General features: G+C 58.2%; 1 protein-coding gene and 1 long non-coding RNA gene across 5 annotated transcripts; one reads left to right on the forward strand and one right to left on the reverse strand.

Annotated features, from left to right (window-relative positions):
- Window positions 1-1,904: 1,904 nt before the first annotated feature.
- Window positions 1,905-7,202, reverse strand: LOC149747661 (uncharacterized). The gene is made up of 2 exons (XR_016387668.1): window positions 3,146-7,202; window positions 1,905-2,045 (listed from the first exon to the last, which is right to left on the reverse strand). It is a non-coding gene; the product is annotated as an uncharacterized LOC149747661 (long non-coding RNA).
- NFATC1 (nuclear factor of activated T cells 1) lies at window positions 2,368-106,839 on the forward strand. 4 transcript variants are annotated; one of them, XM_022559970.3, is made up of 10 exons: window positions 2,780-3,261; window positions 16,604-17,681; window positions 33,802-33,961; window positions 48,705-48,907; window positions 50,787-50,959; window positions 52,613-52,753; window positions 60,578-60,633; window positions 65,075-65,207; window positions 76,246-76,911; window positions 104,947-106,839. In XM_022559970.3, exons 1-10 carry the CDS (start codon window positions 3,135-3,137, stop codon window positions 104,994-104,996), a joined length of 2,787 nt encoding a protein of 928 aa, XP_022415678.1. In that variant the 5' UTR covers window positions 2,780-3,134; the 3' UTR covers window positions 104,997-106,839. The 4 variants fall into 4 exon arrangements, with proteins under 4 accessions (XP_089751482.1, XP_022415678.1, XP_022415680.1 ...); XM_022559972.3 differs by having other exon boundaries at window positions 3,135-3,261; window positions 76,246-76,604; XM_022559971.3 differs by lacking the exon at window positions 2,780-3,261 and adding an exon at window positions 7,478-7,989.
- Window positions 106,840-139,390: the final 32,551 nt, after the last annotated feature.

Here is a 139,390-nt window from a genome sequence, read left to right on the forward strand (position 1 = left end):
GCACCTGGGTGTGCGACTGAGGAACAGGAAGAAAGGGTGGGCCGTGGCCCAGCACCTGCCCAGGAGCCCCTGCCAGTGCAGTGTGTGCATGGAAGCTGCCTCCCTGGAGGCTGGAAAGCCCCAGGCCAGGTGGGCCAGACGGTCCCCAGCGGGGCTCCCAGGGCGGGGGACAGAGCATCCCCTTCAGGGCAGCTCCAGCCAGGCCAGGGCTTCCCAGGTCCTCCTGACCAGGTCCCGGACCGCCCACGTCACTGAGGGTGGCGTCTCCATAGCAGTTGTGCTTAAACACAAAAGCCCGAGCAACTGCAGAGTCTATAGGAAATATTAGGCAGGGTGGATGGATTACCCAAGTGTGCGCCAAGAGAGAGGATTTGGCATCCGAAGCGACTTTGAAAATGGTAAGCTTCTTTGGGTGTATTTGCCCCAATAATCCACAGAAACAACAGTAATCTAAAAATAGTCTTGTTTTCTGTCCTAAGCTCCTTTTAACTTCGTTAGTCATCACCCATCCTTAAAATAAAATCCGTGTAACGTCTCTCCTAGTAGCAGCTATAAACACACTTCGAGAGGAGGCCCGAGGAGCCGGAGAGGCGGAAGGGGAGCGCGGGGGGCCGCGGCCGCGGGGGTCGGAGGCCCGTGGTCCCGCGGTGGCCGCAGGACCGGCCCGAGGCGGACACGGGGGCGCGCTGGCCGCCGAGCTGCGCCGCCGCCCCCGGAACTCCCTGCGCCCTGGCGCGCGGCCACCGTGGTCCCGGCAACGGAATTAAACAGAGGGAAACAGACGGGGATTCCGTCACCCGGGCGGGGGAATAAGGGGCGCGTTGAGAGCAGACAGGAAAAGAGCTTTTCTGGATGGAGTGAAAATTATTTATTGGAGGAAGAGGAGAAGGGGCAGTGGCGGCCAACAGCCCCCAGCTCGGCCCCTCTGCAACCCAGGGGCGCCCCCGGCCCCAGGGGGTCCCGCGGGCTCCAGGACCGGGAGACGGTCCCGCGCGCGTGTGAAAGCGCGAGAGGGGCGGACGGGAGGGGGTGAGAGTCAGTCTTTATTTTAATACAACTTTCCACACCCCCCTTCGCCCCCCGCAAGGACTCGGCCCCCTCCTCCTGGCCGGTCCCGGTAGTGGGGCGGGACCTCTCCACGCACACTCTCCTGGCGGAACCCTGGCACTCAGGTCTGGGGACACCAGAACGTACAGCGGCCAGATCATTTTAAAGGGAGGGGCGAGGGAGGGGCGTGGGCGGCCCGACCCTAGCGCCCCCTGGCGGCTTCCGGCTCTGTTGCACGCCCCGGCCCCCCCGCCCCCCCGCCCCGCCCCCGCCCCGCGTCCAGCATCCTTGAGGGGTCCCCCCCCAGCCTCGTCGTGCTCGCGGGGTCCCTCCAGCCTCGGTGTCCTGGCGACTCCCCCGAGCCTCAGCATCCTTGCGAGGTCCCACTCTTAGGCCTCCAGCCTCCTCGTGGGGTCCCCCACCCCCAGCCCCGGTGTCCACGCGGGGTCCCCCCTCCCTTTGCCTGGGGCACAAGGCGCGTGCCAGGCCGGCTCTCGCGGTGGGAGCAGACCCACAGGTAGTGGCACCCGAAAAGTGTCCTGACACCCACCAGACACCCGAGGGGAGACCTGAGCCGGAAGAAGGGATTTCAGCCCTGTCGGGTCGACGCCGCTGCGATGAACCGATAACCGGCAGCGGTGACGCGGGTATCGCCGCCGCCGGGCACCTTCTTACTGTTTAATATCGCGCCCAAGGGGCAGCGAAACACACAGATGGGGGTCAAATGTCGCACCCCACTTTCCCCAGGTCCCGGGCGTGAAGTCGTTGAGGGTGCCCACCCGCGCGACCTGCAGGCCTCCCGGTCCCCGCGACAGACAAGTCTTTTGCTTTGGGTTTATTTTAAACCACATAGGGTGTCGTGCAATAGATTTATTATTTTTATACACCAGACATTTTAACCGCCCGAACAAACACTCCAGTCCCTTCCCTCCAAGGCCAACACGAAACTACGGTCCCGTTTTGGCCGCTGAGCCGCCAAGGAGGAGAAGCAGCAGGGTCTGAAAGAGGAAAGTGTAAAGTGAAACGGGCCGGTTGGAGAGGTTTCCCCGAGCGCCGGCTCTCGGTTCTCAGACCAGCCCCCGTCGGTTAGAAACCCCGAAGTCGCGCCCGTAAACCGCCCCTGGCCCTCTGGGGCGGGCCGGGTGCCGGCGGCTGGGAGCCCGGGGAGGGGCTCGCGATTCTCCAAGACACCCCCTCCCCCCAGCCCGCCATGCAACAGGCAATCTGGGTCGCTCAGATATTTACAGGAGAAAAATGACAATAACTCCACGTCCCGGGACTGCCGTGCAATCTGTTAGTAATTTAGCGGGATGGGAATTTCCTTTCTCGGGCCTGCCAGTGGAAGCGCTTTTCCAAATTTCCACAGCAGGGAAAGCCTGCTATTTTACATAATGACTTCAGCATGCAGGGCCCTCTCGGCACCCGCCTCGTCTCCGGCCCCCCTCCCCGCCCCCTCATTAAAGCAGAGTGTGGCTCTCTCAGGACACCCGCGTGGACCCAGGCGTCCGGGCCGGGCCGTGCGCCGGGTGCGCCCCCGCCCGCCCCCCGTTGCGCCCCGCGGGCCGGTCGAGCGGCTGCCCGGCGCGGGGAGGGGCGGGCGCTCGGCCGCTGGTCCCCCGGGCCCAGCGCTGGCTCGGGCGGGCTGGGGCGTGATGTCACGGCAGGGAGGGGGCGCGGGAGCGGCCGGGCCGGCGGGGAGGCGGGGGAGGTGTTTTCCAGCTTTAAAAAGGCAGCAGGCAGAGCGCGGCCCTGCGTCAGAGCGAGACTCAGAGGCTCCGAACTCGCCGGCACAGTCAGTCACCGCGCCGGGGAGGGCGGCCGGGCGCGGGGACCGGGGCGCGGGCGCACACCTCCGAGCCCCCGCCGCCCGTCAGCCTGCCGGGTTCCCGGGGCCGCCGCAGCCCGGACCCGCCACGCGCGCACACGCCCCTCACGACGCTTCTCTGGGGCGCGCGGCGCTGAGCCCGGGCCGGCGCGCGTCCGCCGGGGGAGAGGCGTCCTTCCTCGGGAGACCCGGCCCCGCGCGGCGGCGCAAGACGCCCGCTCCTCCTCCCGCTCCTCCCGCCGCCGCCGCCGCCGCCGCGTGGATGCCAAGTACCAGTTTTCCAGTCCCTTCCAAGTTTCCACTCGGCCCTCCGGCTGCAGTCTGCGGGAGCGGAGAAACTTTGGGGCCCTCTGCGCCCGCCGGCGGCACCATGAAGTCGGCAGAGGAAGGTAAGCCGGAGCGGCCGCAGACCCCCGCCGCGGCCCCCGGGGGGCCCCCCGGTCCTGCGCCCTGAGCCCGGCGCCCGTGCGGCCCGCGCCCGTCCGACCCACGCCCGGCGGGGTCCCGGCCCGCGGAGGGGCGAGCAGGCCGGTCCAGGGTCCGCGCGCAGAGAGGGGCGCGGGCGGCCGGGCGCGCGGCGGGCGCGCTGCACAGATTGGGAAGCGGTGTCCCCCTGGTGTTTCCCCAGAGCAGCCCTGATTTCGTGCGCGCCTTCTTGCCAATAGGTGTCTCCTCTTCTCTAGCGCTGAGTGCGCGCACTTGGCCTTCGCTGGTGCAGCCTCGCGGCTGCTCCGGCTATAGAAACTCAGTTCAAATGCAGGCGGCTGGGGGACGGGGCGAGGTTAGGGCCGTCAGAACCACGAAGGAAGGACACTTTGGAAAGCAGCGAGGTTTCTCTGGGAAAGAGGGATGGCCGGTTTCTTCCCCCGTGGGGCAAGGCCCCAGGAAGACCAGCCGTACAGTGAGGTTGCGGGGGGGGGGAGCGGTGTTCTGCGCCCCTCCACGAGCTCAGTCGGTGGCAGATTCCTTCCAGGCGCTGGGCCCCGCGAACCGCTCCGTGTGGCGCTGCCCCGCCGGTGGCTCGACCCGCAGGACTAAAAGCCATCAAAGGAGCGGTCGGGCACAGCCCCTGATTCAAGACAGTTTGCAGCCTTAGAGACTTGAGAGTTCCAACCGTAGATGTTCCAGGACAGTTGGGAAAGAGACCGCCGAGTTTCAAGCTACTTGTTCATAGTCACGAAGATGGCATAAGTGTCTGCCCTGCCCTGAAGGCTGGTGATGGCGAGGCCGCCACTACTGACGGTGCGCTTGCGACCCTCCCGCGTGCGGTCTTAGGTCCACAGTCCCCTCACCCGCACCCTCTCAACACCCCTCCCACCCCTGACCAAAGCAGCCCAGAGTTCCTACGGCGTTCCTGAAGGTGTCTGAAGATAGCCTCCGAAAGGGGTGACGAGCATCCTCGTCAGGGACCACGATGGAAGCTGGGAGACACCTTTCCAAACGCCGTATCAACCCTGAAGTACTTTGTCTAAACTATTTTAAGAAAACTGCCTAGCCTGCCAGTGCACGATGAGTGCTCATACTTCGTAGGGCAGACACCCCTGTGGGGAGTACTAGGAAGTAAATGCTGCTGTCTCCTGCACGATCTAATAAATGTGACGGCCCCTCTTGCATTACAACTGCACTTTTCAAAGACTGCCGGCTCGGGAGAACTTCCTTCTCTTTAGCAAACGTGAGCTCAAGACCATACATTCAATATAAGAACATCGGTATGGGGTCAGTGTCTTGATGCCTTATGTTATTTCTACATATTTTCATCAAGGGAGGAAGATGTATCTCATGTTTCTCACCATTTCATCCCAGTTTAGAATATGTTGAAATGTAAACAGCAGGTAACGTTTACAGGACAAGCTCTTACTGTTAAAAAAGTTTTAAAAGTTGTCAAGATTTTAATTTTACATCCTTGACACTTATTTCAAAGTTTTTTATCACTGCTTTTTAAAAATGTGGGTCTTTCAAAGTTTAGGTTTCTTTACTTCAACAGTCGGTGGTCTGTCTGCGATAGAGAATCTTTTTTCTCTTACAAGAGGAAAAGGCATCTATGGGGGTGGTGGTTATCTTTCAGGTTCCAGCTTAAGAAAATACATTTGAAGGTGTCCCTGCTAAGAGGTAGCACGCCAGGCGTGATGATGCCCTTTGACTAAACAAATATTGGTGTATTTATAAGGACCACAGAATTAGGCTAAACAGAAAGTATGATCTAATCCTTCATATAGCCAGGCACAGGGTGAGAGGCAGGGCCTGCAGGTCCACGCCTGCCGTGCTGAGGCCTTCCCCCGCAGGCCCGACTGGGCTTTAGTTGCCCATGTGAGAATCTCAGGGATTCCCCAGCGCTTCCCTCCAGTTTAGTGAGCATGTGGTCAAGGCTCACTGGGCACTGCTGTTTGGGAAGGCCCTGTGCTCGTTCTTCTGCGTGGGGAACGCAGAGAGATGCAGGCCTCGTAGGTACACCCACCCACCCATCCAGAGGTTGTTCCACACAGAGTGCCCGGGGCTCTCCAGAACGGAACAAAGCCTGCGCTGTTCTCCTGCCACTTAACTTCGCGGCGTTGTTTCCTAATCCAGATTAGAAAAGGCCCTGCTGCTCTGTCACACCCAGGGCTGGAGTTCTGGGCCCGGTGCACACCGGCAGCCTCTGACAGGAAGCGCCAGCTAAACGTTTCCATCAAGACGGGAGTGTCTGCTGAATTAGCAAATAGCTCCAAACCATTTACAAGACGAAAGGCACGGGGGTGCTGGGAAGAGGAGCAGTTAAAACACGGCCACCCTATCCGGTTACCTCGGTGGGGGATCTGCAAGTAGGTGGGGATCAGCTCGGCCTTAGGATAAAGCAGACCCAAGTCCTGACCCCGAGGGGCTCGGGTGCACCCGGAAGGGTAAACCCACTTTCTCCTGGACAGAACAGTTGAGTGAGAAGTTTTAGTCTAAACAGATGGTAGAGGCTGTTGTTTGTGTGTAAATTTTTGGTGGGGGTGAGAAGGTGGCTGAACTTAAAAAAAAAAAAAACCCGAAAAGAGAGAAAATGAAATGTTGTGGCTTCTGAACGGAAAACAGAACTTCCATTTGCCTGAAGGTCAGCAAAAAAAGCAAACTAAAACAAAACAGCCCTCCAACATACATCTCAAAGATAGAACTATTATTAGAAACTAAATCAGGCCAAAGTGAACTATAGTTTATCACTGGAGAAAACCAGCGATTTGGAAAGGGTCATGAGAGGGAAAAGGTTTGGGGGAGGGGTCACGTGATTCCCAGGTTACCTGCTTCCGAAAAAAGCAATCCCCACGGGGCCAGAGGGCCTGCGGGGCAGAGAGCAGGACTCGTTTGATTAGCAGCGGAGGTGCAGAAACGGACACTTGTGCACCCTCCTCCTTTCCCACTCGACTACCCCCGCGCGGGTCATCCTCAGCCTCTCACACCGCCGTCTTGGCCACCATTCCCTTGCTCTTCCAGATGCTGGTGTCACAGGGTGCCAAGATTCTCGGGCAGTTAGAACAAACACCTGGGAGAAAGTCCTGGGGAGAGGTGGTCCTCAGGCGGGCCTAGCTTCTTATACTGCTGTTGTGCGGACGGGCTGCTCTGTGTCCCGGCCTTGGGTTTCACCCCCTACCCCCCCCGGAGCTCTCCCTCAACCTGGGAAAGTTTTGGAGTCACTCACGGGCGGCTGGCAGGCTACTTGTGCGCACACAGGCGTGTGCACGCGTGTTTCAGGAATCTGAGGGACTAACGTGAACGGGGTCCCAAAAAGGAAGGGGTGCCAGCTGGGCATCAGCCTGCGAGTGGAAGGCCGCGTAAAGCAGCCCGGCCTCAAGGTGCGAAGGAGAGCGCGCTCCCAGCCCCAACCAACCTCCCACCTTCCTCTTTCGGGCTCTGGGGGCTGGAAAACGGTGTTCCCTGTGTTCGTTGCTCTTCCGCAGCGGGTTGGGGAAGAAAGCTGCTGCTTTGAAAGCGAGCCCTGCGGTCCAGGGAATTCTACTCCGGGCCCTGGCTGCGGGGCTTCGGCTGGACGTGCGCGTTGTAGACTCGGCAACAACCGAGACGGGCTGATCCTCGTCCTACGAGGGGCCAGGCAGCTGGGAGGCCCCTCTAGGCACGTTCAGTAGGTTGGTGCGGCGTCAGCAGCAACTCGGGACGCAGGTATTGATCTTCGCGACCCGCTGCCTCCGGGTGCAGCCAGCCGGCACCGCTAGCGGTGCCCGCCTCCCCGGAGTGAGGCTGCAGGCGGGCGGGGGTCCACCGCCGGCTCCCGTCCTCGCCCGTCCCCAGCCCCTGCCCACCCGGCTCCGGCCGCAGGGGCGCTCGGGCGGCGGGGCGGACGGAGGTGGCTGGACCGACCCCGTGTCCCCTCCCCCCAGTCCCCGGCGCACGCGTATCCCCCCGAGTGCGGACCCGGGCGGCACTCGGGGGTCTCGCTCGCGCGGAGGGGCGGACCCCGAGAGCCTCCTGGGGGCCCCGGGCGCGGGTGTGGGCGCCGGGAGCCGGGACACCAGTGAAAGGCGTGCGCTCCAGCTCGCGGGGAGAGTTTATTTAAAACTCGGAAGCCGGCGGCCGGCAAGCTGCTTGTTTATGTAAACCCGGAAACAGCGGGGGGAGGGGCGCGGCGGGGGAGGGCCGGGGGGAGGGGCGCGAGCGGGAGTCACGTTACCCGAGGACGCGCGGCCGAGCGCAGGGCGCAGCAGAGCCCCGGGCGCCTCGACCACAGGTGCCCGCGGCCGGGGCCCCGACCCTGGACCCCGACCGGACCCCCTCCAGGCCCCTAACCCCGACCCCGACCCCAACCTGGCATCCCGACCCCGACCCCGACCCCGGACCCCAGCCTGACTCCAGTCCAGCACCCCGACCCAGGCCTTGACTCCTGACACCGGACCCCGCCCGACTCCAGCCTAGAACCCGACCCGGGACCCCAACCAGGTCCCCGACCCCCGACCAGACCCGAACCCCGAATCCGATCCCACCCCTGACCTCCGACCCCGACCCCGGACCCCTGACCTCGGACCCCGACCCTTTGATCTCTGACCCCCGACCCAACATGACGGGGCTGGAGGAGGACCAGGAGTTCGACTTTGATTTCCTCTTCGAGTTTAACCAGAGCGACGAGGGCGCCGCCGCGGCCACCGCAGGTGGGTCCGCGCGGGGCCGGGGCGCAGGGAGGGGGCGCGGGGCCTGGCGGGCCGGATCCGTGGCGGGAGGGGCGGGCCCGGAGGCGCGCCGCGGCTCCCGCCCCTCTGCCCCGGGGCGCCCCCCAGTCTCCCTTCCCCGACCCCCCCCGCGGCGCCAGGGGCGGGGGCAGCGCCCATAGCCTCCCCAGCGGGTCCAGTTGAGGGGCGAGCGGGGTAGCGAGGGAGGCCCCTTTGGAGTAGGCAGATCCCCCGGCCAAGTGTGCTAGGCTAGGGGCCGCACTCCAGCTGAGCCCTGAGCGCATTCCCGCTGGAGGGGCCTCCTCTTTAGGGCGGGGCGCCGCTCCCGCCAGGGGACAGTGTGCCAGGCCCTGGACTTGGACGTCCCGGCGGGGCGGGGGCCACGAGCTCCCCGAGTCTGCCCGACCGCTCCCTGTGCCCTCAGCGCAGAAGCCTCCCTTCCCCACCCCCCCACCAGGAAAAGTTCCAATGGAACTAGCCTGCGGTACCTCGGACCACCAAGTTCCCGAGGCCTTGCCTTCCTTTCGTTTTCTCTTCTCGGTCAAAAATAAAGGTTCTACTTAAACAGAAGATAAAGGAACCCTCCAAGCCCCTAGGGTGTGTTCTCTTGGATAAGAGTAAGCCCTTGAATGATCACGCCCCCTTTTACTGGAAGACCCAGTCTGTGCCTAGGGTCGCCCTGCGTGGAGGGAACCGAGAGCCCCCTCCTTGCAGCCTGGCTCTCCCCGACCTGTCTTTCTGCCCCCTGTCGGCCCTCTTTCTGTGTCTGTCTTCAAGATGTTCTCTATGTCCCTGCCCACGTGGCGGTGAAGTGGTGAAGCTGAGCCCAGCACACTTGGCACTGGCGGGCGCCCGTCTCTGCAATGACTGTATAATATTTTCCGTATCATTCACTGCCCCTCTTTTAAAAGTGCAACGTCCTGCTCGTTTTTGTTTTTGTTTTTGTTTTTTTTCCGGTACGTGGGCCTCTCACTGTTGTGGCCTCTCCCGTTGCGGAGCACAGGCTCCGGACGCGCAGGCTCAGAGACCACGGCTCACGGGCCCAGCCGCTCCGCGGCATGTGGGATCTTCCCGGACCAGGGCACGAACCCGGGTCCCCTGCATCGGCAGGCAGACTCTCGACCACTAGATCTGGGGCCGGAAGTGGAGAAACACGCCCTGAAGGCCTTCTGCACTTGCTGGGGTTCGGCTGTCTGTGCGCAGGTCCTGGCTGGGCTTCCTGGGTTGTTTCCACCAGAAGACTTTCTCCCTTGGTATCCAACCCCCTTTTCAGTCTATTTAGCAAATATCTTTGATGAGAGGCTTGGTGATGTGTGGACCACACTCCTGACCTCTTCAGGGTGTGAAAGCCAGTCCAGGACAGGGACTGCCATGCTCGTCCTGTGTCCTCAGGGGCTCTGCTGCCCGCTTGGTGCTTGGGAAGCTCCCAGAGTTGGGGAAGGCCTCACGGCCTCCCCCTGTCTCTTTGCATGTCTGCTCCCCCCGACAGCAAGCTGAGTAACACTCTCAAGGTGCGTTTTCAGCCTCACTGCCAAGCGTACAGCCCCCACCCCAACCTCCAGGGACCACAGTCCCATTAAAGCCTCCTGCAGGAAGGCCTCTGGGGTGCTGGCAGCTGGGGCCCAGCGTTCACCAGGCTTTGGGGGAAGGGCAGCTGGAGAGAGCTCTGGGCAGAGATGGAAAGGGCTCCTTCCCCTTGTCATGGTGTCAGGAAGAAGTTGATAGAAAACATTCCTTCTTATCTATTTATGTGAGAAACACTCATACTTTTTTCTTTTTTATTAAGACTTTTTGAGAACAGTGTTAGCTTCACGGCAGAACTGGGTGGAAGGTATAGAGATTTCCCTTTCCTCCCACAGGGACGGTCTCCCCCACTATCAACATCCCTACCAGATGGTACCTTTGTTACAGTCGATGAACCTACACTGACACATCATCACCTAAAGTCTGTAGTTTACATAGGGTTCACTCTGGGTGTTGTACATTCTATGGGTTTGGACAGATGTGTAATGACACGTATCCACCATCATGGGGTCATACGGAGTGTTTTCACTGCTGTGAACATCCTCTGTGCTCCCCCTGTATCTCCCTCCCAGGCACCACTGATCTGCTCCCCGGGTCCACAGTTTTGTCTTTTCCAGAATGTCCCGTAGTTGGACACACAGTGCTCAGCCGTTTCAGATGGGCTTTTTTCACTTAGCAACACGCGTTTACGTCTCCTGCATGTCTCTTCGTGACTTGCTGGCTCTAGTGCTAAATAATATTCCCTTGTCTGGATGGACCCCGGTTTATTTATCCATTCAACTTACCAAAGGACATCTTGGTTGCTTCTGCGTTTTGGCAATTATGAATAAAGTACTTTCTTCTTGTTCTTATTAGTTACTAACATTATATTGTAACTATTAATTATTAAGTTCATGATTACATTGTTATATTAAATTCTTCAGCTCTTAATGGGTGACGGGAGTGACTTCACATTATTTCCGGAATGAACCTGGATAGAAATAAATGAATGAATGACTAATTCTGAGATCGATTGTGAAGCGAGCTGACGCAGAGCCTTAGAGATGATACTGAATTCACCAAAAGTGGGCACTTTCTCAAAAGGACACGGCCAGCCCTGACCTTGGGGTCCCTCGTCCCTGTCACGATTTTCTCTGAGTTGAGAGCGGCATCTTCTCACCTGTCACCCTGTCACTCCCGCCACCTCTTGCGCTGGGAAGCGTGGCACCCGGGTGTTCAAGGGACCATGGGTCCTGGGGTTCTTTATTTCCAGAGCGCTCGGCAGGTGCGGATAGACAGTCAGCCACCATTTGTTGGGAGAAAGAAAAGAGAATTTTAAAAATAATCTGCCCTGGGCTGGGCTGGGCAGGGTGTTGCTTGCCCTCCCGGGGCGCTCCCAGCCCCTCTAGGGAGGAGGCTGGGCGGTGGGCTTCCGTCTCTGGGGAGCAGGCAGAGGGCCTCCTGCTTCTCTCTGGGTCTCAGGAAATAGCTGCTCTGCTGTCAGCCGGGCGGCGGGCGTGGCCCTGCTTCCCGCCGGCCTGGGGCTCCTGTTTTCTAAGTTATTTTGGCCGCCGGGCTGGGGACTGTCGCCCTGGCAACTCAGGAGGAAATGGGCCTGGCCTCGGCCTCCTGGCCTCGAGGGCAGGTCCCTCGCGGCCACCTTGACTGTGCAGGATGGCGTTTCACGGCTCACGTGTGAAAGGGGGCATCTTCTGACGACGTGAAGACTTGGGGGCGTTTTTATTCTCAGTTCCCTCCTCAGCGGTGGTGATGGTGATGGCGGGGACGCCCCAGAGGCCCGCGTGTCTGCGCAGGAGGGCGCGGGGCCCGGCACCCAGAGCGCAGGCGGCCCGTTGGCCTCTTAGCACAGGTGCCTGCCCTTGCACCTTCAGCTCAGCGGCCCCAAAGTTCCAGAGATGTTTCCACCAGCGGGCTGCTTTGTCCCAGAGGACGTTTTAATTCTCTGTGATGTTTGTCAGAGGAAGGCCACAGCAACTCATGGCCACGGGGTGTTTTTAATTCCTTAAACGCGGGGCCTGGGAAGGTGAAGACCTAAGGCAGTGAGGCTGGGGCGTCGGAGCCCATCCCCGTCAGGATGCAGGGGGCCCCTGTGAGGACGACTGCTTGTTGCCTCTGGAAGTCATCTCCCTGGCAGGCAGTGGGGTGACCGGTGCCCTCAGAGCTGTGTCTGTCTGTCTGTCACCCACGGGCCTGGCTCCTGCCCTGCCCAGTAAACAGCTCCCGACAGAAAGGTCCTGGCGTGGAGCATCTCTTTTGTTTTGTGTTTTGTTTTGTTTCCACTACCTGCGGAGTATAATCTTGCCGCGAGGGCAGTGCCCACGGCTGGGGAGAGGAGGCCTGGCGGGGCGTTTGGAGGCCTGGCTGCCAGGCTGCTTCCAGTTCTATTTCTAGCTTCGTGTCCTACGGCTCAACCCCAGCAAATGCTGAAGGGGGTGTTCCGTACAATGAAAAACAAAGTCGCCATGACGGGCTTCCTCTCAGGGTCTGTGACGGACGGGGGACGCGGGCAGGGGCAAGGTGGCTCCCCCTGTCTCTGGTGAGACGGCCGCCGTGTGAGGGGCGAGGGCGCAGCCAGCAGTGCGCTCTGCGTCCCCCTTGAGGCCCCGGATGGCGCTGGGCAGGGGTCTGAGCACTCGGGCACCTGCTGAGATGCAGTCGGCCATGGTGGAAGGACACGGATCGACTTTTTTGGTGGTTGTGCAGAGATGATGCGTTTGTGTGGTTCTGAAATACATGAGCTTTCAGAATGAGAGGAAATACTTCCGCCAGCTCTGGCCTGTTGAACGAGCTGAGGATGGAGCTCGCAGTGGGCGCGGGACCCACTGGGAGCCGATGCGCGGTCCACGGGCTCCAGGCACCCCTACTCCCCACGCTGGCGTCCGTCTCTGCGCCTGCCCCCGCCGGGGACCTGGCGGCGGCATGGCTTCAGAGATGAGCCGCGCTTTCATGGACGTCCACTATATCAAGCCGTCTCGAACAAGCTCTCCCCAGTATTTGCTTAGACCCCTGCGCTGTAAGTTGCTGAATCTCCTGGGCAGGCAGCCGGGCTCTGGAGGCAGCAGCGGAAGCTGGGAGTAACGGGTGCGGAGCTCCCCAGTGGCCGCCGATGTGACAGACATCAGCGTGAGCATCTCGGCTGTCAGGAAAGTCACTGGAAATGTTTTCATTCCAGGTAAATGTAATCCCTTTGAATAGTTAAAGAATTCAGATTTGAATTACGGTTTAGGTAGGAAATTGAGTGGAAGCTGGGAGGGATGAGGGGAGGGGAGAGATGCCCCCCCTCAACCCCGGCAGGAAGGCAGGCCCTGGGCAGGCCGGGACCTACCTGTACACGTTTTGTCCGAAAAGGGAGAACTTCCATCACCAGACTGTGGCTGAGCTCAGAATCAAGTTCAGGCGCTTAAGGCTTTTGCTATGTAATTCATTTAATTAAGGAAAACACGCTTAGGTGGTCTTTTTTGTGTTTTAATAAAGGCTTATAAAGGCTTACGTTTTTCTCTTCCTCGTTGCATCGCGCTTATTGACAGACTTTGGTTAAATAAAGGCCCCCCTTCGGAATGCCCTGGGAGTCAGCGGACCCCCTGTTCCCCATCTCCCTCGGGGGGCCGGGGGCAGGGGCGGGCACGCTCTCAGATCCCCGCCATGACTCGGGCTCGGGACCACGAATGTGGCTGAGTCCCGTGGGCAGGTGGTGGGGAGGCCCCAAGCTGATTGCTAGGATTTTTTTGAATTCTTGGAATTACCTTCCTGCCAGCAAATGGTAGATCAGTGGTGGGATCAGCTGTATCTTTTAAAATAAATGACAGATTTGCATAATATTCTCTAGCTGGGCGGGAAGTATGGGATCTGTCCACTAAACCCCCTGCAAGGCCCCCCAAGGCCTCCGGGTGCTGGGGAAGGGGCCTGGCAGGCCCGTTGAGGGTGTGTGCAGACCCGGGCCTGGGCTCTGTGCACAGTTTGTATGCTTGCCATCGTGTCCTGCCTGGGCTTCCCTCCTGGAGTCGTGACTTGTCTTTAAAATGAAGTCCGTTCTTCGTCGAATGCCGGATGGCCTGTGCACTTCACGTGGAGGAAAGGGCTCAAAGCACACGGTGACCACAGAAGCGAGGGTGCAGGCCTGGGGCACCTTCACTGCTCCCAGGAGCGGCCGGGTCTGGGGCCCTCTTTCAGCTGGGGGGGGGGGGCTGGCGCGTTGTCCCCTTGCGGACAGAACGTCAGGGAGGCACGGGGCTCGTGCCGCATCATAGCTGCTGCCCGGGGCTCTTTGTCCGCAGGAGCTGGGATGGGCCTCCTCCATGGGCCGGGGAAGGCGCGTGTCCAGGCTGGTTCAGGCCGGCGAGTACCCTCTGGTGTCAGGGTGCAGGCAGAGGCGGGGCCCATGTGTTGGGCTGCGGGCCTGCGGGGGAGCCAGGGCGGGCGGGGTGAAGACCCCACTTGCTGAGGTGGAGCTGGAGAGCCGGTTATGAGAAGCCGCCTGAGAAATGCCAGAAATGCTGGTTCCGATGCTTTAGCTCACATGGCGCCTGGCTGGTGGGGGGCGGAGGGTGGGGCAGCGAGCCAGGGTCTCTGTAACTCACACTTGACCTTGGAACACGTCAAACGTAATACAGCTACTTGCTGAAGTGTCGTTACTGGAATTCCTGCCCTGGACGTATGGAATACGATTGGTTCATGTTCTGCTTACTGACCACGCAGCCCTCATCACAGTCACACAACAACAGGTGGTGCTGGACACTCCAGCCCGTCCAGCCTGCTTTTGGTCAACATCTGACTTACCTGAAGCCACACAGGTACTGGGAACGGTTTTTTGTTTCTCAAACTGGCAGTTCTGGTTAGAATGGTTTGGAAAGTGTTGGGCCAGCGGTGAAGGGAGACCCTCTTAGTGGGAGGTCTGTGGATGTGGCTGTAGTGTCCGTGTAATGTACCACCGCGCTGTGGCCTGAAGGGGACCTTGGTTCTGCCCGGCGCATCGGCCAGGTGCCTCTGGGAAGAAACACACAGCAGCATTTAGGCTCCCACGGTAACTGAGAGAAGACTGATTCCGTGTTGACACCACTGCCGCCCCTGATGGGTCCTGCCCTCGCAGAGACCCTGGGGCATCCTGTGGGATCCGCACCCGCCCTCTGCCGGGGTCCCTCTGGACAGCACTGGCCCGGCCTCCTCTGCGTCCAGGGCCTCCGCTCACCCAGGCACAGGGTGGGGCTGAGGCAGGGGTGTCCGCACCTGTCCCGAGGGGTCACTGCGTGGCGGGCAGGGCCTCAGCGGCCTGGCCTGCAGCCCCCGTGCCCCCTCCTTCTGAGCAGTCTTGACTGTCTCCTCTGGACATGCCTTTCCAGGCTTATTAACCTTCTGTGTGATTTTTGCAAAGACTGTCCTCCGATTTTTAACATTCTAGTACGGTTTTTGTGCTAAATGTGTCCGTGGGCCTGCGAGGGTGTTGGTGTGAGCGGGGGACCCGGCAGTTGAGGGGAGCTTCGCCCAGCAGCCCCAGGTGGGTCGGGCGCTGGCGTCGGGGTCCGGCCCCTGGTCGCGCCGCCCGTCCTTCCCTCTCGGGCTGAGGGGGTGACGAGGCTTGCAGGGGGCATATCCGCGGACCCGCCTAGCCCCCCTCCGCCCAGGCGCCGCCTCCCACTCAGAGCTTCTGGTTCCGTCCGCTGCAGTTTCGCTTCTCTCCTCCTCACGGCTCAGTCTCTCCCTGGGGCCGTTTGCAATCTGGACGACACTGATGCTTTCTCCCTAGAAGCCAGCCCGGCCTTGACCCCGGGGCCTGTGTTCCCTCTGGGCCACTCTGCTGGGGAGCGGTAGAGAGCAGCGTTTTATGGGGCAAGGGGTTCAGAGTGTAAAAGCCAGAGCTTCTCGATAGCAAAGACGTAAGGGTCTGGGTTACCAGAGGGAGGTTGTATGCTCCTTCTGAAATAAGCCATAATGGAAATAGATATCCCCCTACTGGGGGAGCTGGACCCACTTCTGTTAATAAATCCGATGGGATGTGAACCTGTACTTTGAGGCCCTTGATTCTCTGGGGTCCGCCCAGGTGGGTTTCTGAAGCCCAGCGGAAGGGCGGCACTGTCATTGGATGAAGCGTCTCCAGGCTGGTGCGCTTGGCCCGGGAGGTGGTGTAGGGTTTCCACGAGCAGCTCCATTATTCAGAGACCTTGGGAGCCTCAGCTCTAGGCACACGATAATGAGGTACCCACATGTTACAAAGGGTCTGTTCAAATTGGAAATCCAGACGTGTGGCTTTGCTGCTAAAAATCACTAATTACACTAGTAGTGACTTTTTTAAAACATATTTTACCGAAGCTATAATCAATATATGATGATTTAATATACGGCTGTACCTCAATATCGTCTGCTTCGTTTTTCCTGTAAAAGAAGGATTCTTAGGCCACGAGCCACCATCAGAAGGTACACGAGAGATCCCGGAACCGATGTGTTCGTCCAAAACCCTTGGGGTGTTTTCTCTGTCGCTGGCGATGAGTCTATCACAGCGTCTTTAAACGTCCAGGCCCCCGTGTCTAAAACCCGCCCGCCCGTCTCTTGGTTGGACAGATGGAGCACTGTTGTGGACCAGGCACAGGCCTGGGCCCTGGAGGCAGGGGTGGACCAGGGTAGACCTGGGCGGGCCCGACGCTGCCCTCAGAGGCATGGGTTCTGCTGGTGCAGGACGTGATGGGGGAGATGGTGAACGTGAGGAGAAGAAACAAAGTGGGGGAGGGTGACACGCCTGTTGGGCTGGGGGCTGCGACTGGGGTAGGGCAGGTGGGGGATGTGATTTTTGAGAAAAAGCAGAAAAAAGTAAGGGGACCGGCACTGCGGCTCTGCGGGAAGGATGTTTGCGCAGAGGGAAGCCCCGGTGGGCGCGTGTCCAAGTGAGAGGGCGGTGGCTGGAGTGGAGAAAGGAGGGGCCCGGGAGGGGCGCAGGGACCCTGCTGGAGCAGCAGTAGCGAGCCCATCTCGGAGGCCAGGCCTGTGGGGTGAGGGGTGAGGCCGGTCCCGGATCGCGGGGTCCCTGAGCGCGTGGGTGGCGGTTCCGTGGCCAGCGCCTCACCCATCTCCCCCTCCCTTCCAGAGCACTACAGTTACGTCACCTCCGGCATCGGCTCTGGCCTGCCCCTCTCCTCCGCCCACCCCTCGCTGCCAGCCCCGTGCCACGGCCTGCAGACCTCGGCCCCGGGCGTCTCCACCGCAGGCTACGGGGCCGCCCTGGACGGCGGGCCCTCGAGCTACTTCCTCTCCTCCGGCGGAGTCAGGCCCAACGGGGCCCCAGCCCTGGAGAGCCCTCGCATCGAGATCACCTCCTACCTGGGGCTGCACCACGGCAACGGCCAGTTCTTCCATGACGCGGACGCGGAAGACGTCCTTCCCAGCTCCAAGCGGTCCCCGTCCACGGCCACTCTGAACCTGCCCAGCCTGGAGGCCTACCGCGACCCCTCGTGCCTGAGCCCGGCCAGCAGCCTGTCGTCCCGCAGCTGCAACTCCGAGGCCTCGTCCTACGAGTCCAGCTTCTCGTACCCGTACGCGTCCCCGCAGACGTCCCCGTGGCAGTCCCCCTGCGTGTCCCCCAAGACCACAGACCCCGAGGAGGGCTTCCCCCGTGGCCTGGGGGCCTGCGGCCTGCTCGGGTCCCCGAGGCACTCGCCCTCCACGTCGCCGCGCACCAGCGTCACTGAGGAGAGCTGGCTGGGGGCCTGCACTTCCAGGCCCTCGTCCCCCTGCAACAAGCGGAAGCATGGCCTCAACGGCCGGCAGCTGCCCTGCTCCCCCCACCCCTCGCCCACGCCGTCCCCGCAAGGGTCGCCACGGGCCAGCGCCGCCGACGCCGCCTGGCTGGGCAACACCACGCAGTACGCCGGCTCGGCCATCGTGGCCGCCATCAACGCCCTGAGCACTGACAGCAGCCTGGACCTGGGCGACGGCGTCCCCGTCAAGGCCCGCAGGACCGCCCTGGACCACTCGCCCTCAGTGGCGCTCAAGGTGGAGCCAGCCGGGGAGGACCTGGGGGCCACGCCGCCCACGTCTGATTTTGCACCTGAGGAGTTCCCATCCTTCCAGCACATCCGCAAGGGCGCCTTCTGCGACCAGTACCTGTCGGTGCCGCAGCACCTGTACCCGTGGGCCCGGCCGAGGTCCCCAACGTCCTACACCAGGTAAGCGGGTCCAGGCGGGCGTGGGCCGCGGCAGCGGGTTCCCAAGGCCCGGGTGCCAGCAGGGCTGGTTCCTTCCGAGGCTCAGGGAGGATCTCCCGCTCTCCAGCGCCGCGTCTGCTGCTGTCCTGGCGTCCCTCTGCCTTCACACCCCTCGGCCTTCTCCCGGCCTGTGTCTGTGTCCGAACCTCCCTCTGTTGGGACCTAGTCGTGTTGGTCGAGGGACCACCCCGAAGACCTCACCTTCACGAATTCTCTCCTTTTTAAAGGCCTGTCTCCAGGTGAGGTCATATCCGAGGTGCTGGAGGGGGGAGCGGGGTCAGACCTTTGGGGATAGGAGTCAGCCCGTCACAAGGGTTTACCGACACATGGGCTCAGTTTTTGTTTTGTTTCCTATAAAACCAAGTGACGCTCGTGTCTGTGTTTTTGGCTTCCCTGCTCACACCTAATTGCCGTCACTGCACTGTCGGTGCAGATGGGACCTCGGCTCCGCAATTCCCCGGAGTAGCGCGCCCGCACCAGCCCCGCCCGCCGGCGTTTGGAAACAGCGCAGCCTTCTCCTCCCAGGAGGTGGGCTGCCTGGCGGGAGCCTCAGCTCCTCCGAGCGTCGGGGCTGCCGGTGCTCTGTTGGGTCCACTTACTCAGCCCGGGGTTTTTATTTTTAACTAAACAGCTTTCCCAACAGGTGGGCCGCTAATGACCCCTGGCAGAGTGCTTTCTGCTCCAGGATTTTTATCAGGCGTAGACTGTGCACACGGGCCTTCCCAGGAGGTGCATGGCCTTTGCCGTGGGGGCTGCGGGGGCCTCTCCAGGAAGAGGCGTGTGTGACAGGCATGCAGGCTTCTGCCTGTAGATTCAGGTATTCGAGGCTCAGTGTTTTCTTGTCCCTGCTCCCTTTTTTGTTCTGGCGGCAAGACTGCATGGTAGGGCCCAGTGCCTTCCAGCCGTTGTGCCCGTTAGATGAGGAGAGCAAATCGGTAGGGTTTCATTTGTTTCAGAATTTTCTCTGTTGTGCTCAGACCCTCTTTTTCTCCACAACTAAAGCACACATGAGTTAGTTAGAGCGCCAGTGGATAATGTAGTTCCAGGCGCCGAATGAACACAGCTAAACCTTTTTGGAAGTTTGTGGCAAAGAAACAGTATGAGAGATGAAAGTTTCTAAAGCATCGGACGGTGAATACTTCCTTTCTGGTGGCACATTTAGGAGTCGAGAGGTAGAGAAGCAAGGATTACCGTGGACTGGGAATCAGAACCTGGATTTAATTCATAAATGTGGGAATTTAAAAAACCCATTTGGAGGCGTTTTAAAATATAAAAACTGTTTATGCAAGCTGTCCTCTCTTTATAATTATTACTTAAGAAGAAGAAGGTTTTGAAGCTAACCTGCTCGAGCACACAGGCCCACACACAGTTTAGGACCTTCTCATTTTCATGGACCGTGACGGGGCGTCAGTGAACCCACATCATCACTGCAGGTGCAAAGGTAGCTACCGTGTCTCCAGGAGCTGCTGTGACCAAACCCCACAGACGGGGCGGCTTAAACAGCAGGCGTTTATCCCTCAGGGTTCTGGGGCCTGGAGTCTACGATCCAGGCACCGGCGTTGAAGTCCTTGGACCAGGACCACCCAGGGGCCTTGCCCTACCTTGACGGCCCCTGTAAAGACCCCCACATCCAAGCGTGGTGGCCTTCTGAGGTCCTGGGGTTAGGACTTCAACCTGGGACTTTTGGAGGGACCAGCTCAGCCTGTGACCCCCGGTGGCAGATGGGGTGGCTTCCTCAGGACCTCAGCAACGGGGAACCTGTGGGAACGCGGGTGTTTCTGGGGGGTCGTCCTGCGTCAGGACGCAGAGCTGCTGCCTGCTGTCTGCTCCGGGGTCTCGGTGATGATTCCCTGGTTGAGTGCCCTGCTCCATTTATCTCTTGGTCCCAGAGCTCCGGGCGAGGTGTGACGCTCCCGGCGTTGCTGTGAGTTCACGCCAACAAATACTGTGAAGGCACCACACTTCCCCCCGAGGGTCTGAAGTCAACTTTTCCCTCTGTTTTGGTTCCACATCAAAATATGTTTCCTGGTCCCTGGCGATGTGTTTCCGTGTGATCCTGTCAGCTGGTGCAGGGGGTGGGGGTGGGGTGGGCGGCTGGAGGCCACGGGAGAAGAGAGAGGTCGAGGCACTCACCTGCCGGGAAGGTGGCCAGACTTCCTGCCCACGGGGTCTCGGGCTGCCCAGCCGGGGTGCCCAGTGCTGCCAGGCTCCGACGTCTGGGGTGGACGGCTTATCGGGACAGATCCACTTCCCAGCCTGTGGTGCAGCACCTCTGGGCACTTCTACTTCTGTCTTGCCAGTGAAAGGACCTTTTTAATGAGAAGTGTGCAGCGTTATTCTCTTCCCAAGGAATTTGGGGGCCGTAGGCTCACTGCCCTTTTGGGGTCTTCTTGTCTGCGCAGCATGAGCGGCTCGCCCTGTGTGCAGAGCCTTCTGAAGGGCCCACGGGGCCACGCAATGATGCTAAATTCTTCCCACAGAAGGTTTGTGAAACCAACAACGGTGTTGGATAGAAGTTCATGGGTTTTAACTAAGAGTTTAGACTTATTTTAGGGCCTCAGAGAATATGACGCTTCTGCTCTTAAAGCTTTTGGGAAACGCAGGCGGCTACTTTTAGGCGTCCCCCGTGCTCACGTCCGACAGGCCATGAGCCTCTTCAGGAAGGGGACGGTCTTCCCACCTCGCTTCTTTCTGCGGACGAGAAAGCGATTCCGCCAAGGACGGTGCCACACGGCTCCCACGACCGGCCGTGGCAGTGAGGGTGGAGGTGACCGGCCGATTCCCGCTCCCGGTGGATTGTTTCTCCGTGGTGGCTTTCAGAGGACGTTGTATTGTCCCAAAGGAGCTAAAGTTTAAACGTCCGTTGGTTCAAGCGAACGTACTTGAGCGTCTGCCCTGGGCGAGGGTCCATATCCAGGGTCCTCGCTGTGTGTGTCCAGTGAACTTGTGTTTCCTTTAGAATAGGCTCGGGGAAAGCCCCAACTTTTGAGGCCTTAATGTCTCTGTCTGTGCCCGGCATAACCTCTGGATTTGCCTTTAAAGGGGCAAAGTTACACGAGGAATGTATAATACTTAAAAGGAAACTAGTTTTGGGAATGCGGAGCATTTTAAGGTGAGTCTTTTGTGACCTCAACAGCACACGTGTTGAATTAAATTCCTGTAGACAGACTTTGCTTTTGTGATTGAGTACTTAAAGAGTAGACTTTCTTCAGGGGCGAGGGCACGCGATGAACAGGGTTACTTGGGGCTACTGGGTTCAGTGACCCGAGGGGCTGCGTGTCCAAATCAGTATTTCAGACGGGGTTTCTTTTAGGTTGTTGGGTCCGATCAATGATTTTAATAACATCCATAACCTTTATGCTGTGTCTAACTGTTAGTTTCCAAAAGTCCGATGAAACTACTGCTGACTCTGACTGCATTTTATAAGTTGTTTGAATATTTCAGAGTGTATCCTAATTTGGAATAAGATTAAATGAAGCTGGAGGCTGGTAACAAATCCAACTACACGTCGTTCCGCTGGGGCACCCCTGGCCCCGGCCCGTCTGCACTCGGTGGTCTCCATCGGGCCAGCCCACTAGGGCTTTTGGACCAGTCAGTCACTTCTGGGTTATTTTCTCTTTTCTGACCTGGCAAAGGATCCTCAGCCCCATCATCTGAAGATCACAAAAGGAAGCTCACTGGGGACTCCCCTGGTGGTCCAGCGGTTAAGACTCTGCGCCTCCACTGCAGGGGGCTCAGGTTCAATTCTTGGTTGGGGAGCTAAGATCCCATATGCGGCACGGCCGGAAAGTTAACAAAAATTTTTGAAAGATTACCAAAAAAAAAAAGGAAGCTCACTGATAGCGAGCTTTAAAAAGAAGACAGTTTGCGGGGAGGTCTCTGCACGGTCCCCCTGAGCACTTGCTTACAAGACCCAGCGCCAGGGTCACGTGTTCAGGCCCCACTAATAAGAGGTAGAGCTGGACTCACGCCGTGATTAGCTCACCCCAGAGGCGCCCCTGGCTGGGCCCCTGCTCCCCGTAGCCCTGACGAGTTTTCCCTCTAATCGGGGGGCGTCGGGGAGCCTGGGACCTTTCTCTGACGTCTGCGTCCTGCTCCCAGGATGCTGGTGGCACTCGGGGAGGGTGGGAGCCCCGCAGACAGAGGTCCTCATGAGGCCAGAGGCTGACCTTGGCCACAGGCCTGCAGAGGCTCCTGCAGGTGAATTCGGAGTCTGAGTGCAGGACCCGGGCTGTGTGTTTCTGCAGTTGTGCTTTCTTGCCGCAGGACTATGTGGTCTCAGAGGCCCAAACCCTCATCCCCGCGGGGCAGGCTCTTTCTGGTTTCCCAGAATTCATAGCTGATGCCAGAAAAGGTGCTCTGTGTACTGACTTCCAACTGGAAAAATTAGCCTTGCAGATTCAGCTGTGACCTGTGGATTTGTGGCAGAGGGAGAGGCTTCTGCTCCACCTTTAGGGCCCTTCCCCTGAGGTGTCCGTGGAGGATGTAGGCCCTGATTTCTCTTTTTTTTTTTTTTGCGGTACGCGGGCCTCTCACTGCTGTGGCCCGCCCCGCTGCGGAGCAGAGGCTCCGGACGCGCAGACTCAGCGGCCGTGGCTCACAGGCCCAGCCACTCCGCGGCATGTGGGATCCTCCCAGACCGGGGCACGAACCCGTGTCCCCTGCATCGGCAGGCGGACTCTCAACCACTGCGCCACCAGGGAAGCCCTGATTTCTCTTTTTGATGTTGTTCTATGAATGTCTATTTTTAGCCATGAAAAGGAGAAAGAGGATCTCAAGTACTTTTGCGTTCCTGGAGAGGATAAAATAATTTGAATCTTTGTGGCTTTACACACAGATGTTTAAGTCTAGCCATTGAGATCTGCCATGTTGGCTGATTTTGTAGATAATCCGAATGTCCGCAGAGTTTCGGCTACGAAACCGGTCAGCTCCTGGCCTGGTCCTGCTCCCACCGGGCCGTCCACCCATGTGCGTGTGAAGGCGGGGCTGCTGCGCTCAGGGGTCTCCTATCCCGGGGCCCCTTCCCGGGTCTCCAATCTTGAGATTTTCCAAACCGTGAGGAGACTCGACCAGGAGCAAGTGTCCAGTGACGACACGCACGAGTGACCACAGACACAACAGAATTGCTTTCTGCTCAGACATTTTCCTCCGAGGAGAGTGTGGGGTGCTCGTCGGGGACCCCGGGCACCTGCAGCACACCTGGGCTGGGCCTCCGGGGAAACAAGGGGACAGTCCTGCCGGAGACTGAAATGTAATCGTGGGGCAGCTTTAAAACTCGGCCTTCCGTGAAAATTAATGAGCAAAATTGTATTTATATGTCATGATGGGCTTTGCTTTTTAAATAAATGCTTCTAAAATACCTTCTGGGGCTTCCCTGGTGGCGCAGTGGTTGAGAGTCCGCCTGCCGATGCAGGGGACACGGGTTCGTGCCCCAGTCCGGGAAGATCCCACATGCCGCGGAGCGGCTGGGCCCATGAGCCATGGCCGCTGAGCCTGCGCGTCCGGAGCAACGGGAGAGACCACAACAGCGAGAGGCCCGTATACCGCAAAAAAATAAAATAATAAAATAAAATACCTTCTGGAAGCTGGGGCTTGACCCACAGCACTGAGCTAGCTGGTTTTCGGTAAAGAAAGCAGCCCACATGTTGTTTTTCCCTCTGAGGTTTCCCGTCCAGGTTCGTCTGTGCTCTGAGCGCCCAACAGGCACTGGCTGCGAAAGCCCTCACGACTGGAGCACGGAAGCGGTGCATTAATTACGCGCTGCGTTCCAGTGCTCTCAGCGACGGTGCCTTTGTCACTCCGGCCACGTTGTTTTACAGGCTTGTTGAGGTGGACGGTTCTGTCCTCTCCCTGCTCAGGCTTCATGTAGATTTAAGCGGGCTGTTTCCAGGATCTGACTGTTCTGCTCAAGTCTTGGAAGCCCCGGGGCCCCTGGGAACGCCTGATTCTCTTCCGAGAGTCACTTCCCACAGGTGGGCGTAGCCACCTGCAGGGCAGTCACACCGTGATGATGCCTGTTTCCCCTGAGCCCAGAGCTCTGCAGGGCTGTCGGGACGTGCGTGCACTGTGGCCTCAGCATCCCTCCCCGGGGACCTGGGCTCGGGGCCAGCGAGCTCACGGGAGGCGTGGATGGGTCTCACTTTACAGATGGGGAAACTGAGGCACTTGGAAATTGCTAGACACAAAACGAAAGACAAAAGGCTGCAAGGCTCCAGTTGCCGAGTCTGGGGGTGCGGGACGAGTGTGGTCACTGCAGGGCTCGAGGCTGGGAGGATCCAGTGATGGCCGTGAGTCCCCCACTGCGGGGGCACGTCTCGGGGCTGGACATGCACCTGTAGGTGGTACTGGCGTCCCACTGTTTTATTTCAAGTCGGATGTTACAGGGGGTGGGGGGAGGCGGAGTCCGGGGTGCTGCGGTCACTTGCTCTTGGTGTCCAGAGAGCACGGCAACGGGCGCAACGCCCAGCGGGCTGTGCCTGTCGGGCACGGGGTCTCCTCTGGCCTGACCACAGGCTGAGCTCTGTTTCAGCGAGACCCTCGCTGGGGCCGTGAGCTTCTCTAGTCCTCAGGGAGCAACGTGCCTGATGCAGGTACATTCCTGTAGATGATCTGAGAAGCTTATTTATTACGTCCTGAGCCCCTGAAGTCTGTTTTAAACTTAGAGTTTGGAAATGGAATGGTTACTATTTCATGACTGTCCAGGTTTTCCTGTGGGTCCCCTATTAAAACAGATTAAGGGTGAACTCTGGGAGCTGCCCCCTGACGGTCCTGGCATCTCTGGGTAGAAATCAAATCCGAGTGTCAGTTTCATGGCTTATTTATGCCCCATCCTACACTAGCTCGGCGATTCTGTTTCTCGGTTTTTATAAGCAGTATGGCAGGTATCATCTGAGCTTTCTCAAGCTCTGTAATGACTGGTTAGCAGCAGGCTCTAGCGGCATCTGAAAAGGCATTTGGGGTCCAGTAACAGTCACAAACTCGCTAGCATCAGCCCCCTGTAACAAACATGAGGGTCAGTGGAGAAGCAGAGGGACCACCTAGAGCTCAGCTTCCCACGGGGGTCCTCACCAAGTAAACATTCCTCCACCCACCCACCCACCCTTCTTTCCATCCACCCACCCACCCTTCTTTCCATCCACCCATCTATCCACCCATCCACCCAGACATCCATCCACCCATCCACCCAGACATCCATCCACCCATCCAAGGCATGGGCCCTCCCTGTGCCCTTTGTTCCACTCCAATAGTGGACGTGAGGGAAAGGCGGCGTCCTCCCTTGTCTAGATAGTTCTGGTCCCCGGGGACGGAGGATCTGGGTGCAAATGCAGTTGTCTAGTCTTGGGTCAGGAGAAGCTGCCCCAGTAGTTTGAGAAATTCCTCCAAAGTAGCTTATTTTCCACCTCAGCTGGATTTCTGGACAAGAGCTCTTTGTGTCCCACTGGGCTGCCCCCACATTGAGTTGTAGGAGCATCTGGTGTTCTTAGACGTGTCTTCTCTCGGGAGAGGTTTTAGGAGTTGGAGGGCTTGTTTTCCTGGAGAACAGAGGGCCGGCTCTATAGGAGGAGGGCCCCGCAGCGATGCTGCCCTCTTGCGAGCCGAGGAGGAGACCCCAGGTGGCTGTCTGCCCGGGAGAGGGTCCAGGTCCAGTCTGCCTGGGGGTCCTGGAGGCTGCCTGGCTCCCCCCGTGCAGGTGCAGGGCGGTGGGAACTGTCGGGATGCAAGTCTGGACGGCAGGGCCTGAGAGGCTTACGTGAAACTGGCCTGTTTTGGGGGGGGCGGCGTGGGGATGAGTGGTGCAGTGTAAGGATGACGGCAGTTTTCCAGAAAGCTGGAAGGAAGTCTTAGCCCCTTGGATTTCTCCACACCCTGTTCGGTGGAGCCACTAAAAGCAACGAATTCTTATGAAATTCCTGAATTGATCATTAAGGAAAAAAAAGAATCTCTCTACAGTGGCCTTGCTGTTCTTGTTCTGAAAGTTCCAGGTCCATGACTGAGTTTGAATTGGATTTCTGAGCAGACCTGGGCCTGGCAGAGCCTCCGAGAGTGTGGAGAACGAACAGGTGGCCCTTCCTGGGCTGCCCACCTCCCGAGCATGCACCAGGCACTACACCCCGTCCGTGCCCCCCCACAAGTCCCTGGGGCATGGGGACAAGTTGGGGACCAGTCGGGAACAAGTCAGGGCCGAGGTGGCAGCAAGGAGGCATCTGGCACTGGTGTGACCCAGACAGGGCCTCTTGGGGGGGGGGGATCCTGGGCCTCAGGACAGGTCACTGGCCGCAGAATCTCGAGGTACGGGGGCCCTGCCTACAGCACCCGACGTGGGGCTCCCTCCTCTCGCCTCACCCGCCTCCTTGCATCGTACTGCCCGGCTCTATCCCTCGGCCCCCTGTTCACCCACCAACGTCTCCGTAAAAGCACTTTTCCAGCCTCCAGGAGTGGTCAGGGCATCTCCTCCAGGCCACCGTCCTCCTCGTGGCCAGTCCTGTCCCCGAGTCCCCTCAGCGCCATCTGAGTGACAGTGCAGAGGAAGCCGGTCCCAACAGCTGGGGGTGACCACCCGAGACCCCCGGGCGTGAGTTCCTGTCTGAGGCCCGCCCCCCAGTCCCATCCCTTCCAGACCCATCAGACGTGCGAGGCCAGCCCCAAAGGACTTTGGCCTTTCGTGGATCACAGCCAGCCCCTCCCCGAGGGCTGTTCCCTGGGAGGGTGGGTGGGTGGGTGAGGACGCCACCCACGGCCCGCGAACCTCTGGGGGGTCATCAGCGGAGAGGTCGGCTTCTCCAGGGCGCCCTCCAGGAAGGCTGACCTTTCTGGCATGGGAGGAGCTTTCTCACCCATGCCTCTCGGGTGCCCCGGGGGGAGCTGGGTGGACCTTGGGGCGAGGTGTGTGGTCCCGGCCAAGCCTTGGCCCGCGGGAGCCTTTGGCGGCCCGGAGACCCTGCTTGATTAAACAGCCGAGAACTGAGCTGATAACCTTTTTTAAAATTAGAGGGGAAAAGACAAAACAAAGCTAGTAAGTTAGGCGGCCATGGGCTCCCGACCCCGGGAAGACGTGTTACTTTAAAGTTGGGGTGATGTCCTTCCCCTTCTGCTCTGGTTCTCTCTCATTCGGGCGGACTTCAGTCCTGCCAAGTTCCGAGTTTGTAGCTTCAGCTCTTTTAGAAACAGAAGAGTCCTGAAAGCTTTTACAGTTTTCTTCTAAGTGATAAGTCCATGTGAGCCTTAGGTCTCAGAAAATTCAGAATTGAAAGGATTCTACCCAAACCATCTGAACCAAAGAGCAGCCACCCTTCCCGGGTGTCTACACGGAAGGAGAACTCCACAGCACAGGGGCTTTGCTGAGGCTCTCGTATGCGGCACCTTGCGGTGGGATGTCCAGTGCACGGTGGTTCTCTGACGTTGAGTGGACAAGGCCTTTTTTCCGGGAGAAGGTTCCAGAAGGGCTCCAGGCTCGAGTGCGGCCAGTTTAGGGAAGTCGCTGCCTCTGACTCAGTCACCGAGCTCACCAGGGCAAGAACAGGAAGGTGAGAAAGTAGACGATTTGGGGAGTTTACAGTTCACATCCTTCACTGTGGAGACTTTTCAATGCCGATAAACAGAGGGAAGTGAATCCCTGACAGCTCCCGGCCCTGGAACATCACTGTGGTAACTTGAGTGCCTGTTTCTCAGCTTTGCTGTTTCGCTCTGTATCACAGAAAACCAACCTGTACACGAGTCAGAGACTAGTCGTGGGCCGCCACGCCCACACCTAACTGACTCATTACCTGTGGTCCTCTTGCCTCACCTCAACACCCACACCTGTTACTTGGTGGTAAATCCCAGACCTCGTGAAGTCTTACCCATCGATATTCAGCGTGTCTTTCAGAGATGGGGGCTCAGTTTTAGAAACGAATCATGACACCGGTAGATACCGTACCCGACACTGATATGTGATTTAAGAGAATCCCTTGGTATCACCGAGCAAGTGTCCAGACTCCCCTGACGTACTTTCTCCGAGGTGGTCGGATTCCAACTCCGGGCCTCCCAACCGGCTCAGGTGCAGAAATCTCTGTTTCCCGCACTCAGCTGCGGGGGGTCGGCAGGCCCCAGTCCGGGGCGCCTGACGCACTCTGTCCCTGGCGTTCGCGGTTTTTCCTTGAATTGCTGCAGAATCGGGGCCTTGCTGGGGTCTGGCTCCGAGTCTTGGCGAAGTGGTGCGTGCCGTTCCCTCAGAGGCGGGTTCTGGCGTCTCTGTGGTGGTAGCAGTGGCCGATGAAGCGGCTTAAATGGAGAGGCCTGGGGTGAGCAGGTCCGGCCCGAGCCCCGCCCCGCTGGCCATCAGGAGCACAGAGGGGTGGTGGGGACTGAGTGAGGCTCTCCGGAGCCCTGAGCCCTGCGATGACCTTGGTTTCGAATCAGTGCGAATGGCCTCCGTCCGTCTGTGTCCCCGCGGTCAGCCGCGCTCCAAGCCGGGTCTCCTGTGCTGGAGAAACATGTCATTGGCAGGCTGCACCCGCGGAGACTGGCGGGTCGGCTGGTGTCCCTGGGTCCTGCTCAGGGGCGGGTTTGGTTGGTATCGAGGCGTGTGCAGGCGGTCGGTGGTGCCGAGCTCAGGGCTGCGGTCTCATAAACGCCTGCTCCGGGGCGGCACAGCTTTTGCTGAAGCGCGGGAGGCTGTCTGTGAAATCCTTTGTGTGCTGGAAAGACTGCCCCGGACTCGCGGGTACCCAGGGAAGCCCCGAGCAGGTGACCACAGTGGCCGGGCAGGGAGAAGGGGCCCCGGGCAGCTGGGGCAGGGCCTGGATGGGGGCGGGAGACACGGGCTGAGAGAAGTTCGGGTTCGTCTCGGGCTCTGCATGCCCGTGGGGAGGTGGGCTCAGGCTCCAGGCCGTGAACTAAGCGTCAGAAAAGATCCTTCACCCTTTTCCCGCGTGAAGGAAGCACAGACATTCAATAGGACACGAAAGGCTTTCTGGTGGGAAGTGGATGGTGGCAGCAGCTCCAGGAGCAGGGGATTCAGATTGGGGCCCAGGGGGCTCCCCGATGGAGGTCGCGTGACTCCCTTCCTTGTGTCACACGAGCCGGCGTCCCCAGCCTGGAGGCCAGGCCAAGCCAGGCCGCTTAACACCTACTCACAGTGGGGCTCCTGGTGGCTCTGGGAGACCGTGGGCCTGGTCCACCCCTCGGCCCTGGGGGCGGGGTGATGGTGCCAGTGGTAACGGGTGGAAACCGCAGGCACTCAGCGCCGACGCGGCACCAGCGTCACTCCTCGGTGGATGGGGGGGTGGGGGCGTGAGACGCGGCCTCCAGCCTCTTCTTTAAACAGGAGCAAAAGGAACGTGATTCAGGTCCTTACGTACCAAGTGCACAACAGCCATTTAGAAAAACCTTCTATTTGCAAGACTCACAGAGAGTTGCAGAGATCTGGGTCCCCTTCAGCCAGTGTCCCCAGCAATGACAAGTTGATATTAAGGACAGTGGCCATCATCCCGGAGTGGCCTTTGGAGACCCCGAAGGAGCCAGAGTTGGGGTGTGGGGGGCCTGGAGTCCCACGTTGCCATTAGTCAAATGCGTGTAAGAGGTCAGGGGACGTTTGAGAGGCCTGGAGACTTTCAGAGATGTTACCACTGGGGGTTCAGAGTGTTTCAGTTTATTGTTACCACGTGATGGGTGCGTGTTACAGGAAGATGCAGCCTCAGAGCACCCTTCCCTGTGTGGTTTGGCAAAGATTAAATCCATCGGGCCCTGTGTTGGCGAGGCCGTGCAGGGGACCTGACCCCCGGGAGGTGTCAGGAGCCCCAAGTGTTCATGCTCTTTGACGGAGGCTGTGGATCTGTGCTGAGGAAATGACCAGAAAGGCCACCAGGATCTCACGCTGGATGTTCACACCTCTGGTACTGATAAGAGCAACAAATTGGGAGCAACCCACAGGTCCACCCACAGAGCAGTGATCAGTCATCTACAGGACAAGATGTGACGCTGAGATCAAACCATTTTTGAACAATGTGCTAAAATGCTCAACATGTGATCTTTACGTTAAAAAAGCCAGGGTATCACACTATGTATTTTATTTTGTTAAGATCTATCCCTTTTGTGTAAAAATACTTACAGATATACGCCCAGCTGTGGAGGTAGTTTCTCTGGTTGATTATGAGATACATACGTGTGTGTGTGGAGAGAATGTAAAGTAGCTTCTGTTTGTACAGATCAGCGGGATCTTAGATTCGAATTTAACCGCGTGTTGTCTTGGCTGCATTGAGTGTGGCTTTTTAAAAAATCCAATTAAGTTGGAGGTGAGTTTGAAGTTATTCAGCAGCCCTGGGCTGAGGCCATGAGAGAACTCTCCTGATGTGGTCCCCGTGGCGGCTCCTCTCCGGGTCATTGGTGACCCCCAGGAATGACGCTCGGCTGCAGGGCCCGTGAGGGGGTTGGGCTGGGACAGCGCAGCCATGAATCACCGTCCTCGCAGCCGGGGCCGCTGCGTCTTGGAACATTCCTTCCAGTCTTAGGCCTTTTCTCTGAATCAGAGATACATTTACATTTTTTGTGGAGTTGCCAAACTCATGCTGAAAATTTCCAACCCCAAACAATAATTTAAATTGTCTGTATTACAGTATTTATTTTGTGGACCATTCTAACTTTAAATTGTCTGTATTGCAATATTTATTTTGTGGACCATTCTGACTTTAAATTGTCTGTATTGCAATATTTATTTTGTGGACCATTCTGACTTTAAATTGTCTGTATTGCAATATTTATTTTGTGGACCATTCTGACTTTAAATTGTCTGTATTGCAATATTTATTTTGTGGACCATTCTGACTTTAAATTGTCTGTATTGCAATATTTATTTTGTGGACCATTCTGACTTTAAATTGTCTGTATTGCAATATTTATTTTGTGGACCATTCTGACTTTAAATTGTCTGTATTGCAGTATTTATTTTGTGGACCATTCTGACTTTAAATTGTCTGTATTGCAATATTTATTTTGTGGACCATTCTGACTCGAAACTGTGCTCACGCTGTATTGCTGGCTTTGTCCGTGACTCAGGAGCCAGTCATTTCCCCAGATCTATTCCTCTGTGGTGTTCAAGTGCAGAGCGGCTCAGAAGATGCTTGCCCTGCGCAGACGGCGAGGGATTGCACTTTCCATCCTTCCTTTGCTTCTCTTTCCGTCGCACACTCTCGTTTTTTAATTTCCTGGGGGTCAGATGAACCTAACTTTTATTTTGTTTTTCGTTTGTTTCTTTTCTGTTTATAGCAGAGGACGGTGTTTTCACTTAGATCAACAGTATGTATAAGATAACAGAACAGATTAGTGCGTTGGATATTCTAAACGGAGACGTGGTCTGCTCCCTCCGGGCGGGGTGTGCTGAGCTGGGCAGTTTGTCTGGGGGTCGGGGCAGCTCCCGTAAGATGCTAGTTACCGAGGGCCGGCCTCGCGCTCGAAGCCCGTGGCTCACTTGTCCTTCGTCCTGGCGGTGTGGCCGCATGTGTTGCTGATAACACGTCAAGAAAGTGCTTCTGAGCACCACAGCCCGGGAGACTGCTAAACGCATCACGGAGCTTCGCCCACCAGGAAAACTCCCATTCGATTCTGTTTAGCGTTTCTCAGAAGCCACCTGGCATTGGGGGTGGGGCGGGGGGCTCCTGCGCTCAGCCCGTGACTTGGGCGTTTCCCTTGTCTGGGCATCTCGGAATCTCCGCGCACACACATGTCCGCCCCATTCTTCTTGGTCACATCGTCTTGAGTTTTCCGAGGCTGTACTTAGTGAGAACCGGGGGGCGGGGGGCATCTTGTTGACATGGAATCAAAATGTAGACAGCAGACGGGGGCCCGGCGGGTGGGCGATGAGCATCCCACCCGCCTGCGGTCTCGCTTCCTGAAGAAATCTGGGTTTAGGTTGGCCGTTGAATAGAGGGTTTTCAAGTGCAAGTTGGTCCTGGAATCCGACACGTAGTCTGGAGGAGGGGCTTCCCAGGGTTGGAAGGCCTCCCATGCGGACGGTGATTTTAGGGCCCAGCAGGGTGGACACGGGGGCTGAGGGACACACTCCAAAGCGGCCTCCGTGCCTGCACGGAGGTCCTGGCCCCTGGGGGGCGCTGGTCTTCCCCACCTCCACTGGCGTCTGACTGTTGGACACGCCCATTTCACTGTATCTGCGGCGGATTCCAGTTAGGATTTTACATTTCTCGCTGCGTCGACACAGATGCAGCCTCTTCTCACGTTCGAGCCTTTGATTTGCTGCTCGAAGGTCGAGCTCAGGCCCACTGGGAGGCCCGTCCGCCCGGGTGGCATCGGGGCTGGCGGTGTCCCTGGGACCCAGTGAAGACTGTATAGTGGGATGTGGTGTGCGCGGCCTGCGTCCCGCCAGGCTCTCAGCAGCGCCGTGTGCTCTCAGAGGAGCCCGGCGGGCGGGGCTGCAGAGCCCGAGGGTGGACAGGGTGCCCGCAAAGCGGATTCAGCAACTGACGTGCGTGGCGAGATGATTCCGTTTCTACCGTCACTGGAAAACCACGAATGCCCCGAAATATACTGTCCTTTCCAGGAGTATTTTGCACGTGTTTTAGAAATTACATGTTTGATTCCAATTCAAGCTGATTTCTGGGCTTTTTCTCCTTTCAAAAAGTACCTTTATTCTATCTATTGTTTTGTGTTTTAAAAATCACCCTGATTCATAGTCTGAGATGAGGCGGAGAAGCTGGGGGACGTTTCGGGGAAGCAGGGGACCGACTCCTTCCAGGCTGAGACGCCACGAGCACTGCGTCTGTGTGTCTGGGCCTCTAAACAAAACCCACCCTTCCCAGCCACCTGTCCCAAACAAGCCGCCGGCACGCACGGTGTCTCTGCTGCATGCACGGAAACGGACGCATCAGTGACAGGCGGAGCGGGGCGAGGGGACAGTGGCGCCCAGACGGTGGAGACTCTGGGAGCGAGGGCACCTTCAGCACTGTGTGTGGAGGGCGAGACCTGGGCGCCTCCCGTCCACCTCTGCGGGGGCAGGGGGTCCTCACACTGCTCCCGCTCTGCAGCCCTCCTGGCCGGCCCGGGGTTGGCTTCCAGACACCTCTGAGGTCTGACGAGCAGCATCTCTGTTGGGTCAGGTTCTGCATCCGAGAGGGGAGGGGGAGGGGCTGTCACCGTGGGGACCAAGAGCCGCCACCCCCCTCACTGGGCTCTCGTTGTAGAAGGGCAGTGGGTGGACCAGACCCCAGCTCCTGTGAGGGCCTGGCGACCTCTGCCTGTGAACTGTGGCTTTTGGGGGTCAGCCTTTTGTCTTTTTACAGGGCAGGACCCTGAAGCATGTTCTGTAGGGAGAGCAGGACCTTTGGCCTCACGTGGACCTGGTTTCAGGTGGCAAATGGCCTCCATCTCCCATCTGTACAGGGAGGCTGTCAGTGCCCCAGAGATCTGAGGTTGTCGTGGGCCTCGTGGACCCCTCAGGCAGGGCCCGGCTCACTCCACCTCCCCTCTTCAGCCTCCAAGTGACAAACCCACCTTGCAAATCTGCCTTGGGCCCCAGGGCCTCTCCCTTGGTTCTGTGGATCTTTGTCTGCAGCTCACTCGCGCCCTGGGTGGGCGGCTGCCCAGGTGTCGTGCACGGAGCACGGGATGTAGGGGGCTGGGCGAGATTGCCACAACCCCGCCATTTTATCAGGGGCCCGGTGGCACCCCCGACGGTTCACTCCTGCCCGCAGCCAGTGCGCGTGGGACAGAGGGGATGGGAACCAGGCCGCCCAGTTCTGAGGCCAGGCTGATAGAACTGTGATTCTGAAAAGGTCTTTAATTCTGGAGCCTATCTTATTAGGGAGGTTAAATAATTTATAGGCATATCGTGAAGGAAGGAAAATATTTTAAGGTCGTGTGGGAAAATGTTTCCATCTTATTCAGAAGCTCATCATGAAGGCCTGACAAGGCTCTGGGCGTCCATCACGATCTGGTTGCCGTTGGCTGTGTCAGGCCGTTATCCTTATCGATGGAAATTTCAGATACAAGCCCGGCAGGATGAGCTGCTTCTCAGGGCCCCAGGGTCTTAGGTGGGTCTGTGGTCTGTGGGAAGCCGCGGCATGAATGTTTAATGCTCTGTGTTCCATTTCAGCCCGTCTCTCCCTGCCCTCGACTGGCAGCTGCCGTCACACTCAGGACCGTACGAGCTGAGGATCGAGGTGCAGCCCAAGTCCCACCACAGAGCTCATTACGAGACGGAGGGGAGCCGGGGGGCCGTGAAGGCGTTGGCCGGAGGACACCCCAGCGTGCAGGTATCCACTCTGCTCTGACTCCAAGTCCTGTCCCTGCTGCAGGGGCAGCAGCTGGGGCTGGTTTAATCCAAAGGCCACTTTGCGGTAACAGCTAACAGCGCCTTTCATTTTCTGTCTTTTTAAAAAAATATTCTTATCTCCCAACCAGTATAGCTAAATATCTTATACACAGTCAAGCCCCAGTTTTCTCCTCAATACATAGAGTGGTACAATGGTACAATATACAGTGGTATAAAGGTACCAAGCTCTGCTTGCCTCTGGAGCTCATAGACCAGCTGTACTCGTTACACCTGAGGCTCCTCTTCGGTGGAACTGCTTTGGGGGAGCAGGCGATACCCTGAAGATTGTGGGGGCGTGACCAGCCCGGCAGGGTTGGGAGGACTCCCCTGGACGGTGTTGCCAGCAAGCCTTTATTCAACGGGGAGGCAGGACGGCTGTAGCGTTTGCTTGTGTCTCCTAGTGGGTAACTGAGGGGACCTCGGTACAGCCCGGCTATTGCTGTGTCCCGGTGGACAATGCCCTTTATCCCCATGTGTCCCTGAGCAGTCATGTTCCACTCAGAACAGACGGGAAAGAGGGAAGAGAGAAGCCAAGGGGAGACAGTGTGTCCAAGAAGATGCCCTGGGCCACCTTGAGGGTCCATCTCGCTGCCTGGATGGTGGCCAGTGGGCAGTGTGGCCTGGGGGCTGCTGTCTAGACCTCTTAGTAGACTTGACCTTGGTGCTATTTCGTTTTAAGGTGTCCTGGAATAGGAAAATTTAAAAGAAAAGAAATATACCTTTGAAATAAAAGTGCTTTATTTTTGAGGACCTTTTCTTTAACAAATCTGTAGAAATAAGTGTTCAGGGTTATTAAAACCAAGGACTGACGCTTCTGCTGAGAAGCGCGCCCGCGATTTCTAGTCCAGCTGCATTTTGTCCATCGTTCCTGCTGCAGACGTTCCACAGCGTACACTGCACGCTGGGTGCCGTGCACGCCACACACAGACGGGCAGAGGACTCCTCCTGGCGCCCCTGCTCTGGGGAGAGTCAGAGAATCGAATCCAGGGGCCCTCTGCCCTCTCCAGCCCCGAGAGGAATGGAGCCCACCTCTGCCCAGCCCTCTGCTCAGAATTAACCCCATCCCCCAGATCACAGATGGGGACAGATGGGAAGAGCGTGCAGCCCTGCTCTGCCCGCAGCCGCTGTTCCCCTCCTGCGTTGGCCGTGGCCACCCACCTCCTGGGGCTGCTTCCCCGAATGTGGCCACCATCCTTGTAGCACGTCTCCCCACGGCCGTCAACAGAGCCTCGACCAAGGTCTCCTGGGGCCACGTTAAGATTTGTCCAAAGCGAAGTCCATCTGCACGGCAGCTGCCTCTGGTTTGGGGTTTTCAGGGGCTACTTTTAAAGACTCCATCCTTTCCTCTCTGAAGCCTTGGACCCTTTGAGGCAGTGGTTCCCAAAGTAAACCTCCCCAGGGTCCCTTAGAGATGCGATTCTCTGGCCCACGCGCCCCACTGGGCCCTGGGTCTGCTCACCAGCCCCAGCACTGGAGTGCCAGCTGGGACCCGCCACTTTTCTTCTCAGCTGGGGACAGGAGGAGTGGGGACCTGCCGTGGGGTGTCGGGGCCAGGGCAGCATCGGGGAGGGGCTGCTCCGGCCTCACGGGGAGCCGGCGGGGCTCTGTCGGTGTGGCTCCGGGTGCCACTCCCCAGCCTCACACACCCCGGGGGAGATGGGTGTACTTGGTGTCAGAGTCAACGTGTTCAGAGCTGGTGTCCAGGCCGCGCCTGCCATCCCAAACCTGTCGCTCCCCTCCAGCCCAGGAGGTGGAGGTGAGCTCGCGGACAGGCCGTCCTGCAGGCGGTGGCATTTGGTCACACGTGTCTCCTTATCAGCCCAGCGTCTCCCACCAGACCCCTGTGACGTGAGCTGTGACCGTCCCCTTGGACGTCTCCCACCAGACCCCTGTGACGTGAGCTGTGACCGTCCCCTTGGACGTCTCCCACCGGACCCCTGTGACGTGAGCTGTGACCGTCCCCTTGGACGTCTCCCACCGGACCCCTGTGACGTGAGCTGTGACCGTCCCCTTGGACGTCTCCCACCGGACCCCTGTGACGTGACCTGTGACCGTCCCCTTGGACGTCTCCCACCGGACCCCTGTGACGTGAGCTGTGACCGTCCCCTTGGACGTCTCCCACCGGACCCCTGTGACGTGACCTGTGACCGTCCCCTTGGACGTCTCCCACCGGACCCCTGTGACGTGAGCTGTGACCGTCCCCTTGGACGTCTCCCACCGGACCCCTGTGACGTGAGCTGTGACCGTCCCCTTGGACGTCTCCCACCGGACCCCTGTGACGTGACCTGTGACCGTCCCCTTGGACGTCTCCCACCGGACCCCTGTGACGTGACCTGTGACCGTCCCCTTGGACGTCTCCCACCGGACCCCTGTGACGTGAGCTGTGACCGTCCCCTTGGACGTCTCCCACCGGACCCCTGTGACGTGACCTGTGACCGTCCCCTTGGACGTCTCCCACCGGACCCCTGTGACGTGAGCTGTGACCGTCCCCTTGGACGTCTCCCACCGGACCCCTGTGACGTGAGCTGTGACCGTCCCCTTGGACGTCTCCCACCGGACCCCTGTGACGTGACCTGTGACCGTCCCCTTGGACGTCTCCCACCGGACCCCTGTGACGTGAGCTGTGACCGTCCCCTTGGACGTCTCCCACCGGACCCCTGTGACGTGAGCTGTGACCGTCCCCTTGGACGTCTCCCACCGGACCCCTGTGACGTGACCTGTGACCGTCCCCTTGGACGTCTCCCACCGGACCCCTGTGACGTGAGCTGTGACCGTCCCCTTGGACGTCTCCCACCGGACCCCTGTGACGTGAGCTGTGACCGTCCCCTTGGACGTCTCCCACCGGACCCCTGTGACGTGAGCTGTGACCGTCCCCTTGGACGTCTCCCACCGGACCCCTGTGACGTGACCTGTGACCGTCCCCTTGGACGTCTCCCACCAGACCCCTGTGACGTGACCTGTGACCGTCCCCTTGGACGTGAGCTTGCCCTCCTGCCCCGGAACTGCAGCCGTACGGCGCTGACAGAGACGGTTCTCCCCCGTCTAGCTATGCCCCTGCCTTCTAGTTCGCTCCCCAACCCTGTCATTTAGGGAATGGTGCAAGCCGGAAGGGGAAGCAGCAGGGCACCCCGTGTTTGTATTTGATTCCATTTAGATAAATAAAAATAAAGCTTGCGAGGGCAGGAGGGTGCAGAGACAAGTGCCGGTCCGCCGACGCGTCAGTCAGGGCCTGGAGTGTGCGGGGTGACGTTGGGGCGACGTCGGAGGCTGTGCGCTCGACGCCGGTTAATACCCACTTGGTATTGGTTGGCCGCTTGACTTGGGAAACGCAGAGCGGGCTCAGCAGTGCCCAGCGGCCCTTTCAGGTCCCCTCCCGGGCGGAGGCAGGTCGGATAATGCCTGCGCTTAGCCAAGTCCATAAACGGTGTTTAAGTCCCTTCCTGCTACGGTTTCCACTGGAAGAAAGTACGTTGCTGCTGAATGGAAAAGACATTACAAAGGTGAGGAAGTAGGCTGTTCAATAAGGAGAAATGGAAATAAAGCAGCAGAGAAATAATGGCCCAAAGCCCCCGTTTCTTGTCAATTACATTGGCGAGGGGCGCTGGCCCTGGAGGGCAGGGAGCCTCGTGCCACGTGGACACTCCTGTCGTGACATGCAAAGCGCGGGGCTGAGGCCCTGAGCGAGGGCCATCCCTGTCCTTGGCCTGGTGGCTGTGGCCCTGGGGACAAGGGCGTGCCCCGCCTCTTCTGGGAGCCCAAGGAGCCCACCCCCTGCAGGGTCCCAGCGCCGTGCTCCCGTTCCCACCGGGCAGGTGTCTTGGGCACAGGGCGGTGTTGATCTCTCAGTGTAGACGAGATGGAGAGGACTGAGACTTGTGGAGGAATTCCGAAACTTGAAACCGCATTGGAAATACCTTAAGAGTGAATCCTCCATAATTATTTCGAGTTCAGTGATGGCAGGATGGGAGAGGCTGCTTCTGGGTTTAAGCAGAATGAAGGCCCCTCCCCCTGGCGCACAGCTGAACCGCGAGAGGAAACCAGGCCCAACAGAAATGTCAGCCTCTATCAGCATTCCTCCTGCAAGAGGGTTAGGACTGGAGAGTTCTCTGATCTGTCTGCAGTAGAGGGAGTCTGTGTGCAAGGTGAGGTGAGCTGGTAAAAAGAGGGGCTTTGGGGTTTGTTTTCTTTTTCAGTTAGTGGAGCACAAACTGGATAAAAATAGAATTTGCACATAATTGTAAAACAGATGAAAACAGAAAGCTCTCTCAGTTGCCGTGAAAGCCCAGTAACCACAGAGTTTTATTCTGCGCTGTGAGTTATTTTAGCACATCCTCCGACACCAGCGGCTCCCCGGAGCTCGGCCACAGGCTGATCCACATGTTGGGGAGACAGCCACTCCCACTGGCCGTTCTGCGGTCAGCTGGTCAGAGGGAAGCCGGGTTTTGGTTCCGGGGCATCCAGGCCGTCCCTCGGAGCCGCCGTCACATGGAGCTCAGAGGAGGCCAGCACCCGGGGCTTTTGCTGCCCTTCTAGGACAGCCAGCTCATCGACCTGCTTCTGCATCCCCAAGCTTGTCGTGAAGTCAGGGGCAGTGGCCTTGTGTAGGACAGAGGCCCTGCCAGGCCCAGGGAGGACTCCTGCATTTCCCGAGCATCCAAGACGCAGGGGGAGCTGCCTCCACCTCCGCGGCCCCTCCTCTGAGTCTAGGAGACGCGACGAAATGCAGAACCTTCTTTCCGGGCAGAATCAGGCTGCAATTTCAGATGAGGAAAGGACCTTGCGTTCACGTGGTCTTGTCCCCGTTTTCATTTGGGGACACAGATGTGTACGGGGCTTGCCCAGCATCGTTCAGGGGCTGGTGCCGGGAGTGAGCGTTCCAGACCGTCCACCACCCAGACTCTCCAGAGTCCTTGACGGCCCTGGTGGGTGTGCCCGGCGGGCGCGTCTGGACCCCCGAGGCTGCTGTGACGGCCCTATCGGGTGCTGGCTCCCCTCGCCCGCGGGCTGGAGCTGGGCAGGTGCGGGCCGTCCTCCTCGAGGTCCCCGGCTCCACCGGCGGGTGTGCGTGTGATGTGGCCACAGCGAGCACCAGGGGCCCCAGGTCTGCGCTGGCCTCTGCTGACTTTGTAATGATGGGACCAGGGAGGAAGGGAGTGTGGGTTTCCCTGAACTTTAAAATTGTACCTTTTCCCCTACTGCCAAAGGATTCAGACACACGTAGAATCCGCCCGGGCGGGAGACGTCCAGCTGGGGGCAGGGTGGAGTGTCCTGGCTCCCAGCGCCCAGGGCCCCTCTTGTCATCGGTCCAGACCTTCTGCCACCAGCGCCCCGCTTGTGTGTGTAAATCCATGGGCCGCTCCCTGGTTTAAGATGCAGGAGCCCCGAGAGCTTCCGACGGGGATGCAAAGGCCTTTTCCAGTGGTGCCAGCAGGACAGACTGACCCGGAGCAGTCAGAGCGGGTGCTTCACACCGTTGTTCTGTGTCTCCTGAGCTGCAGGGCTCACAGCGACTCTCCGGTGGGATGAGTGCGGGGCCCCTTCGCCCCGGGGGCCAGGTGTTCTGGGTGCGTCTGGGGGCCCTCCCTCCAGTCCAGTCTCCCAGCCCGTCCTGCTGGCACCCCGCCCCGCGTCCGCGCCCAGCGCCCGGCCGGCAGCCGCAGCTGGTTCCCTGCCGTTGCCGTCAGTGGGTCTGGGCTGAGGAGGGAGAGTCCCCCGCCTTCTCCCTGGGGAGGGAGAGCAGAGAGCCGTCGGGCTGCGTGGAGTTTGCCTTTCCAGTGTTTTTGCCGATAACTCAGAGTACGCGTCCCCAAAGGGGTCCCTGGGTTCCTGTGTTCCCTCTGCCTCCGAAGAGAAAGCTGCAGCTCCAGGAGGCCGTTTCCGTTCACTTCGTTTTTCTGCTTTTCTTTCCTGCTGTGTCCCCGACTCCCTCCTACCCTCCTGGGCTGTTGACCAGGCCTGGCCGTCACTCTTCCCTGCCCGCTGCGCTGCATCCCTGGTCCCCTGTCCCGAGAGCAGAGGTCCCTTCCAGGAAGGTCCCCGGTTCCTGCCGCCCCGTGGGGGCTGGGGGAGTGAGCTGGGGGTCGTCACGATCTCTGACCCAGGGGTCAAAGGATGAAGCTCTGTTTACCCAGTTACCAAAATAACCTGCTCGATAGCATCTAGCCCGTCACACAGGAGGCCAGGCCTGTGTGAATAATTAATAGGTCGCAGAAACGTGAGACTCGGCGGAGGCCTGTCAATTCCTGAACAGCATTTTAGGTTTGTAATTTGTGTTCCTGTCAGTTATGAGTGACCAGTGTAACCCCTGTCAGGCCGGGTGACTGGCGGGGGGATGCGGGGACCACCCTGGCCCAGGCAGTGGGGACCGGGAGGCCGGGCTGGCCCGAGGGGGGTCCCGGCCCCGGCCTGGTGCCCTGCGTGGTGCAGTGGCCTCTCTTTAGGGTGGTCGGCTTTGAGGCTCACGTTTGCCCCCGTAGGCCAGGACAGGTATTTTTCTATTATGTAAGACGTTCGAGCTGACACTGAGGAAGGAACACGCCAGGAACCAGTCATTCTTTCCAGATCGTTACAATCAGCCGGTCGGCTGTTATCACTTTTCATTTCCTGTAGCACCCCGCACCCCTGGGTCCAGAAGCATCAGCCTTTCAAGAAACAGGCTTCCTGGGGGTGTCTGAATGCTGCGGACACACAGCAGTGCTTTCTTTTGTCTGGTGTCCACAGCATGTTCTGTTTTACCCAAAGCTTTGCTCCATTCTTTCTTATGGAAACTGGATTGAGACAGGATCGTTAACCTGGAAGCCAAGGTTTTCACAAAAGCCAGAGAAATAGATGCTAATGGAAGAAATTCCTTGGGCCCAGTGAGGAGCTGAGGGTCAGAACTGCCCTATAGCAGCAGCCCTGCTCCAGCCCAGACCCCACCCCCTACCCCAGGAGCTGAGACAGTGCTCGGACGCAGGTCTGACCCTAGCCCGGACCCCGGTCGTCCGGCAGCCAAACGCCGCTGACCTGCCCGTGGGGCGGATTAATCTTTTATGGGGCAGCTGGGCAGCGGACAGCTGCCCTCTGCTCTTCCAGCAGCGTCCGGGCAGGTGGCCGTTTCCCTCTGGGCCGGCCGCGCACACAGGCCTGGACGGTCTCACTCTTTGTAGACACACCTGTGTCGCGGGAGCCGCTGCCATTGTTCCCACGACACAGTGGGCTCTGCGGAAGCTCAGGGCACCGAGCGGGGGTTTGCCATTTCTGTTCCCCCAAAGCAAAGAGGTGCCTGTGCCTGCGTGGTCTCGGTTAGGGTGTCCTGTCCCTGCGTGGTCTCGGTTAGGGTGTCCAGTGGAGTCGCACCGTGTCAGCACGAGAATGCAGTGAAGTTGCCAGTGATAATAATAGGAAGGATAGCTGGGATTTTGTTGCTGTCTGCTGACACACGGCACAGACACTCGATCTCAGGTACGGCACATTGGTTTTTAAACACCTGTTTTAGAGTTTCATTGGGCAGCAGAACTGAGGACAGCGCAGTTCAAGTTTTCCTGCAGCCGATACAGTCACTGGGGGATAAAGTCCGCGAGTAGCTCAGCAGTGGAAACCTTTTCAGAGCAATAAACAACATCGTCAGCCTCCAAAAATCTAATTCAAGGGCTTTGGCTTCTGTGTTCCAGGCTGCGGGAATTCTAGAATAAAAGTCACCTCGGGCACAGAATCTCTGATGACTTTCCATAATTCTGCTGTGCTTTCTGCATTATCCCAGGGTGTTTTCCTGATGTCTTTTGAGGGCAGAGCCATGTGCCGGACCGTTTCAGTTCAGAGCTATGCGTCGGCACTGCGGCCCCATCGCAGCTGTCAGAACATTCACACGTGGTGCAGGTGGGGGGGGAGGTGCCAGACGGTGTAACGGAGATAATGGTGAGAAACCACTGTCTTTGATAAAAATGACAAAATAGGAAAATCCGTGGCCCTGGCCGGCCCTCCCCTCTGACTGGGGGCTCCATGGTCTCCTGGGGGCCGCACCATGGGCGGCTGAGTCACAGATGCCCAGTACCCTCGGCTGGGGGCTGGCCCGGTGGGAGATCCCCGCCCCGTTTGCTTCGGGACCGGGTCTCCCTCCCACTGGCAGCCCCCAGCCTGCTGCCCCGTGCAGAACCCTATCCTTCGCCTTCGGGCCAAGCTCTCCCCAGGGAGGGTCTTCTGGGCGTCGTCCTCCTGGGGCACCGCCCAGCACAGGGACGTAGGGAGGTGCGCCCGCTGCGCGGCCTGCCCTCCGTGGGCAGAAGGAGGACGAGAGCCACGGAGGGCACGCCGGCCCGAGCTCTGGGGCCCAGTGTCTACGCCCGGCTCGCAGGTGGGTGGCTCCTGGCAGCGACCCCGTGTCCAGGTCCTCCTGGGCACCCCTTCCTGCTGTGCTTTGCAGACTGCTCTGTCTCCGGGGGGGCGCTCTGGATTTGGGGTGTGCTGGCTCCCTGAGTGCTGCCCCTGCCCCGCACGCAGCTGGGGAGCCGCGAGCACCCCGTCTGCACACTCGAGGGTGGGGCGGCGTGGCCTCGCCGAGCCGGGCTTCCAGTCTCCTTCTCCTGCACGGGACGCTGGGCTCTGGCCAGCACAGGTGGCCAGCTCGGCCCTGCTGTGGGCCGGGCCCCGCCCAGGGGGACTCATGATCGTGCCGTGGCTGGCGGCGGTGGCCGTCCCCTCAGCAGCAGCTGGAGCCAGGGCAGGGCTGGCCCGACGGCAGGCCGGTGACCGTCGCGTGGGCATGTGGGTGTCTGGCAGGCAGCACCCTCGGCCCACACAGCGCCTCCGTCAGCCCTCGTCCGGGCTCTGCCCGAGGCCGCCCTTTGGGCGCTGGTGATAAACACCAAGGGCCAGGCCCTCTGCCCACCCCGTATGCCTGGGGGGTGGCCACTGCCCCTGTCCGTCGTGCAGTGTTTCCAGTGAGTTCAGAGAGGCCGTCCAGGGGAAGGAGGGCTCGGGAGCACAGCCTTGGCCCTGCCTGCCTGAGGTCTGGTCTACTGTGAGCTCACCGCATGCCCTGGACCCGTCCTCCCTCCCGGGCCGGCGGCGCCCCTTGGGGAAAGCTCTCCTGTGGTTTTGGAGACCGAAAGCTCACACGACGCAGCCTCTTAAGTTAATCCAGTACTGGGAAAGTTGGGGTTGAAAGAAGTGGAGGCAGCTTGAGTGCTGGATTCTCTCCTTCCTGCAGAGTCCCTCTGGGTGTTGTGTAAAGATGCACAGTTTACATCTGGGTTAAATGCGTGATTTCCCTTTAAATTGCCTGCTGCGCTGTGCGCAAGGATCTCTTGCTCAGTGTATGTTTGTCCCATCTCAAAACTTAGTGGAAAGTAATTTCCCTCAATTAACTGGTCCTTTGTACGACGCTCCTGCCACTGTGGGCTTGCGCTGTGGTAATTTGAGCACCGAGTAAATTTGGCGTCAGTCATTCCCTCTGCCCGTCATCCTGCCGTGCAAGTGCGAAGGTGAGCAGAGCAGCTAAAAACAAACATTTTTATGTGTAGGAAACTCACCAGGTCTTACACCTTGAAAGTGGAATAGCACATTTTGTTTAGTTTAGGTTGAAGCAAAGAGAGGTCATTGTTATGACAGGTAATTTTATTTTATTTTATTTGTGTGTGTGTGTGTGCGTTCAAAATACTGATTTATTTTAGGTGATGGGATGAAGGGTGTTTCTTTTTTGCTTCTCTATCTACTTTTTTTTTTTTTAACATCTTTATTGGAGTATAATTGCTTTACAATGGTGTGTTAGTTTCTGCTGTATAACAAAGTGAATCAGTTATACATATACATATGTTCCCATATCCCCTCCCTCTTGCGTCTCCCTCCCTCCCACCCTCCCTATCCCACCCCTCCAGGTGGTCACAAAGCACCGAGCTGATCTCCCTGTGCTATGCGGCTGCTTCCCACTAGCTATCTCTTTTACGTTTGGTAGTGTATATATGTCCATGCCACTCTCTCGCATTGTCACAGCTTACCCCTCCCCCTCCCCATATCCTCAAGTCTGTTCTCTAGTAGGTCTGTGTCTTTATTCCTGTCTTACCCCTAGGTTCTTCATGACTTTTTTTTTCTTAAATTCCGTATATATGTGTTAGCATACGGTACTTGTCTTTCTCTTTCTGACTTACTTCACTCTGTATGACAGACTCTAGGTCTATCCACCTCATTACAAATAGCTCAATTTCGTTTCTTTTTATGGCTGAGTAATATTCCATTGTATATATGTGCCACATCTTCTTTATCCATTCATCCGATGATGGGCACTTAGGTTGCTTCCATGTCCTGGCTGTTGTAAGTAGAGCTGCAATGAACATTTTGGTACATGACTCTTTGAATTATGGTTTTCTCAGGGTATATGCCCAGTAGTGGGATTGCTGGGTCATATGGTAATTCTATTTGTAGTTTTTTAAGGAAGCTTCCTACTGTTCTCCATAGTGGCTGTACCAATTCCCATTCCCACCAGCAGTGCAAGAGGGTTCCCTTTTCTCCACACCCTCTCCAGCATTTACTGTTTCTAGATTTTTTGAGGATGGCCATTCTGACTGCTGTGAGATGATACCTCATTGTAGTTTTGATTTGCATTTCTCTAATGATTAGTGATGTTGAGCATTCTTTCACGTGTTTGTTGGCCGTCTGTATATCTTCTTTGGAGAAAATATGACAGGTAATTTTATAAATATTATTTTGACAGATAAGTAGAACGTGTCAGGGGCAGAAAACCCATGCAGTGGAATATGTGAAGTATTTAAATTACTTCTCTTAAAATGAACTTCATGTTTTCAATAATAGATGTTTATTTTCCGGGTTAGACCTTAAATATTCCCATTTTCACTGAAATGGCATGTTTTTAAAAAGGCAAAGTTACTCCCACAGTCCGCTGCATCCTACCAGCCGTCAGAGCCGGGCCCCAGTGTGAGTCCCGTGGGATTTGAAATTGTCATTTTCAAATCGTCTGACCCCGGCCAGGCCATGTGCCAGCCTGGGGGCTGGGAGGAATATGCCTTGGCCACACAAGAGACAGTCTTAGCCGAAGACTCATTTACATATTCTTATATTAAATGTCACAAAATGGAATGCTAAGAGGCAGAATTTGTTTCTTCATCAGTCTCTGATTTTATTTTTACGTTTCCTGTTTTAAAAATGTAGGTCAAGTCTAGCACAGAGTACAGGTTTCTTAGGAGGTTCGTTAAATTGGCAAAAGACTGGACTCATGCTCCCCAGCAGGGAGAAGTTGGGTGGACCCGGCAAGCTGGTCTTGGTTCCCGCTAACTGAACTCTGTGTATGTAGAGATGCTCATGTGTCCACACAGGAAAAAAGCTCTTCAGTTCAAACAGCAGAGGCATCTTGTTTCTGCAGAATTAAGCCACGGGAGCAGGACCCACCTTGAAAGGAGCATCAGGCGCTGGGCGGCTCCTGGCAGGTTCTCTGTGTGGCGGCCTTAGAGCAGGAAAGGCTCTGCACTGGCCTCGAGAGGGGCACAGCCGGCCAGGAGGGCAGCGAGTGGATGGGTGGGTCTCTCAGCAAACGTGACGCTTCCTCTAGTTCTCTGCTCACCACGGCCACTCGGGTTCAGCCGCAGGCCTGAGACCGACTCCCCTCCTCTGTGCACGCCCGTCAGACACTTATCTGGTCCATATGGGCCAGACACCTGTGGGTCAGTATGAAAGCTCGATTATTTTAATAGGAAAGAACCACTTTGACCATGAGCACATCCACGGGTGCTTGGAACCACATCACAGATGAAAACGATAAAAATTGGGAGCCTGACGCATGAAACTCCTGCTGCCGCCAGGAAATAAGATCTTCCCAACCAACTACCGAATTCCAGAGCAAGTCTGGAGAGCGCGTGCGTGTGCACGTGTGTCAGTGTGTGCTGCGTGTGCGTCCGTGCACACCTGTCCTACGTGGAGCTCCTGCTTGTCTCCAGAAAATCTCAAGGGTGATGTTCAGAGCCCCCGGGGGCCACTCCACAGCCTGTGACAAACACGGGCTGTTAAATATTAACCGGGTGCTACGGAATGCTCTGGAATGTCCACAGACACCGGACACCCGTGGTGAGCTCATGTGGGAGCCTCAGAGCTGCTGGACGTTCACCTGAAGCTGTAAATTCATTCATCGGGGGCTGCGGTCCAGCAGCGGTCAGTCCTGGCTCGTGGCCTTCTGTCTCCTATCCATAGTTGCGACACCATGCAGACCCTGTTGGCCGGGAGACGGGACGGGGGGAAGGAGCCGCTGACCCTGCGGGGGCCCCGCCCTAATAAGGCGCCACCTGGATCCCTCGTCTGGCCCGGCTGTCAGCCCCACCAGCGGCCTGGCGCCCAGGCACATCCTTCCCGGGGGCCCCAAGCGGGTGGCGTGCGGGCCCTGGCCCTCTGCTTGCTGAGTGCCTGTGAGGCTCCCGTGAACGGCCTGTCGTTGTTTGGGACTGTCTTTTGAGCTCTGTGAGGCTCCCGTGAACGGCCTGTCGTTGGGACTGTCTCCTGAGCTCTGAAAATTTATAAGTGCTTCTTCATCTCGTAATTAAGTGAAGTCAGCGCAGTAGCTGGTCTTTGTCAGCGCGGCTTTGATGAACGGTTCACTGCTGATTTGAACCACACTTGAAACAGCAGGCGCTCGCTTCTCTGGGTTGAAGAGACATTTGTTCCCAAACGCAGGGACGGAGGAGAGCTCGGGGAGGCCACAGTGCGGGGGGGCGGGATGAGGCGGGCGCTGCTAACTGGATGTCGTAGAAGGAAATGGAAAACCAGCCAGAGCAGCATATAGTCAGTTCTCTGCACGGAAGACAGAGAGCGAGACACCCGGGCAGGGAAAGCGCTCAGCTCCCAGCACTGGACCTTCCAGCGGAATTCCGACTTACTCATCTGGACGGAGCTTCAGCTTCCATTCTAACGTCCCAACTTGGAAAAATGACCCGTAGAGACGGAAGCAGGATCTCGGTCACCGCGGTCAGCTGCAGCTGGACCGGAGGTTTCCCGTTTCTTCGGGTCACTGACACATGCCCCTCTTGTGCTCCCTCGGTCACCTGGCAGCCTGGCCCTTTGCGCTGTGCCCCGGCCCCCTCCGTGTCCTGAGCCAGTGCGGCTTGGAAGGTCTTGGTCATCCAGCCTGAGCTTCTTCCCCGTGGGCTGTGAAGTGACCGTCAGGGCGCCTTCCCACAGGGCAGAGACGGAGCCCGGACGGGGCTCACGGGGCGCATGGACCCGACCACAACCCCGCTGCGGGGCTGGTTCTTCCGTGGCTTCCACTCGGCCGCAGGGCTGGGAGGGGCTCGCGACCCCCTGAGAATCCCGCAGGGGAGCAGGCGGGTCGGGGGCCTGCAGGTGGCCTCGTTGGCACTGCCGTATCTGGGTCTCTGCTGCTGTGGAAGCAGTGACAGTGCTCTCGGGGGCGGCACTAGTTCGGTCCATCAGACTGTGTTACAATTGCTACCTGTTGTCAAAGCAGCTAAAATTAGTCCAGGGAGAGCATGACCACAACTCGAGAAGCAACAGAGCTGTGCTGACTGAGCCTTTCTGCTCGTGGGGCTGCCCCTCCCGCGGGGATCCTCCGTCGGGACCCTTGGGGGCTCTGGCTGGACGCAGGTCGCCTGCCTCTGCAGGAGGAGGAGGTGAGCCCCAGGGGTCTTGTGGAATCTGGGCCTGGGCCTCGCCCTGAGCTGCCTGCTTTCTTCAGGATTTGCCTCTTGAGTACGGTCAGCTGTGACCTGGATGGAGAAGGCGAGTCAAGTTCAGTTCTGAAAAGGACTCACCCCGAGGGAGGCAGCGGCTGGAGGTGTAGGGGCACGAGGAGGGCTCTGACCTGCGCCCCTGGTAGTCAGCCCGGGTGCGGCCAGTGTAGGTCCTGAAATGCGGGAGCAGCGCTCTCCCATGGGCTCCTGGTGCACGATGGGCTCGTTCCGGTTCTGGGGCCCGAGTCTCACTGGGTTTTGTGCCCACACACGATCTTGTCTTCAAGACCGTGCACCTAGCCGGCTGGCCCACATGATCGGAACAGCCACGCGTGGCCGCCCGTGTTGGGTCTGATGCTGGTGGCAGACGGGCCACGACCTGGGGCTCCCCGCAGCCGGTCCAGGGGCGCCTGCAACGGGCACCAGGGCAGCCCGTAGCCACCACCTGCCAAGCCAGGCCGAAAAGGGCCGATGCTGTTTGTATCTTGTTTGCAAGCGTCCTGTTTGCTGGTTCGGACTGGACTGAGCAGGGGAAAGTGGATGGCGTCCTCTTGCGCGAGTGTCTGAATTCATCAGGGGAGGCTTGTGCGGACGGCTTGGCACTGGCCCAGCTTCGGGTGGGGCCCCACGAGCTGCTTGTGTCACCCGCGTGTGGGAAGAGGGGTGGCCTGAGGAGGAGGCAGTGGCCCGGAGAGACTGGCTCTGCTTCCCATCTGCCTCCTCCTGCGGGTCCCCGTCACTGTCCTGGGCACGGGGCACGTGTGCTCCTGGGATGCAGGTACATGCGTGCAGGTGTGCACTGCACGTCTGTGTGCGTGTGTTCCAGCGTGGGCAGCCAAGCGTTCAGAACCGACTGCGAAGCAGAGGCCCCAGACTTTGGGGCCCGAGGTGCAGGAGGGGCTGGGGGACCAGCCTCGGCCCGCGCACACTCCCCTCTGAACCAGCCTCTGCACGGGGAGCACGGTGGGTCTGGGCGCGGTGTGGCACGGCGCTCACAGGCCTGTCCCCCTCTCTCCCCAGCTGCACGGCTACATGGAGAGCGAGCCGCTCACCCTGCAGCTGTTCATCGGGACAGCGGATGACCGGCTGCTGAGGCCCCACGCCTTCTACCAGGTGCACCGGATCACGGGCAAGACCGTCTCCACCACCAGCCACGAGGCCATCCTCTCCAACACCAAGGTCCTGGAAATCCCGCTGCTGCCGGAAAACAACATGCGAGCAATGTAAGCTGCGCCTCGGGGGCTTGGTGGGCGGGGGCGGGGGCTCAGGTGGGCGCTTGCACGCCTGTATGTCTCCCCACATTTCCACAGCTCAGGGGCCCTGGGTGCCCTGGGCTTAACACCTCAGTAAACGTTACAAATATTTATGACAATGGATTTGTTTCTTCCTGGGGTTTCAGCCCCTGTGCATGTTGCCACTTCAAGTATCTCAGTTCCCAGCTGTCAGTACTTCCTCCATGTGTGAACGTGGCACCCATGTATTTCTGTGACTGCACTGTGGAAGTTAAAGCAGTGGTCAAAAGGCAAACATTGAAACATTAAAGAGACCGGTATGTCTGGGTCGTATTTTCACTGAGGGTTTCTGCATCTCCGATGTGACCAGCAATCTTCTCGTGTCCAAGTAGGGCTTGTGTTCGTGGCTTCCTGAACTGAGTGACTGCTACATGCATTTCACTCCTGAGCTGTGAATGCAGCAGAGAAAGGGGACACGGTTGTCCCACAGGACTTGCCTTCTCCTGGGGGCCTCTGGGGCGGGAGACATAAGGCAGGAACTCATTAGCACGGGGGGCCTGTTGGAGACTTCGGGGGCGAGTGTCTGTGGGGGGCAGCACAGAAGCCGAGAGCTGACCCTGCAGGAAGGCAGCAAGTGCAGAGGCCCCAAGGCAGGAGTGAGTCTGGGGCATCCGTGGGGCAGCGAGGAGCTCAGGGCTGTGGCGAGTGAGGGAGCGGGTGTGGAAGCCACATCGTGTAGAGCTTTGTGTGGGATTTGAATAAGTTGTTTGTAACTCATAAACCCTCTAAGTCAAAAACAAAGGGAGGGACTTCCCTGGTGGCGCAGCGGTTGAGAATCCACCTGCCAATGCAGGGGACACGGGTTCAAGCCCTGGTCCCAGAAGATCCCACATGCCGTGGAGCAACTAAGCCCATGCGCCACAACTACTGAGCCTGCGCTCTAGAGCCCGTGAGCCACAACTACTGAGCCTGTGAGCCACAACTGCTGAGCCCACATGCCACAACTACTGAAGCCCACGTGCCTTAGAGCCCGTGCTTGCAACAAAAAAAAAAAAAGAGAGAGAAAAAAGGAAAAAGGGAAGGCCTTCTCTCCATGTTGGCTTTTCATGGATTTGGGGGAATTCATTCTAAATCCTTGGGTTTGCTTCAAGAGCTGTTATCACAGTTCCCTCGGACCAGGGCAGATGGTTTGAGAGAACTGCTGGTTCCTTCAGCAGCAGCCGTTCCTTCGGTGGCTGCATTTACCACAGTACCATCCAACCCAGAGACGGGGTAGACACCACGGGACCGGGACTGGCCCCGGGCTCCAGGGCCAGGGCTTCCCTGCTGCTCCGGGCTGGGCTGTGGTCCTGACCTAGAGGCATCATGCGGCCTCGTTTCCTTAGTTTCCGACAGAGGGAAAGGGCTGGTTTCCATCTGATGAATGACACCTGGGTTGTTCTGCTGGAGTCTGGTGTTGAATGGAACTGTTAAGTTAAATGAAATTAAGTGAAATCATATGAGGCCCTAGAAAACTCAGAATCCTGAATTAAGGGGGACGCTGCCAGAATCTTAAGTGGAAGGAGGTTTTTGGAGCAGCCGGGGGAGCCTTCCTTTGGACGCCGCGTCCTGCTCTGGGGCGTCCACGCGAGCCCAGGGCAGTGGGGCTGGGGCTTCTGGAGCCCTGAGCGTGTGGCAGCTCCTCCTGCTTGGGATCCGGGCTCCTGAGGCCGGGGCTGGCTCGTCTCCCGCTGCCTCGGCCCCAGCTCAGTTGACGGGTGGGTGTCTGGCCGCCCCGGCCCCTGGGCAGGGCCACAAAGACCCTTCGGTGAGCGGTCGCCCGGGCTGGGCCGGGGGTCCGGGGCTGAGCGTAGACTCTTGTTTCCGGAAGCATCGACTGCGCCGGGATCCTGAAGCTCAGAAACTCTGACATCGAGCTCCGCAAGGGGGAGACAGACATCGGGAGGAAGAACACGCGGGTGAGGCTGGTCTTCCGCGTCCACGTCCCGCAGCCCAATGGCCGGACGCTGTCGCTGCAGGTCGCCTCCAACCCCATCGAGTGCTGTGAGTTCTGCCCCACCCCACACCCCCATCTCCAGGCTGAGCGGGGCCAGCCCCTGCCGCAGGTTTCCTTTCCAGTAGCACCTTGGTTCTCGTGCGCAGCCCCTGAGCTGTGCTCGTCCCACCCACAACACCCGCACCTTCCTGTGCAGTCACAGAAACCCCTGCACCCTGGCCAGGGCTCCCGCAGCTCCTGTGCGTGCGTGGTGTGAGGGCTGCTGCCGGCTCCCGGCACCTGCGGGAGGGCCTAAGAGGGAAAGGAGGCTTTGTCCCGAAGTACCGAGATGTTTGCCATGACCGAATTTGACTTAATCCCCTCACGATTCAGGGAACTTGAGAAAGTGGCGTTTTGGCCTTGAAATCTGTTGGATTGAAGGGACCTAAATTTGCAAGCCTGCCCGTATGTAACTCGGGTCTCTGTCCCTGGTGGCCCTGGATTCACTGCCCTCGGTGTGCGTGGACGGGCCCCGGTGCTGAGACGCTTCTGGCTCGGATGCCCGTGACCACGCAGCTCCTCCAGGAGCCGGGACCGCCGCGGCCTGGGGTCAGCTTCCTCTTGCAGTGACTCTGTTCGTTTTTGTTAGCGAGTCGGGTGACCGGTTCAGCTCCGCATGGAAATCCCGCAGTGCCCACCCCTGACCCGGCATCCGGACCCGGGGGGGACCAGAGTCTCCACTGGCCACGGCCCCAGCGAGAGCCTTTCCACCCGCCCTCCTCCTTCTCTCATCTCTGAAGCACCGCCCCACCCCTCCGGTGTGGGCTGTCTCAGGACACCCCCGACCTCGCGGCTCAGCCACCCACCCGTCTTGGCGGGAACATCCTGGCTCGGTTCCTCGGCCTCTGACCTGAGCGTCGGCCAGACCTCGGCGATGGGGCGTCCTTCCCCGCAGCCCCTTCTCCTTCTCTGCTGTGTGGTCTTCACCTCCGTCCCAGCCCTCCCCCCTGCTGCTGCTGGACCCTCCCGTCCAGTCTCTAGAAGTCCATCTCCAGGCCGTGGGGTCTGCCACGGATGGCTCTGCCCCCCTGCCCCGAGGCCCCCGCCCCGTGAGGCGGAGCGGGACCCTCCCTCTCGGGTCCCCTGGCTGTTGGGTGACCGTGTCAGGACCCCTGGCTTGGCCTCACCACCTCTCCAGCCACACTTCTGCCTCCTCCTGCGTCTGGTCCTTTGCCCATCCCGCCCTCCCCGACAGCCTGAGCTTGGCCACCTGTGGCCCGCCAGCCCCTAAGCCAGAGCCCGCTTCAGACGGGTCCCCACATCCCACCTCCTAGCTGGGGACGCCTGCTCTCCAGGCCGTGGCCTCCCCATCACCAGCAGGGCTCCCCACGGCTTCCCCGGGCCCTTCCCACTGGCAGTCAGTCACCCTGGCAGAGCGCACCCACTCACTTACACACACGCGTGTGCACGCTCGTCACTGAGAGGTGAGCTGTCTCCACGTGGACAAGTCAGAGGCGTAGCTGCCTTCCCGTGTCACTCTAACCTGGAGTAGACTGTGAAGACACGGACCACGCGTGGTTACTCTTCTGTTCCGTGTACCAGGAACGGGTCGCTCTGCTCACCCAGGAGCTCTTTGAAAGCAGGGTGTAGTGGCCGCCCCCGAGAGGGCCAAGCAGAGGGGCCTGGGCGCCTCACTCCCGTTGCTCTCCTGCCCCACACAGCCCAGCGCTCGGCCCAGGAGCTGCCCCTCGTGGAGAAGCAGAGCGCGGCCAGCGGCCCCGTCCTCGGTGGGAAGAGGATGGTCCTGTCCGGCCACAACTTTCTGCAGGACTCCAAGGTCATTTTCGTGGAGAAAGCACCAGGTATCTTCTTTAAAAACCAACATCGAGCCCTTGCTGTTTGGGCGCTGGTGGAGGTTGGCTGGCAGGAGGTGGGTGCGGGCGGCCACGGGTGCCGTGCACAGTCCTGGGCCACCGCACGCGGTGCCGGCCGTAGAGGGGCTGCAGGTGCGGGGCCTCCAGGAGGCTGTGCTCTGCTGAGGGGCGGCCCGCGTCTGCCTGGCTAGCGGGTGCCTCCCTCGTGGGCTCCGACCAGCTCCTGCTGCCGGGCCTGCCCGTGCGGAGGCGTCTTCTCGTTTCTCAGAACCACAGACCGTCTGAGGCAGGCGCCTGGGCACGGAGCGGCCACGGTAGCTGAGCGGAACCCCACTGGGCCCGGAGACCCTGCTGTACCTCCGTGGCACGCTTCAGGCCCTCGCCCTTGTCGGCACAGACCCTCAACATGCAAAGGCAGGTGCTGTTCCTTTAGTGACGGCGGCCCCTGGGCCGCTCCGTGCGTGTGTGCACGCCTGTGTGGACCCCTGCACGTGTGCTCGGGAAAGGGGGCTGCGGGTTGGAAGGGGAAGGGTCTCCTCCCTCTGGTGTCTGGGGAACCAGGCAGTGAGCCTCTCGCTGTGCTGCAGGGGAGACGCAGGGGCGGCACAGCTCCTACCCCGGGACGCCCGGCCCGACCACGTGGCCACGTGGTAATAGGGGAAGCGTGTGGACCTTCTGTCTCTCTCAAACTCCGGAGTTTGTTTTGGGGGCGGGTCCTTGCAGGGAGCTGGCCCCCAGGCGGGGGAGGGGCTCCTGTGGGGTCCGGGCCTGCTGCCTTATCCCTCGCCTTCTCTTTCCCAGTCACGGTCCCCCTCCCGAGCGCCGGGGCAGGGCTCGTGCTGAGTACCGCAAACCGCAGAGGCACTCAGCCTCCGTAATGGGGTTGATTTTGTACAGTTTGCAGGAAACTTAAGTACTTCAATCAAAATGGGCTTAAAAAGTCTCTCACGTTTAACGTGTTCTGCCTGTACGATCGCGCGTGTGATTGGAAACTGTTTTAGAGGATGGAGCAAACCCGACCAAGTACAGTGGTAGGGGAGGAATCTGTGCTCCCGGAAAGCCCCCCTTTGGACGAGGTGAATTCGGAAATAGTGTAAGCTTTTGTGCTTTAGATGTGTGCACATGCGCAGTGCGCGTGGGGGGGGGGGGCGGGGAGCCCAGGCCTGGTGCTGCGTCCTCACCGCGTCCTCACCGCGCACAGAGACGTCTGTGGCGGGAACCAGCCGGCGCCCCTCGCTGTTTCCTCGACCAGTCAGCCCCGACTTTGACCTTGGTGCCAGGATGGGACTGTGAGACGTCTCCTGACCCCCTCGGCTCGTCGTGGGTGCCCGTGGGGCTCCTAGGTTGGTGTGGCTTACCGTGGCCCAGTCATGGGGCCTTCACAGTGGCCACCCGCCTGCAGGTGGGAGCCGAGTCCTCGGATGTCTGGCAGCCGCCCTCACGTGGCCTCCCGGGCTGCCCCGGCCCCATGCAGGCCGAGCGCCGCTGTCGCTCGCTGTCACGTCGGGGCCCGTCCCCAGCCCGCTCGCTCCTGTGGCAGATCTGCATCTGGCAGGCAGAAGGCGAGAAACCAGCAAGTGGGTGGAGGCCAGACGTCCCGTGAACACCGTGCGACAAGGGAGACGTAAAGACGCGGCTGTGCGTCCTGTCACGTCGTGCTTGTGTCCAAGCAGGGTTGTTGGCACGTCTGTGCGCGTACTCGTGCCAGTTCTGTGTTTGCAGGAGGGGCAGGTGTCCACACGCTTTCTGCCTCTGCCTTCGTTCTCAGCACAGCGCATGCCGACGCTGCCTGGCCAGCTGAACTGTCGCTGGGCTTCTCTTGGTTGATTTGCAGGGGGAGAAACCACTGAAGTCAATTTAGATTCCAAGCCTAATCCTCCTCTAGGCTTGCGAGGAGGCCGCCTGGTCTGCTTGAAGGTTCTTTCACCCCCTGCTTGGTGGCAGCAAGGCCGGCGTGCACAGTGAGCCTGGTCTCTGGAGCCGCTGGGCGTGGGCAGTGGGCCCCGTGGCAGCCGCTGCAGGAGCAGGACTGTAGCTGCCGCGAATATTGCCACATCAGGCACCGGGGGAGCCGAGCGCTGCGTCACCATGTCCCCTCAACTGCACTGGGCCGCGCTCGGAGCGTCCTCAGTGTTTCAGGGTTCCTCCTGGCTGAGGCCCTGCCGTCACCTGTGTCCTCATCGTGGTGACTGAGCACGGTCCCCGCAGGAGGACGGCCCTCGGAATGTAGGAGCAAAGCCCCGTCTGTGGACGAGGGGCCCGTCACAAAGAGCCGTGGACCAGCCACGCTCAGCTCTGGCTGCATAAGGTGACAACTTTCCGGAACCGTCCTGTGATTCTCCTGAGGTCTTTGTGTCCAGCAAGAGGCTTCAGGGCCTGGCCTTCACGGTTGACAGCCGTGGCCTCCGTGTCAGATGACACCTCCCACAGTGGCCGTGTGTATGCGTGGACACCGGCACAGGCTCACATAGGGGGCGCGGCAGGTGCGGGACGCCACGGCAGGGCCACCTGCAGGAAGTGAGATGCTGTGCCCCGTCTCCCACTGAAGATCTGGGGGGTCTCTCTTCAGACCTGTGCGCGGGGGACATATCTGTACGCATGCGTGAGTGTTTGAAACAACCTGACAGATACATGAGAACACAGAGAGAGCGCCCACGTGGAGGGGAACTGCCGCTTCTGGAGACAGGAGAGAGGGAGGCTTCAGAGGTTCCGTTGCCGTGACGTTATCGTGTTCTTGATGCCGACGCTGAAAGTCCCCGCTGCGTGCAGCCCCGGCCTGTGCTCTGCAATTCCCGGAAACCGTGTGAAGCCTGTTCGGGCTTCTGCTGCTGCACAACAGACCTCACCAGAACTTGGCGGCTTCAACAAACAACAGTTTGCCGGCCCTCGCGTGTGGCCGGACGCAGCCGTGGCCCCCGGGTCTCCTACACAAGGCGCCGGGCACCCTCCGTGGGCGCCAGGCCTCCGCAAGGCCCAGACTCAGAGGGGCCGCACCGCACTGGGGCTCACCAGCTCCCAGCCTGCCCAGACTTGGAGGTAGGACACCCAGGGTGTAGACGTGGAGGGTCATCGGGCACAGCGGGACCGCCTGCCACACGACTAGACCACCTCCTTGTCAAACCTCTTACTAAGGCCCCAGAGCCAACAGAGACAGACCCCAGAAGAATAGATTGCGTCCAGGGTCTCCTGAGACCTTAAAACGGAAGCAGGACTTGCTTCCTGCGGGGAAGCGTCTGGAGCCGGAGTCCACACTGAACCAGACGCAGACGTTGCCCGTTTTACGGAAGAGGATCGGAGTCGGGTCGTCATGGGGCCACCCCGGCTGGGTGGTGCCCGGCGGTCCTTTGGCTTTTGGGGTCTGGCCGCTGTGGTCGGCCTTCGCCGGGCGGCGTCTCGGGTAGGGCCTTGCGGGTCGGGTGTCACTCACCGGTTGTCCAGCTGGCACTCAGGCTGCGGCCCCGCTGACCCAGGTGTTGGTCCCAGGGGTTCTGGAACTTGCACAGAACGGACCCCGCTGGCTGGTGCGCCGCTCACACCCAGAAGCCAAGACTTGGTGCGGGGGAGACGCTGTGTTCATATGCTTCTGGCGCTGACCCAGGAAGGCGGGCGGGGAAGGTGCTGCGCGTCCACGAGGACGGCTGTGGTCGTGGGCGGCTGACCTCTGCGGGTGGGGTCTTAGGGTAGCCCTGGGCCGAGACGCCTCCGGGTGTGGGCTTGTGGGGCGGTGGGGTTGTGGGAGCTGCTGCCCCCTGGTAGCCCCAGCCTGCGACCTGCCTGGGACTGACCGTCCGGGAAGCGGCCCTGACCCCTAGTCAGCAGACAAGAGCAGCGGCTGGGCCCTTCTTGTCCTCAGAAGGCTCTTTCTCACTTTGTGGCCTCGGAATTCAGTGATCCTCCCATGCTTCTAAACTATACAACATCTTGAACAGGCTTGGGAGGGATCACGCTACCCTCGCACCCCTCCGCAGAGATGGGCAGACGGGCAGGGCCCTGTCAGGTGCGCAGGCTCTGTTGGCATCAGGGGCCCGAGGGCCCTTCTCCTCCCGGCTCCGAGCTCTCCCCTTTGTCGGTGTCCCGGGACGCACCCTCGCCCCTGTCCCCGGGGACCTCCCCTCCCTGCAGGGCTCTCCTCGTGGGTGTGCATGTGACAGGCTGGGGAGGGGAGTGGGCTGCCGCTGCTGGACCGGGCGGTGGGCTCAGCGTGACCTCTGCCCTCCCTGGCCTTCACGGCCCCGGCTGCACCTCTCCCTCCAGGGCACGGCCGCCTGCAGTGGAGGATGCGGGGGTGTGAGGCCGGCTGTGAGCCTTGCGGGGGCTGCAGTAGCCAGAGTGGAGTTCTGTGCACGCGTGGGTGTCACCAGAGAGCCCCCTCGGCTTGGCCAGGCTCGCTCGTCCCTTCCTCCGGGCGCCTCCCCAGGAGGGCTCCAGAGAGTGGGCCCGGGTCCCTCCCGGGGAGGGGCAGCGGGGTGGGAGTGGGCACGGCGGGGGGAGCGGCTCCAGGCTCTGGCCTCTTTCAGGACCACGTGTGGTGACGCCGCGTGCGGCCGTGTGGGAGGATTCGTTTTCCGTGTCAGCCACGTTGAGCTGTAACTCACAGACCGCACAACTCGCCCGTCTGAAGTCCAAGGGCTTGGGTTGATTCAGAGCCCAGCACATATATCCCAGGACATTCTCCTCACCCCAAAGAAGCTTCACCCGCTAGCCGTCACCCTTGTCCTCCCGCAGCCTGGCAGCCGAGGACTGCTTTCTGTCTCCACGGACTTGCCTGCTCAGGGTGTCCTGTGGGCCCAGCTCCTCCACCCAGCGAGGTCCTTGAGGTCCATCCCGCAGGAGCATCAGGACGTCACCCTCTGAGGACCGGAGAGAGAATGTCCTGGTCCTCGTTTGCCGTGCACGGCCGTCGGTGTCATGCGTGACGCTGCAGTGGCTCCGTGCGTGGGCTCCCGAGAGCACACGTGTGTTGCTCCCCTGGGCGCTCCTGGCGGGGGTGTCGGGCCTCAGAGGTGCCGCGGCGGCTGGACCTTCCCTCACTCTGGAGGTGCATCTGCTGGTCCGCGGGGCTCCGACGGCCCGAGTGTGCCACCACGTGTGGGTCAGAGGCAGCACCTCCGCCCCGGCCCTGCGGAGGGCCGGAAACAAGTGAGGCTGCTGGGGACCCTCGGGCCTCTGTCGGTGGCCCCCGCTCAGCCCTGTCCCACGGAGGCAGCTCCTCCCGAGGCGGCTGTGGAAGCCTCCTGGCCGTGGGTGGGGTGGGGAAGCCTTTCTGATGACTCACGCCGCAGGGAATTCCCTAATGATTGGGAATATTTTTACTTCTGGGCTTGCGCGCAGTTTCCTACTGAGAAAGCCAGCAAGTTCCTGATAAGGCTGGAACACAAAGGGCCCTTCAGGGCCTATCGCTTCCCTTCCTGGTACAGGCTGAACTTGCGCAGGACGCCCAGCCAGGCCTGTGCAGAAGAGGCCGCCCAGAGGCCGCATGGCCTCCCACCCGAGGGAGGCCAGAGCAGCTCTGGGGAGTCAGCAGCCAGTGGGCCTGCGGGTGCCGGTGGGGAGGGTCCCCATGTGACGACAGAGCAGGCAGTCACCAGCCCTGGGCGGCTCCTCCTGTCTTGGCCCTGAGCAGGGCTGCGTGTGCACTTCTGACCAAGGAGGCATTGGCCTCTAAGAGCTCACGCTGCGCTTGGGATCCCCAAGGCCGGCTCCTCGGCTGTGACTCAACCACAGAATAGAGACCTCGGGGCCAGAGCCCCCCAGGGCCAGTGTGGCGGGGACACAGGGAGCCCTGGGCCTGTGAGTCGGGCTTTAGTGGTATGGCTTGAGGGTCTGTACTTTCGGAAACCGTGCCGGTGGCCAGGCGTGGCTGGCTCGCAGGCCTGGTACACACAGTGGGACCGCCAGCCCCCAGCCAGGCGCTGTGACGAGGACGGCGTCCCAAAGGCCCGGGAGGCCCTGGAGGGAAGAGACCCCTCCCGCCCTGCGTGTCCTCAGCGTGCACACTCCACCGCCCGCTCCACTCCATGCCTGTATTTCCCTTAGTTTTTGTTCCACGGGTGAACCTGCAACAGCGTTCCTGGGAGGCTGGTCTGGTCTCGGGCCCCTCCTGGAGGGCGGTGGTGGTAAGGTGGACGCCGGGTAATGCTGGGCGGCCTCAGTCTCCCCTCTCCTGACGGGAGGCCCGTCAGCCTCTGTCGACAAAAGACTGAGCGGCTGCCGACAGTTCAGGTTTTAGCGCTTAAAGCTGTTTTGGGGGAAAGGGACAAAGATAGGCTTTGTCATGAGAAAACTTGTTGATCTTAAAGGCACCAAGGACACGGGAGCCTTGATTACAGGAAGAGTAACTTCGATCTCCTCAAACCGGTGGGGGGCCCGACAGTACGTCCGTGTGCGCGGCAGGTCTGGGCTGCGCCACGCAGCAGCCTGCGTCCCGTAGCGCTTTGCACAGGCGCTGGGATCCCCCCTCGTTTATTGGCCCAGGGTCAGGGCACCTCGTTCACCGAGTCCTGTGCTCACAGGGCTCTGGAGCGTTTGCTGCTTTGCAGAACTCCTGATGCCTTTAAGGGCGGTGGGTGTTCTTTCCATTTCCTGTTATTTTTTCCTAGAGGAGAGATGGATGCGGGTCCCTCGGGCCTCCGGCCCTTGTCTTATCACTGAGTGGGTCCATCTGGTGGATACTCAGCATGGGCATCTCCGCGTCCCGAGGGGCTGGTGTGGTCCTGGCACGTCCCAGCCTCTCTGTGACTCACATTTCCTCTCTGCTCCACCCTCCGCCCCTGCCCGGCCAGCACTGCCAGGGAGAAAAAGGAGATTTTGTCTAATTTATTTATAATTTAGGATTTGGAACACACACACATTTCTTCTTGGAAAACAGAGAATAAGCAACCGCTCAGCCCATCCAGCTGTAATGGTTTGTTTGGGGAGCCGACTTTATACAAGATGCAGAGGAAGGAGGCCCCTGTAGAGACTGACGTCTATTAATTCAAAGTAACGGCCAAACGTGGTCCACAAACAGTGTGCCACCCCGAAGTGCTTCCCAGCTCCCAGAAAACGGCTCCGCTCCGTCACCCCGGAGGGCGGGCTTCCAGGCTTTGGCTCCCTCGAGGGCCTGGTCCAGGGACAATAAACCCTTTCTTTCACGGCACTGGAGCCTTTTCAGTTTTTTCAAACATGCAAACGCCACAGGGTGAGGTTAAAAATACCTTGTGTTTTGCATTTCTGTATCCTGATGCGCCAAAGCACAGTCACAGAGCGGATTTTCTTGTTCACCCGGCAGTTCCCCTGAGCTGGGGCAGGACCCAAGGCTCCCGGGCCCCTGCTCATTAGAATAACCCTGCTCCCGAGACACCGAGGGCTCTGTGGCCCCAGTCACGAGGCCCCGCACCCCCCTGTATGCCGCAGGCCAGACTCAAACCGGGTCCGAGTCCCCAGACAGCGCCCTTCTTACCTGGGTCATCCGCGCGCCTCCCGGGCTCGCTCCCCTTGGAGACCCGAGCGTGAACCCCTCCCGGGGCTGGCGCTGGGGGTGCTCGCTGGCACGTGGCTCCTTCCTGCAGAGCGGGGGTCTCCAGGCCCCACCAGGTCCATGCTCTCAGGTTTGGGTTTGAGCTTCTCCCCAGGGCCTCGTGGCCTCTCTCCAGCCGGTCAGTCAGGTGCGGCATCCCAGTCTCACCAGCTGCTAGTGGGCCGGCCGGGCCAGGGTGGACCCTCTCATCAGAGGGTTCCCGCCCCGAGTCCCGTCTGCTTGCATCCAGGTGTGATTTCGGGGCGGTGCCCGGTCAGGACAGAGTAACGGACTTCTCGCGCCCTTTCTTGCAGACGGCCACCACATCTGGGAGATGGAGGCGAAAATCGACGGAGCCCTGTGCAAGCCGGTGAGTGCGGCGGGTGGCCATGGGTGGCGCTCTCTGGGCGGGGCTTTTTATCGGCGGTGGCTCCTGGCCCAAGGCACATGGCTTCTCCTTTGTTAAAACGAACCACTGATGAACATAACAGACAGAGCGAGGAACAGAAATGGTTGGGAAATGCCTCCCGACATAAGCGCTCTCGGGATTTGCAGCACGGGCACGACTCGGATGTGGGGCCACCAGAGAGGACAGGGCGCCTCGTGTGCTGCAGGCCCCCCACCAGGAAGACCAGGATGCACTCATACCCCCGGGGCCTGCTGTCCCCTCTGGCTGCCATTGTCACCAGGGCCCCAGGGGGCCCGCTGCCCCCCCACCCCACCCCGCTGGGAGGACCTGCTGTCCGGAACCTAAGCGCACCTTCCCCGCTCCTGGGCAGGTGGGCCTCGAGCTTCCGCCAGCATCCTTGACAGTGACCCCTCACTGCTGTCCTCCCAAGGAAGAGCCAGGACACAGACGCGAGGTCAGACAGTGTGCTCAACTGGCTTGTCCGTTGGCCGGCAGCCGGGGCCCCTGCGGGGACGGGCGCCCGCTGCACACGCCTGACCTCTGAGGGGTCGCTGCGCTGGCCCAGGGCCTGCCTGAGCCCGTCCTTACGCGTGGCCTCCCATGGCCCTCGTGGTTGTTCACGCACGGAGGGACCTGAGGCAGAATGGTTGTTTCTCGAGTTGTCGATGGAGGATGTTTTCTGTGTGAAGTCACGTAGCTGCTGCAGCTTTCTCTGGCCCGCCTTTCAGTCTGTGTCCTTGTGTTTTAAGCGGGCCCTTGCAGACAGCAAAGAGCCGGGCCTTGTGTTCTTACCTGCCCTCACAGCCTCTGTCTTCTCGCTGGGGTGTTGAGACCATTGTGTGTGAAGCGATTATTGCCGGGGTTGGGTTAACTGTGCACCACTGAGTGCGTGTGTGTCCTACTTAGTCCCAGAAGAGCAGTAGAAACCTTCAGGTAACATAAAGTACAGGCTAGCAGGTGACTTTCTGGAGACGTTCACAGACCTTCCAGGCTCTCTGCCTCGGCCCACCAGCCACTCCTGACGCAGGTGTGTGGATGCAGGGAATGGGGGTCACGGTTCAGAATCTCGTCCAGGTCAAGGACTGAATTTTTTCCTCAGGCTCCCCCGTGTGAACAGGGGACCTCGGGCTGTGGGCTTTGCCGAAGGGATCTAGGCGCCCTCTGCGCGGTGGCCGGGAGGACACGTGCTGGGAAGGAGGCCTGGGGCCTGCACTTCCTCCGCACAGGTGGCGCCGTCAGGAAGAAGCATCTTTCACCTGCGACTTAAGCTTTCTTTTCCAAGCACCGACCCATTTACCAGAAGGCTTTTCAAATGGTATCAGAAGGAGATGCTTCCTCCCTGGCCCAGGGGCGACACCTGCGTCCACGACCTCGCTCCCCTCAGGGTGTCCAGGCCTCTAACCTCACACATCCTCTTGGGCTCCTCCTGGCCCCCCCGAGAAAGTGCCCCGTCTCAGGCAGCTCCACTTTCTGACGGGGACTCTGGGTCCCGCAGGCCCAGCAGTCGCAGAGCCGGCCCTCAGGTTTGCTGTGACAGACACTGGCCACCAGCCGTCACCCCGAAACGGGGGCCCTCGGCTCCCAGTTCCAGCCCCACCGCAGGCCCGAGTCCTCTGCCCCCAGGCCCCAGTGCCGCCCACCCCTTCTCCCTGGGCAGGAAGGAGAGGCCTGCAGAAGCTATGCATCTGTTGGCATCGAAATAATTCTGCCAAGTTTGCATGTTCAGATTTTCCGTTGTTGAGTTTCCTTTTCCACTGTGAACAGCGCATATATTAAAGAAAGCTTAACAGTTATCAGTCATGTGTTCTAAAAGAAACGTAGGACATGTGAATAATGGTGTGCTTTACGTTCACCATTTCATCTTTCTTATCTCTTAAATGAAGTTTACTTTTATATGTTTTTTTCTAATTATAAAAGAGTGTCGTATTCACTGTGGAAAGTTGGAAGATACAGCAAAGTATAACCAAGAAAACGCCAAGTGTAGCTTCACCACTTGGATGTGGCCGCCATTAACACTTGGGCGCATTTCCTTCCATCCTTTTCCTGTCATGTGTGTGTATCTACATGTGCACACACATATATACATGTACCTTATGTTGTGTGCATATTTAAAACAAGGTCGGATTGTGCTGTATATATAGTTTATGTACTATCGGGAGCAATTTAGACAATGGGTTTTCTTTTTTTTAATTTATTTATTTTATTTATTTACTTTTGGCTACACACGGGCTTTTCTCTAGTTGCGGTGAGCGGGGGCTAATCTTGGTTGCGGTGCACAGGCTTCTTCTCGTTGCGGTGGCTTCTCTTATTGTGGCTCACGGGCTCTAAGCGCGTGGGCTTCAGTAACTGTGGCTCGCGGGCTTAGTTGCTCCGCGGCCTGTGGGATCCTCCCGGACCAGGGATCGAACCCATGTACCCTGCACTGGCAGGTGGATCCTTAACCACTGCGCCACCAGGGAAGCCCCCAGACAGTGCGTGTTCTTAAAGCAGGTGACATGGATCTACTGAGTGCCGTTTGTAACCCTTACTCTGTTCCTGTCATGACAGGTTTTCCTGTCACTCCATTTTCCTTCCCACCTCTGCCTTACTGTGTATTTAGCATTAGTGCTCCACGAGGACAGAACTTTGTCACAAAATTTCATAGTTTGTCTAGCATATCAGTCTGTGCCCACATCAAAACACAACCCTCCAGCCTCTTAGAACCCACAGAAGCCGACCGCGTGACGTGGAACCTGCTCGAGGCTCCTTGCCCTGCCGGACGCATCCCGGTACTTCCTGCAGCTGCTCCTGTTGATGCCTCCCCGCTTTGCTTCTGGCCTCGGCTTAGGCAAACCCTCTTCCTTTCTGTCTCTTGTCCTGGTTCCTCCTGTAGAGATCGGGCTCTGGTCACCGTGGGCCGCCGTGTCTGCCATCATGGCGCACCAGCTGTGTGCCGGGCGCCAGCATCACCTGCAGGGTCGCCTCATATCATTGAATTCTCAGAAAACAGCCCCCAAGGAGTGTCTTTCTCTTCCGGTTCCCTGTGCAGGTGGTGGAGCTAAGACTCAGAGATGGCAGAGCCAGGGCAGAAACCCAGACCCGTTGGGCCCCAGCCAGGCTCCCGAACACGGGCCGCGTAGCTGGGGTGCAGACTCTCAGCAGGGGTCTGGCCGGGCGCACACCCTCACCCCCACTGGGTCCGTCCCCTTGGGGTTCCTTTGCTCAGGCAGGAGACCTGCGTGCTTGTGGCTTCTTCCAAATGGAATGAAGCTGTTAGAACAACAGGGGCACATTGCCTGACCCAAGTGTGGCCCCAGGGGACGGAGCCCAGAGGGGGCTGCAGCCCGGGTCCCGGCCCCTCTGGCCCTGCCACTCGTATGCCCTCAGCAGCAGGCTTCTGAGCCCCATTTCTTCACCTGGAAAGGGAAGAGGTTGCCCTGAAGTTCTCCTCAGTTTTGGTTAAACATTCTTCAGATTTCATTATTAACAGGATTCAATCAATTTTGCTGCTAAATTGGGTAACAGGCTACAGTTACTCTAATTTTAAAAAAAAGGGATGCCATGGATTTTTCTTATACATTTTCCTACTTGTTAACCGAAATCATATGACAAAAAGCCTTGAAGAAACTTTCTGGATGTAAACTCTCCTCCCCACTCCCTAAATCAAGGGCACCTCTTTGGCGCCAAGGACGGGCCCTCATGTGGACGCCCGGTCTCAGCACACAGACCCCAGCCTGCTTCCTTCTCCCACACGCATGCTGTCCCACGGCGACCTGTGTTTATACCTGTACTTGAAAGGGCACACTTTTATAAACGTGTCGCTGACTTTCCATTGAAAACATGGAAAGGTAACAGCAGCTTCCGCAAGCCACCCTGATGCATCCATGCCTGACTGTCCGCCCCTCCCAAGTTCGCTGAGTCCGACTCTCCCGTCCCCTTCGATTTGAGAGGGTCATGGCTTGGGCTTTGGGCTGTCGGCACAGAACGTCTGCGGCGAGCACTTCCCCTGGGTCTTCGTTGCCAGTTACCTGAACTGCTGCTCCCGGCTTCCCCAGGAGCACCAAGTCGGTGAATGTGGGCTTAGTTTTCTGAAGGTCATGCCTTGGCGTGGGGGCAGAGGGGCGTGGGGTCTTGTGGAGACTTCCCTGCCCGATAGCGGGCCCGCTCTTAGCATCTGTGCTCACGGCTTCTCTCCTGGGCCAAGTCAGTGGCATCGTAGGTGAAGCCCCCCACCTCCCTACCTCGCACACACCCTCAGCCCACCTTTCAGCTCTGCTGGGAGGAATCAGGGTCCCTGCAGGCTCTCAGGGTGGCCTCTCTGAAGGGGAAACCTGCCGTGTGTTTCACACTCCGGGAGGGCCTGGGTGTGTCTGTGCGTTTGCGAGATGCTCACCGCCCCCTCCTTCTGCCGCTTTCTCACTAGAATTCGCTGGTGGTGGAGATCCCGCCTTTTCGCAACCAGAGGATAACCAGCCCCGTCCAAGTCAACTTCTACGTCTGCAACGGGAAGCGGAAGAGGAGCCAGTACCAGCACTTCACCTACCTGCCCGCCAATGGTAACGCTCTCTTTCTAACCCTAAACGCTGCGAACCAACCCACGGGGTGCTTTTCCTGAAAGAAAATCAGGAACCCTGACACGTGGTGGCTTCAGACCGTGTGGTCGCGCTGTACGCCCGAGCTGTTACCGTCCTGTTAGCAAGATCACGTCATCGGTTCCTTCCAGAGAAAAGTGAAGCTTTCAGTGTATTTTCCTTTATTACTCTTGGGGCTGGGGGCTGCATTTGGGGATACTTACTGATCATTTTGCTAGCTGCTTGCAGATATACAACCGCCAAGGGGGAAAAGGTGCAGCTCTTCTGTACACAGAAGCTGAGGTGGCCTCTGTGTGAGTTTAAGTTCTAGAGCTGTTTAAGGCGGAGAAGCAAACAGTTATAATGATTTTGCAGGTGCCTTTAGAAATAAACCCTTGTATGAAGCCTGAAGGCTGGTGGTTGGTGTGATCATTAACTAACGGTAATGATTTCTGTCCTCGAGCTAACGTCCCACAGAAAACTCTTGGTTGGATAATTGCATCTCCGGTGACCAGGAGGCTTGCGCTCCCAAACACCCTTTACTCGACCAAAAAGCACCTCGTTCAGATTGTCCGCTCACACGCTCTGAGGATGGTTTCTTGGCCTGAAAAAGACCTGTTTACCTTCTCCACTTTTCAGGCTGTTTTCTGAAGGAGAACAGCATCGTGTGTTGTTTCGCTTCTGAACTAGTAGAAAGTTGTTTCTCGGTGTTGCCCAGACCCGAGGCCTGGCGCCCGGGGCCCATGCCGCCCTCCTCCAGGCCGGCAGGGTGTGTGTCCAGAGAGGGCCGCGTCCTGATTCACCTGTGTCACGTAAGCACAGCTGTGCCAACAGTCTTGTTATACTGTGACGGCTGTTTTAAAAACTTGAGATTCATATAACCTAGGAGGGAAACCATGCACTAGGACTGATTGCAAAAGCAGCCATGTCATCATCTTAGTAAAAGCAAGACGTTTTTGAAGGCTTCGGTCTTCTCCTAGTGTGAAATGTCACGTACGATAGACTAGGTGATAGAAAGCCCTGGAAAACCCGAGGGGATAGCAAGTAGAATCAACTGTTTTTCGGGCAGACGCTAGCCACGCCTGTCCAGGCTTGAATAACGCGGTCTCGTGTTCATCACGTCACGAGCGTGTACGTGAACAGACCTGCAGGAGTGTGCGTTGCCGTGGGGCCGTCTGTGGGGGGCCCCTCCGGGACTTCTGTGATGGGTACTGCACACTCCACTAATCCTGCCTGTTCTCGGATGTGGTACTACATTCCTTACAGCAGAAAATACTCAGTCTTTGTTTGGAAATGTAATGATCGTGTCCTGATTAAAATTCAAGCATGGTTGACTAAAAATTGAATGCTTTAAAGAAAACCTATGCTTACAAAGAAAAATTCCTTTCTAAAGCAGTTTAGAAATCAGCTCAAACATCGTTTCCTGCAGTTCCTGCTCGAAGTTCACCTCCCGCTTAACACAGACACCCCCAGTCAGAGGGAGGGGGTCTGCACGCAAACCGGGTCCCCCTTTCAGGGGGGGGTACCGTGGCCCCCAGAGACACGTCACTGAGATCCTGGGGCAGGGCTGTCGAGGGGCCACCATCCCCCCCCAACCCTACAGTTGCCGTTCAGTCCTGCAGGCTCCCTCCCGCCAGGGGCTGACCTGCCCCCCGCTCCGCACCCCATCACCCCCGTGTCAGCCCAGCACACCCATCGCTCATGCTGTGTGGACTGTCACCCGGACCCCCCGGTCCCTCGAGCTGGTGGCCCAGCCCCGCCCACAGAGCCGTCCGTCCGTCCGTCCGTCCCTCCGGAGCATGGCTGTCTGGCTCTGTGGCCTGTGCTGCCTTCCTCAGGCCCTGGTCTCCCTTCACTTCTCTCCTGGAGATCTGCCCCGTCCCAGGGGGTCGAGGGGTCCGTGCCACCCACGCCCGAGAGCCCCAGCCCTGCCCTGCCTTCCTGGGTGGCCGTGCCCCGTGGGGCTGTGAGCTCCCTGGGAGCAGGGACCCCAGCCGGCCCTGACTCCGTGCCCGGATCGTGGGGACCGTCGTCCTGTGCTTTTCTTTTGTAAACAATAAATGCACCAGTGCAAGACCAGAACTCGAGCTCCCAGCTTTAGGTTTGGTGTTTTTTCTCGCGGTCGCTTCTGCGCCCTGCAGCTTCGGGCTGAGTCTTCACGTGGCTCAGCAGGCAGTGTTGGTTAGGGGCCAGGTGGGCCGGCCGCCTCTCTCACCTCCTTCCCATGCCTGGTCTCAGCCTGTCCTTACCCTCCGAAGCCTCCGCCGCAGAGAAGCCCACCACCCCGTCGCCCGCCGTCTCAAGCATCGTTAGTGTCGTTGTTCAAGCCGGAAGGAAGCCCGGCTGCGGGTCTGCACGGGGCCTGGGCAGCTAGGGCTGCTCCCCGTCTCTGGGCCGTGTTTGGGGGAAAGTCTCCAAGTGCGTGTAGGGCGCCCTGAGCAAGCAGAGTGTGTACAGCGGGGGCTCCTGGCGGGAAGGTCAAGGGCAGAGCAGAGAAGACAGCCGGGCAGTTGCAGGAGAGGCCACGGACCCACCCACGTGCAGCCAGGGAGGTCTTCCTCAGTTTCTTGTTCGTCGCTGTCTGGGTTTAACCGCAGTCTCCTGAAAGAAAGCGTCCGCTCTCTCCAGCGCTGTGAGCTGAGGGGCCCTGGTACCTGTCACGAGGCCGAGACCCCGGGGAAACAGCCCCAGTTAAAGAGGGAAAGGAGCCTGCTCTGTGGTGAGCGGCCCCTGGGTTCGGGGGGACAACAACGTCCACCCTGGCTGTGTCCCCAGGGCTTCTGCTTCCGACACTGCCCAGTGACCCCGGGACGAGCAGGCAGGGGCGGCAGCTCACACACTAGGGGGGAATCCCAGCCAATGACTTCAGAGTCATGGGCCAAAGTCAGCATGTTCCTAAAATGAGGAAGTCAGTCATGACAGATCCTCGGGCCTGGAGGGTCTGTCTGTTCCCCTGAGATGTTTCTAGCTGGTCCCCAGGAGTGCCTGCGGTGGCACCAGTCCCCCTGCCCACCTGTTGCTTGGGGTGAGGGTCCTGGAGCTTCACCAGAGTCAGCCAGGGAGGCCCTGGGGGTGTTGATCCTGGGCCTAAAGCCCACCCGACACTCCCACCTGAAGGCTGAGGGGAGCCGGGTGGGTCCTGGTGCAGGCCGGCGGGAGCCGGGACGGGGCGCCCGCTGTGGCTGGTGGCACGGCCGCTGCCTGTGGGCCTTTTGGAACCTTCCTGAGTCAGCTCAGTGGTGTGGCGACCGCGTGGCGGTGAGCGTGCATTGGAGGGGGACGGTGCACAGCTACGCATGTCGGGCTCATGCAGGCGCTGTGATGCGCCTTCTCCTGGGAATTCCCGCGTCCCGGAGGCCGCTGTTAGTAAATTGCCAATTTTACGGGTGCTCTCGCTGTTCCAGCAGGAGAACGAGGGACCGATGTTTTCATTTCTTTCCACGTTAAACCTGCCGCCGCAGAGAGGCAGGGAATTGGCTGCGCCACCGGGCCCCCCGGGAGGGACGAGTCAGGGCCGGGCCGGGGCCCGTGGGGAGGGTTTGGAAGCCGCCCTTCCCCGCAGCGCTCTCCACGGGCCTGAGCTCTTCACAGTGTGTCTGGTTCGCACGCCGCTGGCCTTCCCATGAGGTGTCCAGACCCAGTGGCAGGAGAGCCCAGGCGTGTGAAGGGGAGGGGACTTCCCCTCTAAAGGCCACCACGGGGTCAACTCTGTCGACCGTCCTGACAGACACCGGCCTGAGGCCCCCGACGCGGCCTTGAATCCGCAGGGAGGGGTTTGAGCTTGGAAGAGAGTAGGACGAGGGGGTGAATCGTGGGGCCTGAGCTGCTGGGAAAGAAGGCGGGTGCCCTTTCCGCGGGGGGGCCACACCCAAGGCTCCCCCACTGAGACCGTCACCCGTGGCGGAACAGCAAGGGGGAGGGTGGTTTTGATCAGATACCTGAGGGCCACGGCCACCGACTGCAAAGGCAACGCGAGTCGGGAGTGAGGCCGGACCCCCAAGAAGTCTGAGCACAGCCTTGCGGAGGGAAGACCTGGTGACCCCTTCCCCCGGGGACCAGGGCCTGCCCACGACAGCGTGCGGCGCGGGGGTTACCCCAGCACGGCCCCCCGCCAAGTCACAGCCCTCGGTGCGCAGCTGCTCGGGTCAAACCGCAGGAGAGTGAATCACGTTCCCTTCGGATGCAGCGCTGGCAACAGTGGGTGAAGTCTGAGCAGCGCGTTTGCTGGCTCGTGCGGTCTGCTCTGCCCGAAGGCCGTTGCCAGCCTAGCTGCGGGGAGCCGGAGCCCCGGGTAAGGGCCCTGGAGCCACGGGGCTGGCGCCACAGACGGCGAGGCCACCACACCCGCTCACACCCCGCCTGCCGCGACAGAGCTGTGAAGCCGGCCGTCGCTCACTGTCTGGGCGCCCTCGGTCTCTGTCTCCCGGTGTCCACTCGACGCTCCCGCAGAGGCTGCCAGGCAGCACCCCCAGAAAGGCGGGGAGGACCCGAGAGAGGACAGGCCACCCCGTCGGGCTTGGCGGGCACTGCCGCCACCACGGAGCTGGGGTCTCGGCGGAGTCTGTGGTGTCTCAGTCGGGAGGTTCCTGCCATGCGCCCAGAGCCTTGTCCTCTGGGAACCCGAGGGCCTGGCGCAAGTGCTGGCTGTGCTGTGGTGGGGCAGGAGCTTGTCCCCAAAGGAAGAAACGCGGTCCCTGCCGTCACGCGGCGGTGGGGTCTGTGAGTCCCCTCCTTGCCCACCGGTCCATCCGCCCCCCAGGCCCCTCTTGGCCCTGGACGCGGACGTGGGTACCCGCTTGCTGAGGGTCGGCGGTGCAGGAGGCTCCTGTCACCACGTTTCCTGCCTCAGAAAAGTCGTGCCCTGAAGCTACCCTGCTGGCGTTTGTGTCAACGGCTCAAATGCCGCGTAACAAACAGAAGACAGTCTGAGCTTCGTTCTCCGTTCTCCGGGGCTCAGAGCAACCTCTTCTGCATAGGGCGGTGGCCGCAGCCGAACCGCTGAGGCCTTGGTGGGAGGGGCGGGGGGGCGGTCACAGGGGGAGTCCTCGCCTGCGGGGGATGCTCAGCACCCGTGATGTCACCAGACGTCTCTGCAGGTCAGGGGTGCCTCCAATCAGAGATGCGTGCTCACAGTCTGGCGGCTGCTGGAAGCAGCGCCGGGTCCGGGGGCCCCTTCCTGGCTCACAGACACCCCCTTCTCGCCATGTCCCCCATGTACAGCGAGACCCTCTCTCCCTCTTAAGACCACAGCCCTACGGCATCAGGGCCCCTCCAACCTCGTTGAACCCGACTCCTTTCCTGATGGCCCATTTCCAAACACAGTCACCCTGGAGTTAGGGCTTCAGCCCCCGCGTCTGGGGGACAGTTCAGTCAGCAGCAGCACCCCTGGCCTGTCCGAGGCCAAAGAACTGGGCTGTGGCCCCAGGCCTGACCCCTGGCCCCGCTGCTCCCTGTGCCAGCGGGTTGGGAAGAGGGAGGGCCCTGCACTGCTGTCCCCGTGCGGGGGAGGCTCTGTGCCGCTGCCCTTACGGCTCATGCCACGTTGGGTCCCTCACCACCTCTTAGGTGGCCGTCATGTCTGTGTTACAGCTGGAAAAGCGAGGCCTGTGGGTCACGGGATCAGCCCCAGGGCCGCGCAGCCGGCGGGTGCCTGCCGGGGCTCTGAGTTCATCCACCTGAGGGCAGTGCAGACGTTCGCCCTCGTCCCAGGTGTGGCCACGTCTGTGCGTCCGTCCATGTGTGCAGGACACTAGCTGTGCGTGTAGGAGGAGTGCCTTCTTTTCTCTTGGTGCAGTTTCGGGTTGGCCTGCTTTTCTGCGTCCATTTTGCCTTTATCCTTCATTCGCCTGCGTCTGGACGCCGTGCGAAGTGCCAGGGATACGAATGTCTGTAAAACCCTGAGCCCCGGGGACTCACAGAGGAGCTTGGTGTGTCACAGGCACGAAAAGTCTTCTGAATAAAACAGTTGGGTTCCCGTGGTTCTGATACTCAAGAGGGCCGAGGCCCAAATGTCTCCCCAGTAGCTGCCAAGCAGTCGGCCTTGGCCTCCCCTGGGTCAGAGGATGGGCGTCCTGTGGTCGGACCACTGGGCCGTGCTCTTCAGGTGGTGGAGGGCACCCAGCTCCTCCTGCTTCGTGTGAGGGTCCTGGTCTGGGCATGAGCCCCAGGCGCACAGGTGTGAGGGGAGCCCGAGACGGCTGCTGTGCTCCACCTGTCTGCCCGGGGACGGTGGGAAGGTGATGGCGTGATTCACGAGAGACGGCGTCCTTCTGTGTAACGGCTGGCAGGCCAGGGTGTGAGCCCCGCTCCCCGGCAGGGGTCGTGTCACACTGCCCCCTGGCTTCTCCGTCCACGTGGGATCCTGGGGGTCAGGCCGAGTTGAGGACCCCAGGCCTCAGTTCTGCCCTGGGTCCTGGTACCAGCCCAGGGCCGAGTGGCCGTGAGCCGAGGGCCTCTGCTGCCCTTGTCTGATCTGCCAGTGAATCAGCCATTTGCAAAATCCACTGAACCCCAGGGTGAAGGGCAGGGTGTGGGCGTGGGCACCCATTTCCACAGATGGATGCGATCTGAGAGGCATCGGGAGGGTGTGCGGATGAGATGGGGCAGCTGTGCCTGGGGGCCACGTGGCCACCCCGCGCCCTGCGGACAGAGCAAGGCTCACACTGCTTGGCCACGTGAGTGACATGGCAGTGCGGCCGCGTCTGTGAACCGCGAGGACCTGGAGATAGTCCACCCGAGGAGGTGCGGGTCTGGCGGGGGATCCGGAAAGGCGGCCGGACCTGCCTAGGCCTCCCCGATCCCACTGGGTGGCCAGCAGGCGGGCCCACGGCCAGGCAGGTCCCCTTCGTCCCCAGAGGAGGAGGGAGGCACCCTCTGCTTTCGGTGCGTTTAGACTCTGTAGGTGCCCTGGGGGTAGCGGGCGCATGTGCCCCGGGCCCCGCGTCTGCTCCACGTCTGCCGGGAACTGCCCCCACCTGGCACTGAGGCGCTGGGGTCTCTGTCCTGGTCACTGTCCCTGGGCTGTGCGGAGCCCTCAGGGCAGGCAGGGTGGGGATTATCTCCGTTAAGTGCACAGGAGTCTGTGCCCAAAGGGAGTTCATAGTGGTGGCCTCGTGCTGGGGCCTCCAGAGGTGGGATCGGCCCACCACGCGGGTGCGGAGAGGCTGCAAATGCAGGGGAGGGTGTCTGAGCCGAGCAAGGAGGCCTAGCTCGGCTGGGTCACCAAGGACTCGTGCGCCCGCGAAGGCCCGGAGGCTGGGGTGGGTAGGGGTCCCGCCCGGGTCGAGTCTCCACCCGACCGTGGGAATAATCCGGTGGGTCCCGACGCCATGGGAAGGTGATGCATTTCCTGAACCCTCGTCTCGCGCCCTCTGCCGGGTCTGGCCCACAGAGGCCCCCCCCAAGATCGTCTTGCTGAGACTTTCCCAGAAAGACCCCCAGGGCGAAGAGGGAGTGAACGCGGGTGCCACAGGGCAGCTTTAAACAGGTCGTAAACCACAGACATTGAAGCGGCAGGCAGCACAGACGCCCGATCGCTCCTGCCCTCGGGATCGCAGGGCCTGGGCTGGCCGCGTGGCATGTAAATCAGGCCCACGGCCGTTTCCCCGGCTGCACCTCCAAAGCCGGCAGAGCAGACAGGGTGAGGGTTTATAAAGAGCTCGGGGGACCCTGGACGAAAGGGTCGAGCTGGCCCTCGTGCTGGCTGAAAATCCAGTGCAGGAGAGAGGCACCCAGCAGGGCTTTAACTTGACCTGCTAGACACGCATTTCCTTAAGGTCGAGAGCTCTGAGCCTCAGCGCGCAGATGCAGAACTTAACCCTTGCCATTCTGGACGCCACAGGCCACACGGGCAGCTTTCGAATCCCCCCCCCCCCGGGTCATATGGGTTTGTCGGGGCTGTTTTTAGTGATAGCTGTGCCCACTGACCGTTTCTGGATGATTCTGGTTGGAGGCTGCCCCCAGCTCTGCAGAGCCACGTCCTGGAGCCTGAGGCTGTAGGACCAGAGGCAGGGCCGCTTGCTCCTGGGAGAGGCCGTCTTGCCTGTGCTGGAGCTGACGGCCACCTTCACACCCTGGGCATTGTAGCGGGAAGCGGACGCGGCACATCACATGTTCTCTTACATGCAAGGACGTGCATCTGTGTCAAGGCTGCCCCAGGCCGCTCCCCTACCCCCAGCCTGCCTCCCTGGGATGCCCAGCTCAGGGCAGGAGCCCGTGTCGGGCTGCACACAGAGCTTGGACCCAGCAGAGGCCCCTCCTTGAGGTGGGCTTCCACGCGGGGACCCCAGCCGGTAGGTGCTCGCAGCAGAAACCCCAGGCTGGGACTTCCCTGGTGGTGCAGTGGTTAAGAATCGGCCTGCCAATGCAGGGGATATGGGTTCGAGCCCTGGCCTGGGATCCCACACGCTGCGGAGCACCTAAGCCTGTGCGCTACAACTACTGAGCCTGCGTTCTAGAGCCCGTGAGCCACAACTACTGAGCCCACGTGCCACAACTACTGAAGCCCACGTGCCTAGAGCCCGTGCTCCACCACAAGAGAAGCCACCGCAATGAGAAGCCCGCACACTGCAAGGAAGAGTGGCCCCTGCTCGCTACAACTAGAGAAAACCCGCAAGCAGCAATGGAGACCCAACACAGCCAAAAATTAATAAACAAATAAATTAATTTAAAAGAAAGAACCCCTGGGCTGCAGAAGCTGCTGTCACGGGGGTGCGGGTCGGGAGCGGAGAGGCCCTTGGTCCTGAGGGGCCACAAAGCCACAAGTGCTTCTGCACTCACGCCGGGCCACGGGGCCACGGGCGCGCCGAATCTGGGGGCCTGGCCTGGGCTGTGAACAGCTCCTGTACCGAGTGCCCGCCCCTCCCCTGGGGCCTGCGGTCCCTGCGTCAGGGCACGTTCACGTGGGGAATCTTCACACTCCCGCTGCAGAGGAAGCCCTCGGAGCCACGGGAGACACACGCGGCTGCTGCCGGGACCTGTGGGCGTCTCCCCCATGTGTGAGCCACACGGAGATCAGTGCCACCCGAAGACGGCGGACAGCGGCCCTTCTCGGTGTCCTGCCGGCAGCCAGTGACACTTGCCCTGGAATCCAGTCCTGCGGGGACTCGACCCCTCACGCAGAGCCCTAGCTGGCTGTGAGAGAGAGAGGTAGAGAGGTCCCTTCCCCAGCAAAGGACCGTGAGTGTGGGCACCGGGGCAGGCCAGGCCCTGTGGGTCATCGGCCTGGCTGGTGAAAGCAAACCCACACCCCCGCGGAGCACCCGGGGTGAGGACGCCCCGTGTGCCCTCCGCGGGCTCGCCCGCCCCCGCCTGCACTGCCCACACCCGCCATGCTGGGTGCGTCCTGTCCAAGAATGCTGGACACACCAGGCTCTGGGCATCCGAGGCGCCGCGCCCTACAGCTCTCGGCCTGACGTGACTTCGGGGACGAGTGGCCGACCGTGGCTCGGCCTGCAGGCGGCAGGGATACTTCCCGTGGTGGCCCCGCAATGACCATCACCCGCGTGTTTCCTCCCTGCCCTCCAGCTGTCAGCGCCGCCCGGGGACCAGGCGCCTCCCTGCCCAGCGTGCAGACACGTCAGACGCGGGAAGAATGACGGGAAGCAGGGGCTGGGAAGTTGGCACAACGAGGGCAAGACTAAAGGAAACAGCTTCTCTGGGAATCCTGAGTCGAAAGCCCAGGGCCTGGAGATGCTCAGCGGAGTTACGTGCTCCTGCGTCAGTGGGTCTGGAGTGTCCCCTGGGTCCCAGCCACGTGGCTACCGTGCTGCCCAGGCGCCCCACGGACAGGCTTCGCAAGAGGCCATCTTCCTCGTCACGGCTGCTGTGGATTCGCAGGCGCCCGGCTGTTACGGAAGAGATGTGCATCCTTGCTGGCTTGAGACCTTTGTTAGAGCAAAGCTGCGTTTGGGAGAGAATCTTTATTTACTTAAGGAGGAGGCTGGGATTGCGAGGGGCGTTCCCTCCGTGTGGCTGCCCCGGCCGCCGGGAATCCAGCAGCACACACACGAAGAGGTGAAAATATGATTAGGGGGGATCTGATGACAGCTCATTACCCATCCTGCGTTTGCTACGGCAGCGCCGGGCATCTGTTATGAATTTAACTGCGCTCTTACCAGTCACTCGCAGGATAATCTGACCACCGGGACGTCTCCTGCAAACTGGTGTAAGAGGCAGGAACCAATGAGAAAACGGGACACAGGAAGTAAGCAAGGGCGGGGGTGGAGCCCCAGCCCCTGTGCAGACCCCACGGCACATCTGCTCACCTTCTCCCCAGCCCTCTCGGCGCCTGGTCGGGCCCACGGCCTGGAGGGGAGTGAAGGGGACCCTCCAGTGCCCATCATGCCCTCCTCCCAGCCCGGTTCTCTGCACCGCCGGCTTCCTAGCAAGGGGTGGACAGGGCAGTGGTCTGGAAGCCGTCTGGGGGCTTCCGGCTCTGCCCCAGGAGCCGCGTGATCGCTGGTTGTGTGTTGTCTCTAGTGGAAACGAAGCAGCAGGAGGGAGGGGTGGCGTATTTGCTCGTGTGGAACTGGTTTCCTTGTCGAGTGGCTGAAGGCTTCTCTCCTACAGCAAGTGGACACTCATCTTTTCTGTCAGATTTTTACTGACTTCCAAACGCCATCTTACTGTTCAAGTTCACCAAATGTCAGACATTTATCAGATAGGGCGTCAGTAGCAGCAGAAATGCAGTAGTACATCCAAGTTAAAAATGTCCCTTTGATTACTACAAATCCACGGGCCCTTGGGTCCAAGGCTTCTACTGCAGTTTGCGAATGGATTCTTATAGCACATTAGTGCTGGGGGAGATTCCAAGGAAAACAGTGCTCTCGCTATGAGAACCAGCTGCAGCTTTCTGGGCCGATGACTCACACCCTCCTTTTAATCGGGTGGGAGAAGCAGGCAGGAGACACACAGGGACTCAGTCAAAGCGCTGTTTGTTTTCGGAGGGTATCCTAGCCACAGGCCCGCCCCACGGCTCGCATCTGCAGCTCGTGTTTATTTAGCTTTCTTTCCTTTCTCACAGTTCCGATCATAAAAACGGAGCCCAGTGATGATTACGAGCCTGCCCTCACCTGTGGACCAATGAGCCAGGGCCTGAGCCCGCTCCCCAAGCCCTGCTACGGCCAGCCGCTCGCCCTGCCGCCCGACCCGGGCTCCTGCCTCGCGCCCGGCTTCCCGCCCCGTCCACAGAGCAGCACCAGCCCTGAGCTCCACGACCTCTCCTGCGCCCCCTACGGCCCGGCCACGGCCGGCCCGGGCCACGGCCCCCTCGGACTTCCGCGGCCAGTCGGCGGGGTCCTCGCCAGCCAGGAGGCGCCGAGACCCGCGGGCGTGCCTCCCGGGCCCCCCCAGCCGCCGCCCCCCGCCCCGCTGCAGCCACAGGTGAGTCCGCCGTCAAGTGGTAGCTGCTCCCCGGGGTGCCGGCCAGCGCTCTGTCCCCACAGTCCCTCCTCTCCGCTACCGCCCGGGACCCAAGAGCCGACCCGCCTGCAGCCCTGCGGCCCCGCGCGCCCCCCCGGGACGGGCCACCAGCAGCAGCAGCCGTCCGAGGTTCCGAGCAGCGAGCCTGCAGCCACCCGGCCCCTGCCAGCGCCCGAGGTGCGTGAGGACAGTAATCATAGTCTGGCCCCCATTCCCGTAACGGTCAAGCGAGAGCCTCAGGAGCTGGACCCGCTGGACCTGGACGACGGTAAGTGCTCGCGGGCAGGCGTGCGGCCAGCCCGGCGCCGTGGGCCCGCTGCGGCAGGAGGGGCGCGTGCACCAGCCGCCCAGCTGGGGCGCGCCTGGCGTGTGTCCTGCGGGACGCCCCTGCCGCCCTCAGTGGCCCCTGGCGGCCGGCAGTGTTGCCGCCAGCCAGCAGGGTCGCGCAGCTCTGCCCAGTGGGGGCCTGTGGCTGTCGACCCTCGGGTACACTGTCCACGGGGCGACACAGGGAGAGCTTGGGGCGCCCGGGTGTGCCGGCCTTGGCCATGTGGAGCACAGCGCCCCCGGGAGCTGACGTGCCCTGTTAGGAGGGGAGACCGCCCTGGCCTCGGCCGCGGCTCCAGCTTCTCGATTCCTAGTGTCCGAACCGCTTCTCTAGTCGCGTGAACCGTTTTATGTATTCGCGCAGCTAAAAGTGAGCAACTTGCACCCTGTTTGGCTCGTGAGAACACTTTAAGCACGTGACAGGCTTGTCGGAAGCTCAGTGATCAGACGATGAGGTGCCGGTGGCTCCCTGGACCGGGGCTCGGGTCCCAGCACGGCACTGGACTCCATGGAGACGCGTTCAGGGTGATTTGGAAACCAGGCGTCCTCGAGACACCTGCAGTCAGGCTAATTCGTGTAAAAATCTGAGCCCCAAGGTCTTCCTATAAACTGAGAGCAGAAGGCACCTCGTCGAAAGATTTTTTTTCTCTTTCCTTTGGGAAAAGGTGCCAGGGGCCCCGTGATCTGGTGGGTGAGAGGTCACCCGGTGCTCTCGTGGGCCCTGCGTGGATGGTCCGTCCGTGTGGGCACACAAAGCCAGCCTGGAACAAGGCAGAGAGAACCCGTCCCCCAGAGGAAGCCGCACTGGGCTGGTCTCAGAACCTCTGCCTGAGGGGCCCCGGGACCACACGTGTGCCCCGAAAACAGCGGGCAGACGAGCGCCGTCGGCGGGTGCAGGGCCGGGAGAGCCCGTGGGGGACGGGGGCCCAAGCCCAGCCGTCTGCTCTCGCCCGAAAGCTGTGAGGCACGGCAGGGCCTGGAGGAGGGAGACGGGCGCCTCCTGCGACCCCCGCCCTGACTCCAGCGGAACCTCGGGGGAGCTGCTGATGCAACGCAGACGAGAGGGCCGGCGCCCAACCTCAGACACGGGCCCGCCTCGGCCGGACCCTGGGGTCAAAGGCGGAGTCCGCCCTCGCTGCAGGCGCCGGGGTGAGCGGGCGTGGGGAGCAGGGCCTCCTCCCGTCCTGACCGCCGTCCCGGTCCCATCGTGAGCGCAGGGGTCTGGTTAGGTGAGCCTGGCACCTCCTGGGCCGTGACCAAGCCCCTAAAGTTGCTGAGGGCCCACAACGTGGTCCTCAAGGGAAGAGCCCCTGAACTCGGGGCGGTGCCTCTGAAAGCACTTCTGAGGGTGGGAGGGAGGGACCCTGGCCTCTCTAGGATCCCACCCGCACACCCTACAGAGGGCTCGCCTGCTTTGAGGGTGAGCGATTACAGAAGAAGAACACTTGAAAGCATGTGGCCTTGATTCAGGAAAGAGCAGGGGAGGCCCTGGGAGGGACCTCATTGCCCCCCGAGCAGACAGGGACCTGTGAGACCCTGAGGCCTGGGGTGGCCAAGCTGACGGGGTCCAGCCCTGTTGCTGGGCTGGGGGCTGCAGCCGGGCTTTCACCAGCGGGAAGGCCCCTGTGCTCCAGGCCCGCCTGCACCTGAGCGTCAGGTGGGGCGGCGAGCGGGGGCCCCGGGGGCACCTGCGGCCACTCCTGGGACAGCAGCTCCAGGGACTCGGTCCTGAAAGGATCCTCGTGGGCCCTGGTTTGTACTCAGCGTCCATCACCCGGGCCAGCTGTCAACGCGGCCTTTCGGTTTTGGCCACGAGAGCAAAGTGACGTCGGTTTTCTTGGTCAGGATTGGGGTCACGGTGTGAGGCTCCCCCAGAAAGCGGTGAACACGTGTCCGTGAATGTGCGTGTATCTTCACACCACCCCCACGCGTGACATTTCGGTGCCACCCTGCTCGTCCCCACTTAAAGCCACGCCAGGGTGGAGCCCTGAGCGGCAAAGAGTAAACGCTGACCTGGCCCCGTGCAGAGTGGCCCCGACATGTCCCTGTGGGTGGACATCCCCTGCGTGGACGCTGCACCCAGCGTCCCCCCCGAGTGGTCTTTCCCAGAGGGAGACCCCCGAGGTGGAGGGAGGCCTCGGGTGCACACGCCGCGTGGCCGGGAGGCGGCCTCCCACGAGCCCGGCTTCCCTGCGGTGGGGCTCTCGGGCCCGCGGGGTCGGTCTGAGCACACAGGCTGGAGGAACGGCCCTGGAAGTGGCCACTGAAAACTAAGGCTATGGGGCTTCTCTCCTGGAGTTGGAACCACACGCCTTCCGGTCAGGCGTCCGTCCCCGCTCAGGAAAGCAGCTCAAGTGTTTGTTGCTCTGAGCGGCTCAAGACTCCCCGCGTCCACAGGCAGTGAGCATAGAGACGGGGCCCAGCTCTTGCTAAGGTCTTGTGGTGGAGGCAGCAGGAAGCACGTCTGTCCTCGTGAGCGGGTGGCCGGAGCTTTCAGCTGCGTGCCGGGGGGCTCTTGGGGGGACCTTGAGGCCACGTCTCCGTGCTCACCTTGGTTCCTCCGCCTGGGACCCGCTTGCTCGCTTGCTTACAGGAGCTGTGACGTAGACACAGGTCAGTCCCTCGCAAGTCCTCGAAAGACCGCCTAGTGCAGGATAAAGGCCCACGTGGTGGGCGTGGGGACCTGAATCCCCAGCCTCCCCGGCCCAGGGGCTGAGGGGCTCCGGGGCGGGTTCTTACTGGTCCCTCCTGACGGGGATGGTGGGAGGGGTACGCCGGTGTCGTGGGGTGGGTGTGGGCCCCCGAGGTTCCTGTACAGCTTGGACGCCTTGAGTTGGCACCAGTGACCTGATCCTTGGCCGGTCCCACCGTTAAACGTTTGTGGTTGAGGGGTTTGAAAGTTAGTTTGTTAAGAGGGATGATGTCCACACTCCCGCTTGTTCTGGGGGGGAGGATGGCGTGCCTCGAGGGCTTGTGTACAGAGCATGGCCCCCGAGGCCCGGGTGGGAGAGGGAGCCGGTCGGCCAGGCAGATCCCTGATTTAGAAAAGAGGCCCCTGTGAAAGGTTTGGAAGGGGGCCCGGGGAGGGGGTCATCGGCCTCACTCTTAAGGCACACGCGACTTTCCTTGTACGTCTGGGTTTTAATCGGCAGCCCAGCCCAGGAAGGTGCAGAGAAGACAAAATGGAGACGAGGGCGAAAAACTAAATCAGAAAACTAGACGCCGATTTTAAGTGACCTTGACGTTAAGAGGCAAAGACCTCATCGTTGTCATTTACACCCAGGGATAGGCGAGTAGTTGGGGTGGCTGACGACAGGGACCAGGGAACAAGGACCAGGAGGGGGGCGATTCAGGCTGTGCACGGCAGCCCCTCCCCAGGCCTTGTCTCAGCAGGACGGGGTTGCTGGTGCCGGGGGCCGCTGGCGGGTACGACCTGCTTGTCACCTGGGCTTTGCCCCGAGAGCCGTGGCGCCGTTCCCCCGGGGCAGGAGGGACCAGCCGTGCACCACGGCTCACACAGCGAACTCAGCCCCATGTCACTTGCAGGCACGCAGAGCCATTGCGCGCGTCACGACCCCAGGGTGACAGGTTAGGTAACGTCCCGCCTGGCCTCGCCCCTCACCACCCCCGCCCTCAGGGCTCTCAGAGGCTGATAGGAGCCGAGGCTGCAGTGACTCTGGCCCTTGCTTGCTTCGTGGGTGCAACCACTGTGAGTCAGGGGGCGATTGGGGTTCCTCGGGCTTGTTTGTGATGCTAATGGCGCCAGGTCTGTGAGGGGTGAGAGCTTATCTCACATGTGTGCTGGTTTTTTATTTGGGTTTTTTGCTATCCAGGAACGTAGAATGAAAAAGGCAATAATAGGATATTATGTCCAGCTCCAGAGAGCCTGGGGCATTTGGGGTGCGTAAATGAACCACTTAGAGACCGCAAAGCAGCCGTGCCTTACGCGGGAGCCACCTGCTCAGTCTGCGGAGTGACTCCCCAGATGTGGCAGGTTAACGCATGTCCCAAGTCTCCATTTAGCTCGAGGAGCAATCCGAGTGCACGAGGACTCGCCTCAGATGAACCCCAACTTGTCGATAGGGTTTCTTTTTTTTTTAGTTGTTTCTACTCTTCGGTTTTGTTTCAAAAGTGTCTGGACCATAAATAGTTCCCATTATGATTTATTCTTTAGTTCAACAATATTCGTGAAACATGCTCTCCATTCGGACTTCTCGATCGTGGCAGTACCACAGCGTAGCTTTTCTTTTAAAAATTAGCTTTATGGGCCTCACTTATTTTGAATGTAGATGAAATGTGTCATAAAAGCCACACATGAGCCGTTTCCGTGGTGTGACTTTTGGGACCTGCCCCTCGCAGAGCTGAGCTACGCGACCGCACAGCAGCACCCCTCTCCGGGTGATGGGTTGTCCTTGACCGACACACGTGTGAATGTGGGCGGCTCACACACACGCGCACGGTAGTCTGTGTGCCGCTTGCGCACATCTGCTGGAAAGCCATTGTGAACGTCCCTGAAGCTCGCAGAGTTTATCCAGCCAGCGTTAACGTGAAGCGGCCCCGTTTTGCTGACATGAGGATCCCCCTTTGCGACCCAAGCGACGGCTCCCGGGGTGTCGGTTTGTCTGCCACCGTAGCAGCCCCTCCGCGTCGTGCCCCGCCCGCCCTGCGGCCTCGGCCACGGTCGGCCCTTTCGGTCCCCTGCAGGGGCTCTCGGGTTTCCACAAGTCTAGATGTCATTAGAACAGCAGGCAGGTGGAGCAGGCGGCCAGGACCATGTCTGCCCCGTGTCTGGCTGTGCGTCCCCCGCGTCCCCCCTTCTTTCCTGAGCCTGGGCTGCTCTGGGGGAGGACACGGTGCTTTCCTCATGGAAAGTCTTACTAACCTGGCCCAGGGCCCGGCTCTGAGGCCTTCCCCGCTCCTAGTGATGATGGAAAGAGCCTGCCTTGCAGGTCAAACACACGGGCTTGTTAACACTGCAGACGTGGGCTGCTACCCGGGGGCGGGAGGACGCACTCAGCCGTGCACGCAGTTCCTGAGGGTCAGTCCTCAAGGCCCGGGCCCCTGGGGTGCCACCGGAGGCGGCGCATGCTGGTGGCGTGCTGACCCGCAGGCTTTATCTCCTGAGGTGGAGTCCACCGGGGCCGGGCTGGAGCCGCCACCCGGAGGAGCGGAGCCCCCGCCCGCTCACTTCCACTTTGCCCCCCCAGCGGCGGTGCGTGCCTCCCGGGCGCCGGAGTCCGTGTGCACGCGGACTCGGGGCTGAGCTTCCAGGGCCGCTGTGCCTCCAAGTGGGTCAGACCGGTGTGCAGGCTTGGGCGCGAGTCTCTGCCTCGTCCCCGACCGGGTGGACCCGAGCGACAACCAGTGAGTGGCGGGAGCGGTCAACCACTGTCAGCCCGCCACGGGCAGCACTCGAGCACCGCGCGTCTGCTGCGCCCTGGGAGGTGTGTGCTCGCCGCTGCGGCCGCGCTGCCGGGCAGCAGCCGTTAGGATCTGCCTCTGGCGGAGGAGGAGGGAAGGCAGGGACTGCTCTGAGGTGTCCGCTGAGTCAGGGCCTCTATAAATAGGGCACTGCCTTTGGCCCCGGGGACACAGCTTGCTAGGCTAGGACGTTTGAGAGTCTCCTGCAGCTCGTATGACACTGCAGCTTAGGTGTCCGAGGTTCGGGGCGCCTCTCAGTTGCAGGATGTAGACGCTAGCTAGAAGCGTGGACTGCTTTGACTTTCTAATCAAGTCTTCTCCAGCCCAATTATTTTCTGTGCACTTGGAGGGGAATTTGGTGGTTTGCTTTCAGCTAACATTCACCTTCTCCCTTAATCCTAGGTCTTAGCTGATTTCCTTCTGTAGATGGGAGAGCTGTTTGACGTTCTTAATTGGAGGGAAAGAAACGGGAGAAAGCAGAGGGAAGAGCTAGAAAGGTCTTGTGGAACTAGAACCACTTAGGTCTACTTGGTGCCGGAAACACTGGCGACGGAAGCTGGCGCTCAGACCTGGCTGCATGTGGGGCATTTGGGCACCTCGTGGTGCGTTGTCTCCAGTCTCGGGCAGGCTGTGGGGGTGGGAGAGCGTTGGCAAGTGAGCGCGTCAGGACTGTGACGCAGTTTTCCAGTGTGGCAATACTTCTGCAGAGGCGAGCATCTTTCCAGGGGGATTTAATCAGCTCCGTCTCCATTTCAGACCAGGTTGCACAACCTTGGCCTGGTCTCTGCGTTTTCTCTCTCTGATGCCATACATTTCAAAGCGCTTTCTCGCTGAAGAACGAGCACACCTGACAGATCCTCTCAGATCTGTGAGCCACACCTAGCACACGGCTGTATTGTGTTCACCAGAGTGTGAAGCCAGAAGGGAAGGTGTCCAGCAGCACAGGAGCCACGTTCAAAAGCCCAGGTGATGATGGACCATCAGGGCTTGGCGTCTCTTTGGGGAGAGTGGTGACCAGGGCCACAGAGGGCTACGACTCCCTCTGCAGGGCGCCTGCGTTTCCACGAGAGCAGCCAGGCGTGTGGCGGCCCTGCCCTGGAGTGTCACGCACAGGGTCAGTGGCGTGGCACTTCTAAGTGACCCCTGATACGAGTGCCCTCTTCACGTGGAGTCCTGAGGGACAGAGAGTGCCTGGTGCAGCCGTCCATCACGTCCAGGCAGAGAAGAACCTGGATAATTGCTATTGGAGTAACCGTCTTCCCATCAGAGCTGAGAAGGCTGTTCCCAGTCCAACCTGACACATCATTGCCAGCACACAGAAAACCCAAATGGCGAAAACAGTACCTGTGTGTGGCCTTTGGCTCCTTCCAGAGTGACTTTTACATATAGTCTCTGTTGACGTATTCAGCCTCACAGCAATCCTGTGAGTGGGCAAAACTGCCGATTCAGCCCCAGCTGACAAAGACGGAGGCTGAAGCTTAGAGAGAAATGTCACTCGACCTGCTCAGGACACAGCTGGTGAGTGACGGGACCAGGGACGCCACCTTGATCCGCCAGCCCTGATTTCAACACTGTCTGTCTACTCTCAAGGCTGAGCTGTGTTATTGAGCTTTTTATTGTAGCCCACTAGAGATGTAGTGAGCAAAGACTCCTGCTCAGAAGTCTAGCTTCCAAGTATGAATTGGCCTTGCAAGCCAAAGAGAAGCTGGTATATTTTTTTCTTCATCAGAGAATCTCTGGTTATTAACTGAGGCACTTTTGATGACCCAAGAAGGACTGGAAGACAGGAAGGACTTCCAAAATGGTGGAGAGAGGACCTCACTGAGAGAGCGCCCCCTAAAAAGCAGTAAAAACAGTGACGAAACTTTCAAATCAATTATCCCAGAGTCTGAACATCAACCAGAGGCAGAAAAAACTGAAAAGCACTTATTCAAGGGAAACTGGACCTTGGTAACGAACGTGGGATCTGTGGTGCTGTAATTTGGGGCTACTCCCATCCCGCCTCCCCAGCTCCATGGAGTGTAGCCGTGAAAAGCCAGCAGCTTCACTGACAGTGAAGGAGATTGGCCTCTTTGGGGCTCTGTTAAAAAACCCCATCCCCACAGCACACTCAGTCCTTTGACTGGTCGTGAAGCTCCCTGGAAAAGCCTCATTCCCAGGGCAGCATAAAAAGTAGCAGATGGCTGGGGTCATGCTCATTGGAGCTGCCCAAGGCTGTGATCTCAATTAGGGCAAAGGAGCCTGGTCAAACTAGGTGACCACAGGGGATTCTGAAAAGCCCTGACATGCTCCTGGGGTTCTGGAAGACTGCACACGTGCACATGGATATGTGCACACTCAGGAAGACCGCACACATGCTCAGAAGACATGGGCAAGGAGAGGGCCCAGCCGTTCACCTGTGGCTCCTTCACCTCGCGACTGTACGAACAGGAGTGAAGCCCAGGCTGACTGTGAACTGAGGGCATGTCAGAGGCGGCCTTTGCACACATATCTCCTTGACAAAACAGGGAGGCCTAATGGTTCAAGGCATTCAGAGAAACCAGACTGATCCTTGAAGGATGCTAACTGAGGGTGACCCCAGGAAGCCAAGCTTAAAAATAAAAGCAAGACTTTTTTAAAAAAAGTGGAACAGAGAACTTAGCAGCTACACACTGCAGAGATACAGAATCTATGGAATTAGTCCAGGAAAGTCACTAATCAAATAAGCAACAACTAAGGGAAGAAAAGAATCCAGCAATAACAACAAATCCTGGATGGGGGGGTGGGGGAGGGAGCTGATTCCAGAGTTGCTACAGTGTACTATCGCTAATGTCCAGTTTTCAACCAAAAAGTTATGAGGCATGCAAAGAAACATGAAAATATGCCCCATACACAGGGGAAGAGGCAACCCGCATGCAGTGGACAATGTCCCTGAGAGGGCTCAGGTATTGGACTTTGTAGCAAAGTAAATCAGCCACCATAGAGATGCTCAAGGAACTAAAGGGAACTGTGTTTAGAGAATTAAAGGAAAGTGGGACAACTATGTCTGACCAAATGGAGATACATTTTCTAAAAGAGCCAAGTAGAAATTCTAGAGTTGAAACGTACAATAACTAAAATGGAAACACATTAGAAGGGCCGAACAACATTTTGGAGCTGACAGAATAAAAGAATCAACAGACTTGAACAAAAGTCAATAGGTTATCCAGCCTGAGGGATAGAAAGTAAAAAGATTAAAGAAAATTGAAGAAGTGAAACACCATCAGGCATACAAATGTGTGTATAATAAGAATCCAGAAAGAGAGAAGAAAGGGGTAGAAAAAGTATTTGAAGAAATAATGGTTAAAATCTTCCCAGATTGGAAGAAAAACATTGTAGACATCCCAAAAGGTCAACAAATTCCAAGTAGGATAAATTCAGAGATTCACATCATAGCCAAACTGTCAAAAGTCAAAGAAAAAGAGACAATTCTAAAAGCCACAAGAAAAAACCAAGTCATCAGGTACAGTACGTGGAATCTTCAAAAAGATCAACAGCTGACTTCTCGTTAGCAATTATGGAAGCTGGAAAGCAGTGGGACAGCATCCTTGAAAGCGCTCAGAGAAAACGACTGGTGGCCAAGAAGTTTCTATCTAGCAAAACTAGCCTTAACAATAGAGGAGAAGTAAGCAAAGACGCCATAAGAGAATGTAGTGCCATCAGACCTGGCCTACAGAAAGTACCAAAGGGAGTCCTTCAGGTTGACGGTAACTCAGATCCACATGAAGAAGTAAAAAGCACTGGTAAAAATAATTACATAATTTAATAAGCATTCTAAGAAAGCATAAGACGATAATTACAAACCTGTGCTGATGGGCTTATATAAAAATGTCATTCTTGTGACAATGATAGTAGAAAGGAAGGAATAGGGAAGGAAGCTATATTGGAACAGTTTCTATATATGATTAGAAATGAGTATTAATCTGAAATAGATATTAAGTATATTGTAATCTCTAGAGGAGCCACTAAGAAAATGTTAAGAATATATGTAGTAAACAAAACAAAACAAGACCAAAAAAGGCATTTAACTGATACACTGGAAGAAGTAAACTTAGACCCTTACCTCTCACCTTACACGAAAAAGTTAACTCAAAATTGATCATGGACTTAAATGTAAGAGCTAAAACAAAACTTTTAGGAGATAACATATGAGAAAATCTTTGAGACCTTGGATTAGGCGAAGATTTTTTTAGATATGACACCAAGAACACAGTCCATAACATTTAAAAAGTGATATATCAGACCTCATCAAAATTCAAAATTTTGGTGCTTCAAGAGATACCATTAAGAAAAAGAAAGACAAGGGAATTCCCTGGCAGTCCAGCGCTTTCACTGCCAGGGCCTGGGTTCTACCCTGGTCAGGGAACTAAGATCCCACAAGCCATGCAGCATGTCCAAAAAAAGACAAGCAACGTACGAGACGGACGTATGATAAAGGGCTTATATTTAGGAAATGCAAAGAACACATATCTCAGTAATAAGACAAAAAGCCTAGTCAAAAACTGGGTAAAAGATTTAAATAGACATTTCTCCAAGGAAGGTATATGAATGGCTAATAAATACATGAGAATATACTTGACATCATTAGTCATAGGGAATGCCAATGAGATACCATGGCATACCTATTAGAGTGGCTGTAAAAAATAACAGACAATAGCAAATTTTGGAGAGGATGTGGAGAAACTGGAACCCTCACACATTACTGGTGGGGACACAAAACGGTGCAGCCACTTCGGCAGTGTCTCAAAAGTTGAACATACGTTTGCCCTAAGACCCAACAAGTCTGTGCTTAGGCATCTACCCAAGAGAAATGAACACATATGTATGTGCACACAAAAACTTGTGCACAAATGTTCTTAGCAGCATTATGTATAATATCCAAACATTTGAAACAACCTAAATGTCCAGCAACTAGGGAATAGATAGAAAAAGTGTGACATATCCATACAACGGAGTATTATTCAGCCAGAAGGAGGAATGAAGTACTGAGTCATGCTAGGACATGGATGAACCTTGAAAACATTACACTGAATCAAAAGGCCAGACACAGAAGACCATGTATTATGGTTCCATTTGTATGAAGATGTCCAGAAAGGCAACTCTCCAGAAGCAGCCAGCAGCCTGGCTTGGGGATGTTTCTGGTCTGATCTCTTATGCAGGTTCATTAAGTACAGTTTTGTTAAAACACAAAAGGAGAAAAGTGCTTTTGAAGCGAAGGCTTGTGTGTGTCATGCACGTTTCCCTCTGTATGTGGAACACGCGCAGCCGTCTTTCAGGAGTGTTGGGAGAAAATTCTAATTCTGTGTTTATATGACACAAACATAACGCTGATGGGAGAGCTTCTCTCATGGAATAAAAATGTGTGTGCTTCTCGTTACTTACCTGTTTAGTTAAATTAAGGATTCTCTTCATCAAAACGTGGGCCGCACGCAGGACCAGCCCCAGACGTTTGCCGACCGTGGGTGACATGGGTTCTTCACGTAGGCTGGGCACACAAAATCTTGAGTCCCTTTACCTTTTTCAGTTTGAATTTTGACACAGCGTCCTTCCTTCCTTCCAGATTATAATGTGGACTCTTCCACACAGTAAAGAACAAAGAAAGTCTATTCCCCCTTTTAAAACATCCGCCCTTATCAGGCCCGGGGGACCCGGCTAATCACGGCCTGGTCCTGGGACAATGAGCCAAGCTGGCGGGCCAGGCCCACCCCCCCTCCCCAAGGACGTGGATGCTTATCGCTCCCAGAAGCCGGTGGCCAGTTTTCTTTTGTTCCGAAGCAGGGGTAGACAGTGCTGGATGCAGTCCTTAGCCGGGGCCTGGGGGGCTTTATCGGCCCCAGCCTGCCCTCCCTCCCCACGAGGTGAAGGCTGCCCCATCTCTGCCCTATCAGGCCCCACAGCCTGTTATTTCAGATACGCAGGAAGGGTGCCTGGAAGAGCCCTGGGCGACAGCTAGAAACGTCTGTGATTCCCCCAGGCTCGTCAGAGGCCTGGCAGGAGGGAGGAGGGGGAGATGCCGCCGGGGCGTCTGCAGCAGACGGGGGCCTCGGCTGTGAACCGCTGGCCCGACGGCTCCCTCTGCTGCCCTGCCGAGGGTAGGGGCTCGGGGGACAGCCCTGTTTTAAGGCCTGCCCCGTCCTTTCTCCATAAGGCGGCTTGGCTGGCCCGCTAGTCTCGAGTCTCTGCAGGGAGTTTCAGCAGAGATGAGAGCTGGGCCCCAGCAGAGGCCTCAGGAGCTGACATCTCGCCTCTGACTGCGTTTGAGGTCGGAGCGTCCTGTGCAGACACGTGCGGCGTCTGCTCAGCTCAGGGACCAACGTCTAGGGAATGAGAAGGTCACCTGGTGAGGGGCGGGGAGAGCACCCTCCTTCCCCCTCAAGGGTTTTCTCTGGAATCGGTTTTTAGGGAGGAGCCCAGGTAAGACAGCTGGCATCCTCGAGCGTTTAGGGAGAGAAATGAGACTTAAGCGCATTTCCTCTTAATTACTGTCCCTGGGCGAGATTGGTCAGGGAGGGACACGGAGCGTGGCCACGTGTCGGGGCCGCTGTCCGGAGGGGGAGGCCTGCCGTGTGCTGCTGTTGGCACGGCTCCTCGCTTTCACAGCGTCAAGCTTAGAATCGCCTTTGTATGCGCGTTCCTTCTTTTTCCACAGTAGCTGTTGCCAGCAAGCTGTAAACTACCCTATATCACTCAGATTTAAGAACCTCAACTTTAAAGCAAATTAAACTCTTGTTGACATTGTAATAAAAATCAGAATGGAACCGGGCAGCTCAGGAGAAGCGAAGTTCAGTTATTTTTGTGGATTTAAGATTGTTTTCTGGGATTCGCCGGCTCCCAGCACAGCGGAGTGATTTCCTCTTGGCAGACGGTCGGAGCAGAAGAGGCGGTGGATGTGGCTGGAGCGAGGTGGCCACGCGGGGCTTCACCTGGGTGTTTGCTCTGGCATCGGCAGGGGTGCTTGCAGCCGCCCTGGAAAAGCCGCGGCCGGGCGGCTGGTCCGCGTTGGAGGCGGGGTGCTGCACAGGCGGTTTTAATGCGCTTTAGTTTGAGGAAAGAGCTCAAATCCTGTTGTCAGAGTCTGTCTGTTAACTCGGCCTTCATGCTGGACAGAAAGCCGTGGCTGGGAGCACAGGTCATCGTCCTTCAGAGCTCGTCCACTGATCAGGCCGCGAAACGCAGAGCAGCCGCCGCCCCCAGCTGTAGCCTGCGATGTTCTTGTGACAGCGTCCTTCCCTCGCTGGAAACGGTGATTTCCACTGGATCACATGCCAGCTTTCCATCCTGCGAGCAGTTTCCTGCCGTGACGCTGCGGAATCACAGAGCTGCAGGGAGACGTGTGGATAGAAACTCCGCGATGGATGAATGTGACAAGCTGGGTGGGCTCCCTGTGGATGGGCTTTGACCTGGGCTCGCGGGCAACCTCTCCCCAGCATCGCACCCCTGCCCTCACCTGCCGTGCCCTCTTCGGCATGGCGTCCTGTTTCTCTCTGCTTTCAAGGCCAGGTCGGCTCACGACCTCTGACTCATAAACAGGCCGACATCCACCGGCCACCGCAGTCGGCTGGAGCTGTCCGATCGCCACCGTTGCTAAGTCTTCAGAGCCGGCATTGGGGTCACCCAGACGCCCTGGCTCCTACCTGCGCCTCCGGGACACGGAGACACAGCGGGCAGGAGCCGGGCCATGGGGCACGAGCCTCGCTCCGCAGGTGGCGACCAGCACTTAACTAAGTGGTAGGAAGATGAGGAGGAGACTTAAAAATGCAGGATGACATTCCTTCACGGAGCCCTTCACTGTCACTGGCTGGTTAGAGGACCCCCTGGATTTAGAAACATGTCCTGCTCACCACGGGAAATTTTACAGACACTTGTGGGATTTTTTAAGGAGTTTTCATCCCTTCGCTTGTATCAGTGATCTCCGCTGGACCAGGGCTTGCTAAATACACAGTGTTTTGATAAAACGTCTTGCCTGTGCTCTTGCGCAGGAAGCTTGTCCGACAGCTCATGGAGCAGCGGACGGTGGCCAGCAGGGAAGGCGCGGAGCTCAGAGCCCCAGCTCCTGGCCTGAGACTCCTGTCACTTCATCTCGGATCTCTTCATGCCCTGTGACGGAAATGGGCCCCTGATTTATCCTTAAGCTCACTCTGAATCCCACGTGAAAGTCCAGCACGGCTCAGGCGTAGCGATGACCCCTCAAGGTGCCCCCATAAGGCCTCGTTTATCTTCAGTCTGAGTTAACACTTACTGTGAACTAATGTTCTACATAGCTTGTTCTCTACGTACTGTTTTCTTTCTTTCTTTTTTTTTTAAGGACATTATTTCAAGGCTTCTTCAGAAGTCAAATTTAGATAAACAGAGAAGGAATTAACGCTAAATTTCCAAACACACAGCTCCGCCCCAGGGACAGGAAGATGATGTGCAGGTTACTGTGGTTGTAACTTCACAGCTGGGCAACAAGTGCTCTGAGGCCTGCGGGGCAGACCTTGCCCAGACTCAACCTCGGTGAGGCTCCTGCAAGGGATTAATTCAACCTTCAAAGACGACGGAACCCAACCAGTATTTGCAGATTGCTTGCTCTGCTCTGGCATTGCAGGGCTGTCGAGACACGTGATTGGATCAGACTCCTGACCCCTGCGAAGTTAGAGTGGGGTCTGGGAGAGCAGGTTAAACAGCTAAATAGTATTTAAAATATAAACAACAATTCAGGATGACAAAGCAGGGCTCCAGACAGCACCTGATTAGCTGCCAAGTAAATTACGGAGGCCAGTGATTCCAGCGCTCTTGCTTTTAGGTTTGAGGGACTTAGAGATCATTTCAGGAAGGACTTTTCAGAGATGGGAGCTAAGCCTCAGAGGCTGTCTTCTCTACCTCAACTGGCGTCTCTGTTTCACGTGGGAAATGCAGTGTCACTGGGCCTGAGGCCTCTGAAGGACACATTTCCAGCCCTGGGTTCCACGTCTGTCGAGTTCAGGAGCGCTCAATTATAGAACTTCCTCCAGAAACCGGCCTGTAAGACCCTTCCCATGGGGATGTGCCCCTGGTGCCCCCCACCCCCCGGTGGTCCCCGGTCCACAGGCCTGTGCGTCCTTTCCGGGTTCTTGCAAGTGTCGTTAGAGCGGCTGTGCCATTCCTCAGGCTGAGAAGTGGACTTGGGGCAGGGTAACTCTGCAGGGCTGCTCGTTTGGGTAAGCACCAGGGGCACGGCGTCATTACATAAAGTCGATTAGAGTGCGTGCATGCCGGTCCTGTTGATTTGATTTAGAGCTAACGAAAGCTCCAGTAATGTGCAATTACAAGAAACTTAATGGCCCTTTATACTGAAGGCAACTTCCATGGCACCTAATATACTTTGATGAATTACTCATTATGTGCAGTGTTGGAATAGCTTCTGTAAAGATTCATAATCGGATAATCAATACAAAAATGCAGTCTTGGTTTTTGCCTTTTTCCTACTCCCAGGTCAGTATGTCCTGAGGATTATGGGGCCTGTCTCAGTTGCCCGAATTTTCTGACTCCTCGCCTCCCTGTCTATTGGCCTGTTTTTTCCAAATTAGCAGTTCTGAGTCATTTGCCAGCTCGGTATTGCACACTTTCTTCACGCTGTCTGTGGTTTTTCTGTTCAGATCTTTACCGAGTGAGCAAACAGGATCTGCCGTCGGTTACTTTTGTCAGCACTCAGAGGTACAGCGTGACCCTCGAGGCGGCCTCGGAGCCGTGGGGAGGGGCAGACTGGCCGCACGGAGGCAGCGACGGGAGTGGGCTGGCGTCTGGTCTCGGGGGAGTGGTCGGCACGGGCTGGGGGCTGCCCCGGGGGCAGGTGGGCTGCAGGCACGGGTCCTGCGCACCCTCCGTGACGTCCGTCCTGCGCCTACTCGCACCGGCCGCGGGTGGGGCGCTGGGCGCTTGGCCGGCAGCGGTGCTTGGTGCGCAGGTGACCCGTGCGAGCGGGCGGACGGGGCGGCCGCCATGTTCAGGACCCGCGCGGGGCTCGGCAAGATTCGGGCCGGACGGTGGAGCCCAGGAGAAGGCCGAGGCCCTGCTACCGCGTGGCGGCCGTGTCTGAGTCCGTAGGGACGGCGTGGGAGCCGGGAGCGTGCACCCGCACCCCTGACGGTGCGCGGGGGGGTGCAGGGCTCCCGAGGCCATGGTTTGGACCTTTTGCTGAAATTGAACTGGAGGCGCTGCCCTGTGAACAGCCAAGGTGTCCACGCCGCGCCCCCGCTGCCGGCCTCGCCCCGAGCCACCGGGCCCCGAAATTCTTAGTTGTTCTTCCAGAGCCGCCCTGACGATGCCGGGCCCGGACGACACCCACGCCCGGACTGTCCTCCGCAGCCGCGGAGGGCGAGTGCTGCTCTGGGCAGGGACGCGGGAAGGGGCCAGGGCGGCGTCTGCTCCCCACAGCCGAGGCCTTGCAGTCCCAGCGCTCGCAGAGCTGGAGCCCTGACGGACGCACGGCCCTGGCGGGCCTGAGGCCCCGCGCATGCGGGGAGGACGGCGGAGGATGGTGCGCTCGCGCGACCCCGCAGGAAACAGCGAGGCCCGGTCGTCGGATCGCGGCCCTCTCCCCTCCGCCCGCGGCCTGTGCACCCTAAGTGGAGGCGGTCTCGCAGGAATCAGTCTAGGAAATGGGGAGTTGCACCAATAATAATTTAAAATACTACTTTAAAAGCAGTAGCACCTGCAAACTATACCGATACAAGTGAAAATCTCTGTGTGTTACTTTAGTTCTTTTCTCAACGCCCCGGAGGAGCCGGGCTGCTCCCAGTGGCCGAGCGCAGCTGCGCCCTCCCTGGGCTGCCCAGGGCCTGTGGTGCAGCATCTCTTCTCAACGATTTGAACGATAGTTTAGAATATTTTGAAGGTGAGAAAAGTGTGCTTTTCTGTCCATCGGGGTGTAGGCGTGGCCTTTACGGCAGCAGCTCTGGAAAATTGTCTTTAAGGTAAATCTCTTCTGTGGTACCAAAGGTTTTCTGTCTGCCCCCTGTCCATCCTCCAACTATCCCAGGGCCCCCCAGACTCTCGTGGGCTCAAATCCAGTCGCTGGGGATCTACTTAGAATGTTCAGCGGGTCTGGGTGGGCCTAAGCGTTGGCATCCTCCCAGCTCAGGCGGCACGAGGACCCGGCCTGGGCAGCGGGGCATGGCCGGGGGTGGGGAGCAGGGGGTGGTGGCCGGGCAGAGCGCGGGGCCCTCGTGTCCCTGTCGCCGCAGGACCATGGATGCTGAGCCAGCCCATCCCCAGCTTCTCTCTGATTGTGGTGCTGTTGCTGAATTATGAAAATTCCAGATGTCTGCTGGGGCAGAATGGACAGCGTAAAGGGTCCCGCAGCCCCTCACCGTAATTCAAGGCCGGGTGCGGGGGGGTAGTATGGCACTGTCACTGCATCTGCCACCTCGTGCCGAGATGTTTAAAAATCAGTCCCGGACTCACATCTTTCACCCTGTGTCCCTCAGACACAGGCATCCTTTTCGTTTTTTTCATTTGTTTTGGCTGCACTGGTTCTTCGTTGTGGTGCGCGGGCTTCTTATTGCAGTGGCTTCTCTTGTTGCGGAGCACGGGCTCTAGGCATGCGGGCTTCAGTAGTTGTGGCTCGCAGGCTCAGTAGTTGTGGCGTGCAGGCTCAGTAGTTGTGTTGCACGGGCTTAGTTACTCCACGGCATGTGGGATCTTCCCAGACCAGGGCTCGAACCCGTGTCCGTTGCATTGGCAGGCGGATTCTTAGCCACTGCGCCACCAGGGAAGTCCGACAGGCGTCCTTTTAAACGGCCATTTTTTTACACGATCACACCTAACAAAACTGATGATGCTTGGGTGAGGTGAGGGTTTAGTTCAAGGTCACGTTTAGCTTTGAGGTGTGGTTTCTTTTCCTGTGAACCCAGGGTCTTCCTGTGCTTCCTTCATGAGCAGCATCTTCTGACCAAAACTAGCGCTAGGTGGGGGGGTCGGGTCCCAGGTGGGCCCAAGTGCCCCAGACTCGGAGTGGGCGTGTTTGACCTCACTGTTCCTTCTGACGCCCCCCCAAAGTAAGACCAGCCACGTGGTGTGTGTCTTGGGCCTTAGGGCGCCCTGACGTCATGTGCCCGCCGCCAGAGCAGGGCCTGTGCTCCCGTAGCGGGGTGACGGGGGCAAACCTGCCAACCCACGTTGGCTCCCCGTCCACGTCCACTTATTCTATTTTATTTTTTAATTGAAGAGTGCTTTTAAATTTGTTATTTATCCAACTCTGCTAATTGTTGGAATAGGGATCTCATCACTGGGGCAGTGTGTCTTCTAGCGGCACACAGCAGGCCCTGGAAAAATGCTTGTTGGTGATTTAATGACCCCAGCGAGTAAAGCAGAGTGAGCTTGGCACGGATGAAATAATGGCGCCGGTCACATGGAAAGCATTCACTGGCACACACCAGTGGGAGGCCCGGGGACGAGCCAGGGACCCTCCCGGTCAGGTGGCCGCCCCCTCCCCACGGGCCCTGGAGTTTCCACGCGGGGCGTTTGCATTATTTGGCGTGTTCAGGCTAAATAAGGAAGCAGCCACAGAGGTAGGACAATTATTCTGCTTTAATGGCTGGCAGCTCCACCTAACAATGGTGTCCCTCAGAGCCAAGGCTGCATCCAGCTGGGAGGGTCATATTTTATTAAAACCGCGACTTGTCGTCATCCAGTCCCTCCGCTGTCCCGTCCTCTCCTTCCAAAAATAGCAGGCCCCGTATTATGATTAAAAAGATAAAAATAAGTGAAGGCTGAAATAGGTCCAGGACACCCGAGGTAACACGAGAACTTACTTTTTAATGAAACTTGAGAAACTGTTTTATTTTCCACTGCTTCACAAAGCATCTCTGGAAAAAAAAAAAAAACAGAAAAGCAGAAAAGGATTTTAGTGATGTTGCAACTCTGCATTTTCAGAATGACAGCAGTTGTGATGCGCTCGTGGCAAAATCACCATTTTCAGCCCAGAGTCTCATGGAGGCGGCGCCTCCCGAGGTGGGTGGGCAGGGGCTGCTGGTGGACCAGATGCGGCCACACTGTGGACACAGAGGCCACCGGACCTGGGAGACAACTGACCCGGGCCCACCTGTGGGGAGGCGGACTTGCCAGGAGGCCGCCTCTTCTCAAAACACTAAACACCCACACGGGAGCCACCACCTCACGTTTCCTGCACCTGAGCTGACGCCCCCTCCCAGTGACACCGGAGCACATGCTTCCCTGCCTGTGCCCTGATCTCTGAATTGCGGCTTTAATCGTGTTGAATCTCGGCTTAGCTCATGTCCACTTTGCTACCCTAAGTGAGAACTGAGTGTAAATGCGCAGTGCAAACAGGGACGGTGTGTGTCCATCACCTGGGGGCACATGTGTCCCAGCGGTAACAAAGTCACAGCAGTGACAATCCGTACATCCATTAGGATTCTCAGCCACCATCAAAGGGCTTCCTTATCCAAGAATCATTAGATTTGCAGGCTTAGCACAGCAGATGGCATCTGGAGACTTCCTAGAAGTTAGCTCTTTAAGAAGAGATTTGGCCTGAGACATCTTTACTTCTGTCTACTTCAGCCAAAGGTGTATTTTCTGGGAAAGTTAGCAAATAGTTTTTTAAATTATCTTTTAGTTATAAGAATGGGAAAGAATGTCCTTCCTGTTTTGTTTTGCTCTTCAAAAAGCTATTTTGGCTTTCCCTTAAAAATAAAAATGTTTTTGATGACTTGTCCTCTGGAAGAATACGCATTTTTCTGTCCCTCGGAGGAAAATGGAGTGGGCAAGTAACAGTAGCTTTTGTGCCATGCGTTTATTTCTGTAGAGTGTTTAATTTGATGGTGAGCTTTGATGGAAAGAATCGTGGTACCTCATGCAGCATGTGGTGGTGTGTTGGAACGGGGATGGGGACAGAACTCTACGGGGCCCGCAGTGGAATCGCCAAGACCTTCTTTGTTCCCTGGATTGCTCTTGTTTAAAGGACATCGATGCTTTAAAGAAATCGTTCTCTCCGTAAAAGCAGCATCGCAGAACGTTGTAAAGCCATAAATGGAAAAAATGACAGTATCCCTGCTGGGCTGGCTAGCTTACTAAGTAGCAGTAGATAAATACTGTTAGTTTTTAAAAATTCATAGTACAATTCATTTCCTTATTGGAACTGACATAACTATTGGAAAAGAGAAAGATGCTTTAAAGTGTGTTGTATGTAGTTAAGTATGTAATCATGGAATTTGGCTAATGTGATAAGCTATATCAACAAATATGTTCTTTTTTAAAATTCACACAAAGGTATTATTTGTAAAGTATGGTCCTTATCCGAGTTAATTAAGCTTTTTTTTTTAAGCGAGGATTAAACAGTGTGGCTAGGTTAACACTGCTGAACTAGATTCCTTATTCTCTAACCTCAAGCCCAGGCCTGAGAAACTAGGATGATGTCTGTGTGAAGGCCAGCTGGAAGATTCTAGCACCTGCTTCTCCTGGCCCTTCCTTCCCCAAGCCCCGCAGGCAGGGCCACGTCTCTGCTGGGGTCCCGACAAGGGAAAGGGACAGAGCCCACCGCCCGCTCCCAGCCTGGGGCCAGGCACAGGCAGCTTTCCCGTTGCTTTTCCCGGTCGTCACTCACAGCTGTGTCCGATGAGAGACTAGCGACACTGCCAGTTCTCTGACCAACGAAAGGACATGGCTGATGTTCTCATTAACCTGAAAACCCTACACAGATACTGGTTCTGATAATAAAGGGATCCACACACACGCTGTCAGAAATAAGGAAACTGAAAGAGTGGAGGTGGCCCTGTCCCTCATCCCGCTTTGTGTCTTGTGGTTGAACCCAGACTTTGCATTAACTTCAGACCAGGGCGGCTGCCACTCACACCCAGTCGTTTTCTCTTTTTCCGACAGTCGGTAAATTGAAAGTTCACCAGAAGGTGCTAGAGCACTTCTCTTCCCTTTACCCATGCAAGATGGCGAGCCTGCTGATGGAGGCTTCTCAGCAGCCATCCTGCCACATTGAGACAGACCGAGGGGCTGCCCTGTCGCCAGCCCCTCTGCCCGGGCTGCCCCCCCCCCCAGGGAGGCCCCTGCCGTCCCCGCTGTGTGAGCACTGGTGCATCTTCTGCCCTCTCTGGTCCCATCCAAAGTAAGAATCAGAGTGGTAGCTGCCCCCCAGAGCTGGGAAGATGAGGGGGCATGCCTTTCCCAGCACATAGAACTCTAACCCAGGAGGAATCTGTTTCTCCCTCTGACATGACTGAGGAGTTCCCTGATTCTTGGGGCAGAAAGGGGCCTTAGTCAAGCCTCCTGTTTTCACAGAGAAAACCTCCAGGCCCCACAGGGGCAGGACAGTCTCAGGGGGCCTTTGGAGGCAGAATGAGGACAGAGGACAGAATGAGGAAAGGACGGGTGGCCTTTGTCCAGCACTTTCCCCACAGCGTGTTCAGGGCGAAGGCCTTGTATCAGGTTTTCTTAAGGAAGGTCACAGGCTGCTCACACGTCTCTGAGTGATGGTTTGAATGATACAACGTGGACATGGCAAGAATTTAGGTCTGAGAGAAGTTGAAAAAGTAAAGGATGCTTGGCTTCGAGGTTGCCCACTGGCGTCGGAGGAGCCGGGGCCCAGGTGCTGCCCAGGGAAACCGGGCCAGGCCGTCTTTAGAAACAGCTCCACCTTGAAGCCCTCTTGTGGCTTCTGTCGCTCCGTAGGGGTTGCTTTATATTTTGACTCTGACCACGTGCTATCCTATATTTCCTGGGGTGTCGGGGACCTGCTGGGTGTCAGGACCCTGGGCTTTCCATCGTAGTCATTCTTTCCTCTCGCAGAGCAAAGTGATATTATTATCACTGTGTTCCAAGTCCCGATTATTTAGAGTCGAACACAGAAGTATTACTATATCGCTTCTTCGCTTAGAGTAAGGGAAGCGGGACTGTTGCTGATAAAGTCCTGGGACCGATAAGGCCGTGACACTGGCTGTGAGGACCCGCCTCGGGGCTGGGAGGGTGAGAGGCCCCCCGCAAGCCACGGCCCCCGCGCTTTGACGGCGGGCCGCTGCTGCTCGGATGTCAAATCTGAAAACCAAGTCAAGTCGGGTAGAAGAGTGAGAAGCTCGCCAGGTCCCTCGGCGCGGGGCAGCTCTCAGAGCCTCCCCGGGCTGCTCATGTGACAAGCTGGCGCTGCTGTGGCGTTGAGGTGATGTTCCTGAGACAGCGGCCAGCATGCCCCCTCCTGGCGCCGGTACCTGCGCCAGCAGGTTGGTACCGACCAGCTCATCTGCCGTCGGTTTTAGAGCCGGGGCTGTGCTGCTGGCGTGTGGCTCCCCCAGGGCAGGGGAAATAGTCCTCGGTCACCTGCAACTTGTCCTCCTTGTTTAAAAAAAGTTTCTGAAGCACGTAAAAGCTATACAGGAAAAATGACTGAAAGAAAAGGTCTTTTTAGCTCAAACACAGCACTGTGTGTGTGTGGTGGTTGGTGGGTGTGTTGATGTTTTGTTCTGTTGAAAGAGAAATGTGCACAGAAAAGGAAAGCAGTGACTGTGCCCTCGCCTCCCCTCGCGTCTGTGTTCTGACTGGCTTCGCGGCGGAGGACGTGAGGACCAGGGACAGAAGGGACCTGGGGGTGGGGGGCAGGCCCAGGAGGAGGGGATGAACAGGCAGGGGTCCCGAGGGCTGGGCTGTGCCCGTCCACCTTTCCCCTGCGCCTTCCCGACTTTCCCGGTAAGCACTGAGAAGAGAGCAGTTCACGCCGGCCCTGTGGGTCTGCCCGTGGAGCCGGGAGGGAGCAGCCTGGAAGCTCCCAGAGCCGCGGGGCGTGCAGGTGGGGAGGAGGGCGGCCCCAAGTCCCGATCTCAGCTTCTCCCCTGTCACTCAAGGGCAGCGGCCCGTTCCCACTGGCCAAGCCTCCATCGTCACACTGCCTGCCTTGTCTTTCTCGAGGGGTTGCTGCAGAATCAAGAATGATGTACATGCGAGGGCTTAGAAATGAACACTGAAGGCTGCGTAGGTGTTGGGTAAATCCGTGGTTTGTTCGTTCCTTAAGATTTGTCTTGAGATCCTTAGTTTAGCATTCAGAAACCAAGCATTCAGAAACGTGGGAGCACTTTGCTTAAAGGTTAGGCGTCGAGAGGGGAGAAATACATAAAAACTGTTTGGACTCACAGTTCCTTTTAGGTTTGCACTGTTCTCAAGATAGTCACACAAAACCCACACGTGAAACCTGAGAGATGAACCATGGATGTTTCACTACAGCGTGAAGCTCTGACGCCAACTGTTCTCAAAGTGCGGCTCAAAAGAAGAAACTCAGATACGAAAGTACAAATATTTTACTTTAAAAAGGACGTTTCACCTTATTAGTTAATTTACATGCTCATTTACGAATAGCAGAGACATCTTTCTATAGTGTCAGGAAGGATATTTACAAATGTCATGCAAGTACAGGTGAAAAGCTATGCCTGTACTTTGTACATGTTAGTTTTGGTATTTTAAAAAATGCTAACTTCCTTTTCTCTCAATTCCAGATTTATATAGAGAGGTGGGTTTGTGTGTGTGTATCAGATATACACATAACACCCTGCGTACATACCCTAGATTGAAACAACAATTCAAACTGACACATGAGTTTTAGAAAAAAAACAAGAGTTTCCACCTTAGGAGCATTTTAGAGAAAGATTAAATATAAGGGAAAAAACCCTTCTTATTAAATTGTGGTATAACAGCTCACCACATCCTGTTGCAAGGACATCTGACGTGAAGCAGAGCAAAGGTTCCTCTTTCAGGTTCCTGACGATCCGTGAGGGTCACATGTTACCTGCAGTTCAAAATACTTCTGTAAAGATAAAAAAACCTCTGTGTCGGTGGAAAAGCTGAATAAGAAGATGGAAATTATCAGTAGAGAGAAGACATTGTGGGAAATCGTAGGTGTCATCGGCACAACCATATCAAAGAGAGAAAGCCACCCCCAAAATAACCCACACAGAGCCCCGCGGCCGGGACTGATACGGGCTCGGACCCATGACCTCACGGAGGGAAGATAGGATGTGGCTGGGAGGCGGCGGGGCCCCAGGACCCTGTGCTTCGCACCCTCGCCCACCGTCAAAGGCACCTCCACCTCGGCAGCCCTTCCCTGATATGGTCTTTCTTTATCCATCTGTGAAATGGGACCGTCATGGCTTCCCTACAGGGTTCCTGTCTAGATTGTGTCTCTGGAAGAGAGTGAGGTCTGGGCGTCCACCCTCAGCTGTGTGGACGCTTGTGTGAAGCGTCATCTGCCATGGGGCTCCTGGCCATCCAACTTCACTTTGGGCAGCTGCCCGGCTCAGGCCCTGCGGCGCTCAGGGAAGATGCTGGAGGATGTTTGTGCGTGTGGGGTGGTTCTTGAGTCTGTTCCTAAAAGGAATGAAACCCTGTGACTCCAGCCTGACCTTGCCAGGTGTGGACAGCAGTGGGTCCAGCTGACAGGTTGTCCTCAGGGAGGCTCGTCAGATACCACTGGCCCACCGTGATGGGCAAGAGCTTCGGCTGCCCTGGCGCGTCCCATGCCGCTCTCCTGAGGGCTCCCGACGGGGCCAAAGGAGGACAGGGCCGAGCCTCACTCAGAGAGTAGCCACGCCATGGCCTGCGTCTGGGCCCAGAATGTCCAGGACACATCGAGCGATGGCGCCGCCTCCTACCACCCCGGGCGCCCCCTCCGAGGTTCAGGTGCCCCAGTGGGTAGTAGGGGGAAGCCCACTTCTGAGGCTCCTTCCCCTTTTCTCTTGTCAGACAGATGTTATTTTTCCTGTGGTCTGCATAACCCTGAGTAACTAAAAGATTCGCAGCTACTCTGCTGCTGCCTTACTACCCCTCAGGCCTCCCTCCCAATTCCCCTCATTATTACTCCTCAGGCCTCCCGCCCAATCCCCTTCATCATTACCCCCTCAGGCCTCCCTCCCAATTACCTTCATTATTACCCCTCAGGCCTCCCTCCCAATACCTGTCATTATTACCCGTCAGGACTCCCTCCCAATTCCCTTCATTATTACTCCTCAGGCCTCCTTCCCAATTCCCTTCATCATTACCCCTCAGGCCTCGTTCCCAATTCCCTTCATCATTACCCCTCAGGCCTCGTTCCCAATTCCTGTCATTATTACCCCTCAGGCCTCCCTCTCAGATCCCTTCATTATTACCCCTCAGGCCTCCATCCCAATTCCCTTCATTATTACTCCTCAGGTCTTCCTCCCAATTCCATTCATTATTACCCCTCAGGCCTCCTTCCCAATTCCCTTCATCATTACCCCTACGGCCTCCCTCCCAATTCCTGTCATCATTACCCCTCAGGCCTTCCACCAATTCCTGTCATTATTAACCCTCAGGCCTCCCGCCCAATTCCTGTTATTATTACCCATCAGGCCTCCCTCCCAATCCCCTTCCTTATTACCCCTCAGGCCTCCCTCCCAATCCCCTTCATTATTACCCCTCAGGCCTCCCTCCCACTCCCCTTCATTATTACCCCTCAGGTCTCCCTCCCAATTCCTGTCATTATTACCCCTCAGGCCTTCCTCCAAATCCTGTCATTATTACTCCTCAGGCCTCCTTCCAATCCCCTTCATTATTACCCCTCAGGCCTCCCTCCCACTCCCCTTCATTATTACCCCTCAGGTCTCCCTCCCAATTCCTGTCATTATTACCCCTCAGGCCTTCCTCCCACTTCCCTTCATCATTACCCCTCAGGCCTTCCTCCCAATTCCTGTCATTATTACCCCTCAGGCCTCCTTCCCAATTCCCTTCATTATTACCCCTCAGGCCTCCATCCCAATTCCCTTCATTATTACCCCTCAGGCCTCCATCCCAATTCCCTTCATTATTACCCCTCAGGCCTCCCTCCCAATTCCCTTCATCATTACCCCTCAGGCCTCCCTCCCAATTCCCTTCATCATTACCCCTCAGGCCTCCCTCCCAATTCCCTTCATCATTACCCCTCAGGCCTCCCTCCCAATTCCCTTCATCATTACCCCTCAGGCCTTCCTCCCAATTCCCTTCATCATTACCCCTCAGGCCTTCCTCCCAATTCCCTTCATCATTACCCCTCAGGCCTCCCGCCCAATTCCTGTCATTATTACCCCTCAGGCCTCCCTCCCAATTCCCTTCTTCATTACCCCTCAGGCCTCCCGCCCAATTCCCTTCATTATTACCCCTCAGGCCTCCTTCTCAATCCCCTTCATTATTACCCCTCAGGCCTCCCTCCCAATTCCCTTCATTATTACCCCTCAGGCCTCCCTCTCAGATCCCTTCATTATTACTCCTCAGGCCTCCCTCCCAATTTCATTATTACCCCTCAGGCCTCCCTCCCAATTCCCTTCATTATTACTCCTCAGGCCTCCCTCCCAATTCCCTCCATTATTACCCATTAGGCCTCCCTCCTAATTCCCTTCATTATTACCCCTCAGGCCTCCTTCCGAATCCCCTTCATTATTACCCCTCAGGCCTCCCTCCCAATTCCCTTCATTATTACCCCTCAGGCCTCCTTCCCAATCCCCCTCATTATTACCCCTCAGGCCTCCCTCCCAATTCCCTTCATTATTATCCCTCAGGCCTCCCTCTCAGATCCCTTCATTATTACTCCTCAGGCCTCCCGCCCAATTCCTGTCATTATTACCCCTCAGGCCTCCTTCCCAATTCCCTTCATTATTGCCCCTCAGGCTTCCATCCCAATTCCTGTCATTATTACCCCTCAGACATTTTTCTACCCCTCTTGCTGGTCTTACTAGAATCAGATTTCTGCTCTGGGACTTTCATTGCCCTAAACCCTTAGTGGGAAGGCAAACCCCAGTTCTGTGTGGTATGATTGAACTTTCACGCCTCCTCTTCATGTGGGACCTTGTTTACCACTGTTCCCACCGTGCAGGGCCTGCTTTGAGGTTTTGACTCTAATTTCTCTTCTGGGTGGAGGTGGCCCCGCCGCCTCCCTTCCCCCCTCCCAGTAGCACCTGCCACCCGGTGGGAGGGACTCTGGCCTATGTGTGGCCCCAAACCTTTCACTTTTCTCAGAACCGGTTAGGAAGCCCCACTGGGCCCACGACCTAGGCTGCTTTAGGACAAATGCGATGGTGGCCATGAAAGCACCTTGTAAACCGTCGCTTGCTGAGTGAATACAGGGCGCAGGGCTCTGTGGTTCCAGTGCTGTCACACCTCGTGTGTGGGTCCCCCACACACACACCCTGTATCTTTCTAGTACGTTCCACACATTTGGCCTGAGACAGAGACACCCTGCGTGCAGGTGCGGCCTGTCCTGACCCAGACCAAACCCCCAAGAGAACGGGACGTGTGAGTGTTCTTGTCAGAATGTTCTTTCATGGCGACGTTCTGCAAGGTGTGGACGGGGCCGTGCCTCTTAGGGACACACAGGCTGGACCCGTGACGTGGAGGAAACAGGAGCTCTGGCCCTGGTGGCCCGAGTCCCGCCACCCCATGCCCCGGGCGGCCGAGTGGCACAGAGACGGCCCACTACCCCGGAGCTGCCCGTGCCCTGGGCCTCGTCCTGGCCACCTTGGTGGCCGGGGAGCCACTTGGCCAGGTGAGCACAGTCCCTCCGCTGTTTACCGTGCGAGGCAGGGCCGGCTGCAGAGGACATGTGGTGCACGTCAGGCGGCCATGTCGGTCAGGCGTGTCCCCTGCAGGCCGCTGCCCGGCTCCCCCTTCCCGCGTGCTGGCGGCCCCTCGGGAGGAGCCCGGGTCTGGGGTCCGCAGGGCGGGCTCCTGACTGAACCAGGGCCAGCACATTCTGTTATCAGTTCCCGTGACACAATTCCTGGTTCCCCCGCTGGGCCTTATTATTGTTATTCTTAAAAATAGGTGGGGGGGGGGGTGTTGAAAGGCAGTTTAGGGAAGGGAGTGGGCTCGGGAAACGCACTCCACTAATTGCTCCAGGAAGCCGCCCTTGGCTGGGCGGGGGCCCTGCAGAAACACACGGTTTATCTGGCAGTAGAGGGAGCCCAGGCAGTTCCGTGACGCAAGCACGTCCCCACCTCTGAGCCCTGCGAGCGGTGGTGACAGCCTCTGGGCAGCATTTCCCCATCTGGTGCCGTGATGGGGGGCAGATGCCGTGCAGGTCACTCCCGTGGCCTTTGCCAGCTCCTCTCACTTCCCCTCCGGCTGCCAAAAATCACAGGCCAATCGTGGACATGAACAACGGGACAGACGTGAAGGAAGAGCCCCGAACAAAGGGAGGCCCAGGCCCGGGAGGCCAGCGCTCCTCCCCGAGCTGCCCTGGCCCGACTGACCACGAGGCCACGGAGAGGGGCCCACGGGGCGAGGACTTCACCAGGGTGCTTCCGCTGCAGGGATTATCTTTTGGTTTCGCAAACCTGGGAGCACAGGCTGCGCACCGGCGCCTGGGTCAGTCGTCAGGACCTGAGGCTGAGGCCTAACTGGTCTCTGGAATCACAGCGCCGGCTCCCAGGCAGCTGTGTCCTGCCGGCTCAGGACACCTCATCCTCTGGGGACACCTTTTCACAGGCTGAACATAACTGACTGATGGAATTTCTGGTGATTTATGTAAGCTCGTATGCAGAGTCCTGTCTCTCTAATGCTCTCTATTTTTGTTTTCTTGCAGTAAACGAGATAATACGAAATGACCTCTCCAGTACCAACCTCCACTCGTAGTCGGCAATTGGGACTCTCAGAAGCTGCGTGGTGTTAATTCGACGGTGACAACTGAGTCAACAGACTGAACTCACACCTGGTACCACTCGGAACTTCCACCTTAGTGAAGGCTTAGATCATTCGTACAAAGAAGTAGCTCAAGGAAGGAAGGAAGGGCCACTCCATCTTCTGAAGGAAGGTCATCTCAAGAAGGAGACGAAGGTGGGTGGGTAGGGGAAGCACAGAAGACAGACCGTGTGATGTGCCCCTCGTGACCGCAACCCGACGTGGCAGCCTGACCCCAAGCGTACCCTTCAGGCACCCCTGCATTTCATACTGGAAGTGCCTTATTTAAGCAGACCGCAGCAGCAGGGCATCATGGAATTGAGCATTGAACTGGCCACCAGGAGAGTATTTGTAAGAGCAAAACCTGTAAAGACATTTCGTCATGAGGCTTCATCCTATGTATAAATTAAGAGAATACTGGCTAGCCGGGCATGGTGAGGAGAACCTAACACGTTAGCCGGGCACGGTGAGGAGAACCTAACACGTTAGCCGGGCACGGTGAGGAGAACCTAACACGTTTCCTACTTTCTTCACCTTTTCCTGGGCTGTAATATACAATTCTGTTGCCTTACTCGGTGCATTTCAGGACTCTTCCAAGGTGTCATCTCAGCTCTTTCATGACTGCCTTCCCTACCCTGTGTTACTCAAGCCTTAGGGCTGTTCATTATAGCATGTTAGGATTTTGTTTTTAATCTGGCTTCGAACATAGCACAGGTAAGTTGAATAGCACAAGGTAGGTTACTGGACAAAAAAAGAAATCTATCTGTCTCGGGATAGATCTTGCATTTGCATGTGTGTACATCTATAGCCGTGTATTTATGTATGAACATAACGGAGGTGGTGATACTCACTCTTTGCCCAGCAAGGGCGTCCATGTCAGCAATAACCAGTATCCATTCTGGAAAATTCACCTGGGGCTCCAAACCCAGCTTCCCAGCCACTTCCGAGGGGGCGTCACCCACCCCCCGGGAGGTCTGTGTGTTTTCCTCTCCTGCAGTTAACCAAGCACTTTAAAAGCCGGGAGAGGTGCGTCCACAGTACCGTCTGTTACCAAACAGCAAAATTGGAAAGAAACTATAAATAACGTTACAGAAGGAGTGTAATATATTTGTTCAGCTGTAAGATTATTATTTCACAGAAGCCTTATAACTCTGCTTCATCTAAGGAAACGATAACCAAAAACAGCGTTTAATATGTGGTGACTGTAGTGTGTTTCCAGACTAGTTACTGTTACCAGATAGGTTAGTGTGAGCTTTACTACTGCATTTTGTACCCTTAACAGCTTATTACGCATTATTGCTAGCAGTGACCTGTCGTTTCACGTAACCAAAAAGCATGGTTTTAACGAAAACATGTTTAACCTGATAACTGTGCCTTAGGAACTCACGCCCCCCTCCTGGAACTCCGCCGAATCGAATGGCACCCTCGGGGGAGGTGACAAGTCCTGTCACCAGACTCGGCGTTTTGGTGGGGAAAGCGCTCTCCCACAGAAAGAATTATTTTGAAAATGTTCTTCTGTACGATCAAGTCTTACTGTTTTTTTAAGTCACAGAACCGAAAGTCTGAAAGCCATATGTGTAACATTTGCGCATTACTGTGAAGAGCTGAAGATATATGGCTTCGTGTACATATGACCCTGCCTTCCCGCCTGAAGCCCTGCCCTGCATTTAGCCTCCTAGGAGTTGCATGAGACATTTCTCGGGAGACTGTCCTATGGAGAGGAAGTGTTTGATACTGTGTTCGCTCTCTTTGTAGTTAGAAAATTGATCCAATAAAGCAATATTTTTTTGCTGGACAATCTTAGTTTGAGAGTGATTCATTCTGCGTGTGGGAAATCCTTCTCTGTTCTTAAGCGCGTTCTCTGCTGTAGGTCCGTGTACTTCTGTGTCTGTAAGAGGGGCTTCCCTCTGAGCAGTGTGAGGGGTGTGTCTTTCCTCCTTCCACGTCGGGGAGGCCGTCAACATCTCTGCCCACGCTCACAGGAGACCCGCCATCGCCGTACAGGACGAGGCGAGTGGCCGCCTGGCTTTGCCGTCTCCTTCTGCTTCTTGCAGCACCCTCCCTGCCCCTACCCCCAACCCCTGCCTCAGGCTTGGGTGGGAGAATAGCATCTAGTTGTTGATAAAGCAAGGGTGACACCTGGAGCTTCTCTAGGGATGAGTGCCCTGAATTATGGAAACAATATTTTGCATTCAGGACTTTCAAACCGCAAGAATTCCTGTTTCTCTGGCCAGAAGGTTTACAGATTGAGGTAAAATCCTAGAAGAATCTCATCAACGCAGTTAGCAACAGACTCTCCCAGCCCGTTTCTGTGCCGACGTATTTGAAGGGAACCCAACGATAATGTCCACGGGAGCTTGGGGAATCGGGGACACACGCAGAGGGCCTGGTGGGGATTGTGGACAAGGTGCCCTCGAGCCCCCAGGTCCGGCTGGAGAGCTGGGCCCCAAAGGGAATCCCGGAGCCGGGGGTGCAGAGGAGGGCAGACCTCCATCCGCCTCTCTGAAGAGTGTGCTGGAGGCTGTTAGTTTCAAAGTGAGTTTTTACAAGCCCACCCCCGTTCCCAACAACAGCATTTTATATTCCAGAAATAAAAATGTACATTTATAAAATGATGGTTTCTGCAGAGGAGGCTGGGCTTCTGCGAATACCCATTTACTTAGTTTTTGTTTCTTTTCTGTTGCTCTTGAATAATAAGGAAAGCATACCCACCAGCTTGTTTCCGGCAGTCAGCTACTGTGTTTTGCTCAGGCATATAGACCCGGAGCGTCGGGTCACCTCCCGCCCGCGACGTCCGGGGTGAACTCGGCCCTGCAGGAACCGGGCAGGTGCGGCCCCAGAGCCGCTGACGCGGGACAAGCGGGGCAGCCTCGAGGGGCTGCCCTGCTGACCTCCCCTCTCTCCCCCTCCCGCGCTGCCTGTGGTTCCAGCCCAGCCCCAGCCCAGGACGGGACAGTGTGAAGAAAATCTGCTAAACGTCAGACCAAGTGCAGCCTGAGCAGAGCTCGCCGTGGGAGTACCCCTGTCTGTCCAAGGGCGCCCCTGACCTGAGGAGGCGGGTCCCCGGCTGGTTGGAAGACTTCCTGCAGCCCCCCGACCCTGTCACCCAGACAGGCTGCTCCCTCCCCGCCACCTAGGATGTGTGGGCCCCGCCCTGGCTTCGAGGAGGGACCCGCGGGCCCAGCTGCTTCGATCCCATGGATCCCCGCCGTTGGCCCCAGCCAACAATACTGCAAGGAGGGGGTCTCTGCGCCACTCTCATTACATATTCCTTCAGAAATATGTTCCGCGTTGCAATAAATAAACTGCATTTGAGTTGATGTGTTTGGGGAGAAGAAAGAGGAAAGACCGGAGCGGCTGAAGTGGAGAGAAAAGGGCCAGATGTGGGAGAAGTCCTTGCTCCACTGTTTTTTTTCAATTAAGGTAAAATTCACAGAAGATGAAATGAGCCGATTTAAAGCGCACAACCCGGGGCATTTGGTACATTCACAGTGTTGTGTGGCCGCCACCTGTGTCCCCCAGAAGGAAACCCTGTGCCTGTGAGCCGTCACTCCCCACCCCGTCTCCCAGCCCCTGGGACCCACGTTAATTCTGCTCATGGGTTTGTACGTGCTGGATGCTTCATGGCCTCTTTCGTGGGGCAGAGTGATTTCAAGGTTCACCCACATCACGGCATTTATCACAACGTCATTCCTTGTGGCCAAATACTATCCACTGTGTGGATGGACCACACTTTGTGTCCATCATTAGACGATGAACATCTGGGCTGTTTCCACCTTTCGGCTACGGTGAGTAACACTGCTCTGAACATTCGTATATGAGTTTTTGTTCCAGCCCCTGTTTGCAGTTCTCCGGGGTACACACCTAGGAGTGGAATTCCTGGTAATATTGTAATTGTGTGTTTTCCTTCTTGAAGAACTGCTTTCCCTTGTTCAATTTTTAGATTATCAGTCCCTGAGACAGACTCTGGATCACTAACCTAATCTGGAATCACATATGTGAAGCACATTGTATTTATAATTCTTTGTGCCAAAAAAATTACGCTAACTATAAGATGACTACGTGTTCGTTGATGCCCAAGCAGCATGCAGCTCTCACCCGTGCCCTCTACAGCCTCTTGGGTGGAATCAACCTGTCCTGGTTCCTGCCAGGAAACTGGGGCCTCTGCCTGTGAGACTGAGTTGTTCAGGTGGTGCCAACCAGGCCCCAGATTACACGTGTGTCTTTTGCTTCACACGTCCAAATTCCAAGCGTGGAGAAAAGCGCCTCACGGGGGCCACCGGTGCCTCACCCCGTTTCTTAAAGAACGGAGCTGCTGCAGGCATTTCACACGACCTCCCTGCTGACGGTGGGATCTGCCACAGGGCCCTTCTGCAAACAGAGCTGCAGATACCCCCCCCCACACACACACACCCGTAGAATCTCCCATCCTCAGGCAGCTGCTGTGTTGTGGAGGCTGTGACCACAGGTCTTCAAGCATCGTGGCCTCTGCATGGCTGCAGGGCTGCAGCTCGTGGTCATGACCTTAATTACCAGGGCACATTTGTCCTCGGCAGCCACTCCTCGTTGTTTCCAAAAAGGAGGAGGAAAAACACTAATGAGGGTCTGTTGGGGTGGGGGGGGATGGTTAAGTCACATGCGGGAGGTGGGGGCTGGGGCATGCGAGCCCCCATCCACAGCCGCCTCTGCCCTCACATGCGTGTCGTTTGTGCTCGGGGTTTGTTGAGCTTCAAGGATCCGTGGCTTTATGGTTTTCATCAAAAGTGGAACATGGCAGCCACGATCCCGTCCAATGTTTCTACCCCTCCTTCCGCAGCTGTAATCACGCACACGAGGCTGCGTGAAGTCGGTCCACAGTCCACCAACGCTCAGTTCTGCCGACTTTTTCTGTTTTGCTTTCCTTAGTTTCTCGTGCCGTGTCCTCTTCCACGGCATCCAATCCCCTGTGGCTCTAGAGTGTTTCGGCCCCGACACTGCAGCTTTTAATGCGAGAAGCTTGGTTTGTTAACATGTTCACTCATTCCTCTGACTTCCTGAACACGTAGGAGGTAATTATACCTGTGTTAATATCCTCGTTTGCTGACTCCATGATTGGTGTGATGTTTAGTTGATTTTCATTGACTGATTTTTCGTCTCGTTTGGATTGTAATTTCCTGCCTCTTTGCGTGATCAGAGGTCAGACATTGTGAATTTTGCCTCACTGAGGGCTGGATATGTTCTGTGTTCTTAATGAATGCTTGTTCTGGGATGCAGTTTAAGTCACTTGGAAAGTTTTGATCCTTTTGGGTCTTTTTAGCTTTTAAACCTTGTTTGATGGGAACACTTAGGCTGAGGCTAATTTTTCCCACTCTCAGGGCAAAACCCTTCTGAGGACACTCCCCGATGCCCTGTGAAGTATGTTCCACCGTGTGTCAGGCTTGTGTGGGGACCGAGCATCTCTCCCTTTAATCCTTTAGGACCACCGCTCTTTACTAGAACTTGAGGGGACTCCCTCCCATGCCTGTGTGGGTCAGGACTCATCCACAGCCTGAAGACAAACCCTCTGCAGGTCTCCGAGCCCCCTTCTGGGCAACCCGCTCCTCTGCAGTAACGCCCCTAAGCTTTGAGCAGCCTTGGCAGCCCTGCCCCGCCCTCTCGTCTCCTCAACTGTGGGAGGCTCTGCTGGGGTCCATCTTCCCACACCGGGGGCTGGAAAACCCTCTGCAGGCCGCAGGCTGGGCCGCCGCCAGGTGCCCCTCTCAGGCATCACTGTTCTTTGTTGCCTGATGGCTAACGTCTAACACATGTTTCATATATCTTTTCCATTTTTCACCTTTTTGGGTGGGAGGGTAAATCTGGGCCCTGTTAGTCCATCTCGGCTGAAAGCAGAAGTTCTGACGCTTGATTTCTCAAAGCTTCTTTGGTAGGCCAAATTTTAATCAGAGAAGTAGTCAATCTTCCATTTTCCCTGCGTTTTATATCATATAACAATAATGCTATTCACATAAAAACTACACGTCTAGCCAAGAGAGTGGCTCGTGATCACCAGACATGCCTCGGGGCCTCATATAATTTTAACCGGAAGGGAAGGCGTCAAACAGAGGCTGAAAAATGGCCTTAGCTGCCAAGTATGCTTTTTACTTGGAGGAAGAACAAAAGAGTCCTGGTCATGGCTTTTCAAAATGCAACAGAGAAGAAAAAAACGTATCTGTGTTCAGGTGGCGTGAGACCCTTCTCACACGGCCCTGGTGTCCTGCTGTCCCTGTGACAGGAAGACAGGAAGCTCACAGCCGCGGCCTCTCCCAGGTCAAAGCCGCTATCAGGCTCATCCCAGACGACACGGACCCAAGACTAACACAGTGGGGCTGTCGGCGAATCTAAGCTTCACACCCAGAATGAGGGTCTGTGAACTTCATGGGCACAGCTACCTTTTGTGTTTTCATGTCCTGTGCCTGGAAAACAATATCAGCTGAGACTTCGTTCGTTTGGAATTTGGAACAATTAGACGTGAATGGTATTTGGCTGGTTCAAGTTCACTTTTAGACTTTCTAGTGAGAAACGGGTTTGCAAGCAATTTAATCACTTAAAAAAAGAATGTAAATGGCGTTAAGGTCTTTGGGAACATTTGTTGTTTGCATACAGATAAGGCTGCTAATTATGATTTTTTTCCTATTCATTGTAGTAGGCCCAGCAGGACTTTGACTTGAAAATATACCATTAGTAATTAGTTCCTGTAACTACATATACTTGAAAGGAATAAAGTAAAATTTTTAAAAGTATACCCTCTAATCCAAACCTCTCACTAATTTCTACTCACTCCACTTAATCTAGATAATAACAGTACAAGGTGAATTCCCTGGCGGTCCAGTGGTTAGGACTCTGGGCTTCCACTTCAGGGGGCACGGGTTCGATCCCAGGTTGGGGAATTAAGATCCCACAAGCGGCACGGCGCAGCCTAAATAAATAAATACTTAAAATTTTAAATTAAAAATAAAAAGAAACAGTACATGGCTCATGTACGTGATTCAATGACACTTGCCAAAGTTATTTTCAAATGCGCTCTACGTCATTTGATACTCAAAGCCATCCCGTGAGGGAGGTGAGACAAATCAAACCCCCAGTCGACAGGTGAAGTTACTGAGGCCTCGGGGGAGGAAATTGTCTCTGTTAACTTGTGGCTTTCTCCCTGTGCTCGTGCTTTGAGGAGAGAGAACTGACATCCATCCACACATCCAACCACCCATCCATCCATCCATCCACCCATCCATCCACCCACCCATCCATCCATCCACCCACCCATCCACCCACCCATCCATCCATCCATCCACCCACCCATCCATCCATCCATCCACCCACCCATCCACCCATCCATCCACCCATCCATCCACCCATCCATCCATCCACCCACCCATCCATCCACCCTTCCATCCATCCATCCATCCACCCATTCATCCCCTGTGCCCCACCACCCCCCATGTTTGGTGACCCTCCTCTGCTGGGGGTCAGGGACCCCTCCTGCTGCCCCCCCACCGTTGTGCCTAGATTTGGGTTTCTTTGCATCTGTTGGTTGCAGTTTCCTGACAGATATGAATCCTGGCTGGGGCAGCTGGCCCAGCAGGTAGGTTTCCTTCTGCCCCTGTGTCCATCAGCCGTGCTCCTGTCATCAGGCCCCCTTGGCCAGGCCATCTCCTCCCATCCTGGATGTTGGTGACAGATGGCCTGGTATTCCCCTCACAGGGATTTCCTAATTATTCTTGGAGCCAGAACCAAGCGGAAGATGGAGGCAACGCCTGTGGCCCCCACTGGCCTAGCCACCCCTGCCTGGAACTTCCTTGTGGCCAGAAATCTGGAAGGTGGGGCCTGTGGGGGAGAGGCCTCGGGGGAAGGGTGTGCTTGTATACATCAAGCTGCGCATGTGGGACGCGTGTGCTGCTGTGATGGGGCCGTGGCTGCCAAGCTGAGGGGACTGTGGTGCTGGGGGTTAAGGGAGGGGACTGAGTAACTCGAGGCCCCATATTGTGGCACTTCGGGGCTTTTAGCCTGAGTTACCAGCAATGGCACTTTGACAGCTTTCTAAGTTTTCTGTGTTGCCGTACTTGACATTCACAGTGACCTGGAAGCTGTCTGCAGGCGTCCCATACCTGTTATGCAGCGGTGAGGCGTGTTCGGAGCTGGTCCTGGAGAGACCCACGTGCGGCCAGGGCAGGTCCGCACGCGCTCAGCGCTCTGCCATCCGCGCTGCCGCGTGCTGGCTGCTTCTCCCTCTCAGCCCCCGGCCCTGCCCGAGGTCTCCCAGGTCAGCCCTGCTCTAGGCCTGTCGTCCGCAGGGCTGGAGCGGGGCGGGTGGCCAGGCCAGCCTGGGGGCAGCAGGTTAGCAGCTGCTGTACCGACACGGGTTCTGCAGGTGAGCAGATCCAGACCCGCGCTTTGTCCTGCGGCCCGGATCCACACAGCCCAGCTTCCCGCGCGCGCCGGCTGTGTGGGCGCCCGGGGGTGCAGCTGCCCCTCCACGGAACGTTCTCCCGGGGCTGAGCTGAGCTGCCATCCTCCAGCCCACGGAGGTGGGAGCGCCAGGCTGCTCTGGGGAACAAAAACGGCCACGTCTGGTCGCAGAGCCGGGAAAGGCCTGCCTTTATCCTTAGGGCTCCGTGGGAGTTAAGGGTTCAAGACCGAGTCACGCGGCAGCAGGCGCTGGAGGTGGTGGTCTAGTGATACATCTGAGGAAAACCTCGGACAAAAGAGGTCTTAACCCCCATTAACCAGGAAGCCCATTAACCACATCATTTATTTCCTGATTATTCCATTAAGCAAAAATTTCTGGATTATGTTTTGATGGGCTTGTGATGAAATCCCAGGCAGTGTTTCTTTAAGGAGGAGGAGTTGGGGGCCGCGCCCCTAAACGGTGGGGCTGCCTGCCTCGCTGGCTCAGCTGGGAGGTTAGCCAAGGCCCCAGCCAGGGCAGCGAGGAGATACAGAAAGATGCTCGAGCACAGAGCTAATCAGGGGGACCCGGGGCAGAACGTTTGGCTCCAGAGGGTGAGTGGAGACGGGCATGTTGAGGACGGGAAGCTGCTCAGCGGAGGGGCGAGATGGGAGACGGGGTCTGGATCCCAAAGCAGGAGGCGCCCCGGTTGTGGACAGCAGTCAGCACAGGCCTCAGACACTCCCGGGTCACAGGGCGTTTCATCGCAGGCCGCGTCCTCATTAGAAGCATTTGTGTTTGTGCCGGGACCCCTCTGGGCTCTGGGAGAGTAGTCTGGCTTTGTTCAACCCGTGGGACGTCTCGTCCCTGCTCTCAGTAAAGAAGTCATCGCCTACAACTGGGGGGCTGGCCCTTGGCGACTGCACGCGGGGACTGGAAGGGACCCCAAGGCCTGAGCTCAGCAGAGTCATCATATCTGCCGTCCCTGCTCGACAGGTTGAGTCCCGGAGTGGGGGAGGGTGTCCGAGTGCCCAACAAGGGCCGGGCTGGGAAGGCGTTATTACAAAAGAAAATGTACCCAGGCCCTAGCCTCCAGGAGCCCCCGAGAAGGGGAGGAGAGCTGGGCGCCCGAGGGAACGGTGGACCCTCGCTCCCGACCACAACCCGACAGCTGGGTCTGCGCACACGCGCGGGGGGTCACCAGCCGCGCCCGAGGGATGGGGGCTCCGTGCTCGCACCCTCTCCCTCGCTTGGCCCACACCTCCAGACGCTGTGAAGAAGCACGGATATTCTCACAGGTTGCTACGACCTAACGGTTTTATTTCTGTCCGTACGTAGAGGACTTACCCTCTCCGTAGCCCTTTCCCTCGCTGGCCGTGCAGTCTGCGGGACCACGCCGGCCTCAGCCCCCCCTAGGGGCCTAAAGCTGAGCTCGTGCTGCTTCCAGGCGCCTCGAGTTTGTCCAAGTGCCGTTTCCCTGTCACCCAAACTCGACACCCTCCCGTGGCCCCAGAATCACACTCTCCTGGCCACCGGACCCCACCTTGTTCCCCGTGCTCACGAGGCCTCTGCCAGGGACGCCCCTGGACCTGTGCGGGTGGTGAGTCCGGCCAGGCAGGTGGGACCCAGACGTACCAGAAGCCGTGGGGAGAAAGGGCGGACCTGGACTTAGGGTGCTTTGGGCCGAACCGCGGGAGACGAGTGTGGGAGGACCCCGCCGCGCCGATTCCTGGGGGCTGGGGGCTCCAGGGAAACACATCGACGGCGCGTGCCGGCTCACTGCTGACGGCCCGCTGTTGACGGGACAGTGGCGTCCGCTCCTGGAGCAGACCCGTCAGTGCCTTTGCTCCCGAAATCTGGGCAGGTTGTCTCCTGTCTTTGGTCTTGGTGGGTGCATTACTTTTGGTACTAAAGTGGTGGTCTGCAAAGCAAATTTGCCGTCGCTTGTAGCAGGGCTTCGGCTGAGGGGTGCTCTGTGTCACCACCTTCTGAGGCCGAATCTCAGCTTTGCTTCAAATGTGGGTTTAGGACGTCGAGGTCCTGTGAGGCCCTGTTTAAACTGTAAGCTCTACACAAGCCTCCAGGAGGCCCATGAGCCTGGGCGTGGCGACAGGACAGAAAGAGTTGGAAGAAGAAGACGCCCGCCCCCCTGGATCCTGTCTGGCTGTCATCCCCCCGACTCCTGACCGCAGCCCCTCCTCGCGAGATGCACACGACGGCCACGCGTGTGGCTCATCCCCTCGCCGGCAAGGGCGCGCGGCCGAGGCAGGCGGTGACGCTCCGTCCTCACAGATGCAAAGGGACCTGTCCACCCTCTTTACAGCGGAGGGCACTCGGCCCTGCAGAGCCAGCGACTGGCAGAGCCGCCCGGGGGGAAGGGCTGCGCTGGGTGGCGTGGGTGTCTCCGTGGTGGGGCCCCTGCTCCGTTCCAGAGGCTTCCGTGACGAGGCCCTGTCCTCGGTCATGGGCGACTGCGGCGTGAAGCCCGGGGCACGTGGCCTCCGCAGAGTCCGCTGCCCGGGAGCGAGGCGCCAGGAGCCTCGCGTTCAGCACACCATCAGCCGAGGCCAGCTGATGGGAGAGGAGACGGGGGACAGACAGTGCCCGCTGTCCAAGAGGGGGCAGCTTAGCACCTGCCCTTGAATTTGATAGAACGCAGATCCGTGCTGACTCAGTTAGACGTCTACAACTCCTTCTCTGCAGCTGAGAAAACAGGTGCTAGCCTCAAGGGCCACTCAGACCATGTTCTGTCACCATGGAGCAAAGCGTACAGTGGCCTGGAGGGTGACAGTCTCAGGGCCGCCTCTCGTGTGGCTGACAGTGGATCTGACACCACATCTTCTGGGCTCTGTGCTGTGGCTTGTGCCCCGTGGACGGAAAGGCCAGCGGGCAGGTGACCCTGTGACAGGAAGTGCCCGAGGCCACCGTGTCCTGTCTTCCTCTTTGTTTGAGAGAAAAAGCCAAAGCTCCGGGGCTGCCGCACACCGTCATGCCCTCCCCCGGGCGTCATGCCCTCCCCCGGGCAGTCGGTGGCCTGTCCTCCGTCAGCAGGACCCCGCATGGGACTCTGGCGCGGCCGTAGCGGGAACTCTGCAGCCAGCTGAGGCCTGCGGGGCTGCTGGCCCTGGGGCCCGAGTGTGAGGCAGGGATTTTCCTGACAACCCGGCGGAAGGGAAGCTCAGGCCCTGAGAAGGGCATGACAGCACGGAAGCCACCCACAGAGATTGGTTTAGAGGCTGAGGGGCAGGGGCGGGGTCACAGGTGCCCAGGGCCGGTGGGGAACAAAGGAAGGAGAGGTCGGGGGTCCTTACAGCACGTGGTCCAGCTCAGACCCGGGACAGGACCTGCAACAAGACCTGCGACTATGGCCACGTCCGACCAGGGCTGCCTCCAGGGCCCCTCAGATCCTAACACCGCAGCTCGGGCCTCCCGTCACTCCACCCTCAGCCTCGAAACCACCCATGGGCCCCGCACAGGGAACCCACATGGTCCCCTTGCCCAGATGCCCTGGTCAGACGCCTGTCTCCGACTGGGTCCTCCCTCCACCTGGGCCCGGCCTGCCCTCCCTGCCTTCTGACGGGAGCCCCCCGGTGCCAGCCAACCACCCACCTGGATTTGTGTTTTCAAGAAGGCGTTGTTTATTTTATCTGCTTCTGGTTCTGCCTTGCCTGTTCCTTGTCACCTGAAGTTCCTGCCAATCCTTTCAGCACCTCCTGTTGGGACCTGCCCAGTGTGTCTGGCAAATTGGTTCCAATTAGCGTGACTGTAAACCCGGTGGGCACACAGGGCCTCACACCCAGGTGCCTGGTTGGGCGGGAGAAAAAGCAGGAAGACAAGGCGGGAGTCACTGGAGGCTGTCACCTCCCTGGGCTGCCTGCACCAAGTCCCACAGCCGGCAGCCTAAGTGCCTCACGGGACTGGGGGCTGGACACCAAGACCAAGCTGTGGGCAGGCTGGTGCCTTCCGAGCCGTGAGGGGGCACCTCATCCCAGCCTCTCCCCAGCTTCTGGTGGCCGCCTGAAATCGCTGGGGTTCCCGATCTCTGTCTGTGTGGTCATGTGGCCTCTCCCTAGGTGTGCCTGTGTCCAAATGTCCCCCTTTCACAAGGACACCACTCGTGTTGGGCGAGGGCCACCCTGCTCCAGCCCGAGCTCATCCTAACCAGTCACGTGCAAAGAGGGGCACCTTCAGGGGCCCCGGGGTCGGACTCCAGCGTGTGCACCCGGGGAGACACACTCGGGCCCCGGCGGAGGCCTGCAGTCAGCTGCCGGGCTTCCTCCTACTTGCTGTCCAGTCGCCAGCAGGGCCTCATGTGCCACTCCTCCCCCCTCCCCCCCCATCCCGCCGCCTCCGCCCAGGCCTGGTCCAGTCTCCCCAGGGTTTGGCCTCCGCTTCCCCAAGGGCTGTTCTCCTACCGACTGTCCCTCCTTTCTCTCCTTTTGGTCACCAAGACAAAATATATTTACATTTCCCTTGATAACAAAACTTAATTCACCACAGTGCAAACTGAAACTAGTCCAGTTTACACAGAAGATAACGAGTGTATTCTACTGCGTGATCTTTCTTTAAAGCTCTCATTTAACCTAAGAAAAGTGAACCGCTGGGCAGGATTTCTCTAGAAAACTACAGAGATGAAAGCTGGCCCCCGTGGACCGCTCAGGCACGGTTCGCACCCTGACCCTGGGGGCCTGAGTCCGTCCGCGCCCACGCCAGGAGCAGAGGTACTGCAGGCAGAGCCACGGCGGGGCTGGACGCCCCGTGTTCGTGCACCAGCCGGCTCTGGGCCGGAGGCACAGGGATATTCTCCGAGGTTCTCGTCCCTCGGCCCTGCTCTCTGGCTCCAGGGTTGGCAGCCGGCCGTCCCCGACTGCCTGAGGCTGGACAGTGTCCTGTTGCTTTTGCTTTAAATCCTCTCGTGTGCTGCGTGCACCCTGAAGACGCGGTCCGCACCCTGCCGGGCCCCTCGCAGATCTGCCCACCCACGTCCAGAGGTGTGCCAGCTCCAGGGGGACCAGGAGCCCGCCCGACCCGCCTCCTGGGGGGCCCTCTGCCCCTGACAGGGCACTGAGCCTGTGAAGGCGAGGCCTGCAGAGCCCCACGGCTGAGGCCTCGAGGACCCCGCGTGGACTTCCCGGGACTTTCCACGGTCACCCCCTCTGTGCGGCCGGCTGTCCTACCCCCAGAGCTCCCCGAGCCCCACAGCACAGAGCAGAAGGCTCTAGGAGCGGGCCGTGACTCAGCCGGGGAGGAATGTATTCCTTGGCATTTGCTCCGAGGAGCTGGAGTTGGCATCGCCTCTGAACACGTGGGAGTCCAGGCCGGACGGCTCTGCGTCTGTCACCTCCCCCAGGGCGGGGAGGCTTCAGAGGCCCCGGGGGCCCACGTGGGCCCGGCCCTGGGACCTGCTTCTCCAGGGCTGGCAGGGGAGCTGCTTTTATAGGATTAACAGCAGCATCTGGGAAGCTGGGGAAGCAAGAGAAATGGAAATTCAGGGTGATTTTGCCAAAGGCCATTTAGGGTTCTGTCCTGTGACTTTAAAATTAGGTTAGTGAAGCACTAACTCTACCTCCGACTGGTGGGCCCCGTTCCAGCGGTCACACCTAGGGAGACACCTTCAGCGCGGGGCGGCTTCTCCGTGACCATGTGACTGGGCGCCACCCGCTGAGTCACCGAGTCTGAGCCCCACGCCTGCCCCGCTGCGGGAAACCGGCTTCTCCCGAGGTGGACTCGGCCTGACCCCGTCTTCCCACGGAGACGCAAGCTCGTGGAAGCTGCCTTCCGCAGTAAACAGCCCATCCCAGGCTACTGATCTCTGAATGAACGCGTAGGCGAATAAAGCAACGAGGGAATGAACGAGAAGCTGCGCTGGGTGCTGGGAGAACTGGGAACAAGAGGCTCAGGAGAGAGGCCCTGCTCCAGCAGCAGTTCCCTTCGTGACCACGCTTTCCGTGTTAACTGGCAGTAAAGTTTCATTCCCATAACTCATCACCGTCAGGGCGACACCCTGGACCCAGTGGCAGGTCTAGGCCCTACACAAGAACACGAGTTCAGGCTCATTTCCCCAAACCACCTCGTGTCCCTTCCTGTCCCTTCAGGTGCCGCCTGGCTCCACGCACTGTCCCCGCTCCATCTCTGCATCCTCTCAGACCGCGCCGAGGTGCAGCGGCTGACAACCTCAAAGAACAACGGGGTCTCCACGGCATGCATGCTCCCAGCCCGTTCTCCGCGCCCACGGAAGACATCGCTGGTTGATCCCAGCATCCTCTCCCACTGATCGCAGACAGAAATGAGCCTGGCGCTCCAGGAACCACTGCCCAGCAATCACATTCAGACACTGAGAGGAGGCCTCTGCCCTCCCGCCTTAAGCTAACGGCTTGAAGAAGCTGATGGGATTTCAAGCCTCTGCTGGAGGGTTGTCCTCCTGGCCCCCTCGAACCGCGTCATCCGAGAGAGCTCACTTTGCCACCGAGGACCCTTAGAAATTCCAACATCGCCCTGATCTGCTGACTCACGCAGCTGACTCTCCAGGTGGAAATCCGTCTCCTTATTCGAACGTGTGGCACGGCTGCCTCTAGCTTAGGCGCCCCTCGCCATTGTCAGAGGCTGATTGAAAGCTGCAAGGCTATCTCTTCCCGGGGGCTGTTCAGTTTTGTGTGTTTGTGCAGTTTGGCTTGAAAAACGAAGTGAGGAGTTAGCCCAAGTCCAAACGCAGCGCACGGCCACGTGTAACTGTGAATCCCTGGCGGGTCAGGAGGGTGTTGCCCCTTCCTGGCCCTTCGGCGGGTGTTGGGTGAACCTCAGAAGGCTGGCCGGCGGTCCCCGGACCAAGGCACCCCGCCCGCACCCCACCGATGAGTCTCTGCCCAATGGCCTCTCCCTCAGTCCTTGGCAGAATTCTGTAAGATACCCAGGAGTTTGGAACTGCTGTTTAAGCCACACCTTGTTTATCTTCCTAAATGCTAAGTGGTAGATGGAAAGCACATTTCAGAACACTCGATGTTCCTGCAAACACGGACACGTTTCTTGATTTATTCCCAGATCTTGAAGCAACAGTCCTTTTGAGGTTGCCGCAAGTGGGGGGTCACACAGTGGCTTCCACACTGGAGCCCTGCCACCCACCGGGAGGCAAGTGATTTCTTCTCCTCCCCACTCTCTCCTCCCCTCCTTATTTTTTTTTTTTTTTTGCAGACAAAAAAGCTGCATTGTTTCCACTTGATGGTGGCTTGGGAGGCCCCATGGCTGGAGGGCGAGGCTGGGGCAGAGGCCCCGCCCAGGGCTGGGAAGGCCCCTAGTTGGCTTGAGATACTCGTCCAGTCGGTCACGGAGCATGGTCAGGGGGCTGCGTCTCCCTGGTTCGGGGTGGTTTCGGGAAGTCACGGAGACAGGTCTGCAGGCAGAGCCGGCTGTCTCGAGCAGCTGTCCCATCTGGCTCGGGGTCTCCCAGGCCAGGGCAGCTCCGTGGTTTCTAGGGTGAAGCCCCCTCACCCCGAGACAGCGCTGCACCTGCCGGGAGACACATGTCCGGGAGACACTCTGTGGCCAGCTTGCGGGAAGACTGGCCGCCCCCCGCGGGGCCTGGAGAGAGGTGGTCCAGGAGGATCATTCTTGGGGATCTGGGGGCCCATGGTGGTGAGAGCCAGCAGCTAACCACGAAAAGGGTGTTGCTGGTCCTAGAAGCCAAGAGGACGGCCCAGAGGCTGCGTCTGGAGGGGAGCTGAGTGCGACCCTCGGAGATGGCTGAGACCGCCGGGCGTTGGGGCAAGTGACTCTGAGAACCAGACCCACTTTTTCTCTGCACTGGAGGCCACAGGTCCCCTGCTGCCTGGGTACAAGGCTGCCTAAATATTGAAAAGTGTTAAATCTAGCTTGCAAATTGTATAAACTATGCCTTCATAACCACCTGAGAGCCCAGTTTTGAACTTAGAATTCTTGGTTTTTCTAGTCAAAGTGGCAGCAGGGGAGAGACCAGGCTCAGGTTCCCCATCTGCTTTCCTCAGCCTCGTCCCCACTGACTTGACCCTGGTCCACCTGTCCAGCTGACGCCGCCCTGGCTGTGTGGTCTGGCAGGCGGACGATTGGGGAGGGACACCGATGGTCTGCAGGGGTCAGGGCGAGGGTTAGGGCTGGCTTGGGGCAGGCCGTTCTCTCCAGGAGGGTCCCTCCCGCCTGAGGCCACGGGGGTCCTGGGGGAGGGGCTGCCCGCCCTGACGGGGGGGTGAGCGGGGCCAGGTGCCCCTCGTTTGCTGGCCATGGTCACTGGTGTTTGGGGCCCTTCTCTCCCCAGGTGCCGAGGCTCAGCGAGAGCTTCTGGAAGCAGCACGCAGGGTGAGGGAGGTGCTGTCCACGCAGGTCTGAAGGAGGGCAGGCTTGGGGTTGCCTGTAGGCAGAGAGGCACTGGGGCACAGTGGCCGAGCCTGTGCCTGGCTTACTGCTCCGTCCCTGCCTCGGCTGGAAGGGTCTCCGCCCTCTCGGTGGCCCGGGGCAGCATCTCTCCCACCTCCTGGCAACCCCGTGCCCCTCTGACCATCCACAGACCACTGTGTCCGGACGTCGCCCGTCCCCCGGACTCGCCGCTCCCCAGCCTCCCGACGCAGCTCAGATCCCGCCACAGTGCCCTGGGCACAAGGCAAAGCCCAAGCCAGGCTGACACTCAGACGTGGGGCGGGGGGACATCGCTGGCCTGGCGCCATCAGGAATGAGACCCAGGCTTGCGAAGGGCGGGGTGGGTCTAGGGAAGCAGGTTGAGCTCCTGGCACCAAACAGCCCCCGTTGTCCCAGGGGGCCGCGCAGTTCACTCCCCCGGGGACGGGAACCCCAGCCCTCTGAGATGAGCCTGTGAGGGGATGGAACAGCGCAGCCCAGAGCTCCGGGCCGGGGCGCCGAGATGCTTAGTGGCGCTCAGCCGGCCATTCCTAATTGCCTGTGGAATTGAGGACTGATTCTCAGATACGACCCCAAAAAGTGATTCCACCAAACGGGCTGAAGGCGCCACTTCCTCTTCCATCCGCGGGTGGGGGAGGGGTGCCGCTCACACAGACCCCGTCAGGCTGCGTGGGCAGCGCCGATGGACGGGTCACCCCGGCCTCTAAGGCAGCGCAGCCACGGCAGAGCATCCGGGCCGGGGGCAGGGCCTTGGGCAGGACCACAGCCCGGGCCTGAGGCCTCACCGCAGGGCATGTGGGTACGGCTGCACCGGGCCTGGCACCCATGCGGCGCCCTCGCGGGGACCTGCCCCGCGTCCCCAGAGTTCACTGCTCGCCACGGTCACCTGGGCCCGCCGGGGGCCTGTGGGTCGGCTGTTAGCACACAGACCCCCTGGACAGGGTCCCGCGGGGATCTGACTGGGCTTTTCTGCGGGCTGCGTATAACATTTGTCAGTGCGATAGAGCGGGAAGCACAGGGTCGGGTGCGGGTGGAGAGCTGCTCAGGACGCAAAGCTGGTTGCACAAAAAGCGAAGAAAAGAGCGCCGCCGCCCTCCGCCTCACTTCCGAGGGCTGGAGGGCGAGGCCCGCGCCGTGGTCTGATCGCGCCCCGTGATCTTCGCCGTCAGGCCTCTGGCCTCTGTCTGGGTGACCCCGTGCTGGCCGTTAGCAGCAGTTCCGCATCGAATAGCAGTGACATTGCACGGAGTGCACGCTGCCTGGGGGGCGTCCAGGTGGTGAGGACGCAGCACGGTGGTCCCCGTCGTGGCCCTGCGAGTCTGCACCAAGCAGGAGGGACCGCCTGGTATGCCGGGCGGGGACATGACAACGTCCACTACGGCAGGATGTGGGAAGCCAATCGGTAGCCTTAAGCCTGACTAAAGCATCCCGCACTGCGGGGCACAGCCGCCCCAGTGTGGATCCTCCTGTGGGGCCTGGACTGGTGGGCCGTGCCTCGAGGAGAAACCAGGGACACCGGGTGGAGCCAGGGCCTGTCAGGGGCCTGTGCAGAGGCAGCAGACAGCTCCTCAAGGGCGGCCAGGCGACCGGGCTCTGCCCTGCCAGGGGCAGCGCCAGCTTCACAGCGGCCGGAAGCAGCAGGGCAGTTTCAGTGACTACCGGGACTGGGCAGCTCTGACTGCAGGAGCTCTTCCTCATGCAGCGAGTCGCTGCCCTGGAATTCCTGCCGTCGTGCAACCTCTGTCCTTGGGGCAGATGCGCCAAAGGACTCCCTTCCCCACACTCTCCTCTACCCCACAGCTGCGTCCGAGCTCCGTCCCGGTGGCTTTGGTCCAGAGCTGAGCACCGGCTGGAAATTTAATGATGTCAAGACTGTTATTAATTTTCTGTGTGGTAATAGATTTCTACTAACGTTCTTTTTAAAAATCTTTATTTTTCAGGGAAAGCTACCCAAATATTTATGGATGAAATGTGAAGCCTGGGATTTCTGTGGCTGGCGGGCAGAGGGCACCAGGCTGGCCGTGGAAGGGGGCCCGTGGGGTCTACAGGGCCGTTCTCTCTACCGTTTCCGTTCTCACTTGTCTGTAATATAAAGTCAGAAGACGGGCCCGGAGCAGACGCTCCCAGTCTCATATCTTGCGTCTTGACTCTGAGAGCCGGAAATGCAGGCTCCTCGGGGCCCCCACACCATCTGGGCTGGAAGGAGGACCACCCAGTCCCCCACGGCCAGGCTGCTGTCGCCAGGCGCCCGTCTCCCACTGATCTATCTTCCAGGGAGGGGCCTGGACCACTTGGCGTCGCCCTCACAGGGTCCCTCCTGGCTTCGCCGCTCTAACTGGATCCGGTCAGCACGGTACCTGCCGACGGGTTAGGGCCCCAGACTGGTGCCTGGGCCGAGCGTAGTGGCTGCACGGTGGCCTTGACGCTGCCAGCCCAGGAGCGGAGGCCTCAGTTTCCGAGCGACACACGGGAATCGTTTTTTGGGAGGGAAGAGAGATGTGATCGGCGAATAGCCCTCCCAGCACAGGCATGGAGTCGAGGGCAAGTTCTTGGAGGAGCTCAACGCACCCCAGAGTGTGTCCACGCCAGACACGTGTGCGGCCAGCGTGTGTTCTATCCAAGCCGATGCATGTGTGGACACTCCCCGTGTTTCTCTGATGTCCACTGCAAGGGTCCCTCCAGGGAAACTATGGTTGGAGCTGGGAACACAGGGACAGCCGTGGCGTGTGGAGGGGTGGACGCCCGGGGAGGGGGTGCTTAGCCCAGGTCTAAGCAGGTCCGGCTGCACCTTCCTCGTTCTGCCCACATTCCGGCCGCCTTTGCGTCAACACACCTTGGCCCTGGTAACTGCGTCTCCCCCTTCTTCTCATCAGAAAAGGCCACGGGCAGCCTCTGAACGCCCCTCCTCGCCAGCCAGGGGCTTCCCAACCTTCTTAACCGAGGCCAGTCCCGTGAGAAATGGCCCTGCTGTCACAACAGCATACACAGCACAGGCAGATGGGAGACGACCTTGCCAGGTGAGCGATTCCCCAGTAGAAGTCAGCGTCTGTTGCAATTGTAGAAATGGACATCTCTATTCCATTCTTTAATGCTAGCTAGGACTCATGACATTGATTTCACAACCAGCTAATGGGTGGTGACCTGCGGTTTTCAAGTCGCCCGCAGCCTGGCTGAGCTCACGAGGGAACTCTGTCTACGCTGGCCTGATGGCTGCCGCAGCGGGACACCCAGCTCTGCCCAGGACCTGCTGACCCAGGGCGGCCGTCCTCTCCTGTGAAGGTGCCTGGGGGACCTGCGTTCCTTTGCCCGAAGCTCTCCTCTATTGTGGCCACAGACCAAGACGCCATCGATAGTACACCAGACAAAGCCCAGGAGAGTCTCAGCCGACTGTTACGGGTGACTCTGAAAATGTTCTTTTATTTTTTTAACTGCAGTTTCCAAATTGTCTCCCATGGACCAGGTTACTTTTAAAACCAGAAAGACAATCAAGGTTAGGAGAGAGCAGGATAAAATGGGGCCACTGCGGAGTCTGCCCATGTTTCACGGGACAGCGGGTGCCCAGCTCGAGGCGAAGCCTCCGTCTGCGAGGGCCCCATCCGTCCCGTGAGGCTGGCCCCGGTCCTGGCACACCTTCCCCCCGGGACGCGACGGAAGAGGAGAAACAAGACGGTGGCCAGGCCGCCCGCCCGTGTCCCCCGGCCCAGGCGGCCTCTGCGTCGCAGCTGAAGCCTGGCTGGTGTGAGTCCTCCACTCGCAGGTGGGCAGGGGCCTCCCCTTGCTTTTCCTCGGGAGCCTCTTCACCTTGCCTGCACCCCAGCCAGGTGAGCCGTGTCAGTGCCTCTCAGCTGATCGGAGCTTCAGGCTGCTACCCCACGACTGGGCTCAGGCCAGTCTCCGCCTGGAGTTGCGGAGCGCCCGCGGCCACTCGGCCTTCAGTGGCAGCGACGGGGTCTCCTGCGTCCCGAGCAAACGTGCTGCTCCCGGAGCTGAGTCGGCCGAGGGAGTGCTCGGCTCACCCCCTGAGAGCGGTGCACGGAAGAGGGGCGTCTCCGAACCCTGGCCTCGGAGGCAGGAGGGATGGAGGGAGAAAGCAGTGCCGAGGCCCCATGCCGGTCCTGTTTCCCGTCTGTCTTCTGCCTCATTGTCTGCAGAGGCTGAGAGGACAGAGTGCAGCCCTGACGGTTCTAGGCCGGGACGCGGCGGTGCAGCAGAGGCCGAGAAGTGGAGGGGCAGGGGACCCTAGGGGTGACCAGGACACAGAGAACCTAGCAACAAACACAGGTGGATTGATCTGACTTCATGAAAATTAAGAGCTTTTGTTCATCAGGAGACACCGTTCAGAAGTGAAGAGGTGCCGCCACGCAGCCACGGATGCTGAGGATGCCGAGAACTCTTAGAAACCAACGTGGGAAGGCTGACAGCTCCATCCTCCAGTGCGCAGAAGATCTGAGCAGGCCGTCCACACAAAGACGTCGGGCTTCCAGCCAGCATCTGGAAAGGGGCTCGGAGTGACTAGAGGTCAAAGGGCTGACGAGCACGTGGGTGTGGAGCGCAAGGGGGCCACAGGCCCGACGGAGGCGCGAGCGGGCAGCGCCGCTGGGAACCGTCCGGCGGCCTCCACGCAGCTGAGCCCGCGGGGCTCTGTGCCCATCTGATCGGCTATTGGTGCACACCCCACGGCACGGGCGTGTGCCCACCGGGGATGTGGGGGGCCGTGTTTGTAGAGTCTTGTCTATACAAAGAGCCAAACGCTGGACACAACCCAAATGTCCACCAACAGCAGAACAGGTCATCAGTTTGGTGTGTCCACACACGGGACACTACACAGCACGGAACGAAACCGGTCCCTTCACGCCGCGGGATGGCTCTGACAGGTCAGATGAGAGCAAACAGGCACAGTGGCCCGAGTGTCAGGAGCCGGCAGAGGTGACATACGGTGACCGAGGTCAGCACAGGGGCTGACTCTGGGTGGGGCTCGGGGCCGCCTTCTGAGGTGCTGAGGACCCTCCGTATCTCGATCTCGGTGGAGGTTTCAGGGCGGACACTCATGTGAACATTCCCCAAGCCGTGCACCTGGCTGTGCGTCTGTCGTACCAAACGTAAAGCCTCACAGGCCCTGGAATCAGGCCTCCTTGGATTTGAACCGGGGTCTGACCCTGCTCTGCTCCCGGACTGCCCTGGGCCTCGGTTCTCATCTGGGCAGTGGGGTGGCAGCAGTGCCCAGCCCAGATGCTGTTGTGAGGATAAACACGGATCAAGCTTGGAGGCCCGACTGCCCCGCGGAGCTCAGGAAGCGCCGCTGCTTCTCCAGCTGTTCGGTTGTTCATTCTCTCCAGGTGGTCAGACTTGTTTGCCCTGGGCTGGCGCCACCCCCGCCCGTTTCACATTCTTCCCGATCACATGGCCTCGTGGCCTCATGTTTCACTCATGCATCCAATACCAGGTCTCAGGAAGTAGCCTGTCTGCAAGCTTTCTTTTCTGTGCAGGCTTTAGTTGCTGTCATGTATGGTGCATAAACATTGCTTAAAAACCTGGCACCAGACACAGCTGCGCTTCCACATGCTAACAGATTAGGTTGACCAAAGGGTCCCAGTAAATATTAGAAACTGGACACAAAGCTGAGTTACAGGATGAGACTTTAATTTAGAGCTTCCTGATATACTAACAATTTCTTTTCAGCACGGAACTGAGAAGTGTCCTACATCTGGAGAATCAAGTTGTATCCATCTCCAGAAAAACTCAGAGGAATGCTTCTTCATAATTAACAAACCAAGATTCAAGCCAACACATTTCCAAGGTCCAAACAAACACCCAAGTTAATCAACCCAAACAGAGTGACACAAATCTAGTAAGCAGGGATCCAGAAACCCCGCGGGAGTCAAGGCTTCTAATGGGGTCTCCTCACATCCCCCAGGTCCGCTTCACACCCATGTGGGGGAAACGCCCACTCGCATAGCTGTACCAGCCTTGCGTGGTCTTTTTGTGGCATTTGCCGTGAATCTTATGTTGTGTCTTCAGGTGTGTTTTGACCAAACAGCATCAAGACGCTGGATAGGAAACGTTACTGTGTTTCCACCCCAGGATTCCAGGAACAGTCACCCCTGCAACGCCTTATTCTCTGGGGAACTAGGTAATTAGTCCTAAATCCCGTAGACGGTGAATAGTATGAATGTGTTCTGTGTAAACACACACACGTGGGAGGAATGATGTCTGCAGGGTCCTTGTATTTGAAGCTGCGGATGAACAGAAGTGAGCGAGGGGGAGGCCCCTTTGGGCCCCAAACGGCGCCTTGATGACGTGACTTCCGGCTTTTTTGGTTGGGCACCTGGGGAGGCACTGGGAGAGGCCATCGAGACGAAGGGAACTGGACTCGTCCAGGCCGGAGCCAGACCCGCTGAAGACAGAGCATCCCCAGCCCTCGCAGGGGCCCCAGGGAAGGGGGCAGTGGCGGCGAGCGCAGGGCGGACGCTGATGGTGCAGAGGGCACGCGTCATGCGCCAGTCTTTTACAGTAGCTTTTGGAAGCCACGGGTTACTTGACCATTGTAAGTTTTATGCTTATTATGGAGGGTAGCACTTACAGCTGTCGTGGTCACGGTGTGAAAGCTCACGGGAGCGGGAGGCCGGGCTCTCATTTTCTGTCAACCTGGGTATCTGTCTCCTTCCTGCACTGGAGATGGGTGAGAACGGGGGTGCTTGGCCCCCATCTCGGAAGCCGACGTCCTGGAGGCCTCAGCAGACGCCATGGAGGGTGACCTGCCACGACCGACGGCCCACGTCCGGGAACAAAGGCGCGTGGAGGTTGCACGGGCCCGAGAGCGCCGTCCTCCTGGGCGAGGGCGGGCAGCGTGGTAGCAGCGTCCTGCTGGCATGTGCCCTTGGCCACTGGACGCGAGACGGGAATTAACCGCCCTGCAATTTGTCGTCTGGCGGGGTGCTTCAATACTTGAGAGACGGGATCTTTATTTCAGAAACGCCGTTCGGCCATCGGCCCCATTCTTCACTGCTCTAATTTCTCCCAGAATTATAATTAGGAACGGTTTGAGCGAAAAGGAACATGCAGTCTCGAGCGCCCCAAAATGACTCACCGGAGCCCACTGGGTCCTCTTTCGGGAAGCGGCCCTTCCACTCGCCGGTGAGCTGACCTTGCTGCAGGGCCTTCTTGCTCTTTCCTTCTATCTTTCACCACTTTTCATCTTCCCTCCTAGCTCTGACTGTCTGAATCCAGACCCGCTGCCTCAACCCCTCCTTCCCAGCTGCCTCAGTGAGACCCACAAATGGATTTGAGAGAGGATCAGGCACTCCGTGCTGACCACGCAGGGCTGACCGGCACCGGGGATGCTGCCAGGCCGCAGGAGGTGTCTTGCTTGCCATGGCCTTTGGAGAGCACCACGTAACAGAAATTGCCCACCATGCGAGAATTTGCACCGTGGAAATTGGACAACTCAAGGCTTTTTTCTCCAGAGAGCCGATGGCTGAACATTTTCCAGCTCTGCTCTGCCTATAATATGAGAGGAAAATAGACAGAAAAGGAAAAGAGTAGGAACACAGACAATGTAGGGGGCAGGGGAAAAAACCCTAACGAATATTCAGAAAGATAGAAAAAGACATTTGCAGTCACACAGGAGGGAGAGGCTAGGTTAGAGGGATTATTCAGAGTTTAAGAAAGAGCTCTTGGAAATTAGAAAAAATGAAGCACAAATAAAAATTCAAAGGAGGAGTTGGAGGTAAAACTGAGATATCCTGAAAAGTAGAAGAAAAATACAAAGAGGAGAAGAAAGAGATTCAATGAATTAAAGGATCAGGGCTGCCTGGGGGCGCAGTGGTTGAGAGTCCGCCTGCCGGTGCAGGGGACGCGGGTTCACGCCCCGGTCCGGGAGGATCCCACATGCCGTGGAGCAGCTGGGCCCGTGAGCCATGGCCGCCGAGCCTGCGCGTCCGGAGCCTGTGCTCTGCAGCGGGAGAGGCCATGACAGTGAGAGGCCCACGTACCAAAAAAAAAGATCAGTCCAAGAGGCCCAACATCGAAGTAAAGGAAGTTCAGAAAACGGAGGGCAGGATACAGTCAAAGAAACCATGCAAGATGCTTCCACGGATTGAGGCGTTTCATTTCCAGACTGAAAGGACCAAGTTCCTGGCCCTGTGAGTAAAGCACGCCTGCTTGGAGACCCACCCTCGGGACATTTTGGAGTTGAGAACTCTGAGATAAAGACCCCAAGAGCTTCCAGAGAGTACGTGCAACTTCCAGAGGGTCAGGAACGGGAAAGACACTGGGATCTTAAATAGCAACACGGAGCCCAGGAGACGGTGAGAAATGCCATACTGTTCGTTCAGGAAGATAATTTCCTACCAGTTTAGGAACTGCTTTATCAATCAAGCATGAAAGAAGAGATATTTTCAGACATGTATGGAGGCTCCTACAGGATGTGCACCAGCAACCTGAGAGCGTAAATCATGGAACAGGAAGCCTGGGGCCAGGAACCCCGGCGCCCAGCACAGGTGGGAGGCTGAGGACTCCGAGGACCACGGGAGAGGATGTCCTGGGTGACAGTTTTCCAGTGGCCAGATTCACGTGTGAGAGCAGAGGGCACAGGTGGGTGCCCCCAAGGAAAACCTGGAACCAGTACAAAGTCTGGTGCGTCTTGCTGTCCGGGGAGATTAGCGCCAGGGACACAGGCCTGTCTCCTGTGCTTTCGCTGTCCTAAGCACATGGCACTCCTCTGTGGTCTAACCCCTGCTGCCAGGCCCACTGCCCTTCCCGCCCACTCAAGGGCAGACCTAGTGTGAAGGAACCTTGGAGGTTTACCCACATGCCCCTCGACAGTTTGCTACAAAAGGCATCTTGAGGAAATTGGAGGAAGTGGGATATTGAGGGTGACTCTTACCTTAGCTGGGTGTGAAAGTGGTGTTGGGGTGACGTTAAGAATAAGCCCTCACCTGTAAGAGGCACAAGCTGAAGTATTTATGGATGAAACGACATGATGTCCGAGATTTGTTTCAGTCTCCAAGTGTATTTATTCATATTATGTAAACTTGTTCAGTTTAAAAGTAAGTTTTTAAAAAGTCATAGCACGTGTCTTGTCTCGTCTAGAAGAGGAGGGTGGCGATGCCAGGGAGGTGCTGCCCGTCCAGTTGTTCCCCGTGGCATCCATGTGGACGTAACAAAGCCACCCCCGGGATGAGTCACCTACTCTAAGTGCGTGGAGGCAGGGGAGGGCGTGTGTGAGGCCTCAGAGGTGAGGGTTCAACGCCCCAAACCTTCACCTTCCATAGTAGGACGTCAGCGGATGACACCTAAGTCTGAAAAATCCTAAATTGGCAGTGAAACACGTTTTTCAAAAATTGGAGGTAGAAATGAAAAGCAAGTGGAAAGAAATGGAATGGGGGCCTTTGGGGGGCGAGAGGCGGGGTGTGATGCTGTTCCCTTGTTGCCCTGCGCCTACATTTAAAGGAATTTGTTAACTTTAGTGAAAGTAACCAGTGCGGTGATCAACAACAGAGAGGGGCCCGAAGCCAGGGGGCCTCACCGCGCACCAAGGAGAGAAATAAACATCGCGCAGGGGTGCGCGCCAGCGCCCCAGCACCAGCGCCCAGGCCTCCCTGTGCGGGAGGGCCAGGTGGGAGCCCCCCCGCCCTGCAGGGCATGGGCTCCACACAGCGGGCCCTTCCGCTGAGCCCACTCCCTGCTGACCTTGAGGCCGGAGCTCCCCGAAGACCGGGCTGGTGCCGGGGGACGGCTGCCCTCGGGAGGGGCCCGGGTGATGGGGGCCCTGCCCTGTAACGCTCCGCCCAGCCGGCCTGCCTCGAGAAGGAGCCTCTGCCTTCTGCTCTCGGGGCAGCAGAGTTCTCCAGCCACCCGGGCTGAGCTGCCGGATTCCTGGGGCGGACAGGAAACTGAAAGCTTTAACCCTAAATGGTTAGGATTTCGAAAATAGGACCTGGCAAACGATTAAACTAAATTGCAGACCTAATGGCTTTCACTTAAAATAATGTTAAAGCAAAAGCGACTCCGTGTTTACCTGGGAGGCACGGTACGTCCGACAGCATAGCTCTGTTCTGATTTCTCACAGGGGAGGGCTCTACCCTACAGACTGCTTGTGCAAAACACTGTGAAGTGAAGTTCTTGACGTCTGTTAGGTCAAGAAGTATTTTGAAATGGTGCAAACGGCCACTGTGGGGAGTTCCTCACCCCTCTGTCTGCCTTCGGCCCCCAAAACAAACAGCCCCCGCCGACGAGGGAAGAGCGAGGGATGGCCAAATGCCGCGTGGGCCCCGGAGGACTCCCGGCCCGGCCGCGGCCACGGGGCCCAGAGGCCTGGGTGCGAGCGCCGGAGGGCGTGACTCAGGCCTCCTGTTCCCGGGCCCGGGTCCACGCACCGGCGGCGAGGCTGGCCCTGCACAGGCCTGTGCCCGGCGGGCGGCGAGGTGGCCGCGGGGACGCTGCTGACCCGCGGAGGGCAGGGCCTGTGGGGACGGGGCCCAGAGGCCGAGAAGGGAGCACCTTCTGGAGGAATCCAAAGGGCACAGGCTAGAGTCGGCCGCGACCGGGCAGCCCTTGGAAGCAGCTGGGAAACCACACGCAAAGGTGCAAAGACGGTGGAGACCCCGCTTCTTAACCACTCACCCTGCATTCTGCAGTTCACCCCCAGATCGACCTTCACTCAGAGCTGCCAGACAGCTGTTCAAAAGGCGAGGGTGGAGCCCCGCCCAGCCCGGCCGCCCGAGGCTGCACGGGGGGTGCAGCAGGAGGGCACCGAGGCGCCCGGCAGGCGGGGTGAGCCCATCCCTTGTCTCTGACGTCACTTGTTTTCAGGTGTCCCAAGTTAACTGGAAGAAAGAAAAATGAGAGAGAGAGGGAGAGGGAGAGAAGGGGAGAAAGAGAGGGAGGGAGAGGGAGAGAGAGAGAGAGGAGGGGAGAAAGAGAGGGAGGGAGAGGGCGGTGAAGACATGGTCGTAAGTCTGGGATCTGTTTTTGTTGTTTTTATTGGTGCTTCTATTTCAGAGTTTCAGTTTGGAAAAATACTCTTTTATGCGTTCCAGGCACCTCAGTGCTGGCTGAGAGATAATGATAATGCAAAAAGCTTAAAAAAAAAAAAAAAGGAACATCCTTCTCAGATCCAGGAGAGCAAATCCTAGCAAACTTGCCCCGGGCCTTTCGTCGCATCGAATCGAAATGGTTTGCTTGAGCCGCGCCAGCAGCAGTTCACTCCTGGCCTCTTCCGCGGGTGTGGACGTGCTGAGAGCATCCTGACTCCCGGAGAAGCTAGCTGCCCTGCTGCGGCTCTGTTCTTCCCGACGCCGTCCAGGGGGCAACGTCTGCCAGGAGCCCTTTGGGGAGGCTCCGGGGGAAAGCTCCCTTCGCGTGGAACAATTTGGGTAAAAGGGCTCAAGTGAACGGGAGTGGAAAAGCGTAAGAATGTGACAAACTGGGGCGCGCCCTTCGCAGATGGGGAGAAACACGCAGCGTGCACGTCTGTCGAATGTGGGCACCAGGGCTCTCGAGGGAACGAGGTCGCGGGAACACAGCGCTCCTTGTTCGCAGGTTGGAGCTGAGGATCCCGGACCTAAACTGGGAGGCCTTTTACACGCGGCTGTGGTTTCCGTCCTGCCTTGCCATGAAAAGGCTATTTTTGCCGAGCTGTGTAAGTCTGTGTATGCGGTGGGTATGCGTGGCTCACAGATGCCAGGCCTGAATAGGTGGGTTTTAATTCGCTCCAGCTGTGCGGGCCGGGCCTCTCCCCCACTGCGGACGGTGACTAAAGCGATGGGGCAGCAGGTGGGGGGGTGAGGACATCCCTTTGAAGCAGCTGCAAGCCATTCAGTCACATAAACTGAAACGAGAAGAGGGTGAAAAATCCAAGCCTGCGATTCAGCCTTCTTCCACAGCTATGTGCACACAACTCGGAGAGACAGCGCCCAAACAAAGCCACCCCTGGGCCCCGGCCGCTGCCGGGGGGGAGAAAGGCAGTGACTGTGAGCCCAGGTATTTGGTGAGCTGGAGGCCGGCTGGGGGGATGTGGGCGCCAGCAACACCGCCAGCTGGCAGGCGCTCTCAGCGGCCGCGACCCCACCACTGCATGCCGGTGCATCGTCAGGCCTGGAATCCAGCTTCCCTGGACGCCCCTGTGGCCGGGGAGGGGGTCTTGTCACAGAGGGGCCCAGCCCCCAAGGCCGGGCAGGAGGGGACTCCCCCAGATGGCCTACTGGGCAGCCTGCCCGCCCAAAGGATTGCCAAGGGCAGGTTCTCCCGTGAGCTGAGAGGCGGCCAGACAGAGAGTGGGAGAGGGTGGGGCCCGGAACGTCCAGGGAAAGTGACAACCGAGGACTCCCAGACCAGCCTGCAGCGGAGGGGTGAGCACCTGGACAAGCCCCCGCCTGCCCCTCCCTTTTCCACATCCCAAGTCTGGTCAACTCCAGCGTCCCTACGGGACTGCGGGGAGGCCTGGCGCTGAGCGCATTGGTCCACACTCCTGGCCACACGCTCCCCTTCTGTCCATGGAATGTTGGCCTGCAGGCTCACTCCAGGGGTGGTGAGGCCCAGTCATGCAGGGTGGGGCTTTGAAGGATGTTGAGGAGTTTTCAGTGGGAGAAGCATTCCCCAGCATGACATGTGAAAGTACCAAGTGATTAAGCATCGGGCTTCTTCTAGAAATAACGAGACCCTCCGTGGCTGGAGAGCACAGTGTCTGAAGCGGGGTGAGAATGAAGCAGAAACTCAGCCTGGGACCCCGGCCTCTTCCCTGGGTGCCCTCATCTGTGCGTGCACAGCTGGGCCACATGTGAGCCTGGTCTCTGGAGACTTCGAGAACGGCCTTGGGGCAGCAGCGTGGGGCAGTCTTCCCAGGTCTGGCGGGGCTGCTGGCATCTGGTTGTGGGGTCGTGAGGTGGGCACAGCTCTGGCTGAGGGTCCCGGCTGCACGTTGCCCAGGTGGGCATCCCTGGGGCATCCCTGGTGATTCTGTTTGCAATCTCTTTCTGCCTAAAGTCATTAAAGTGATTTTGCTTCCGACTTAGCCATGGGCCACCAGGCTCGTTGGGGGAGGGACCAGGCCAGACGCTGGGCCTGCGGTATGTACCGAGGCTGCTGCTGCCACAGTAGGCGCTCGATACACACTTGCGGGGAGAAACTAGATGGACGGTCTCTGTATTGCTGCAGCAGGAGTGTGGACTAGAGCAGGGCGCCCGGGACGCTGAGACCAGGGAGAAAGCCTAGAAACTGGCAGAAAACCCCTCGAGGGGCCGGGTCCGCTCCGGCCGGGGGATGCAGAGGCGCTGGCGGGATGGGACACAAGGTGGGGGTCAGGGGTGCTCCAGTGGGGCAGCCGCCCAACAGCAGCGGAGTGCACGGGACGGACCCCGCACCTGTGGGACGTGCTTTCAGGTGGGGCGTTCCTGGGAGGGAGACCCAGGAGGGGCGTCTGGAAGGATGAGCGTCTTCCTGGATGTGTCCGGTTCTGAATTCCTGGCTGCGACAGCCTTCAGGAACCCCTCTGGTTCCTGCCGCCTTTGCCCAAATGTGCGGGGGAGCATGAGAGAGTCGGAGCTGGGGTACCTCGAGGGCTGATGGGGGAGACCCCGTCCCTCCCCCAGGGCTTGCTTCCTGAAATTGGCACTTAAGCCCCCAGGAAGGCAGCCAATTAAAGATCTATTTGGGTAAATAGCTTTCTATTCGAAAAATGCAGATGTGTGTGGGCTGTTAAAAGGCCATCAGTCACTCACACTTTAGTGTGAATAAGGCCAGGGAGCTACCGTGCTGTCTGAGATCTGGGAGGGGCTCGGCTGAAGGGGTCAGGCCCGGGTCAGGCAGGGCCCCATGGGGCTGAGGGTCTGGGGCCTCCAACCTCAGGGGGCACCCAGGCTGCCTTGGGAGCAGCCCGAGCTCTGGGCAGCAAGTGAGGTTTGGAACCAAGAAGCTTTAGCTGGAGAACTTCCTGTTCATGTTTAGAAAGGATCCCTCACAATCCCAGCACCTCCATAGAAACAGCATCCACAGACACGGGCGCACAGGACCTGCAAGTGGCCTCCGGGGACGGCCTGAGAACGACTGCGTGGACTTTCTCGCCAAAGCGCAGCGCACACTCACACACGCACGCACGCCTGCGCCCCGGCCCCTGAGCCATGCTGCTGGTCCCGGGACCCCTCTTTCCTACCTTCGTAGGGGTCGAGTCCCAGGAGTGGAGGTAGTGCTGACCTGTTTTCACTTTGATTCAACCTGGCGCCAGGATTGTTTTAGCCTCTGTCCTTTTCCTCAGCAAATGTTCTTTATTAAGAGAAGTGTAATTGAGAGCACTAAGCAGAGGCCGAGGAAATGGTCCATTGGGCGGTTGAGGTGGCAGCGCCCTGGAGCCCCGGCCATCAGCCTCCCGCCGTTGCCTCCTGGGGTTGGAGGTCTGAGCAGCCACACCCGCTGTTGTTTGTGGCAGATCTTTCGTCACCGCGCAAGGAGCCTGGAGCAACAGAGTCCGGAGGAAAAAAGCAAAATACAGACCTTCCCTTCAGAGCACCTTGGACGAGGGGCCTGTCTCCGAACCTTTCTTCCTGCAGCCGAGGGGCCATGAGTCCACAGGAGCCACGTTTCCCTGTCTGACCCTCGTGTGCACGTCCATGACAAACCATCACAATGGCGTGGCTGAAAACAACAGAAACTTATTCCTCCTGGCCTGGAGGCCGTCAGTCTGCCAGAGGCTCTGGGGAGGGTCCTTCCTGCCTCCCAGCTTATGTGGGCCCCGGGCGCCCCTCAGCTCACAGCCGCGCCCCCCTCTGCCTCGGTGGTCTCGGGACATCGTCCCTGGGCCTCAAGGATGGTCACCTCTGCAAGCACCCTATTCCCAAGCAGGGCCCCGTTCACAGGTCCTGGGGTTAGGGCTTCGACATATCTTTCTGGGGACACGATCCGACCTGTGACTCCCGTTTTCCCTGTCTACCATGTTTTCCTGCTAAATCAGCCACAGGAGAATCCCATTCCCCACTCGGAGCATGGGGTCTGAGGCTCGGCCCTCTGAGGCCTGGTCTACACCACGGCCCAGCGGTCCTCACCCTGGGAGCTGCTAGAGCCCCTCACCCCCTGCAGCCAGGCCCAGGCTTGCAGGCACCCGGGCTCTCGGGGAGTCTGCCGACCCCCTCCTGCTGCTGGTGCCACCCCATCACCCGACACCCGCAGGGAGGTGCCGTGGGTGCCCCTACACTTAGAGATGAGGAACCTGGACCCTGCTGCTGGGGCGGGGGCGTGAATCAGTCTGCAGGGCTCGGGAGCCCACCTTGCTCTCCACACTCACGTCCAGGTCTCGTCCTGGGAGCTGGGGGCGCAGTAAGACCTGCTGGAGTCCCCGCAGACGTTGCCTACCTTCCCGGGCCTCCCTCCAGCCTGCAGGGACCACCCTGCGGCCCGGAGTCCACCTCCTGCCGCTAGGACAGTGGGACTCTGGGGTCACCATCACCCACAACGGGCTGTTCACAGTCCGAGGGCCCATCCAGCCTGGGTCTCGGAGCACAGGCTCCTGGTGAGGAAGTTCCCACTTTGTACACAAACCAAACGGACAGAACCGCAGGCCTATGTGTTCCGGCTCCCCGCTCGGCCCTGGGATGGGACAAGCTGGCCGCGCCTGCGAGGGCAGGAGTGGCGGACGGCGGCTCCTGGGCTCGGGGAGAATCAGGCTCGGCAGGAAGCAGGGCCCGCTCTCCTCACCCGGCTCAGCTCCCTCTCAGCATATAATGACTTTTCCAGGGAGCCCAAGTCTGTCGTCTTCTGTGGATTCGCTGCTCCCGGTCACTGCCCAGCCTGGGCCCCTCAGCTGGGGTCACATGGAGTCCTGGGCGTCGGGGTCACAGCCCTGCATCCTTGGGCAGCTGAGCAGAGTGTGGCCCCAGGGCCCTCGATGCGGCTGCTCCCTTCGGGGGTGATCTGGGGCGGGTCCCCTCTGTGGGCGCCAATTGCCACTAGAAGCTTTCCCTGTGCCAGCCCCGGGTGTCCCGCAGCAGGAGGACACACCCCAGAGGCAGAAAAGGGCCTCAGGAAGGGGCCCCAGGATGTGGTCCTCAGCTCAGGGCCCAGAGGACAAGCCTGGGGTGTGTCCAGACGCACAGACAGACCCGCCGGGCAGACGTGGGCTCCCGGGAGGAGGGAGACAAGGCTCAGAGGCCCCAGCCCAGGGCCACCGCGGGAGGCGTGGACGGCTGCAGAAGGCGCAGGCAGGGAGCGCCGGGTGTCCTCCACGTCTGAGGACGCCCTGTGCCGGGAGCTGGTCCTGCGCGGGCGCCGAGGGGCCGGCGGGATCCCACCTTCAGCAGGGCGGCCCCCGCGCTCCTGGCCTCGGCCTCTGGGCCCTCGTGCTTCCTGCTCCCCCAGCCCTGGCTCTGGACCCCCGCTCGCCTGGCCCTCCAGGGACCAGCTCACAGAAGACAAGCCCTTTGCAGTTCAAGAGCCTTCCTCAAAATTTCCAAAGGAGTTCTGTATTTTGGATAATGTCAGTTTCTTTCAAATAACTCATATCATCAAAAACACACAATGGGGCTTCCCTGGTGGCGCAGTGGTTGGGAGTCCGCCTGCCAATGCAGGGGACACAGGTTCATGCCCCGGTCCGGGAAGATCCCACATGCCACAGAGCGGCTGGGCCCATGAGCCATGGCCGCTGAGCCTGCGCGTCCGGAGCCTGTGCTCTGCAACGGGAGAGGCCACAACAGTGAGGGGCCCGCGTACCACAAAAAAACAAACAAACAAAAAAAACACACAATGATGTTACTGGAAAAGGCAGGCAGAATTATGAAATTTTTGCACCTGCAAAAACCTGCAGAGCCTGACACTTATGTCTTCCCAGTGCAGAAAATATGTCAACAAGAAGCTCAAGGAGTAACTGCTAGTTTTGCACAGGTTATTTCCCACCCCCCCCCATCTAAAAAAATTGTTTCAAAATACACATCACATAAAACTTACCACCGCGACAATTTTTGGAGCACACTTCAGTGGGACTAAGCACATTCGCGTTGCTGTGCAGCCGTCAGCACCGTGAGTCCCCATAACTCTTTTCATCTCATGAAACTGAAGCTCTGCCCCCGTGAAACATTCACTCCCCATCCCTTCCCCCAGCCCTGGTGCTACCGTTCTACTTTCTGTCTATGAATTGGACGACAGGTGGAATCTCGTACAGGTGGAATCATCAGGGTGCGTTTCTGTGTCTGGCTTATTTCACCCGGGTTCACCCATGTTGTAGCCTGAGTCAGAATTTCCTCCTCCGTTTAGGTTGAATACTATTCCATTGTGTCTGTCACCACATTTTGTTTATCCACTCATCTGTCCATGGACACTTGGGTTGCTTCCATGTTTTAGCTATTGTGAATAATGCTGCTGTGAATGTGGGTGTGCAATATATGTTCAAGACCCTGCTTTCAATTCTTTTGAGTATAAACCCAGACGTGAAATTGCTGGGTCATATGGTAATTCTCTGTTTAATTTTTTGAGGAACTGCCGTGCTGTTTGCACAGCAGCTGTGCCATTTTACCTTCCCGCCAACAGCATACAAGGGTTCCAGTTTCTCCGTATCCCTGCCAGCACCTGTTTTCTCGTTTGCGGA

Source organism: Delphinapterus leucas, chromosome 14 (genome assembly GCF_059928025.1).
Source record: "Delphinapterus leucas isolate spDelLeu-1000000601 "Yukka" chromosome 14, BTC_Dleu_Yukka2, whole genome shotgun sequence".
Classification (NCBI taxonomy): domain Eukaryota; kingdom Metazoa; phylum Chordata; class Mammalia; order Artiodactyla; family Monodontidae; genus Delphinapterus; species Delphinapterus leucas.

Coding starts and splice junctions, on each gene's coding strand:
- NFATC1 (XM_022559970.3), top strand. CDS start 3,135: ATGCCAAGTACCAGTTTTCCAGTCCCTTCCAAGTTTCCACTCGGCCCT. Junction 17,682..33,801: donor TCCCCAACGTCCTACACCAG/GTAAGCGGGTCC, acceptor GTTCCATTTCAG/CCCGTCTCTCCCTGCCCTCG. Junction 48,908..50,786: donor GAAAACAACATGCGAGCAAT/GTAAGCTGCGCC, acceptor TGTTTCCGGAAG/CATCGACTGCGCCGGGATCC.